A 139,461-nucleotide genomic window follows, 5' to 3' on the forward strand; every position below is an offset into this window, starting at 1 on the left:
AATCACAGAATTTGGAGATTTATACTATTTTTCTTTGCATGTATCTCTCTCTCTGTCTGCGTTTCTTCTCTCTCTGTGTTTCCCCCTGATGGACTTATCCGGCTTCTTTGAACGGCCAGGTCTGGAAACCCGGGCGTTCCAGAAGGGTTTCTGTAACGCCCGGGTTTCCAGAATGTCGGATCTTCAGTCCAATTGTTGGATTTTGACGGGAGGGGCTTTGCGATTTTCGTCTCCGTTTTTGGAAAATATAAACCCAGATGGGTTTTCATCTCCTCGGGTCCCGTCAACATCGGGTAATGGGAATGAACCCAATCTATCATTCGGTCTTAATATCTGTATTCTCATTGCTTAAGAATAAAATTACGGGGTTACAGTTATTTTGAGGACACATTTTAGAAATTAACACATAACAGACTTATTCGAAAACTAGAAGCACGTGGGATTAAAGGACCGGTGGCAACGTGAGCACGTAATCAGCTAAAGGATCGGAGGCAGAGAGTCGTGGTGAACGGATGTTTTTCTGACTGGAGAGAAATATGCAGTGGGATCCCCCAGTGGTCGGTATTAGGACTATTGCTTTTCTTGTTATATATACATGACTTGGATTTAGGAATAGGGAGTACAGTTTCGAAGTTTGCGGATGATACAAAACTTGGCAACTGAGAACATAGTGAGGAAGAAAGTAGCAGACTTCAGGAGAACATGGACAGACTGATCAAATGGGCAGTCACGTGACAGATTTAACGTCGATCAGTGTGAAGTGATGCACTTTTGGAAGAAGAACAAGAAGAGACAGTATAATCTCAATGGAACAATTTATGGGAGGTTGCAAGAGCAGAGGGACATTGGGGAGCATATTCACAAAACAGGGCAAGTAGATAAGGTAGTTAAAAAAACGGTTGGGATATTTGGCTTTGTAAATGGGGGCACTGAATTTAAATACATGGAAGTCACACGAAACCTTTACAAATCACTGATTAGGCCTCAGCTGGGATGTATTTTACACTTCTGGGCACCATACTATACAATGGATGAAAAGGGATTGAAGAGGATTCAGAGCAGGTTGGCCTGGATGATACCAGGGATGAGGGACTTCAGTTATTTGGAGAGATTGGAGAAGCTGGGATTATTCTCCTTACAGCAGAAAAGGTTAACGGGAGACCTAATAGAGGTATTCAAAATAATGAGGGGTTTTGAAAGAGCAAGTAGGGAGAAACTGTTTCCTCTGGCAAGTGGGTCGGTAACCAAAGGTCATAGATTTAAATATTTGGCAAAATAACGAGAGAGGAATCTAAGAGATTTTTTTTCACACAGAGGGTTTGTTAAGATCAGGAACGCACTTCCTGCAAGGGTGGTGGAAGCAGATTCCACAGGATCATTCAAAAGGCAATTGGACATGTACTTGAAGAGCACTAATTTGCAGGGTTATGGGGAAAATCTGGGGTGTGGGTCTAATTTGGACAGGTCTTCTAAAAATAGCCGGCACAAGTACGATGGCCGAATGGACTCCTTCTATGCTGTAAGATTCTACGATTCTATGAATCCTTCTGAATCGTTGGAATTGATAATATTCAGTGTTGTGGAGCCAAAAAATTATAACCATGATATTCGGCTTCTCCATTCCTTTATGAATATCGCAGATTATAACGTCCAGGCGGGGTGGGACTGAATGGGGGATAGAGTGCGGAGATTGGAATGGAAGCCCAGCAGAATGAATTTGATCTCAACAGCAGGCGGTGAACCTTCTTCTCCAGAGAGGATCTTCATTTCAGTTCAGTAGGAAAAAGGTTTCAAGAAAATCGGGTGAAACAGATACGGAATGATCCGGGACTGACAGAACATCCCTTTTAAACATACACAGACACTGAATGATATGGGACTGACAGCACATCCCTTTTAAACAGACACAGACACGGAATGATCCGGGACTGACAGCACATCCCATTTAAACCGACACAAGCACGGAATGATCCGGGACAAACAGCACAACCCTTTTAAACGGACACAGACACGGAATGATCCGGGGCTTACAGCACATCCCTTTTAAACAGATAGGGACATGGAATGATCCGGGAATAACAGCACATCGCTTTCAAACAGACACAGACACGGAATGATCCGGACATAAATCATAATTATGGTACATAAGTTTCTCTTACGTTGACTATAAGATTTACTCATTTTACAATGACACGACTGTACACTTTGATTCTTCGCGACCTTCCAATCTCAACAACTTCTTGGTTGGAACTGTTGCTGATTTCAGCAAACAATGCAAAAACCTCCGTTTGCCGTTTCGAGAAGGAAGGGACCCGACCTTCTGGATGGACTGAATGAAAGAAACAAAATTGAACACAACATCGACGAGAATGGGATTCGAACCCACGCGTGCAAAGCACAATAGATTAGCAGTCCATCGCCTTAACCACTCGGCCACCTCGTCACATGCAGAAACTCACACAAGCTCCATTATTCAAAATGGAAATACTGGCTATGTTGCCAAACTGAAATGAAAACAGTAAATGCTGGATCTCCTCAGCAGGTCAGGCAGAATCCTTCGATATAGAAACAGAGTTAATATTTCATGTGGGTGACTATCACATGAGTAATCTATTACAACCCCGACTTGCGCCTTGCAGATGGTGGGACGGCTTTGGGGAGTCAGGAGGTGAGTTACTCGGCGCAGAATATCCAACCTCTGACCTGCTCTTGTCGCCACAGTATTGATATGGCTGGTTCAGTTAACTTTCTGGTTCATGGTGATCACCAGGATGTTGATGGTGGGTGATTCCTGGAAAGATTCCATGAATGAGGGGCTTTAGTTTCATGGATCGACTGGAGAAGGTGGGGTTGTTCTCCTTGGAATAGAGACGGTTGCGAGGAGATTTAATAGAGGTATTCAAAATCATGAAGGATCTGGACAGAGCAGATAGAGAGAAACTGTTCCCATTGGAGGAATGGTCAGGGACCAGAGGACATAGATTTAAGGTGTTTGGCAAAAGAGCCAAAGGTGACATGAGGAAAAACGTTTTTACACAGCGAGTGTTTATGATCTGCAATGCACTGCCCGAGGGGTGGTGGAGGCAGATTCAATCATGGCCTTCAACAGGGAACTGGATAAGTACTTGAAACGAAAAAAAAATACAGGGCGACAGGGAAAGGGCGGGGTGGGGCGGTGGGGTCCAGCTGGATTGCTCTTGCAGAGAGCCGGCACGGACTCGATGTGCCGAATGGCCTCTTTCCATGCAGTAACCTTTCTCTGATTCTAATCTATGTGTCAGGGGCGATGCAAAGCGACCGGAGCATGACGTAAATGGACCTTCACATGTCCATTCCCTGATAATAAATCCTACTGCGATGCAAAGAAGAAATTCATAATTATGGTGCATATCTTTCATCTTATGCTCACCATAAGAGATACTTCGTTTACCAGGGGGCCATTGCGCACTTTGATTGACACTTCACCTGGATCACCCCTTACACTCCCAACACCTCCGTGCAAGAAACATTTTGGGTGGCAATTCAGACTTTGCTGATTTGTGCAAACAGATGTAAGCCAGCAATGCGGAAACGCACTTCTTTGGAAAGAAGATTTTTCGGTGAGGCGGCCAAAATAAACAGCTCCACCAAATGTGGCAGAGGGGGAATTCAAACCCACATGATCGAAAGATTGACACCAGCATCTTAGACAGTTCAGCTACTCTTCTACATACCAATCTATCCATTTCTGATGAAAAAGTTCGGAGGGCTGAAACCTTCCCTCTGGTTCTTTCTCCACAGGCGCTGCCTGACCAGCTGAGTGTTTCAAGCATTTTCTGTTTTCATTTTTGTAATTTCACAATTTCTGTTTTCCTGAAAACACCCAGTTTGACCCAAGGACAAAGCTCGCACTTCACTTTCCCCACGCGCTTTAAAGTCTGTCGTTTCTGAACAAAATCCCCTCCGCGCCGGACATTCAAAGGACCTTTCGCTCACGGCCAACTTCCTGTAATCGACACTTTTTCACCATTCTCGCTCTTCTCATTTCTCCTCATTCCTTTTCAATCGGACATTTCCACAGACCTATTAAGATCAAGCGGAACATTTCCGACCTGACTGCACCGCCCAGATTGCCAAAACTGCATCTTTCAGCCGTCATTCGCAGCTATGTCGTGCCGCCCGTCTCTCCCGCACATCAACTGCTCGGGGAAAAGCGCCAACGACCATGAAAACAAAACCCAGTTCTTCAGTTAACATCCCACGTGTCACAAGATACCCCATGGAAATTTTACGGGAAAGTATGCCGCTGTCCTTCCGAATGCCAGCCCTGCTTTCTTCGTGCTTGTCTCTGGAAGAGTCACGGAGATCGAAATGTATCGATTGGTTTCAAGGCACAAATGAACATTGGTGCGAACGGAACATGTGCCCCCGAGAAACATCGGTCGATGTCGAGCAAACATAAAGGCGTAAGAATGTGAAAGTAAATGTTAGAGTGGGCAAGGCCGCAGTAAAGTCTCAATGAAATGGATCATGATTGTGGAAGGAAGAAAAAGCTAGAAGAAGCGGCGGGTCTGAATTTTTGATCATCCAACAGAGACACATGAGAGAACAAAAACAGGATACGGACACAGGTGCTGGAGGCAGAAAGAAAAAGAACGAAAGAAGAGGAATGAAAAGAAAGTGACTTACTTGAGAGCGAAGAGACATTATTGTGTAGACATTGGCTGCAGCAGCTGGGTTGCACCTTTACTTTTCCTACCGTATCAGTCATTCTTTAACCTTCTCTGCTGGTTTTGCAGGTTCGATCAGCCAACGCCGTTCAAGGAAGCCTGAGACAACACAAGAGACAGAGACAGGGAGAAATAGAGAAATGCATGCAAAAAAAATAAAGAGAATAAATAGAATCATACAATCATAAAATGGTTACAGCACAGAAGGAGGCCATTCGGTCCATCGAACCCGTGCCGGCTCATTGTAAGAGCGATCCAGTTGGTCCCACTCCCGCGCCGCTTCCCGGTCGGCCTGAATTTATTTCCCTCCAAGTATTTATCCAATTCCTTTTTTGAAATTCACGATTGAATCTGCTTCCACCATCCTTTCAGGCAGCGCATTCCAGATTATAACTACTCGCTGGTTAAAGAAGTGTTTCCTCATGTCGCCTTTGGTTCTTTTGGCAGTCACCTCAAATCTGTGTCCACTGGTTCTCGACCCTTCCGCCAATGGGAACAGTTTCTCTTTATTTACTTCATCTAAACCCTTCATTATTTTGAACACTTCGATCACATCTCCTCTTAACCTTCTCTGCTCGAAGGAGAACAGCCCCAGCACGGGGTAAATGCGGTCAATTAGCTTCAATTCATTTATTTGTGCATTCAACAGCTCTTTAAACATTACTGTGACATTATGGTAGCGCGGCCACGCGGTCTAAGGTGTTACATTTAATTTCTATAGAGGCGTGGGTTTGAATCCCACTGCTCTTAGAGTTTCTGCCAATGTTTATTTTGACCTGTTCACAGAAAACCCGAATGTAGTGTGATGGAGCAGAGGATGTAAAAGAAGCTGAATGTGAAAGTGCAGATATTATTTTCATCACGGGGACAGGACACGTTCCCACAGGTGAGGGCCTCTCTCCTTAATATTCCTTCCAGCAGAGTGGGACGGGTGATCAAAGTGACCGGGCTCTTGCGGCGCGATCAGTCAGTGCGCGGTTCTTATATGACAGTCCAGGGTCGGGAAATGCCGAGGTTGTTAGTTGAGTCTCATCTAGATCAACCAATCCTTTTCCTTGTGAACATTTCGAACGGAGCAGAATGTGCAATTGGTGTGTTACAAAATGCATCTAGTTATGTGTTCAGCCATGTGGTTCCTCCGGCCTACGCTGTTGTAAAAACAGATGAGATGTTTAGTTTTATTAGTTTACAGGAAGGAGGCTGCGGAATTGGAGCTACAAACCGTGATTTTGATCCATCTACAAATTATGGGATTTAACTGGAGCTTTAAACCAGCGGGTTAGACCGCTCAGTCACGATACTTTAATTCTTGCGATTTTCAGGAGCTACAAGAGGGTTGTTTCCCTTCTTTGATGAACATTCGTGATCCTGTTGCGGTTTTGCTGCAAAGTTCTAATTCCCACCGCCAAAATTGAGCCCTGAACTTCAACGGTAGTGAAATTGGAATCCACAACTTTGGAACTGCTAAATGGAAGTCCAACGTGCGACCGATTGCGCCACAAATCGGCTGTCGATTATGTGATTTCACATTACCCATTTGCTGCTTATGACTTTTTGCTGCGGTGGAGCAAGTGGTTCGAAAGCTCAGTGGGGATTCACAGCAGCTCCTGAGAAATCGACACAGCGACGCTTTCTCCAATGCCTCGTGATCTGTCTGTCTGTCTGTCTCTCTCTATTCGTCTTGCTCTCTCTCGCTTTCATTCTTGAGCTCTTACTCTCCCCGTTTATTTCAAGAAGGCTGGAATACAAAGGGGTGGAAGTTATGTTACAGCTGCACAGAGCTCTGATGAGACCCCATCTGGAGGACATCATTCAGTTCTGGACACCCCACCTCAGGAAGGGTGTGTTAACCTGGAGGCTCGAGGGGCTGAATGGCCTATTCCTGTTCCTATGCTCCAATAAATGAAAAAATAATTCAAGTATAGAGACCCTAATGTATAAGGGTATCCGTTCACCACTACTCTCTGCCTCCCATTCCTGAGCCAATTAGGTGCCCACGTTACCACAGGTCCTTTAATTCCACGTGCTTCTAGTTTTCGCATAAGTCTGTTACGTGTTAATTTCTAAAATGCGTCCTGAAAATAACTGTAACCCCGTAATTTTATACTTAAGCAATAAGAATACGGATGTTCCGACCGAGTGATAGATCGGGTTCATTCCCATTACCCGGAGGTGACGGGACCCGAGGAGGTGAAATCCCATCTGGGTTTATATTTTCCGAAAACGGAGACGGAAAATAGCAAAGCTCATCCCGCCGAAATCCAACAATTGGACTGAAGATCCGACAGTCTTTTGCATCCCCGGTTTCCAGACCTGGCCGATCAAGGAAGCCTGATAAGTCCATCAGGGGTAAACACCGAGAGAGAAGAAACGCAGACAGCGATAGAGAGATGCATGCAAAGAAATAAAATAGTATAAATCTCCAAATTCTGTGATTGAGCAGAATTTAAGGTACAGTTTTTTTGAAATTCTGTCTCAAGTCGTGAAATCTTAAAGGTGAACATTGGGCTAGATTATCCCTTACCTCTGAGAGAAGTAAACACTGCCTGGTAATTACAGCTCTTATTTATTTGACTGTTTCACAATCGTCGTGTAAGCTGGTTTCGAGCCCCCAGTGAATTTCACGACCATGCTTGATCCATAATTTAACACAAAGGGCACCGCGCAACTGTAGATTTGATTGCGTAGGGTAATCACAGGAACTCTGCCAGAGTACATGTTCTCGTCATGTATCCAAAGCTACACGTGCTGCCTGCAGCCGTGTGTCCATTGGTGGTTCAGTGGTGGAACCCTCGCCTGCTGGTGGGAAACCTGGGGTTTGTTTCCAGGCCAATGCAGCTTCCTTTACCTTTTTTGTTCTGTACCCACGAGATTGTCTGAATTGGGATAAATTCATGTGCCGGCTTCAATCTACAACTTCTTGAAAGATTATCTTCATTTCGTCCACATGTGCTCAAACATGCTCTGCTGGAGATAAGTCAAAACTGCCTTCCACACCGCTGAAAAGATGTAAGAAGCCAATTGGTGATTTTTGACTAAAAATGGGGATATAACAGGGCTCATTCGGAATTTTGAACGATTCGAACTTCCTGAGCGACATTCAGACCCAAAGACCAACAAGCAACAGAGCCGTGCAGCCGCTGTAAAATTTCGCTGCCATGCAGCCGTTCCGCCATCCTTTCAGAAGGCTCTGTCCATCCAATCCCGCTTTCTTCTCCGATGCACGATGTAGAGCAATATCAGGTTCTACACTGATCATTTCATATCAACAATATTTCTCGCTCTTTATCAAAATTGCTTTGAATGTAAGACTTGCATAATCAAGTAACACTATGCAGAATGAATTGCTCTAAACAACATAATCGTCTGTCTCGACATCGGCATAGTATACATTCTACCATAAGTATAGTTTACTCAAATTGCAGCTTTCAATCACTATGAGAGTAACATAAATGGACATATGCAGTGCGTGTACGTACGAGTATTGGTGGCTCTGGGATGGATTTCTCGCCTCTGACACGGATTCGATTCGTGGACAATGCATGAACGTTTCGTGTTTTGCACCATATTAGGAAGATGAGTAAGCCATTGAGCTACTCGAGCCAGTTCCGCAAATCAGTGAGATCATGGCTGATCTGTGACCTAATTCCATATAACCGCCTTCGCTCCGTATCCCTCAATACCACTGGTTAACGAAAAATATCTATCAGTCTCAGGATTAAAATTAACAATTAAGCTAACACTGTCGCTTGCAGAAGAGAGTTCCAAACTTCTACCCCCCTTTGCTTGTTGAAGTGTTAACTAATTTCACTCCTGAAATTCCTGACTCTAATTTTTAGGCCAGGTTCCCGAGTCCTGGACATCCGAACGAGCGAGAAGAGTTTCTCTCCATCAACACCAACAGTTCCCCGTAATATCTTGAAAACGTCAATCAAATCAGCCCTTATTCTACTAAATTCCAGGGAATACAACCCTAGTTTGTGTAATCTCCCCTCGTAATTTAACCCTTGGATTCCAGGTATCAATCTGGAAAAATTACACTGCACTACCTCCACGGCCAAAATATCCTTCCTAAGGTGCGGTGCCCAGAATTGAACACAGTACTCCAGGTGTGGTCCAAACAGAGCTTTGTGGAGCTGTAGCATAATGTCTGTCACCTTGTATTCTGGTCCTTTAGATATAAAAGCTAGTTTTCCATTAGCCTTTTTGATTATTTTCTGTACCTGTCCATGACATTTTAATGATCTATGTATATGGACCGCTAAGTCCCTTTGGAACTCCACGGTTTCGAGCATTTCACCAGTTAGAACGTATTCTGATCAATGCTCTATAGGTCCAAGTTGGATGACCTCACACTTACCTAAATTGATATCCATTTGCCACAGTTTTACCCATTCATTTATTATATTAAATACTCTCTGTAATGTTCTGCTTCCATCTACTTTGCTTACAGTGCTGCCCATCTTGGCGTCATCTGCACATGTCGCTCTCTATCCCGTCATCTTATATCAATGAGACCGACTGCACTGGGGTAAATTCACATTCAGCTTCAATCTCCTCATCATATTGAGACATTTTTTTTTTCACCTGTGTTGTGCCTTGGAAATTTCCGCACTCTGTCCTCTGGAGCTCAAACATTCTCTGGATATAATTCAATTCTACCAACAGCAAAACTGAAAAGATATCGGAAGCACATTGGTGACTTTTCACTAAAAGCACAGAAACAGGAGGGGTCATGCTGGATTTGAAGCTGAGATCGCGCGCATATCACATAACACAACCCTCGAAGCGAAAATCATACCCCTCGACCAACAAACCACTGATGCTGAAGTCGTGAAGTCAGTTGAAAGGTGCGCTGCCTCCCACAGCCGATCGGCCATCCTTTCAGACCTCTTCTGTCCATCCAATCTCGTTTTCGGTTCCGGTGCACAGCAATATCAAGTTGTACATGAACTACTTCCAGTCACCAATATTAGTCTCCGTTTAACAAATTGGTTTCGACTGTACGACTTGAATTATGAAGTAAGACGTTTCAGAATGAGTTGCTCTGAAACTACATTGCTTGGGAGGAGACTGAGAGATGTAGAGAAACAGCAAAACCTTGGAGTGCATGTCCACAGATCCCAGAAGGCAGCAGAACAGCTAGATAAGGTGGTTAAGAAGCCATAAAGAATATTCTCCTTTATTAGCCGAGGCATAGAATATAAGAGCAGGGGAGGTTCTGGTAGAAATTTATAAAACAATAGTTAGGCCACAGCAAGAATACTGCGTACAGTTGTGGTCACCACATTAGAGGAAAGATGTGATTGCACGAGAAAGGGAACAAAGGAGATTTAAGACAATGTTGCCAGAACTGGAGAATTTTAGCTCTGAGATTAGATTGGATAAGCTGGGGTTGTTTGCTTTGGAACTGAGGAGGCTGTTGGGAGATTTAATTGAGGTGTATAACATTATGACGGGCCTCGATCGAGTGTATAGTAAGGACCTATTTCCCTTCGGAGGGAGGTCAATAATCAGGATACATCAATCTTAGGTAATCGGTAGAATGATTGGAGGGGAGTGAATTTTTTTTTCCATCCAGAGGGTGGTGGGTGTGGGGGTCGGAAAATCACTGCCAGAAAGGGTGGGAGAGGCGGAAACCCTAATCGCATTGAAAAATAAAAACTTCAATATGCAGTTGAAGATCCGTAACCGACAAGGTTAGGGACTAAACGCTGGAAAGTGAGATGAGGCTCGGTACCGATTTTTCGGCAGGCACAGGCACGATGTGCAGAATGGCTTCCTTCTTTGGCATAACTTTCTCGGATTCTATGATATAATTGCCGTCTGTCTCGGCATCGCGATAATATACACTCGACCAGAATTATACTTTAATCAAATTGATGCTTTGTTTCACTGTGAGAGTGAAGAGACATAAGTGTGTAGACATTAGCTGCAGCAGCTGGGTTGCACCTTTACTTTTCCAACCGTCTCAGTGCCTTTTTTTTACCTTTCTCTGCTGGTGTTGCAGGTGAGATCAGCCTTCGCCGTTCAAGGAAGCCTGAGAAGCCCGTCGGGCACAACAGAGAGAGAAGAGACAGAGACAGGGAAAGATAGAGAGATGCATGCAAAGAAAATAAAGAGTATAAATGTCAGGTTTTGCAAACGACCAGAATTTAAGTTACAGATTGGGAGAGATTCCTTCTCGGGTCTTGAAATCTTGCAAGAGAAGATTGGACGCTCAATTAAAAGTATCTCTGATGCTGGGAGAGAGGTAAATGCGGTCAATTAACTCCAATTCATCTATTTGAGCATTGAAGAGATCTTTGAACAGTTGGGGGTTGCGAGCAGAATTCAAACCTCGGCAGGAAAATCCAAATGGGGTTTTGAGACCAACGCTTGAACCACTCGGCCATCGCAGCTGTGAACGGCATGCTCGTTTAGACAGCATTCCATATAGAAGCATGTAACTTCTACAAAAGCAAGCATTGGTGGTTCAGGGGTAGAATTCTCGCCTGCCACGCGGGAGACCCGGGTTCGATTCCCGGCCAATGCAAGATCGTTTTGCATTCTGCACCAATGAGGAACTTCGGAACAGGATTGTGGTATTTGGTCCGTCGAGCCTGTTCCGCAACTCAATGCGATCATGGCTGAGTTGTGACCGAAATCCCTGGATCCGCCTTGGTCCCATATCTCGAAATATCTTTGGTTTACAAAAATCGATAAATCACGGGTTTGAAATTAACAATTGAGGTCGCATCAACTGCCGTTTATGGAAGAGAGTTCCAAACTTCTCCAACACTTTGCTTGTAGAAGTGTTTCCTAACTTCACTCCTGAAAGTCTGACTCTCATGTTTAGCCTTTGTCCCCAAGTCCGAGACACCCCAACGAGCGGAAATAGTTTCTATCCATCTACCACATCAGTTCCTCTTAATATCTTGAACATTTCGATCACATCAACCCTTAATCTACTAAATTGAAGGGAATACAACCATAGTTTGTGTCATCTCTCCTCGTAATTTATCGCTTAGAGTCCAGTTATCTTTCTCGTAAATCACACTGCACTCCCTCCAAGGCCAATATATCCTTCCTAAGGTGCGGTGCCCAAAACTGAACACAGTACTCCAAGTGTGGTCCAACCAGAGCTTTGTGTAGCTGTCGCATAATGTCTATTCTCATCCTCTAAACATATAGGCCACCATTCCATTAGACTTTTTGATTATATTCTGTTCCTGTCCATGACATGTTATTGATCTATGTACATGGACACCGAAGTTCCTTTGGAACTCCACAGTTTCGAATTTTTCACCTTTTATAAAGTATTCTGATCTATCCTTTTGAGGTCCAAAGTGGATGACCTCACACTTGCCTAAATTGAAATCCATTTGCCACAGTTTTGCCCATTCATTCATTCTATTAATGTCTCTCTGGAATTTACCAGAATGATACCCGGACTTCAAGGGTTAAGTTACGAAGAGAGATTACGCAAATTGGGGTTGCATTCTCCAGAGTTTCGAAGGTTAAGGGGTGATATGATCGAAGTTTATAAGATATTAAGGGGAACAGATAGGGTGGATAGAGAGAAACTATTTCCGCTGGTTGGGGGTTTTGGAAGTAGGGGGCACTGTCTAAAAATTAGAGCCAGACCTTTCAGGAGCGAGATTAGAAAACATTTCTACACACAAAAGGTTGTAGAAGTTTGGAACTCTCTTCCGCAAATGGCAATTGATACTAGCTCAATTTATAAATTTAAATCTGAGATAGATAGCTTTTTGGCAACCAAAGGTATTAAGGGATATGGGCCAAAGGCAGGTATATGGAGTTAGATCACAGATCAGCCATGATCTTATCAAATGGCGGAGCAGCCACGAGGGGCTGAATGGTCTACTCCTGTTCCTGTGTTCCTCTTCCTATATAATCTGCACTGCTTATAACGCTGCCCATTTTGGTGTCATCGGCAAACTTCCATATGTCGTTCCCTGTCCCGTCATCCAATATCAATGAGACCACCTGAATAGGGGGAGATTCACATTCAGCATCAATCTCTGCATCATCTTGAGACATTTTATTTACTTCACATGTGTTGCACTTTGGAAACTTCAGCACTCTGTCCTCTGGAGCTCAAACATGCACTTTAATCCTACCAACAGGAACACTGAAAAGATGTCAGAAGCCAATTGGTGAATTTTACACTCAACGTAGCTGAACAACAAGAGCTTATTGGGGATTTTACCCCGGGACTCTCAGATATTAATCAACCAAAGCCCCCGAAACAAGAATAATACATCTAGACCAACCAGACGCTGTTACTTACATCATGCAGCCAGTGTAAAGTTTCGCTGTCTCCCATAGCCGATCGGCTACCCTTTCAGACCTCTTCTGTCCATCCAATCTCGTTTTCTATTCCGGTATACAGCAATATCAAGTTGTACACTAACTATTTCCAGTCACCAATATTAGTTTCCCTTTACTAAATTGGTTTCGTCTCTACGACTTATATTATCAAGCAAGACGTTTCAGAATTAGTTGCTCGGAAACTACATTGCTTTGGAGGATACTGAGAGGTGTCGTTAAAAAGAGGGACCTTGGAGTGCATGTCCACAGATCCCTGAAGGGAAGAGGAGAGGTGGTTAAGGTGGTTAAAAAGGTATAAAGGATACTTTGCTTTATTAGCCGAGGCATAGAATGTAAGAGCAGGGAGGTTATTCTGGAACTGAATAAAACACTAGTTCGGCTACAGCTGGAGTATTGCGTACAGTTTTGGTCACCACATTACAGGAAAGATGGGACGACACTCGAAATGGTACAGAGATTTACGAAGATGTTGCGAAGAGTGGAGAATTTTGGCTAAGAGGACAGATTGGATAGGCTGAGGTTGTTTTCTCTGGAACCGACGAGGCTGAGGCGAGATTTAATTGAGGTGTATAAAATTATCACGGGTCTCGATAGAGTGGATAGGAAGGACCTGATTCACGTAGCAGAGAGTTCAATAAAAAGGGTCATAGATTTAAGGTAATTGGTAGAAGGATTAGAGTGGAGCAGAGGGGAATTTTGTTCCACCCAGCGGGTGGTGAGGGTCTGGAACTCACTGCCTGAGAGGGTGAGAGAAGGAGAAACCCTCATCGGGTTTAAAAAGCACTTCAATATGCACTTGAAGAGCCGTAACCGACAAGACTACGCACTAAACGCTGGTAAATCGGGTGATGCTGGATATCTCTTTTCCGGCCGGTACAAACATGATAGGCCGAATGGCCTCCGCTAACGTAAATTTTAATGATTCTATGATATGTTTTGCCGTCTGTCTCGGCATGGTGATAACATACACTCTCCCAAAAGTATACTTTAATCAAATTGGTGCTTTGTTTTACTGTGAGAGCGAAGAGATCTTAATGTTTAGACATTGACTGCAGCAGCTGGGTTGCACCTTTACTTTTCCTACCGTCTCAACCTTTCTTTAACCTTCTCTGCTGGTGTTGCAGGATCGATCAGCCGTCGCCGTTCACGGAAGCCTGAGAAGTCCATTAGAGGACAACACAAGAGACAGAGACAGGGAGAGATAGAGAAATGCATGCAAAGAAAATAAAGAGTATAAACAGAATCATAGAATCATAAAATGGTTACAGCAGAGAGGGAGGCCATTCGGCCCATCGAGCTCGTGCCGGCTCGTTGTTAAAGCAGTCAAGATAGTCCCATTCCCCCGCTCCTTCCCGTCAGCCCCGAATTTATTTCCCTTCAAGTATTTATCGAATTGCTTTTTGAAAGCCACCTTTCAATCAGCGCATTCCAGATTATAACTACTCGCTGGGTAAAGAACTGTTTCCTCATATCGCCTTTGGTTCTTTTGCCAATCACCTTAAATCTGTGTCCTCTGGTTCTCGACCCTTCCGCCAATGGGAACAGTTTCTCTTTATTTATTTATCTCAACCCTTCATGATTTTGAACACTTCGATCAAATCTCCTCTTAACGTTCTCTGCTCGAAGGAGAACAACCCCAGCACCGGCTAAATGCGGTCAATTAGCTTCAATTCATTTATTGGAGCATTAAACAGCTCTTTAAACATTACTGTGACATTATGGTAGCGCGGCCTCGCTGTCGAAGGTGTTAAATTTAATTTCTATAGAGGCGTGGGTTTGAATCCCACTGCTCTTAGAATTTCTGCCAAAGTTTATTTTGACCTGTTCACAGAAAACCCGATTGTAGTGCGATGGAGCAGAGGATGTGAAAGAAGCTGAAAGTGAACGTGCAGATATTATTTTCATCACGGGGACAGGACACGTTCCCACAGGTGAGGGCCGCTCACCTTAATATTCCATCCAGCAGAGTGGGACAGGTGATCAAAGTGACCGGGCTCTAGCAGCGCAATCAGTCAGTGCGCGGTCCTTATATGACCGTACAAGGTCGGGAAATGCCGAGGTTGTTAGTCGAGTCTCACCTAGATCAACAAATCCTTTTCCTTGTGAACATTTCGAACGGAGCTGAACGTATAATTGAGTGTTCCAAAATGCATCAATTATTTGTATCGCCACGTGGTTCCTCTTGTTGCAATATCAGATGAGATATTTAGTGTTATCAGTTTACAGGAGGGAGGCTGCGGTATTGGAGCCGCAAACCATGATTTTGATCCATCTACAAATTATGGAATTTAGCCTGAGCTTTAACCCTGCGCGTTCGACCGCTCAGTCACGATACTTTCCATCTTGCGATCTTCAGGAGCTACTTTCACAGGAACAGAATTACTGCAAGCCAGAATTCTACCCCTCAAGCACCAATGCTCGCAGGCAGCAGGATGCATGTGTCCAGTTGGAAACCTGACTGAAGGAACATGCAGACTGACAGAGCCGGAGGTCCAGCAGATTGACTTTTGCGGTGAGCAGATGATGTGCCTCCATCTTGAGAGTGTTTCGCCAATCCAGCTCAGAGAGGATTAAGCATTATAAATTCGGGTGGGACTGGAGCCACTTGTATAAGATGAAGTGCAGGAGGTTGTACCCCTTCCTTTACCAACATGAATGATCCTGTTGCTGTTTTGCTGCAAAATTTCACTTCCCAGCGCCGAAATCACCGAACCCTGAACTAAAATTCAACGATGGTGAGATTCGGACACACAACCTTTGCAGTGATTTGAAGAAGTCCCACGTGCTATCCATGGCACCACAAATCGGCTATCGATTAGGTTATTTCACGTTACCCATATGCTGCTTTGGAACTTTTGCTGCGGTGCAGCAACTGGTTGAAAAGCTCAGTGGGGATTCATAGCGCTCCTGAGAAATCGACACAGGGACGGTTTGTGCAATGCATTGTCCTCTCTCTCGCTCCCATTTGCTCACTCTCGCTTTCTCTCTTGAGCTCTGACTCTCCCCGTTTATCTCAAGAGGGCTGGAAAACAAGGGGTGGATGTTATGTTACAGCTGCACAGAGCTCTGGTGAGACCCCATCTGGAGGATTGCATTCAGTTCCGGGCACCCACCTCAGGAAGGACGCTCGAGGGGCTGAATGGCCTACTCATGTTCCCAAGTTCCAATGAATGGAACAATAATTCAAGTATAGAGACCCTAATGTCTCAGGATGAGTGAGTGAAGAATGTTTTCTGTTTGAAGTACTGATTTCATTAATTGAATACTCCCAGTGTCCTACCTCATTGCAGCCCAGGCCGGACAAACTGCTCGCACAAAGTGGCATTTTCTGATTCGATCACGCTGCGTTTTGACGTTGAGTCAGATGTCTGTCTGTCTATCTGTCTGTCTGTTTATCCGTCTGATTGGGTCTCGGCCTCAATCTCAGGCCAGGCTTTTTGTTTGCTGGCTGCAGGCCTCGCTCCCCGACTGACTGAACAACTGCCGGGCCGTGTGTCAGAATCAATGACTGTGACTGACTGTCTGCCCATTTATGGCCACATTTCTGAGTTCCTGCCTTCGCTCTGTGTCGCAGGCCTGTCTCTGTCCCTTAGGATCACAACACACCCACAAGCTTCACGACTGAACGCAGGTTTGGTCAGTCTGTCCTCGCAGGTCCTTCGGAAGCTAATGATTTTGAACTGAATTATTTTTCCTGAGTGACTTGTGAAGTTTGGTTCAGTGATATGTTTGCGAAAGAGAACGGAGGAAATAGTTAGTGTGCAACTCGACATTTCTCTACATCGGAATAGAAAACGTGATTGGATGGATAGAAGAGGTCTGAAAGGATGGCCGATCGGCCGCGGGTGGCACCGAATTCTGCAGTGGCTGCAGTGGTTCATTACCGGTAATGAAAATGAGGTAATATACTACCACAAGCTGCCGCTGAAAATCATTCAATTTCCTATACTTGACCAACCGAATCAAATGAAGCTGCTGGGAAAGATACAAGACAACGCCGGTCTATCGGACATCGTTGGAAGCAACTGGCAGTTTAAAGTAGCATCTACAGCCATGCAAGTACTGCCATGTGCCGCTGCGATCGCCGAGTGGTTGAAGCGTTAAATTCAAGATCAAATGGAGTTTTCCTTCGCAGGTTTGATTTCTGCTCGCTGAATTATTGCTTAAAGATCCGTTCAATGCTCAAATGAATGAACTGGATCTAACTCACTTCATTTATCTCTCTCAGAGCATGAGAGATACTCGAGCATGGCCGGCGCTTTTAATTGGGTGCCCAATGTACTCTTGCAAAATTCAAATACGCAAGAAAGAATCTTGCCCAATCTGCAACTAAAATTCTGCTACTTTGCAGAACCACCCATTTATAAGCGACTTTATTTACATGAATCTCTCTATCTCTCCTTGTCTCTTGTCTCTATGTTGTCCCCTGATGGACTTCTCAGGCTTCCTGGAACGGTCAAGGCTGATCTAACCTGCAACACCAGCAGGGAAAGGTAAAGGAAAAAAAGACTGAGACGGTCGGAAAAGTAAAGGTGCAACCCAGCTGATAAATTCGGAGCTAATGTCTCCACATTTTTGTCTCTTCGCCCTCACAGTGAAAGAAAACAGCAATGTGAGTAAAATATCCTGATGGTAGCTTGTATACTCTGAAGATGCCGAGACAGATGCCAATGCAGCTTCAGATTAACTAATTCTGAAAAGTATTATTTGAAAAATCAAGTCGTACATTGTAAACGAATTTAGTAAAGAGAGGCTAATATTGGTGACTGGAAATAGGGAGTGCACAACTTGATATTGCTGTACATAGGAATAGAAAACGAGATTGGGTGGACAGAAGCGGTTGGAAAGGATAGCCGATCGGCTGAAGACTATGGTGAAATTTTAGACCGGCTGCAGGGCTCTCCAGCAAGCGGCTCGTTGGTCTAGGGGTATGATTCTCGCTGTGGGCGTTTTTCTAATGGAATATGCGAGAGGTCCCGGGTTCAAATCCCGGACGAGCCCTGTTATCTCACTGCTTTTAAGTGAAAAGTCACCAATTGGATTCTGACATCTTTGCAGTTGTTCGAATTGAATTATATTTGAGCTCCAGAGGACAAAGTGCAGAAGTTTCCAAGGCGCAACACACACGGAGTAAATAAAATGTCTCAAGATGATGTGGAGATTGAAGCTGAATGTGAATTTACCCCAATTTAGGCGGTCTCATTGATATCAGATGACGGGATCGAGAACCACATATCCAAGTTTGCCGATGACACAAAGATAGACAGAATTATAAGCAGTGTGGATGGAAGAATGAGATTACAGAGAGATGTTACTGGATTAAGTGAATGGGCAAAACTGCGGCAAATGGATTTCAACGTAAGCAAGTTTGAGGCCGTCCACTTTGGACCTCAAAAAGATAGATCAGAAAACATATTAATGGATGTTACTCCAAAAAATTGACCTCATGACATTTTGTGTGGATTCGCTTGTTTCTCAAGTCTGCCAAACTTTTAAAAGTTACCAAAATATTGCAATAGGAACCTTATGGGCCGTACGGGGATCGAACCCGCGACCTTGGCGTTATTAGCACCACGCTCTAACCAACTGAGCTAACCGGCCATGTAGACATCTTAGCTTTATGGGCTTACCCGCGTGTTGGGTAGTTTGTGTTTATTTTTACACCAGCTGACAGGGTTTTGCAACGAATATTGAATAAACCACATCCCTTAAACATTGTTACTTGTTTCTGTATATACTGTCGAGGATGTAGATCAAAATTAACAAACAAAGAGCACTTTAATGTAACAAATTAAATTCCGATCAATATTATTTTACTAACAATCAACAGCCCATCCATAAAACACTGCCCCGCTATGAAACCTGTGTGCAGGGCCCTGAGCTGCCTGTCTGTCTGTCTGTCTGTCTGTCTGTTTATCCGTCTGATTGGGTCTCGGTCGTATTCTCAGGCCAGGCTTTTTGTTTGCTGGCTGCAGGCCTCGCTCCCCGACTGACTGAACAACTACCGGGCCGTGTATCAGAATCAATGACTGTGACTGACTGTCTGCCCATTTATGGCCACATTTCTGAGTTCCTGCCTTCGCTCTGTGTCGCAGGCCTGTCTCTGTCCCTTAGGATCACAACACACCCACAAGCTTCACGACTGAACGCAGGTTTGGTCAGTCTGTCCTCGCAGGTCCTTCGGAAGCTAATGATTTTGAACTGAATTATTTTTCCTGAGTGACTTGTGAAGTTTGGTTCAGTGATATGTTTGCGAAAGAGAACGGAGGAAATAGTTAGTGTGCAACTCGACATTTCTCTACATCGGAATAGAAAACGTGATTGGATGGATAGAAGAGGTCTGAAAGGATGGCCGATCGGCTGTGGGTGGCACTGAATTCTGCAGTGGCTGCAGTGGTTCATTACCGGTAATGAAAATGAGGTAATATACTACCACAAGCTGCCGGTGAAAATCATTCAATTTCCCAAACTTGACCCACCGAATCAAATGAAGCTGCTGGGAAAGCTACAAGACAACGCCGGTCTCTCGGGCATCGTTTGAAGCAACTGGCAGTTTAAAGTAGCATCTACAGCCATGTAAGTACTGCCATGTGCCGCTGCGATCGCCGAGTGGTTGAAGCGTTAAATTCAAGATCAAATGGAGTTTTCCTTCGCAGGTTTGATTTCTGCTCGCTGAATTATTGTTTAAAGATCCGTTCAATGCTCAAATAAATGAACTGGATCTAACTCACTTCATTTATCTCTCTCAGAGCATGAGAGATACTCGAGCGTGGCCGGCGCTTTTAATTGGGTGCCCAAGGTACTCTTGCAAAATTCAAATACACAAGAAAGAATCTTGCCCAATATGCAACTAAAATTCTGCTACTTTGCAGAACCACCCATTTATAAGCGACTTTATTTACATGAATCTCTCTATCTCTCCTTGTCTCTTGTCTCTATGTTGTCCCCTGATGGACTTCTCAGGCTTCCTGGAACGGTAAAGGCTGATCTAACCTGCAACACCAGCAGGGAAAGGTAAAGGAAAAAAAGACTGAGACGGTCGGAAAAGTAAAGGTGCAACCCAGCTGATAAATTCGTAGCTAATGTCTCCACATTTTTGTCTCTTCGCCCTCACAGTGAAAGAAAACAGCAATGTGAGTAAAATATACTTATGATAGCTTGTATACGCTGACGATGCCGAGACAGATGCCAATGTAGCTTCAGATTAACTAATTCTGAAAAGTATTATTTGAAAAAACAAGTCGTACATTGTAAACGAATTTAGTAAAGAGAGGCTAATATTGGTGACTGGAAATAGGTCGTGTACAACTTGATATTGCTGTATTTTGGAATAGGAAACGAGATTGGGTGGACAGAAGCGGTTGGAAAGGAAAGCCGATCGGCTGAAGACTATGGTGAAATTTTAGACCGGCTGCAGGGCTTTCTAGCAAGCGGCTCGTTGGTCTCGGGGTATGATTCTCGCTATGGGCGTTTTTCTAATGGAATATGCGAGAGGTCCCGGGTTCAAATCCCGGACGAGCCCTGTTATCTCACTGCTTTTAAGTGAAAAGTCACCAATTGGATTCTGACATCTTTGCAGTTGTTCGAATTGAATTATATTTGAGCTCCAGAGGACAAAGTGCAGAAGTTTCCAAGGCGCAACACACACGGAGTAAATAAAATGTCTCAAGATGATGTGGAGATTGAAGCTGAATGTGAATTTACCCCAATTTAGGCGGTCTCATTGATATTAGATGACGGGATCGAGAACCACATATCCAAGTTTGCCGATGACACAAAGATAGACAGAATTATAAGCAGTGTGGATGGAAGAATGAGATTACAGAGACATATTACTGGATTAAGTGAATGGGCAAAACTGCGGCAAATGGATTTCAACGTAAGCAAGTTTGAGGCCGTCCACTTTGGACCTCAAAAAGATAGATCAGAAAACATATTAATGGATGTTACTCCAAAAAATTGACCTCATGACATTTTGTGTGGATTCGCTTGTTTCTCAAGTCTGCCAAACTTTTAAAAGTTACCAAAATATTGCAATAGGAACCTTATGGCCCGTACGGGGATGGAACCCGCGACCTTGGCGTTATTAGCACCACGCTCTAACCAACTGAGCTAACCGGCCATGTAGACATCTTAGCTTTATGGGCTTACCCGCGTGTTGGGTAGTTTGTGTTTATTTTTACACCAGCTGACAGGGTTTTACAACGAATATTGAATAAACCACATCCCTTAAACATTGTTACTTGTTTCTGTATATACTGTCGAGGATGTAGATCAAAATTAACAAACAAAGAGCACTTTAATGTAACAAATTAAATTCCGATCAATATTATTTTACTAACAATCAACAGCCCATCCATAAAACACTGCCCCGCTATGAAACCTGTGTGCAGGACCCTGAGCTGCCTGTCTGTCTGTCTGTCTGTCTGTTTATCCGTCTGATTGGGTCTCGGTCGTATTCTCAGGCCAGGCTTTTTGTTTGCTGGCTGCAGGCCTCGCTCCCCGACTGACTGAACAACTACCGGGCCGTGTATCAGAATCAATGACTGTGACTGACTGTCTGCCCATTTATGGCCACATTTCTGAGTTCCTGCCTTCGCTCTGTGTCGCAGGCCTGTCTCTGTCCCTTAGGATCACAACACACCCACAAGCTTCACGACTGAACGCAGGTTTGGTCAGTCTGTCCTCGCAGGTCCTTCGGAAGCTAATGATTTTGAACTGAATTATTTTTCCTGAGTGACTTGTGAAGTTTTGTTCAGTGATATGTTTGCGAAAGAGAACGGAGGAAATAGTTAGTGTGCAACTCGACATTTCTCTACATCGGAATAGAAAACGTGATTGGATGGATAGAAGAGGTCTGAAAGGATGGCCGATCGGCTGTGGGTGGCAATGAATTCTGCAGTGGCTGCAGTGGTTCATTACCGGTAATGAAAATGAGGTAATATACTACCACAAGCTGCCGGTGAAAATCATTCAATTTCCCAAACTTGACCCACCGAATCAAATGAAGCTGCTGGGAAAGCTACAAGACAACGCCGGTCTATCGGGCATCGTTTGAAGCAACTGGCAGTTTAAAGTAGCATCTACAGCCATGTAAGTACTGCCATGTGCCGCTGCGATCGCCGAGTGGTTGAAGCGTTAAATTCAAGATCAAATGGAGTTTTCCTTCGCAGGTTTGATTTCTGCTCGCTGAATTATTGTTTAAAGATCCGTTCAATGCTCAAATAAATGAACTGGATCTAACTCACTTCATTTATCTCTCTCAGAGCATGAGAGATACTCGAGCGTGGCCGGCGCTTTTAATTGGGTGCCCAAGGTACTCTTGCAAAATTCAAATACACAAGAAAGAATCTTGCCCAATCTGCAACTAAAATTCTGCTACTTTGCAGAACCACCCATTTATAAGCGACTTTATTTACATGAATCTCTCTATCTCTCCTTGTCTCTTGTCTCTATGTTGTCCCCTGATGGACTTCTCAGGCTTCCTGGAACGGTAAAGGCTGATCTAACCTGCAACACCAGCAGGGAAAGGTAAAGGAAAAAAAGACTGAGACGGTCGGAAAAGTAAAGGTGCAACCCAGCTGATAAATTCGTAGCTAATGTCTCCACATTTTTGTCTCTTCGCCCTCACAGTGAAAGAAAACAGCAATGTGAGTAAAATATACTTATGATAGCTTGTATACTCTGACGATGCCGAGACAGATGCCAATGTAGCTTCAGATTAACTAATTCTGAAAAGTATGATTTGAAAAAACAAGTCGTACATTGTAAACGAATTTAGTAAAGAGAGGCTAATATTGGTGACTGGAAATAGGTCGTGTACAACTTGATATTGCTGTATTTTGGAATAGAAAACGAGATTGGGTGGACAGAAGCGGTTGGAAAGGATAGCCGATCGGCTGAAGACTATGGTGAAATTTTAGACCGGCTGCAGGGCTTTCTAGCAAGCGGCTCGTTGGTCTAGGGGTATGATTCTCGCTTTGGGCGTTTTTCTAATGGAATATGCGAGAGGTCCCGGGTTCAAATCCCGGACGAGCCCTGTTATCTCACTGCTTTTAAGTGAAAAGTCACCAATTGGATTCTGACATCTTTGCAGTTGTTCGAATTGAATTATATTTGAGCTCCAGAGGACAAAGTGCAGAAGTTTCCACGGCGCAACACACACGGAGTAAATAAAATGTCTCAAGATGATGTGGAGATTGAAGCTGAATGTGAATTTACCCCAATTTAGGCGGTCTCATTGATATTAGATGACGGGATCGAGAACCACATATCCAAGTTTGCCGATGACACAAAGATAGACAGAATTATAAGCAGTGTGGATGGAAGAATGAGATTACAGAGAGATATTACTAGATTAAGTGAATGGGCAAAACTGCGGCAAATGGATTTCAACGTAAGCAAGTTTGAGGCCGTCCACTTTGGACCTCAAAAAGATAGATCAGAAAACATATTAATGGATGTTACTCCAAAAAATTGACCTCATGACATTTTGTGTGGATTCGCTTGTTTCTCAAGTCTGCCAAACTTTTAAAAGTTACCAAAATATTGCAATAGGAACCTTATGGCCCGTACGGGGATCGAACCCGCGACCTTGGCGTTATTAGCACCACGCTCGAACCAACTGAGCTAACCGGCCATGTAGACATCTTAGCTTTATGGGCTTACCCGCGTGTTGGGTAGTTTGTGTTTATTTTTACACCAGCTGACAGGGTTTTACAACGAATATTGAATAAACCACATCCCTTAAACATTGTTACTTGTTTCTGTATATACTGTCGAGGATGTAGATCAAAATTAACAAACAAAGAGCACTTTAATGTAACAAATTAAATTCCGATCAATATTATTTTACTAACAATCAACAGCCCATCCATAAAACACTGCCCCGCTATGAAACCTGTGTGCAGGACCCTGAGCTGCCTGTCTGTCTGTCTGTCTGTCTGTCTGTTTATCCGTCTGATTGGGTCTCGGTCGTATTCTCAGGCCAGGCTTTTTGTTTGCTGGCTGCAGGCCTCGCTCCCCGACTGACTGAACAACTACCGGGCCGTGTATCAGAATCAATGACTGTGACTGACTGTCTGCCCATTTATGGCCACATTTCTGAGTTCCTGCCTTCGCTCTGTGTCGCAGGCCTGTCTCTGTCCCTTAGGATCACAACACACCCACAAGCTTCACGACTGAACGCAGGTTTGGTCAGTCTGTCCTCGCAGGTCCTTCGGAAGCTAATGATTTTGAACTGAATTATTTTTCCTGAGTGACTTGTGAAGTTTGGTTCAGTGATATGTTTGCGAAAGAGAACGGAGGAAATAGTTAGTGTGCAACTCGACATTTCTCTTCATCGGAATAGAAAACGTGATTGGATGGATAGAAGAGGTCTGAAAGGATGGCCGATCGGCTGTGGGTGGCACCGAATTCTGCAGTGGCTGCAGTGGTTCATTACCGGTAATGAAAATGAGGTAATATACTACCACAAGCTGCCGGTGAAAATCATTCAATTTCCCAAACTTGACCCACCGAATCAAATGAAGCTGCTGGGAAAGCTACAAGACAACGCCGGTCTATCGGGCATCGTTTGAAGCAACTGGCAGTTTAAAGTAGCATCGACAGCCATGTAAGTACTGCCATGTGCCGCTGCGATCGCCGAGTGGTTGAAGCGTTAAATTCAAGATCAAATGGAGTTTTCCTTCGCAGGTTTGATTTCTGCTCGCTGAATTATTGTTTAAAGATCCGTTCAATGCTCAAATAAATGAACTGGATCTAACTCACTTCATTTATCTCTCTCAGAGCATGAGAGATACTCGAGCGTGGCCGGCGCTTTTAATTGGGTGCCCAAGGTACTCTTGCAAAATTCAAATACACAAGAAAGAATCTTGCCCAATCTGCAACTAAAATTCTGCTACTTTGCAGAACCACCCATTTATAAGCGACTTTATTTACATGAATCTCTCTATCTCTCCTTGTCTCTTGTCTCTATGTTGTCCCCTGATGGACTTCTCAGGCTTCCTGGAACGGTAAAGGCTGATCTAACCTGCAACACCAGCAGGGAAAGGTAAAGGAAAAAAAGACTGAGACGGTCGGAAAAGTAAAGGTGCAACCCAGCTGATAAATTCGTAGCTAATGTCTCCACATTTTTGTCTCTTCGCCCTCACAGTGAAAGAAAACAGCAATGTGAGTAAAATATACTTATGATAGCTTGTATACTCTGACGATGCCGAGACAGATGCCAATGTAGCTTCAGATTAACTAATTCTGAAAAGTATTATTTGAAAAAACAAGTCGTACATTGTAAACGAATTTAGTAAAGAGAGGCTAATATTGGTGACTGGAAATAGGTCGTGTACAACTTGATATTGCTGTATTTTGGAATAGAAAACGAGATTGGGTGGACAGAAGCGGTTGGAAAGGATAGCCGATCGGCTGAAGACTATGGTGAAATTTTAGACCGGCTGCAGGGCTTTCTAGCAAGCGGCTCGTTGGTCTAGGGGTATGATTCTCGCTTTGGGCGTTTTTCTAATGGAATATGCGAGAGGTCCCGGGTTCAAATCCCGGACGAGCCCTGTTATCTCACTGCTTTTAAGTGAAAAGTCACCAATTGGATTCTGACATCTTTGCAGTTGTTCGAATTGAATTATATTTGAGCTCCAGAGGACAAAGTGCAGAAGTTTCCAAGGCGCAACACACACGGAGTAAATAAAATGTCTCAAGATGATGTGGAGATTGAAGCTGAATGTGAATTTACCCCAATTTAGGCGGTCTCATTGATATTAGATGACGGGATCGAGAACCACATATCCAAGTTTGCCGATGACACAAAGATAGACAGAATTATAAGCAGTGTGGATGGAAGAATGAGATTACAGAGAGATATTACTGGATTAAGTGAATGGGCAAAACTGCGGCAAATGGATTTCAACGTAAGCAAGTTTGAGGCCGTCTCACTTTGGACCTCAAAAGATAGATCAGAAAACATATTAATGGATGTTACTCCAAAAAATTGACCTCATGACATTTTGTGTGGATTCGCTTGTTTCTCAAGTCTGCCAAACTTTTAAAAGTTACCAAAATATTGCAATAGGAACCTTATGGCCCGTACGGGGATCGAACCCGCGACCTTGGCGTTATTAGCACCACGCTCGAACCAACTGAGCTAACCGGCCATGTAGACATCTTAGCTTTATGGGCTTACCCGCGTGTTGGGTAGTTTGTGTTTATTTTTACACCAGCTGACAGGGTTTCACAACGAATATTGAATAAACCACATCCCTTAAACATTGTTACTTGTTTCTGTATATACTGTCGAGGATGTAGATCAAAATTAACAAACAAAGAGCACTTTAATGTAACAAATTAAATTCCGATCAATATTATTTTACTAACAATGAACAGCCCATCCATAAAACACTGCCCCGCTATGAAACCTGTGTGCAGGACCCTGAGCTGCCGGTCTGTCTGTCTGTCTGTCTGTCTGTTTATCCGTCTGATTGGGTCTCGGCCTTATTCTCAGGCCAGGCTTTTTGTTTGCTGGCTGCAGGCCTCGCTCCCCGACTGACTGAACAACTACCGGGCCGTGTGTCAGAATCAATGACTGTGACTGACTGTCTGCCCATTTATGGCCACATTTCTGAGTTCCTGCCTTCGCTCTGTGTCGCAGGCCTGTCTCTGTCCCTTAGGATCACAACACACCCACAAGCTTCACGACTGAACGCAGGTTTGGTCAGTCTGTCCTCGCAGGTCCTTCGGAAGCTAATGATTTTGAACTGAATTATTTTTCCTGAGTGACTTGTGAAGTTTGGTTCAGTGATATGTTTGCGAAAGAGAACGGAGGAAATAGTTAGTGTGCAACTCGACATTTCTCTACATCGGAATAGAAAACGTGATTGGATGGATAGAAGAGGTCTGAAAGGATGGCCGATCGGCTGTGGGTGGCACCGAATTCTGCAATGGCTGCAGTGGTTAAGAACATAAGAACATAAGAAATTGGAGCAGGAGTAGGCCAATCGGCCCCTCGAGCCTGCTCCGCCATTCAATAAGATCATGGCTGATCTGATCCCAACCACAAATCTAAAGAACACAAGAAGTCGGAGCAGGACCCGGCCACATAGCCCCTGGGCCCTCTCCGCCACCCACAGGGCATTGACCGATCCGAACTCAGCTTCATGTCCAATTTCCTGCCCGCTCCCCATAACCCCTAATTCCCTTTACTTCTAAGAAACTGTCTATTTCTGTTTTAAATTTATCTAATGATGTAGCTTCCACAGCTTCCTGGGGCAGCAAATTCCACAGACCTACCACCCTCTGAGTGAAGAAGTTTCTCCTCATCTCAGTTTTGAAAGAGCAGCCCCTTATTCTAAGATTATGCCCCCTAGTTCTAGTTTCACCCATCTTTGGGAACATCCTTACTGCATCCACCCGATCAAGACCCTTCACAATCTTATATGTTTCAATAAGATCGCCTCTCATTCTTCTGAACTCCAATGAGTAGAGTCCCAATCTACTCAACCTCTCCTCATATGTCCGCCCCCTCATCCCCGGGATTAACCGAGTGAACCTTCTTTGTACTGCCTCGAGAGCAAGTATGTCTTTTCTTAAGTATGGAGACCAAAACTGTATGCAGTATTCCAGGTGCGGTCTCACCAATACCTTATATAACTGCAGCAATACCTCCTTGTTTTTATCTTCTATCCCCCTAGCAATAAAAGCCAACATTCCGTTGGCTTTCTTGATCACCTGCTGCACCTGCATACCAACTTTTTGATTTTCTTGCACTAGGACCCCCAGGTCCCTTTGTACTGCAGTACTTTCCAGTCTCTCGCCATTAAGAAAATAACTTGCTCTCTGATTTTTCCTGCCAAAGTGCATAACCTCACATTTTCCAATATTATATTGCATCTGCCAAATCTCCGCCCACTCACCCAGCCTGTCTATATCCCCTTGCAGGTTTTTTATGTCCTCCTCACTCTCTACTTTCCCTCCCATCTTTGTATCATCTGCAAATTTTGATATGTTGCACTCGGTCCCCTCCTCCAAATCGTTAATCTAGATTGTAAAGAGTTGGGGACCCAGCACCGACCCCTGTGGAACACCACTGGTTACTGGTTGCCAGTCCGAAAATGAACCATTTATCCCAACTCTCTGCTTCCTGTTCGATAACCAATCCTCCACCCATGCCAGAATATTACCCCCAATCCCGTGATTTTTTATCTTAAGTAATAATCTTTTATGTGGCACCTTGTCGAATGCCTTCTGGAAGTCTAAATACACTACGTCCACTGGTTCCCCTTTATCCACCCTATACGTTATATCCTCGAAGAACTCAAGCAAATTTGTCAGACATGACTTCCCCTTCATAAAGCCATGCTGACTTTGTCCTATTAAATTATGCTTATCTAAATGTTCCGTTACTGTCTCCTTAATAATAGACTCCAAAATTTTACCCACCACAGATGTTAAGCTAACTGGCCTATAATTTCCAGCCTTCTGCCGACTACCCTTTTTAAATAACGGTGTTACATTACCAGTTTTCCAATCTGCCGGGACCTCTCCTGAGTCCAGGGAATTTTGGAAAACTATCACCAAAGCATCCACAATCCCTACTGCCACTTCCCTCAAGACCCTAGGATGGAAGCCATCAGGTCCAGGGGATTTATCCGCCTTGAGTCCCATTATTTTACTGAGTACCATCTCTTGAGTGATTTTAATCGTATTTAGCTCCTCCCCCCCCCGAGAGTCCCCTGTTTGTCCAGTGTTGGGATATTCTTAGTGTCCTCTACTGTAAAGACTGAAACAAAATATTTGTTCAGCATTTTTGCCATCTCCATGTTTCCCACCATTAATTTCCCGGTCTCATCCTCCAAGGGACCGATGTTTGCCTTAGCCACCCTTTTTCTTTTTATATAACTATAGAAACTCTTGCCATCTGTTTTTATATTTTTTGCTAATTTCTTTTCATAATCTAACTTCCCTTTCTTAATCAATCCTTTAGTTACTTTTTGCTGTCTTTTGAAGAATTCCCAATCTTCTATCCTCCCACTAAGTTTGGCTACCTTATATGTCCTTGTTTTTAGTCGGATACTATCCTTGATTTCTTTACTTAGCCACGGGTGGCTGTCATTTCTTTTACACCCTTTTTTCCTCAGTGGAATATATTTATTTTGAAAGTTGTAAAATAACTCCCTAAATGAACACCACTTCTCATGTACCGTCTTACCCTTTAATCTATTTTCCCAGTCCACTTTAATCAATTCCGCTCTCATACCATCATAGTCTCCTTTATTCAAGCTCAGTACGCTTGTTTGAGAATCAACCTTCTCACCCTCTAATTGGATATGGAATTCAACCATGTTGTGGTGGCTCGTTCCAAGGGGATCCTTAACTAGGACATTATTAATTAATCCTGACTCATTACACAGGACCAGGTCCAAGGTTGCCTGCCCCCTTGTAGGATCAGTTACATACTGCTCAAGAAATCCATCCCTGATGCACTCAATGAACTCGTCCTCAAGGCTGCTCTGCCCAATTTGATTTGTCCAGTTAATATGATAATTAAAATCCCCCATAATTATGGCTGTTCCCTTATTACATGCCCCGACTATCTCCTGATTAATACTTCTTCCAGCAGAGTTGCAACTATTAGGAGGCCTATATACTACGCCCACTAATGTTTTTTTCCCCTTATTATTCCTTATCTCCACCCAAACTGTTTCATGATCTTGATGCTTTGTCCCAATATCATTTCTCTGTATTACAGTGATTCCTTCCTTTATTAACATAGCCACCCCACCTCCCCTTCCTTCCTGCCTGTCCTTCCTGATTGTTAAATACCCTGGCATATTTAATTCCCAGTCGTTGTCACCCTGCAGCCATGTTTCTGTAATGGCCACAAGATCATACCCATACGTAGTTATTTGTGCCGTTAACTCGTCCATTTTATTACGAATGCTACGTGCATTCAGATAAAGAACTTTCAAATCTGTTTTGTGACGCTTAGTTCCTGCTTTTTCCTTTTTTAACACTTTACCTATTACTCCATACCTTCTGTCCCTTCCTGTTACGCTTTCCTCTCTCTCCCTGCTCAGGTTCCCAACCCCCTGCCACTTTAGTTTAAACCCTCCCCAACAGCACTAGCAAACACTCCTCCTAGGACAGCGGTCCCGGCCCTGCCCAGGTGCAGACCGTCCGGTTTGTACTGGTCCCACCTCCCCCAGAACCGTTTCCAGTGTCCCAGGAATTTGAATCCCTCCCCCTTGCACCATTCCTCTAGCCACGTATTCATTTGAAATATCCTCCTATTTCTACTCTGACTTAATGAAAATGAGGTAATATACTACCACAAGCTGCCGGTGAAAATCATTCAATTTCCCAAACTTGACCCACCGAATCAAATGAAGCTGCTGGGAAAGCTACAAGACAACGCCGGTCTATCGGGCATCGTTTGAAGCAACTGGCAGTTTAAAGTAGCATCAACAGCCATGTAAGAACTGCCATGTGCCGCTGCGATCGCCGAGTGGTTGAAGCGTTAAATTCAAGATCAAATGGAGTTTTCCTTCGCAGGTTTGATTTCTGCTCGCTGAATTATTGTTTAAAGATCCGTTCAATGCTCAAATAAATGAACTGGATCTAACTCACTTCATTTATCTCTCTCAGAGCATGAGAGATACTCGAGCGTGGCCGGCGCTTTTAATTGGGTGCCCAAGGTACTCTTGCAAAATTCAAATACACAAGAAAGAATCTTGCCCAATCTGCAACTAAAATTCTGCTACTTTGTAGAACCACCCATTTATAAACGACTTTATTTGCATGAATCTCTCTATCTCTCCTTGTCTCTTGTCTCTATGTTGTCCCCTGATGGACTTCTCAGGCTTCCTGGAACGGTAAAGGCTGATCTAACCTGCAACACCAGCAGGGAAAGGTAAAGGAAAAAAAGACTGAGACGGTCGGAAAAGTAAAGGTGCAACCCAGCTGATAAATTCGTAGCTAATGTCTCCACATTTTTGTCTCTTCGCCCTCACAGTGAAAGAAAACAGCAATGTGAGTAAAATATACTTATGACAGCTTGTATGCTCTGACGATGCCGAGACAGATGCCAATGTAGCTTCAGATTAACTAATTCTGAAAAGTATTATTTGAAAAAACAAGTCGTACATTGTAAACGAATTTAGTAAAGAGAGGCTAATATTGGTGACTGGAAATAGGTCGTGTACAACTTGATATTGCTGTATTTTGGAATAGAAAACGAGATTGGGTGGACAGAAGCGGTTGGAAAGGATAGCCGATCGGCTGAAGACTATGGTGAAATTTTAGACCGGCTGCAGGGCTTTCTGGCAAGTGGCTCGTTGGTCTAGGGGTATGATTCTCGCTTTGGGCGTTTTTCTAATGGAATATGCGTGAGGTCCCGGGTTCAAATCCCGGACGAGCCCTGTTATCTCACTGCTTTTTAGTGAAAAGTCACCAATTGGATTCTGACATCTTTGCAGTTGTTCGAATTGAATTATATTTGAGCTCCAGCGGACAAAGTGCAGAAGTTTCCAAGGCGCAACACACACGGAGTAAATAAAATGTCTCAAGATGATGTGGAGATTGAAGCTGAATGTGAATTTACCCCAATTTAGGCGGTCTCATTGATATTAGATGACGGGATCGAGAACCACATATCCAAGTTTGCCGATGACACAAAGATGGACAGAATTATAAGCAGTGTGGATGGAAGAATGAGATTACAGAGAGATATTACTGGATCAAGTGAATGGGCAAAACTGCGGCAAATGGATTTCAACGTAAGCAAGTTTGAGGCCGTCCACTTTGGACCTCAAAAAGATAGATCAGAAAACATATTAATGGATGTTACTCCAAAAAATTGACCTCATGACATTTTGTGTGGATTCGCTTGTTTCTCAAGTCTGCCAAACTTTTAAAAGTTACCAAAATATTGCAATAGGAATCTTATGGCCCGTACGGGGATCGAACCCGCGACCTTGGCGTTATTAGCACCACGCTCTAACCAACTGAGCTCACCGGCCATGTAGACATCTTAGCTTTATGGGCTTACCCGCGTGTTGGGTAGTTTGTGTTTATTTTTACACCAGCTGACAGGGTTTTACAACGAATATTGAATAAACCACATCCCTTAAACATTGTTACTTGTTTCTGTATATACTGTCGAGGATGTAGATCAAAATTAACAAACAAAGAGCACTTTAATGTAACAAATTAAATTCCGATCAATATTATTTTACTAACAATCAACAGCCCATCCATAAAACACTGCCCCGCTATGAAACCTGTGTGCAGGACCCTGAGCTGCCTGTCTGTCTGTCTGTCTGTCTGTTTATCCGTCTGATTGGGTCTCGGTCGTATTCTCAGGCCAGGCTTTTTGTTTGCTGGCTGCAGGCCTCGCTCCCCGACTGACTGAACAACTACCGGGCCGTGTATCAGAATCAATGACTGTGACTGACTGTCTGCCCATTTATGGCCACATTTCTGAGTTCCTGCCTTCGCTCTGTGTCGCAGGCCTGTCTCTGTCCCTTAGGATCACAACACACCCACAAGCTTCACGACTGAACGCAGGTTTGGTCAGTCTGTCCTCGCAGGTCCTTCGGAAGCTAATGATTTTGAACTGAATTATTTTTCCTGAGTGACTTGTGAAGTTTGGTTCAGTGATATGTTTGCGAAAGAGAACGGAGGAAATAGTTAGTGTGCAACTCGACATTTCTCTACATCGGAATAGAAAACGTGATTGGATGGATCGTAGTGGTCTGAAAGGATGGCCGATCGGCTGTGGGTGGCTCCGAATTCTGCAGTGGCTGCAGTGGTTCATTATCGGTAATGAAAATTAGGTAATATACTACCACAAGCTGCCGGTTCAAATAATTCAATTTCCCAAACTTGACCCACCGAATCAAATGAAGCTCCTGGGAAAGCTACAAGACAACGCCGGTCTATCGGGCATCGTTTGAAGCAATTGGCAGTTTTAAGTGGCATCTACAGCCATGCAAGTACTGCCATGTGCCGCTGCGATCGCCGAGTGGTTGAAGCGTTAAATTCAAGATCAAATGGAGTTTTCCTTCGCAGGTTTGATTTCTGCTCGCTGAATTATTGTTTAAAGATCCATTCAATGCTCAAATGAATGAACTGGATCTAATTCACTTCATTTATCTCTCTCAGAGCATGAGAGATACTCGAGCGTGGCCGGCGCTTTTAATTGTGTGCCCAATGTACTCTTGCAAAATTCAAATACACAAGAAAGAATCTTGCCCAATCTGCAACTAAATATTCTGCTACTTTGCAGAACCACCCATTGGTACTCGACTTTATTTACATGAATCTCTCTATCTCTCCTTGTCTCTTGTCTCTATGTTGTGCCCTGATGGACTTCTCAGGCTTCCTGGACCGGTAAAGGCTGATCCGGTCACGTGAACTCATATCGGGATTTTCGGGGCCCCCCCGCTGGAAACCCGCAGGAAACCCGACCCTAAAATCGAGCCCATGATGTCTGTCCATTGACTTTCTGCCAGTTAGAAATTTAACAGAAATGAAAGGCAGGAGCAGATGTTTAATGACCAATGGATTTTGCTGAACACCATTTATTCTTTGAATTATCGGTAACTTTTTTCCTGAAACCCCACACTCGGCCGCAAGAATAACTTGTGTGAGCTGGGCATTTGACTCAGTCTCATTTTTTTTTTCTGTGACGGTACTGGTGGACATTTCCCAAGAAGCAGAATCCAAATTGAGGAATATTTCATTTTGAAACCGATGTCCCTCTTTGGTTCCATGAGGGTTTCAGAGAAACTGGAATATTTGTTTGTTGGTGATTCTGCTGGAACCGCAATAGTCTGATTAAAAATGTAACTAAAACGGATGATGCCGATACTAAAGCAATGGTGAGGACATCAACTTTCCTTATTAATGGCAAAACACCGCAGTTCTCAGTCTGTTACATCAGATATTTTTAATACTCTTCATTAACAATATTTGAGTAAAAACAACAACATAAAACGATACAAAGTTCATCAGCTGATAAAACTATTCAATTCAAAATATATTTTTTCCGCAGAATTACATCAGTTAAACAAATTCCCCATGTTTTTTTATAGAAGAGAGACATTAAATCTATTTATTTTACAACAATAACTTGCTTTTTAAATGGCGCCTTTAAGGTAGAAGAAAATCCCAAGGCGCTTCAAAGAGAATGTGAAATAAAAGCCAGACAGAGTGAAGGAGAGGAGGAGGAGGCATGAGTCGCTGTTTGATCAAAGAGCCGGGTATAACTCGGGCCGAGGGAAATTGATCCTCGGGGGAGTGGAGCGGGGCGATTCTAGAATGTGGGTGCTCGCCGGCTGAAGGCCGAGGCGCTGATGGCAGATTGAACGGAGGGAGAGTTAGAAGAGATCCGAGCCAGAGGGCGGGGAGAGTTGGGTGTGTGGGGTTGTTAGGCTGGAGGAAGTTACATAGATGGAGACGGGCGAGTCAGAGTGCGGGGAGAGTTGGGTGTCTGGGGTTGTCAGGCTGCAGGAGGTTACAGAGAAGAAAGTGATAAACCTGTTAAAAATAAAAGGGACCCTTCCCTTATTGAACAGAGATATAAAGTAAAAAGCAAAGAAGTTATGGTAAACTTATATAAATCACTGGTGAGGCCTCAGCTGGAGTATTGTGTCTCATTCTGGGCATCACATTTGAGGAAGGATGTGAAGGCCTTGGAGAGGGTGCAGAGGAGATTTCCTGGAATGGTACATGGGATGAGGGAATTCAGATATGTGGAGAGACTGGGGAAGCTGGGATTGTTCTCCTTGGAACGAAGTTAAGGGGAGACTTGATAGAGGTCCTCAGAATAGTTCAGGGTTTGATCGGGAGTAAATCCGGAAAAACCGTTTCCACTGGCAGGAGAGTCGCTAACCAAAGGACACACACTTAAGATAATTATCAACAGAACCAGAGAGGAGATGAGGAGACATGTTTTTTTTTACACAGGGAGTTGTTACTGGTCTGGACTGCTCTGCCTGAAAGGGTGGTGGAAGCAGATTCAATAGTTGCTTTCAAAAGGGAATTGGATGTATTGGAGTGATTCGGTTGGCTGCATTCTCGCCTCTGATTTAGAAGTTTGTGGGTTCATTTCCACTCCAGAGAATTGAGCACAATATCTAGGCTGACATTCCCAGATCAGTACTGAGGGAATGCTGGACTGTCAGAGGTGCGGTCTTTTTTATGAGATGTTAAACCGACACCCCATCTGCCCTCTCGGGTGGACGTGAAAGATCTCATGGCAGTATTTCGAAGAAGAGCAGGGGAGTTATCCCTGGTGTCCTGGCCAATATTTATCCCTCAATCCACATCACGAAAACAGATAATCTCATCAGTATCATATTACTGTTTGTGGGATCTTGCTGTGCACATATTGGCTGCCGCATTTCCTATATTACAACATTGACTCAAATTCAGAAGTATTTCATTGGTTGTAAAGTGCTTTGGGGCGTCCGGAGGTTGAGTAAGACGCTATATAAATGCAAGTCTTTTTTTCTTTTTGTATATTTGAAAAGGAAACAATTGCAGGGCAATGGGGAAAGAGCGGGGGAGTGGGACTAATTGGACAGCTCTTTGAAAGAGTCGGCACAGGCACGATGGGCCGAATGGCCACTTTCTGCGCTATAAGATTCTATAGATTGAGAAGGCAAATTTCATGGAGGGATTTTAGCAGAAAATAAAGCTGTCTTTGCAACGGACATGAGCTAACATCTAAAATACCCACGGCTGTAGAGACAGTCAGTCGAGATTCGTCCATGATCGAGCCGAATACTTCAGGACTTCCGGTGATAAATTATCAAACATCCCGTTGAAATATTTCAACCAAAATTCTGCCACGAGAAGAAAGAAAACATGTTGGTAAATGAAGTCAATTAACTCATTCCCACTCTGCAAAGGGACTAAATACAGCCCGTGTCCATCAGGTTTTATTTTAAATTGATGCGTGTCACAATCTCTGGGACATTTGCAATTTAAGAATTTAAGACCATTTTAGATAGTTGATAACGTTTATAAAATTGAAAATCAAACTGTCTGCATAAAGAGGCAATTGGACGAAAGACTGAGGAAAGCTTTCCAATTGTGGATGGCGATCAGGAGCTCTCACCTCACTATTAAAAACTGTCCACTAATAACGTCAATTCAATCTGGGTTACGGCCGGTGCCGACCTTGCCCGGGTTTCTTTCCCGCATTCCTTTTGAAAGGAAATTCTCCTGCTTGTTTATGAATCCCTCGACTATGCGGACCATCTACCTCTGCAACCTGCTTTACCTTAGACACCAACTCACGCGCTCCACGTCTCTGACTATGGTCTGCTGTGTATCACCCCACCCCACTCCCGCCACCATCAAAGATGACCTTTCACAAATCACCCATCTGCATTCAGTATTTGTTTTATTATTTCTCGGGATGTGGGATGTCACTGGCAAAGCCGGCGTTTGTTGCCAATCCCTAGTTGTCCTGAGATGGTGACGGTAGGCCTTTGTATTTCTCCACCCGAATGCACAGACGTGGAAATATCCCTCCTCACTCCTAGGCATCAAGCTCCATGTTGGAGCACATCCTCGGTCTGGACCCCTAGTGTTTCCCAGATTCCGAGCAGCATTTCCAAACCTCACCTTATGAAAACCCCTGAGAGCGCTGTACGAGTGGACACTGACGCTTCTGTTGGCAGGACATGGACTGCTTTCCATTGTGTGTCTCAGTGATGGTATCAGCTGCTCATTCATCAAATATAATACGGTTTACAGTCAGAGCTCTTATTCGGCCACAAAAACCTTACATTAGTACAACCTCAACAGAACCTCCCCATTGCCCCAGCCTGATATTTTCTCATTCCCACACTCATCCTTCAAGAAAGTTACCCGTTTAGTGCCAATTGAAGCTGCATTTTGCTGTGAACCAGTGCTCACTGGGTTGAATCTGGAACTGGGACTGACATTGTCTGAATTCACTTGCAGCTCGCACTCGAGGGGGCTTCCATTCCACCATTCAGGGCTGAACTTTAACCCGGAGGTGAAATGTCCCTGTCGATCCCTCACTACCACCGACCCCCATGTTTAGCGTTTTTTTTCAACCGAAGAACCTTCTCAACATCGCGCTGTTTGTTAAGCGAGTCCGGTGACCTGGCCTCAGCTCATCTTCTGGCAACAATGTGCAGCAGTTGATGTCCCTCTGACCTAACTTTGTCCCATGAACCCCAGGCCCAGTGCCTTTTGCTCCATTGTCTCAGCGTAAGAATTGGGTCTATATTATTCTTTTGATTGGTTTGGAAAATCCTTCTGTCAAATTAGAAAAATAGAGAGATAGAGAAATAGATGTAGAAAGATAGAGAGAGAGATATGGAGGTCGAGAGATGAAGAGCGAGATTGAGAGAGATGATAATCGAGAGATAGAGATGATGATAGAGAGACGATAAAGAGCGATATATATATATATATATATAAATAGACAGACAGATTCAGACAGAGAGAGAGAGGGAGGGAAAACAGAGACTGAGATTGCTGCATGTGGAAAGCCAGAAAGATAATTTGCACTTTCCTCCCCAACTTCTTTAGTAATAGAATGTTTCTGGTCAGTGATCTGTCAATAAACAGACTAATGGACACTCGGTCGATTACTGAGAACGAACTATCTGGGCCGCTCTGCTGAATTGAACTCACAGTCTGTGGCGGGGTGATCCGTGGTCTTTCTGAGTGTGAGACGAAAGCCTTTGTCCAGCACGGAATCACGATCTGGGCTGCTCGGGGTCACGTCCTCAACATCGTCACAACTTCCCGGAACTGGCGCTGGAAGGAAATGATTGTTGGGAGTCAGAGCAGGAGTTTTAAAAGGTAATTCACAAAAAAAAACAGAAACCCCTCGTTACTCAGTCATCAAACCACAGGGAACAGTTTGGGGCCATCTACAATATGGAATAATCCTCAGTCATTAAACACATCAAACCACAGGGAGCAGTTTGGGGCCATCTACAATATGGAACAATCCTCAGTCCTAGAAAAGAGAAGGCTAACGGGTGATCGATAGAATGGTTACAGCACAGGAGGCCATTCGGCCTATCGAGCCCGTGCAGGTTAAAGCGTTTGGAGCTGCTGGAATAGAATGCGGGACCTCACACACGGTGAGCTCCATCCACACTTATCGAGGTCTTTAAGATTATGAAAGGCTTTGATAGGGTAGAAGTAAAGAAAATATTTCCACTTGTGGGAGAGACCAAAACTAGAGGTCATAAATATAAAATAGTGGCTCGTAAATCCAATAGGGAATTCAGGAGAAACCTCTTCACCAACATGTAACCGTAGGCGTTAATTATTGCCGCAGGTATTGGCGAACACATTGAAATTGCTTTCTCTGCTATTTTAACTCTGAGTTTGATTTATTTCTTTAAACTGGACGTATTTCGTTGTCATGATAGCAGGTAATTGAGTGTGGTGTGACAGGGTTAAGTGTTCGTCGGTTTAATCACCAACAGCAATTTCCGAGCTTTTTCGGGCAATAGGCATGAGTCATCCAATGGGATCTTTCAACGCAAATTGCAAAACAATTGTACGAATGTCGATTAATGATTGGCATTGGGCTGGTGCAATTGTACAGAAATGTGATTACAAATAAAGGAATGAGTCGGCAGCCTCCGAGCCCAGGGGTGAACTTACCAGGACCCTCTGCGCTGGGGGTCTGGTCATTCAATGGGCCAGAATCAATATCATCGTAATCCTGTTTACTGAGGTGCTCTCTGGTCTTATCTATAAAAGGAAATGTTCATTTTAGTGGAGAACAGCGGTGGAGGCGCAAGGCGGTCTTTTCCAGACCATTTAAACAGAGTTTTCCTAAATTAATGACGCACACGTCCTGACAAGTATTCAAGGGAACCCATCGGGTGGAGCTCCTGGATTCCTGATTGACATCACGGCTATTATTACAATCTGATGGCAAAACAATTACCATCACCGGTTTAGGGATCTGGTTGCGTGAGAAACTGTTTTAATTATTCCGGGTTCTTTGTCACCCTGAGTGGATCATTTTGTCGATGTTTCAAGCAGTGGCTGGTGCTTAATTATCATATTCACAAAATATTACACAGAATCTGAGTAATTACACACCGACTGTCACATTTACAAGATAATACACAGATCGAAGTATTTACAAACCGAATGTCACTCCAACAAAATATTACTCAGACCTGAGTATATAATGAGCAGGTTTATAATGTGTATAAGAAAGCGTATGGGATATTTGGCTTTGTAAATAGAGGTATCGTATAAAAACAAGGAAGTCATGTTAAACCTTTAGAAATCACTGGTTAAGCCTCAGCTGGGGTATTGTATACAATTCTGGGCACCACAGTTTAGAAAGGATGTAAAGGCCATGGTGAGGGTACAGAGGAGGTTTATCAGGATGATATCAGGGATGAGGGACTTTAGATATGTGAAGATATTGGAGAAGCTGGGATTGTTTTCCTTAGAGCAGAGAAGGTTAAGGGGAGAACTACTAAAGATATTCAAAATTAAGAGGGGTTTTGATCGAGCAAGTCGGGAGAAACTGTTTCCTTTGGCAAGTGGGTCGGTAAACAGAGGTCACAGATTTAAAATAATTGGCAAAAGAACTAGAGAGGAAATGAGGAGAAATTGTTTCACTCAGATCTGGAACGCACTACCTGAAAGGGCGGTGGAATCAGATTCCATAGGAACTTTTAAAGGTAAATAGGTATGTACTTGAAGGGGACTAATTCACAGGGTTATGGGAAAAAGCTGGGGTGTGGGACTAAATTGGACAGCTCTTTCAAAGAGCCGGTACAGGCACGATGGGCCAAATGGTCTCCTTCTGTGTTGTAAAATTCTATGATCTGAGTAATTACACACCGAAAGGCATATTTACAAAATATTACACAGATCTGAGTAATTAGATGCGGAATGTAACAGTCACAAACTATTACACCGTTCTGGGTATTACATACCTTCAGGATTCTGCGAGTTCTGGTCGGTTTGAGATAAACTTGTACTGGTATAATATTCCAGATCAATCTCTCCGCTATTAGATCGATAAACTGTCAAACCAAATGAGAACGGTGAAGAACATTTAATGTAAATTAAGGCTGTTAAATTCTTTCAAATGCACAAACGCTGTCCTAAATAAATCTTGTCAACTGTTCAGATCGCCAGCAGATACCATCATTAGTTAGTATGATACCAGAATACAAAGACAAACATACATTTACAGGCTTCACACCTCAGAGCCTTTGCAATAAGTGTGATCATATTTATTGTATGGACTCTTAAACCGCAGTGCTCTCAGTGACCCCACCTGTGGGAGCAACACGGAGCATCATTGCCCTCTGCGGCAAGGAGAGTGTGATAAACTGCACAGTGACTGCTCAGAGTACATCGACACAATCTTCTGAATGAGAGTAGGGAAAAACACTCAGAAAAAGCTTCAGAATTAGAAACTAGGAGGACTGGGAAAAGACAGGAAAGGGAGAAATATAGAAATCCCATCAAACATGAAGCTGACAACAGTTAATAATCTGAACAATCAGACAGCACCATGTTCACCGTGAAAGGAGGTGTCCTGTGAACAGGGACGAATATCACGGGACTGGTCCCAAATACATTCAATGCAGCGGAGTTTTATTGGGGGGAAGCGACACCTGGACAGACAGAACATGTCATGGGGTGGGACTCACGCGATCCTCTTCCAGCTGTAATGTCATCGATTTCTTGATAAATTGGTTCATCCGGTCTGGAAATCGTATAACGGAAGCTGCGCTTTTTCACTGTTTAGGAGTAAAACAGATATATTTAATTTATTAGATTCCGGACTCCTCCCTACTGCTATCTCCTAGGAACAGAACAAAACCAACGAATAAACGACCCCTGTCTTGTTCCATTCAAAATCCCCAAAAGAGAATGAATTTTCAAGTATGAGAAGGTGACTGATTCACAACTGGGATCGAGCATTATAGCGAGCAATTTACAGCCCCTTAACACACACAGAAAACTGCTGATCACCGAGGGTCAATGATTAAAGGTACCTCTTCTTGACGATTGTCTCTGTTGTTGTACAGTCAGTGCAATCAGCACAAAAACCAACAGGGTTCCCAGGATGATGGAAACGGCAACGGGCGTGGATATTATTACACCAGGGATCAGCACATCTGTAACTAAAACAGACACGAGGAAAATAATCCGACCAAAGCAGCGATTTCTCCATTGACAAGACTCAAATCGAACGAAGGTCGAGAGTTAATGCTGGATTTTTAGTAAAGGAGCAGAAAAATATCGCAGTGAAGAGGAATTTTGAGATTGGGTCACAGCAGGAAGTTCTTATAACAAGAACAAGGATTGAAGAGGAGACAAACTGGCTGTGGGTCAGTTGATTTGTTGCATGTCACGATTGAAGGGGCAGTAACTATGGTCAAAACGTAATGAATTTAAATTGGGATCAAGCATGAATGAAAGATAATAATATATATTTGTATTTATTGTTTGCCCTATCACTTCGAAACGTTTGAATACACTTGACACAATGAATCTCGACTTGAACTGCCGTGACTGTCGGCAGAGAGACAAACGATAGACGGAGTGACAGAGCAGGGCCAATGAGGAGTTTGATTAAGACAAACAGAGCGACTTATTGTGGGAACAGCGACAAGTCTGCTCCAATGAAACAACACTTCCAGAATGGGGGAAATTCGCACACTTTAATTGAGGCTGTTTGTAGGAAGAGAATAAACTGGAGAATTGGTTTGCTACAGGAGACAGGGGTAAGGGGATATGGTTCAATCATAGAATGTTTGAAAAAACAAACAGTCTCATCTTATCAGTAAACAGAGTGACTACTGATCCGGATCAATCAATATTCACAAATTAAAGAACAACATGAACTTCTATTGAAAAGTACATGTCGTTTTTTTGCAGTTTTAGGGGGAGATGGCAAAGCCGAATATTCAATATCAGTTAAAAGGAAATCATCATTTTACATTCTCGCTTTTAAAATACATAACAAGAGATTTCATCTGAAGCACGGAAATGAATAAATGAAGGCGTCCATTGATTGAATAAACATGTTCCTGCTCCTACCAGAACACATCACACTGGCGACTTTGTGAGCACAGACCCGCTGAGCCGATGTTGATGACCGACAGTCCCACAGGAAGAGTTCGCTTCCCTTGCACTGGACTCTGCTCAGCCATACAGGGCCCTCGCCTTTCCCATACACGGGCTCCCCGGAATCCGAAAGGGCGGAGCCGCAATCGAGCTGCCGGCACACCACACGGGCCTCTCGCCTATCCCAGGAATCGTCACACACCGTCCCCCATGTGTTATTGAACATGATCTCAACTCTTCCCGAACAGTTAGTCTTTCCTCCAACTAACCGTAATTGTTGTCCTGAATAAAGTAACAAATCAACAGGAAGTTCAGTTATTTTATGACTCATTAACGAAATCCCAAGTAAAGACCATATTATTTGACAAGGAAACTACCTGGTAAATGGTCACTTGCGTGGTCAGGTGTCCCAGTAAAAGAATGGAAACTGTCGCTCCTCGTTAACGATTGATTTCTTGCAGTACAAGACACATGCGCCAATGATGCACTGTCATTAAGATATCCATGAATGGTACTTGCACTGAGTAAACACGGACTGTTACCTGAGCAAACCACACCGGCATCCTCTCTGTGCTTACAGTCATGCTGACCCCATGGTGTGGAGAGACATTGCCATAAGAAGGACTCGTCTGAACGGCATTCAACGTTATCCAGCCAAATGGGCCCAGTGCCTTCTCCAAAATGGGCTGTTCTCATGGGCTAAGTATCTGTTCAGCCAACATCAACGCATTGAACGTATGCTTCTATTCATGGTTCTCCTCCCAAATGCCTTCCCCAAATTCATACTAAATTAATTCTGCCACATATTTGACCATTCTGCAAACGTGTTTGTGTCCGCCTGAAACATTTTACTGTTAACCAGATCCCTTACTGTTTTATCGTCAGCCAATCTCAGTATTGTGCTCCCTTTTTCCAAGTCCAAATCATCCATGTAGCAGAAATAAAAGTGGAGCATTAATGAACTCGCGGAGTACGACTTCCAAATCTTCTCCAATCCAAGCAATGCCCACACACTCCAACACTTAGCTTCTTGTCCGAAAACCACCTTTCTACCAATGCTGCTTCATCTCCATTTATACCATACATAGAAACATTGAAAATTTACGGCGCACAAGAAGGCGATTTGGTCCATCGTGTCTGTGCCGGTCGAAATAGAACTACCCAGCCCAATCCGATTTTCCAACACTTGGTCCGTAGCCTTGTAGGATACGGCACTTCAAGAAGATATCAAAGTGCCATTTAAGTATGTTGAGGGTTTCTATACAGTCCGAGCATAACCTCCCTGTTCTTGTATTGTATACCTCGGCCAATAACGGAAAGTATCCCGTCTGCATTTTTAACCACCTTGCCTACCTGTCCTGCTACCTTCAGCGATCTGTGGACATGCATTCCAAGGTCCCGTTTTTTCCTCTACACCTCTCAGTATCATTCCATTTATTGTGTATTCCTTTGCCTTGTTTGACCTCCTCAAATGCATTAACTCTCACTTCTCCGGATTGAATTCCATTTGCCACTTTCTGCCCACCTGACCAGTGCATTGATATCTTCCTGCGGTCTGCAGCTGTCCTCAATATCAAACACATGCCATTTTTTGTATCATCTGCAAACTTCTTAATCATGCCCTCTACATTTAAGTATAAATCATTAATATATACCACAAAAAGCAAGGGACTTGGTACTGAGCCCTGCGGAACCCCACTGGAAACAGCCTTCGATTCAGAAAAACGCCCGTCAACCATTACCCTTTGCTTCCTGCCACTGAGCCAATTCTGGATCCAATTTGCCACTTTTCCTCGGATCTCATGGGCTTTTACTTTTCTGACCAGTCTGCCTTGTGGGACCTTGTCAAAGGCCGTGCTAAAATCCATGCAGACTGCAGCAAATGCATGACCCTCATCGACCTTCCCTTTTACCGCGTCAAAAAAATCAACCAATTTAGTCAGACACCACCTTCCCTTAACAAATCCATGCTGACTGTCCTTGATTAACCCGTGCCTTTCTAAATGATGGTTTATACTGTCCCTCAGAATTTATGCCAATAATTTGCTTACCGCTGAGATTGGACTGACTAGCCTGTAATTACTCGGTCTATCCTTTTCTCTCTTTTTAAACAACGGTACAACATTAGCAGTCCTTCAATCCTCCGGCCAGGAAGGGGATTGGAAAATGATGGTCAGAGCCTCTGCTATTTCCTCCCTTGCTTCTCTTAACAGAATCTGATACATTTCATCTGGGCCTGGCAATTTATCTACTTTCAAAGATGCTAAGCCCCTTAATACTTCCTCTCCAACTATGTTTGTCGCATCCAGTATTTCACACTCTTACTCCTTAACTACAACCTCTGTTATGAAGGCAGATGCAAAGTATTCATTCTGATTACTTAATGATACGATAGATCATTTACAACCAGCCTTCAGTGAGATGTCAATTTGCCCATTGAAGGCCTTTTTGAAAACCCAGTTACACTGCAAATTTTTCTACAAGCCGAAAACATGAGGTGTGACCAAGATCTGGGTCAATCTCATGGGTTTTGAGAAGGTTTTTAAAAATGAGAGAGAAGCGGAGAGACATAGGAGATACCAGAGAGTAGCGAGTCAGCAGAATGTTTTGCTAACAGTGGGGCAAAGATGGTTTCAACACAAAGGATCTCGGTCTCAAAGGACACAGTGTTTGGGGATGTAGGATTGGATAGAGTTGCAGTTATAGGGTGGGATGAAGACGTCAGCATTTAGAGGCGGCTGCAGGAATATAAATCTGATGCCTTATATGTCAGTGTGGAAAGTGATGATGGGCAATGAGGACTTTTTATAGAATAGCGTGGACTGGGATTATATGTGGGAGGATCTGTTGTAGATCAGTGTGGACTGGGATTATATGTGGGAGGATCTGTTGTAGATCAGTGTGGACTGGGATTATGCGTTGTGGGGATCTGTTGTAGATCAGTGTGGACTGGGATTATGTGTGGGAGGATCTGTTGTAGATCAGTGTGGACTGGGATTATGCGTTGGGGGATTCGTTGTAGAGCAGTGTGGACTGGGATTATGTGTGGGGGGATTCGTTGTAGAGCAGTGTGGACTGGGAGTATGCGTTGTGAGGATCTGTTGTGGATCAGTGTGGACTGGGATTATGCGTTGTGGGGATTTGTTGTAGATCAGTGTGGACTGGGATTATGCGTTGTGGGGATCTGTTGTAGATCAGTGGGGACTGGGATTATGCGCTGTGGGGATCTGTTGTAGATCAGTGGGGACTGGGATTATGCGTTGTGGGGATCTGTTTTAGATCAGTGTGGACTGGGTTATGTGTGGTGGGGACCTATTTTACATCAGTGTGGACTTGGATAATGTGCCGTGAGGATGAGTAGCTCAGCGTGGACAGGGACAATGGGTGGTGAGGAATTGTATATAAGCGGGGACAGTGATAATGGGTGGTGAGGAATTGTATATCAGCGTGGACAGGGACAATGGGTGGTGAGGAATTGTATATAAGCGGGGACAGGGATAATGGGTGGTGAGGAATTGTATATCAGCGTGGACAGGGACAATGGGTGGTGAGGAATTGTATATCAGTGGGGGCAGGGATAATGGGTGGTAAGGAATTGTATATCAGCGGGGACAGGGATAATGGGTGGTGAGGAATTGTATATCAGCGGGTGCAGGGATAATGGGTGGTGAGGAATTGTATATCAGCGGGTGCAGGGATAATGGGTGGTGAGGAATTGTATATCAGCGGGGACAGGGATAATGGGTGGTGAGGAATTGTATATCAGCGGGGACAGGGATAATGGGTGGTGAGGAATTGTATATCAGCGGGTGCAGGGATAATGGGTGGTGAGGAATTGTATATCAGCGGGGACAGGGATAATGGGTGGTGAGGAATTGTATATCAGCGGGGGCAGGGACAATGGGTGGTGAGGAATTGTGTATCAGCGGGTGCAGGGATAATGGGTGGTGAGGAATTGTATATAAGCGGGGACAGGGATAATGGGTAGTGAGGAATTGTATATAAGCGGGGACACGGATAATTAGTGGTGAGGAATTGTGTATAGAATCATACAAAAGATATAGCACAGAAGGAGGCCATTCGACCCATCGAATCCGCGCCGGCTCTATGCAACAGCAATCCAGCGAGTTCCACTCCCCTGCACTATCCCCGTAGCTCTGCAAATTTTTGCCTTCCAGTTCCATTTTGAAGGCCATGATTGAATCTGCCTCCATCACCCCCTCGGGCAGTGCATTCCAGGTCCGAACCACTCGCTATGTAAAAACGTTTGTCCTCATGTCATCTTCGGTTCTTTTGCCAACCAACTTAAATCTATGCCCTCTGGTCCTTAGAATCATAGAATCATAGAAGTTTATAACATGGAAACAGGCCCTTCGGCCCAACATGTCCATGTCTCCCAGTTTATACCACTAAGCTCGTCCCAATTGCCTGCACTTGGCCCATATCCCTCTATTCCCATCTTACCCATGTAACTGTCCAATTGCTTTTTAAAAGACAAAATTGTACCCGCCTCTACTACTGACTCTGTCAGCTCGTTCCAGACACTCACCACCCTTTGAGTGAAAAAATTGCCCCTCTTGACCCTTTTGTATCTCTCCCCTCACCTTAAATCTATGTTCCCTCGTTATAGACTCCCCTACCTTTGGGAAAAGATTTTGACTATCTACCTTATCTATGCCCCTCATTATTTTATAGACTTCTATAAGATCACCCCTTAACCTCCTGCTCTCTAGGGAAAAAAGTCTCAGTCTATCCAACCTCTCCCAATAAGTCAAACCATCAAGTCCCGGTAGCATCCTAGTAAATCTTTTCTGCACTCTTTCTAGTTAAATAATATCCTTTCTATAATAGGGTGACCAGAACTGTACACAGTATTCCAAGTGTGGCCTTACTAATGTCTTGTACAACTTCAACAATACATCCCAACTCCTGTATTCAATGTTCTGACCAATGAAACCAAGCATGCCGAATGCCATCTTCATCACGCTATCCACCTGTGACTCCACTTTCAAGGAGCTATGAATCTGTACTCCTAGATCTCTTTGTTCCATAACTCTCCCCAACGCCCTACCATTAACGGAGTAGGTCCTGGCCAGATTCGATCTACCAAAATGCATCACCTCACATTTATCTGAATTAAACTCCATCTGCCATTCATCGGCCCACTGGCCCAATTTATCAAGATCCCGTTGCAATCCGAGATAACCTTCTTCACTGTCCACAATCCTTGACCCTACCTCGAATGGGAACAGTTTCTCTCCATCTACTCTGTCTAGACCCTTCATGATTTTGAATACCGCTATCAAATCTCGTCGCAACCTTTTCTGTTCCAAGGAGAACAATCCCAGCTTCTCCAGTCTATCAATGTAACTGAAGTCCCTCATCCCTGGAATCATTCGTGTAAATCTCTTCTGCACCCTCTCTAAGGCCTTCAAATCTTTCCCACAGTAAGGTGCCCAGAACTGGACACAATACTCCAGTTGTGGCCGAATCAGTGTTTTAGAAAGGTTCATCATGACTTTCATACTTTTGTGCTCTATGACTATTTATAAAGCCCAGGATCTCGTATGCTTTTTTAACCGCTTTCTCAACCTGCCGTGCCACCTTTAACGATTTTTACACATATACCCCCAGATCTCTCTGTTCCTGTACCCCTTTTAGTGTTGTGCCCTCTAGTTTATATTGCCTCTCCTCGTTCTTCCCACCAAAATGTATCATTCAACATTTTTCTGCGTTAAATTTGATCTGCCACGTGTCTGCCCATGCCACCAGCCTGTCTATATCCTCTTGAAGTCTAACAATGGTCCTCCTCACTGTTTACTACCCTTTCAAGTTTTATCCCAGCACCGACCCCGAGGGAAAAACCACTGTACACCTCCCTCCATTCCGAAAAACAACTGTTAATCACTACTCTGTTTCCTGTCACTTAGCCAATTCTGTATCCATGTTGCTACTGCCGCCTTTATTACATGGGCTGCAATCTTGATGATAAGCCTACCATGCGGCACTTTATAAAACGCCTTTTTAAAGTCCATATATACAACACATAAACTGTATTGCCCTCATCTACCCTCTGTTACCTCACCAAAAACTCAATCAAGTTAGTTAAACACGATTTGCCTTTAACAAATCCGTGCTGGCTTTCCTGAATCAATCCACGCTCGTCCACGTGACTGTTAATTCTGTCCCGGATTATAATTTCTAAAAGTTCCCCCACCACTGAGGTTAAATTGACTGGCCTTTAGTTGCTAGTTTTATCCTTACACCCTTTTTTGAACAAGGGTGTAACATTGGCAATTCTCCAGTCCTCTGGCACCATCCCCTTATCTATGGATATTTGGAAGATTACGGCCAGTATCTCCGCAATTTCCACCCTTACTTCTCTCTGCAACCTAGGATGCAGCCCATCCAGTCCAAGTGACTTACTACTTTAAGTACAGCAAGCCTTTCTAGTAGCACTTCTTTATCAATTTTAGCCCATCCAGTATCTCAACCAAATCTTCCTTTACTGAGACTCTAGCAGCATCTTCTTTAATGATAAACACAGATGCAAAGTACTCATTTTGTACCTCGGCCTTCCCCTCTGTCTCCCTGAGTAGATATCCTTTATGGCCCCTAATCGGCCTGACCACTCCTCTCACTACCCGTTTACTGTTTGCATGCCTGTAGAAGACTATCAGCGGGGACAGGGATAATGGGTGGTGAGGAATTGTTGTGGGACAGGGATGATGGGGGTTGAGGAATTGTTGTGGGACAGGGGTGATGGGGAGTGAGGAATTGTTGTGGGACAGGGATGATGGAGAGTGTGGAATTGTTGTGGGACAGGGATGATGGAGAGTGAGGAATTGTTGTGGGGCAGGGATGATGAACGGTGAGGAATTGTTGTGGGACAGGAATGATGGGGAGTGAGGAATTGTTGTGGGACAGGGATAATGAACGGTGAGGAATTATTTAGGGACAGAGAATGTGCAGCCGAGATTTGGACAATGTCGAGTTTCTGGAGGGTGGAGTATGGGAGGGCAGCAAGGTGGCCAATTCATGAGGTGACAAAATCATGTACAAATGTCTCAGAGATAGAATGACTGAGAAAGGGCCCAAGGGGGTAAATGTTAAAGAGATATAGGGAAAAAATTGCAATGGGGAGTTCAACTCCTCACCACATCTTAACTATGGTGACCAGGAATATAAAGGTCCCCAACCTGCAAAAAATAAGGCATTTATTTGTTATAGCAATTTGGTTATGTCCAGCTATAATTCATAACTTTGTTAATTCTTCAAAAATCTTACCAATGCCTTATGTATGCACATAAGTAATCCGCTATCCTGACCCGATTATTTGAGAAAGTCTTCTGATTCCCACTTCAAATTTTCTTATTTAACATTCTCCCGTAAGTGTCACTTTAAATCCCCGCCCCCAACCCCCATGGCATCGCCCCACCCCATCTCTCAACCATCTTCAGCCCCACATCACCCCAAACCGAGAGTTTCCAGTCCCTTCTCCCCATACTGTCACCCCACTCCATCTCACAACCTTCCCCATCACCCCTCCCACACCGTCAGTTCACAATCCCCTTCCCCCATGATGTCCCCACACCCCATCTCTCAACTTCACCCAGCCCCCCATCCCCTGTACTCCTTGTCCCTCTGATCCCAGCCTCCTGTCCCTCCGCCTCCCTCTGCCACACCTCTGGGCGCTCCTGTCCTACTCTGTGCAGCTCTCTCCTAAATCCAGCAAACTCTTGTCCACTTTAATACATTTCGTGCATCTCTCATTTCCTGGAAACCTGTTTCTTTCCCTTCCTCCTCTAGTGATATTTCTTATTGTTTATTGCAGCCAAGTCTTATTCTGTCCCAACTCTGTTACTAATCACGTTTTACCTCTAGTCCAAAGCCTACACGTTCCGCAGACCCTGGAAATATTAGTTTAGCATCTCCAAATGGTCCTGTTAACCTATCAGCAAGGGCATTAGGCCATTTGGTTCAGATACAGGCTGTATCTTCTGTACCTCTTTTGCTTGTCCCCGAGTTACTTCCTATGACCCAAGAATGTGAACACCCTACCCCAGTCCTTTAACCACCCACTAATCTCACCAGCCATCCTCGGCCTTACTTGGCCAGCGTATGGCACAAAGTCGTTCAAATATTACAATCTCAGACTATTGTCTAACTGTTTAAACACTCTCTGGGACTTCTCAAAACCCCGACTTGCAGCTGCACTGTCCCTATTCCACATCTGGAATTCCCAGTCCAGACCAGAGAAGGTTAAGAGAGAGATTTAACTGAGGTGTTCAAAATTATGATGGATTTTCATAGAGTAAATAACGAGAAACTGTTTCCACTAGCAGGAAGGTCGATAGCCACAGGATTCATATTGAAGATAATTGGCAAAAGAACCAGAGGAGATGAGGAGGTTTTTTTACGCATCTGGAATTCACTGCCTGAAAATGTGGTGACAGCAGATCCAATAGTAACTTTCATAAGGGAATAGATAAATACTTGAGAAGGATAAAAGTGCAGGGCTATGGGGAAGTAACAGGAGAGTGGGACTAATTGGATAGCTCTGACAATGAGCTGCCACAGGCAAGATGGGACGAATGACCTCCTTCTGTGCTGTGTGTTTCTATACATCCTGGCTGTAATTGTCAGATTGTGGAATCACCCATCAACCGCATCCCGAATGCACTCAGCCTCTGATACTGTGGGACGTGACCAGGTTCTGCTCCAGCAGTAGGCGCCCCTGCTCCAGATATTCGTCACTTAGTGCAAGTGGTGCTGGAGAGAAGGGGAGGAATAGAGGAAGACGAGGAGGACATTCACCACCAACCCCCACTGGAACCTGTTCTGGCATTCAATTAGATCATGGCTGTATTGTATCTTAACCCCATATACCGGCTTTGGGCCATATCACTTGATCCGCTTACCCAACAAAAAGATCTATCTATCTCAGTCTTGAATGTGTCAAGTGACCCAGAATCCACATCCGTCTGCGCGAACAGCCTTCCAGGTTTGTATTATCCTCTGGGTGAAAATATATTTCCTCATTTCTCTCCTAAACGTCCTAGCTCTAATTTTAAGATTATGCCCACTCGTTCTGGATTCCCCAACAGAGGAAATAGTATCATTATCTACCCTTGGAATCCTTTATCATTTTAAATGCCTCGATCATCGGAACATAAGCAGACCATTTATCCCCTCGAGCCTGTTCCACCATTCAGTAAGATCCTGGCAGATCTGTGACCTAACTCCATATACCCGCATTACCCCCATACCCCTTAATATCTTTGGTTCACAAAAATCTACCAATATCAGATTTAAAATTAACAATTGAGCACACATTAACTGCCGTTTGCAGAAGAGAGTTCCAAACTTCTACCATCCTTTGCGTATAGAAGTGTTTCCTAACTTCACTCCTGAAAGTCCTGGCTCTAACTTTTAGGCTATGTCTCATAGTCCTAGACTCCCCAACCAGCAGAAATACTTTCTCTCTATCCACCCTATCAGTTCGCCTTAATATTTTGAAAACTTCGATCAAATCATGCCTCAATTTTCTAAATTCCAGGGAATTCAACCTTAGTTTGTGTAACCTCTCCTCGTAATTTAGCCCTTGGTTGGGGTCCAGGTATCATTCTAGTAAATCTACACTGCACTCCCTCCAAGGCCAATATATCCTTCCTAAGGTGCGGTGCCCTGAGCTGAACACAATACTCCAGGTGTGGTCTAATTGGGGATTTCTATCGCTGCAGCATAACTTCTACCCACTTGTATCCTAGTCCTCTACTTATATAAGTCCAGCATTCCATTACCCTTTTTGATTATTTCTGTACCTATCCATGATATTTTAATGATCTATGCACATGAACCCCTAAAGTCTCTTTGGACCTCCACTATTTCGACCTTCTCACAATTTAGAAAGTACTCTGATCTATCTTTTTAGGTGCAATGCGGATGACCTCACACTTGTCTACATTGTAATCAATTTGGCTCAGTTTTGCCCATCCACTTAACCTATTAATATCTCTCTGTAATTTTAAGCTTCCATCTACACTTCTTACAATGCTGCCTATCTTCGTGTCATCGGCAAACTTGGATCTGTGACTCTCCATCCCGTCATCTAATTCGTTAATAAATACAGTGAATAGTTGAGGCCCCAACACAGATCCCTTTGGGACACCACTAGTCACATCTTGCCAATTTGAGTACGTGTCCATTATCCCTACTCTCTGCCTTCTGCCGCTCAGTCAACTTCCCAACCAGGTCAATAATTTGCCCTCAATTCCATGAGCTTCAACTATGGCTAACAGTCTTTTATGAGGGATTTTATCGAATGCCTTCTTGAAGTCCATATAGACATCATCAATAGACATTCTCCTGTCTACTACTTTAGTCACCTCTTCAAAAAATTCTATCAGTTTCATCAGGCATGACATACCCTTTACAAATCCATGACGTTTCTCTCTGATCAACTGAAAGTTTTCAAGGAGTTCAGTGAATCTCTCCTTAATTTTAGATTCTAGTAATTTCCCAACAGATGTTTGGCTAACTGTTCGAGAATTCCTTGGTTTCCATCTCTCACTTTTCTTAAAGAGCGGAGTGAGATGTGCAATTGTCCAATCTAAAGGAATGGTTCATAAATTGACAGAACTTTGGAAGATTGTAGTTCAGGCTTCAGCAATGTTCTCACCTACTTCCTTCAAAATCCTGGGATGAAAATCATCTGGCCTGGAGATTTGTCACTCTTTAGTGCCATTATTTTCTTCATTACTGTTAATTTGCTTACATTAATTATGGTAGCGCCCGGCCCTGATTCAAAATTAGTTTCCTTGGGGTGTCTGGCATGCTATCCTCTTCCTCTGCCGTAAACACTGATGCAGAATAATTATTTAACATGTCCACTGTTTCCTTATTTTCATTTACAATCACCCTCAATCATCTATGCTGAAGACAATACAATCCTAGTATATGCAATCTGTCCTCATAATTTAACCATTTGCCCTGCACAAATCTGAAGGCCAATGTATCCTTCCTGAACTGTGATGTTAAAAACTGAAAACATTGCTCCAGATGTGGTCCAACAAGGCTCGATGCAATTGAAGCATCACTTCCTCCCCTTTGTATTTCATCCTCCTTGAGATAAAGGTCAACATCCCATTAGCCTTTTGACGACCACTTGTCCCTGTGCACTAGCTTTTCGTGATTTGTGACTGGAAATCTAAACCTCTTTGCTTCTCCACAGTTTCTGGTCTCTTTCCATTTAGACAATGTTAAAATTTGTCCTTGAGATTCAAAGCGGATGGTCTCACACTCCCCTTCATTAAACGCCATCTTCCATAGTTTTGCCAACTCCTTCATTCTGCCTATGTCCCTTTGTAACTTCCTCCTCCCATCATAGTAATACATGACCATCGACAAAGCTCACTCTGTGAAACACACCTGGGCTCTCTGCACTGCCATCCTGCCGTGTCTGAGTTACTAAATTAAAACATGTGCCTACAGTTTGACTGAACTTTCTCCAGCACCAAACTCCCAGAGAAGTGAAGTTCGACTCAATCTACATTCTCCTCTCTATTCCTGTCTCGTCTCTCGTGTTCGAGAAATCTACAAAAACAATCCAAGCACAAATACAGAATACATATGTCGAAATGTACGCTTTTGATATTTTTTTACCTGATTACCACTGAGACACCAGTCCATTGAAAATAATGGGTGGTTCTCGAAAGACCCCATCTGCTTCTGTTATTTCATCCAATGGGTGGCGCTGTTACCTCACAAGCAATGTGTCTGGAAAGCTGGTGATCCTTGTTTGGCCGCAGGGTGGCGCTTTAACCTCTTTCAGACTGTCAGTGAAATGGCAGCTAAAAAAACTATTCCACCCACTAACCGAGATCAACGCCGGGGTAGATGTCCTTGCAGCGGATAATACATCACAGGCAAACTGTTTTATTTGTGTAATCTTTCCATAACCCCAAACGTTCTCATTATCCTTAAAAAGCTCAAACATTTTGCCAAACAAGTGGTACATCGCCCTTGGTGATGCCTACTGTAGTGGAGAGTCTGCTCCACATTTAGTGGAAAAATCTCTCCTATTCTTGCTTATTGTTTGTTAATTTTCTCCCATATCGGCTTACATTCTGTGCTAAATAACCAGTTTGCATGGAAACGAATGAACACTGGACCTACATTCTCTATTTCTCAGATCACCAATAACGGTGGTTTATGTCTCCTGAAATGTCACCATTCACTCTCCTGAACAGAGCACGCCTACATCCTCGCTGTCAGTCAGACTCTGATTCAATGTTAATGAGCTGCAGTCCCGGAGCTGCGACTCGTTTCACTTACAATGGACATCATTCACCCACACAGGCCCTTCACCCTCTCCGTACTTTGAAGAGTGTTATGCGGATATCGCACAGCCGCAGCCGAGCTGTCTGCAGACCACGTTGGCATCATTTAAATCCCAGAGATTATCCCGCACTCGCCCCCAGCTGCCGTTGTAGTATATCTCCACTCGCCCGTAACAGCGGCTTCACCCATTGATCAGTCTCGGCTGCCAATCTTCATCTGAAGAAGAATAAATTAATAACAGCGGATAACCTGAAACTCCCAGTTAGACAGGCGGGCTGTGCGCACATCCTTTCTGCCGTCGCCTGATCTCGGTGAAGAGATTCTAGAGAAATACCAAGCAGATACCAGCCGCTACTCCGGAGATTGGGACATAAATCAGAGGGAGACCGGCCCAGACCGGCTGTGGTTGAAGTGCTGCGATCGATGGCAGGAGCTCGGTCAGAAAATGACTCCTGGCCACTGGCACTTTGCCTCATCCAATATATAGAGGCCGGGTTCAGCGAGTGCTCACATGATCATAACAGATATTTCAACGGTGAGTTCAACAAAGCAGAAAAACAATTTTACTCTCGCATCGAGGGACATTAATCTGTTCAAACAAAGGGACCAGCAAACTAATTATTAATTTTAGCAACGTATTCAAGTCAATTATAGGAAATAGCGGGCTGTGATAAACATAAGGGGCCCGATTTTACCAGGGGTGTGGGTTCTCGGCGGGTAGGCCAGCTGGCGCGTTGAAAACGCGCATGTTAAATTAGTGGGTTGCCCGCGCAATCGTAGCAGGAAACAGACGAATTGGAGCGAATTACCTGCTCCTCCGGGTTCCCCGGTGCTGATCTGCGACTCGGGCGGGCTGCGCATGCGCAGTAAGATCTGTCAGCTGGAGGCGCTCTATTTAAAGGGGCAGTCCTCCAGTGACAGATGCTGCCACAAACAGCAAAAATTACAGCATGGAGCAGCCCAGGGGGAAGGCTGCTCCCAGTTTAATAATGCCTCACCCCAGGTATCATTAGATGGGGTGAGGAGGATGGGGAGGAAAGAGATCTATCCCCCGGCGGCCCACCTCTGCCACCAAGAAAGCCTGGCTCGAGGTGGCAGAGGGGGTCACCTGCGCCACCAACATATTGCCCACCTGCATACAGTGCAGGAGGCGCTCCAATGACCTCAGTAGGTCAGCCACAGTGAGAACACGTAGTCTTTCCCCTACACTCCGCCTGCCACAACACTGCCCACACCCCATATCTCCATCGGCACGGCCAACACTACTCTGTCACATGAACCCTCATACCCACTCAAACCTCATCCTCATCTTACCTGCACCTACTCAGCTCGCGAGTACTCACCCCGCCACTACCACGCAACCCAATCCTCATACAATCTCATGGCTCTAATCCATACTCACCCTCTCGTGCATCTCTCTCACGGCCAGCCTCAATCAACCTGCCACCACCTGTGCTGCAGCCACAGGGCATGCATCACATATGTGCAGTAGGCAGCGTAAGGCAAACGTGTCGTGAGCATGAAGGGGATGCACAAGGGTGTTTGAGGGATTGGCATGGTTCTTACTTCTATTGAATTAAAGAACAACTCACATCACACATTATATTGGCACCACTACTGCCATGTCTTCGCGAATCCTGTCCGGTTTGTGCAATAATGCCCGCTCTTGGGTATCCCTATGAGGACCCACCACTGATGCCACCCAGTGTGTCACTGCAGAGTGGGTGTAGGTGTATTTGCAGGGCTCTTCTGCGCAGACGACTGAGAGACATCGGGGATGTCCCCGGTTGCAGCCTGGAAGGCTGTGGAGCAGAAGTTCGGGAGGGCAGTGGTGACTTTGACAGCGACAGGTAGGAAGATGGTGCAAGGGCCAGCCAGGTGCAGCTCGGCATGAAAGAGGCTGCAGATGTCCACGGCTACATGTCGAGTGACTCTGAGCGTCCGTGTGCACTGCTGCTCAGAGAGGTCCAGGAGGCTGAGCCTCGGTCTGTGGAACGTGGGGCGAGGGTAGTGCCCTCTGCGACGCATCTCTCTCTGCGGTAGCCCTCCCTCCTGCTGTACAGGTGGATGTGTCACAGCACTCTGTTGTGGAGCTCCACGTGTCAGAGGTGGACGGCGTGGATGGCGAGGCTGGTGATGCTGTTCGCCCTCCGAGGATGTCATGACAGCAGCTACGGCGGCCCCCATCCGCAAGATGTACATCTGAGGAGGTCCGCAAGGTAGGTACATGTCTGCGGACCCCGGGGTAAGTGTGCAGGTTGGTGACTTCGACCATCAGGAGGAGGGTGGTGGAGGCCAAACTTTGTCCCAAGTGACAGAGCGGCCTCCTGCAATGGCTGAGAGTCTCCCCCCCCCCCACCTGTCAAATTGACCTTTGCAGCTGCCACAGGCTGACGGCTGCTGCACGTCTATTTCAACTGGGACTGTTTCCCCCAGTGTGTGAAACAGTGCCATGTTTATCCAAAATCACACACAGTCCCTTAATCAGGTCAGTTAATGCCCTGAACAACCAAAGTAAATACACTCAAGTGGCATCCCGTTGGCTTTAATTGCCTGCGGTATTCCCACCAGCGGGGGCTGCGCACGCACCCCCGCACGTCAGCGCAGAACCCGGAAGTGGGCGGGATCGAGGCGCGATCCGGTCCCGCTGCGGGATTTCGGGATTTTTTCGGCCCCCCCGCCGAGAACGCACCCGGTAGCGGGTGCTAAAATCGGGCCCAAGGAGAGGACGAGAGGTTCCATTCACTCAACATTACATTGTTCTCCATATAACACATACTGAAACGTGCAGACCAGGTATAAACTCATCTAGAAACATTTATCTGCTGCCGAATTAACGCCGAGGGTTTCCAGGAAAAAGCACATCCCATCATTGCAATGAATTTTATGATGATTGATATATTTAAGCCGGTAACATTTGTAACGGTTTAAATACTATCACAGCATTTGCGTTCGATGTCAATAGTTCCCGTGAGCTGTTTGTAGGAATTTACATAGAGTTACTTAAAATTTAACAGCACAGAAACAGGCCATTCGGCCCACCGGATCTATGCTGATATTTATGCTTCGCACGAGCTTCCCCTCACCTTACTTCACGTCACTCTATGAACATATCCTTCTATTCCTTTCTCCCTCATGTACTTATCTCGCTTCCCCTTAAATGCATCTTTGCCTTTCGCCTCAACCACTCCATGTGGTAGCGAAATCCACATTTTAACCACACTCTGGGTAAAGACGTTTCTCCCGAATTCCATATTGGATTTATTAGTGATTACCTTATATTTATGGCCCCTAGTTTTATACTCCCCGCAAGTGGAAACAACTTCTTTACGTCTACCCGATCGAACCGATTCATATTTTTAAAGACCTCGATCAGGTCACCTCTCAATCTTCTCCAGGTAAAAGAGCCCCAGCCTGTCCAGTCTTTCCTAATCGTTGTACCCACTCAGATCTGATACCATCCTTGTGAATCTTTTTTGCATTTTCTCCAGTGCTTCTATAGCATTTTTGTAATATGGAGACCAGAACTGTGCGCAGGACTATGAGTGTGGTCTAAGCCAGGTCACAATTAAGTTTCACATAACATCTCTGATTTTGAATTCGATTCCTCTAGAAATGAAATCCAGTGCTTTGTTTGCACTTTTTATGGTTTTGTTGGCCTGCGTTTCTACTTATAATGATTTGTGAATCTGTACCCACAAGCCCCTTTGTACCTTCACCCCTTTTAGACTGTTATTTTCCAAGGAGTACGGTGGCCTACTTATTCCATCTGCCAACATGCATCAGCTCACACTTATCTATATTGAAATTAATTTGACATTTAAACACTCATTCTGCAAGTTTCTTATTGTCTTGTATTTTGTTGTATTCTTCCTCAGTATAAACTATACCCCCCAATTTAGTGTCATCCGCAGTGGATTCTGAATAATGCAGTGGATTCATACGAGGAGAATAAACAGTAAGGCGAGCCATTTATTTATGAAACATGTGCTGGAGTGAAACCCTTTGGCCTGATGTAGTTTAATAATGAACCAATCTACTGACCAACCATCGGGGACACGTCCATTGCTGAATGAAAACATGAGATTTTCATCAGTAAAACTGGTGGATCAGTGAATGGTAGAAATAGATTCACTGATGTGAGACTTTTCTCGAGGGTAGAACAGTTGGTGTATTTCAGTTCAATGGACTGTGAGGACTCACCCGAGCAGATGACACTGGCGTGTTTTCCATGTGAGCAGTTAAACTGTTCCCAGGATGAAACTGGACAATCCCACAATCGGGACTCGTTCCCTCTGCACTTGTAGTTCTCCTTCCACACTGGGCCGGTTCCCTCCCCAAAGTGAGCTCCTCCCGGGGTTACGATCACTGTCCCGCACTGAAGGTGCTCACAGACCACACCGGCATCTTCTAAACCAAAGTAAATATCACACACCGTCCCCCACTGGTCTCCGTGTAGCACTTCCACTCGACCAGAGCATCGGCTGCTCCCAGATACCAGTCTGAGCTCTCTGTGATCTAAATAATAATAATAATTATTATTATCATATTAATAAATATTAATAACCATGCAATGATCATAGGTACCATGAAAATACTTTAAGTTGGTTTCACATTTCATCTGGTTGCAGGTCAACAAAACCAAATGTTATTACTAGTCTCGCCATTAGAACTACCATTACTATTACTACTTCCATGACTGCTACTACCATTACGACTACCACTACTATTGCTAGTACTAGCATTATACTAATACTGCTACTATTACTCCTGCTATTACTAACATTGCTAATATTAATACTGCCATTATTACACCTGCTAGCACTAGCATTAGTACGACTGGTGTTCCTACTATTACTACTGCTACTGCTACTACTAGTGCTGCTGCGACTTCCACTACAACTCCTCCTACTGTTACTAAGACACCTACTACTGCTACCATTACTATTTCCACTACCCTATATGTATGGAAACGTGCTTCCTGATTTCACTCCTGAATGCCCTCGCTCTAACTGTAAGATTGTGCCCCTTTTTCTGGATCCCCACATCAGCGGAAATGTTTTCCCTCTCTCTACTCATCAAATCATTTTATCATTTTAAACACCTCAATTAGATAACTACTTAACGTTCTAAGCTCAAAGAAATACAAACCAAATTTATGGCACCTGTCCTCACAGTTTAACCCTTTTAGCCCCAGTATCTTGTTGGTGAATCTGCACTGCACCCTCTTCAAGGAAAATCTATCATTCTTGATGTGTCGTGCCCATGAATGATCGCAGTTCTCCAGATGGGTTCTGACCAAGACTCTGTACAATGAAGCACAACTTTCTATTCCAGCCCTCTTAAAAAGATAGATCGACATTTCATTGGCCGTTTTGATTACTTTTTGTAACTGTGCACTAACTTTTAGTGATGTCTGCGCCTGGGCACCCAAACCCATTTGCTCCTCCACAGTTCCTAATCTCTCAGCATTAAGGAAATATTCTGATTTCTCTTTCTTGTATCCAAAGTATATGCCCTCCCACTGGCCCACATTGAACTCCACCTGCCACAGAATCGCCCATTCACTTGATCTGTTTGTGTCCCGTTGTAACTTTCTTATTCCATCCACACAACTTACTGTGTCTCCTAACATAATGTCATTCGCAAGCTAGGTCATACAACTCTCTATTCCTTCATCCAAGTCAGTACTAAATATGGTGAAAAGCTGAGGCCTCAGTACAGACCCGTGCTGAACACCACTTTCCAAATCCTGCCTATCAGAGTTATTCCATTTATCCCTACTCCCTGTGTCCTCCCTCCCAACCAATTACCAACCCAAGTTACAGGATCACCTTCAATCCCGTGCACTTGTATTTTTGTTAATAATTTCTTGTGTGGAACTTTATCTAATGTTTTCTGGAATTCCATATAGACAACATCCAAAGACATGCCCCTGCCCTCCTTGTTAGGACCTCCTCAAAAATTCAACTCCGCGTGACCTGGAACTTCCCCAGGGTACAGCGAGCCAAATACCCCATAATGATGGTCACCATTCCCAATGCTCATCCCTGGCCTCTCTATCACCCTTGGATCTATACCGTCCAGTCTTGGGCACTTGTTAGTTTTGAGCACATTCGCTTTTCTGGACGCTCAAAGTTATTTTTGCCGAAATGTTTCATTGTAACGATATTGTTACTGAAAAAAACGAGCCGCCAATTCGCTTCGCCTGGTTTGAGAATCGAACAGGGTTGTAAAATGGGCCCCCGGTTCTCATCGCCCGATTCGCATCACCCGATTCGCATTGCACGGTTTGCCGGGTGGGGAGGTCAACATTTAGTACATCATCGATTTTATAATCACCAATTATTTTCATGTTGTCGCGCCTTCTTTGCCATCTTCATGTTAACGTTTTCAACTCAGTTCACAGTATTATGTTTTGCAGCTCTGCTCTGCTCAATTCCATGTCCCTGTTAATCTCTCTGACCACCAATTGACCATGACTTGAAATTACTTTAGATTCCACTTTGCAGAATTGTTGGAGGCGAAATTGATCTTTCAAAAACCGGGCGAGTCGGGCAAAGCGGGCAATGCGAGTCGGGCAAAGCGGACAATGCGAATCGGGCAAAGCGGGCAATGCGAATCGGGCAAAGCGGGCAATGCGAATCGGGCAAAGCGGGCAATGCGAATCGGGCAAAGCGGGCAATGCGAATCGGGCAATGCGAATCGGGCAAAGCGGGCAATGCCAACCGAGCGATCCGAATTGGGGGCCCATTTTACAACCCTGTTCGTTTCTCAAACCAGGCGATGCAAATCGGCGGATCATTTTACTCACTGATTAATTTTATTTTCGGTTGACTTCACTGGTAAACCGAATCGGTCAGAGTATAAATCGAGCCATTGAGCCATCCTGTTTCCAAGTTGTAACTTCTATGATTCTATAGGCAATTGGGACTAGCTTAGTGGTATAAACTGGGCGACATGGACATGTTGGGCCGAAGGGCCTGTTTCCATGTTGTAACTTCTATGATTCACTATCGCCTGTGTTGGGACCGCCCGAGACCAATTTCCACCCATTCTTCTTCTATAATTCACTACCAAATAATCGGTTGCTCTATTTAACATCATGATTGTTGAAGGTTATATTTTATTCTGATCCTAGGTTTGCGTTTACGCTGTATGATCAGCATAAATTACCAGTGGCTGCAGATGTAGTGGATGCATTGGTTTTGATCTTCCAAAATTCCCTAGATTCTAGAATGGTCGCCAGTGGATTGGAAGGTAGCAAATGTAACACCGCTATTGAAGAAAGGAGGGAGAGAGAAAACAGGGAACTACAAGCCAGTTAGCTTGACATCAGTCATCAGGAAAATGCTGGAATCCATTATTAAGGAAGTGGTAACAGGGCACTTAGAAAATCATAATATGATTAGGCAGAGTCAACATAGTTTTATGAAAGGCAAATCGCGTAACAAATTTACTAGAGGTCTTTGAGGATGTAACTAGCAGGGTAGATAAAGGGGAACCTGTGGATGTAGTATATTTGGATTTCGAAAAGACATTCAATAAGGTGCCACATATAAGGTTGTCACATAAAACAAGAGCTCATGGAGTTGGGGGTATTCTATTAGCATGGATAGAGGATTGGTTAATGGACAGAAAACAAAGAATATGGATAAATGCGTCAATTTCACGTTGGCAGGCGGTGACTAGTGAGGTGCTGTAGAATCAGTGCTTGGGCCTCAACTATTTACAATCTATATTAATGACTTAGATGAAGGGACTGAATGTATTCTATCCAAGTTTGCTGACGATACAAAGGTAAGTGGGAAAGTTGTGAGGAGGATGCAAGGAGTCTGCATAGGAATGTAGACAGGTTAGGTGAGTGGGCAAGAAGGTGGCAGATGGAGTATAATGTGAGGAAATGTGAGGTTATTCACTTTGGTAGGAACAATAGAAAAACAGAATATTTTTTAAAAGGTGAGAAACGATTAAATGTTGGTCTTCAGAATGATCTGGGTGTCCTCGTACAAGAAACATAAAGTTAACATGCAGGTACAGCAAGCAATTAGGAAAACAAATGTCATGTTGAATTTATTGCAAGGTGGTTGGAGTACAAGAGTAAGGAAGTCTTGCTACAGTTGTATAGGTCTTTGGCGAGACCTCACCTTGAATATTGTGTGCAGTTTGGCTCTCCTTTCCTAATTAAGGATATACTTGACTTAGGTTCAACGAAGGTCCACTAGATTAATTCCTGGGATGAGAGGCCTGTCCTATGAGGAGAGATTGAGTAAAATGGGCCTCTACTCTCTCGAGATAAGAAGAATGAGAGGTGATCTCTTTGAAACATATAAGATTCTGAGGGGGCTTGACAGGGTAGAGGCTGAGAGATTGTTTCCCCTGGATGGAGAGTCTAGAACTGGGGGGCATAGTTTCAGGATAAGGTGTCGGCCATTTAAAACTGAGATGAGGAAGAATTTCTTCACTAAGAGGGTTGTGAATCTTTGGAATTCTCTGCTGAGTCATTGAATATATTCAATTCTAGGCACTGCACTTTAGGAAGAATGGGAAGGCCTTAGTGAGAGTGCAGAAAAGATTTCCTAGAATCGTTCTCGGGGTGGAGGACTTCAGTTATGTGGATAGACTGCAGAAGCTGTGGTTGTTCTCCTTGGAGCAGAGAAGGTTGAGATGAGATTTGATAGAAGTGTTCAAAATGACGCTGGTTTACATAAAGTAAAAAAAAGAGACACTGTTCCCATTGGCGGAAGGGTCGACAACCAGTGGACACAGGTTTAATGTGATTGGCAAAAGAACCAAAGGCGACGTGAGGAAAAACTTTTTTACCCAGTGAGTGGTTATGATCTGGAATGCGCTGCCTGAAATGAAGGTGGATGCAGATTCAAACGTGTGTTTCAAAGTGGAATTAGATACATTTTTGAAGGGAACATAATTGCAGGGCTGCGGGGGAAAGAGCGGGGGAATGGGACTAACTGGATTGCCCTTACAAAGAGCCGGCACAGGATCGATGGGCCGATGGGCCTCTTTCTGTGCTGTAACCATTCTATGACTGTATCTCACATCAGGCGACGAGCGCAGGGGCACAGCCGGGCTCACGGCGCTTGTCCAATAGCGGCTGGTGGGTTTAGAATGGAGAGTTGGATTGAGATTGGGACATTTCCAGCGGTTCGGATCATTCACCGCGGCTCTGGATCAAATCTCAATGGGAACTTGCTCTGTCTGCTTTGTAAATGTGCCGCGTATCAGGTATTTACTGCTCCCAGTGGGGGGTGTTTATTAAATATAATTATAGTGATATTATAACACAAACAGTGATCCTAATATTAATAATAATCTGAGAATACTGGAATTATCATCTCACTTTCCGGATACGGACAGTCCCGGATTATTTTACTCTCGCTTTTCCCGGAAACCGTCAGACTCGGCGGGAGATGAGAGACAGAAGGAAGATTTTTACCTGAGCAGATGACGCCGGCATCAGTGGAGTGTGGCCAGGAGCGGTGACGCCATGAAGCTGAAACACAGTCCCGCAGAGCGGCCTCGGTCCCGCCGCACCGAACACCATACGTCACAATGCGTCCGGACCCTTTCCCAAAGTGAGCCCGGCCCGGTGCTGACAGCGCGGCCCCGCAGCCCAGCTCCCGACACACGACAGCGGCGTCCGGCTGGTCCCAGAGATTATGATCCACAGTCCCCCACTGTCCTTTGTAGAGAATCTCCACTGTCCCAGCGCACGGACTGCCCCCATTCACCAGTCTCAGCTTCACAGTCTCTGTAATATATCAGGAACAACATCAAGCGGTTACAGTGTATTAAACCCCCAGTCTCCCAGTGCACGGACTGCCCCCATTCACCAGTCTCAGCTTCACAGTCTCTGTAAAATATCAGGAACAACATCAAGCGGTTACAATGTATTAAACTCCCAGTCTCCCAGTGCACGGACTGTCCCCATTCACCACTCCGCCAGTCTGTAAAATATCAGAAATAACATCAAACGGTTACAGTGTATTAAGCCCCCAGTCTCCCAGCGCACGGACTGTCCCCATTCACCAGTCTCACAGTCTCTATAAAATATCAGAAATAACATCAAGCGGTTACAGTGTATTAAACTCCCAGTCTCCCAGCGCACGGACTGTCCCCATTCACCAGTCTCACAGTCTGTAAAATATCAGAAATAACATCAAGCGGTTACAGTGTATTAAACTCCCAATCTCCCAGCGCACGGACTGTCCCCATTCACCAGTCCCACATTCTGTCAGCATCAAGCGGTTACAGTGTATTAAACCCCCAGTCTCCCAGCGCACGGACTGTCCCCATTCACAGAATCACAGTCTGTCAGCATCAAGCGGTTACAGTGTATTAAACCCCAGTCACCGGGAGATTCCCAGCCCCAGAGCGGCACCCGCGGGGCGGATGGGCGATTGGCTCAGAATGCATTTCAGTCTGAAGATGTCAACAGATGGGCGTGGTTTCAATGATCAGCTGTCCTTCATGCTCAGAATTGATTGGCCAATCATAATGACAGCCGAGCTCCGGTAAGGATTGGAAGATACATTTCCCCCGCAGCCAATGGAGAAGGATGCGGGGCTGGATGGTCATGTGATCTCCATGGGACAGGTTGCATCGTGTTGCACTGAAACTACAGCACAGAAGCAGGCCATTCGGCCCAGCGGGTCTATGCCGGTATTAATGCTCCACGCGAGCCTCTTCCCTCCCTACTTCATCTCACCCTATCAGCATATACTTCTGTTCCTTCCTCCCTCATGTTTTTTTTAAAATCTAGCTTCCCCTTAAATGCATTGATTCTATTTGCCTCAACAGAGAATCTGAAATAAAGGGCGATTACCTGACCGGTCAGCCTGACTTTTCCCAGGTCTCCCTGAAATAAGACATTGAGAATTGGAGTTCGCTCGGGCAAGAAATTAATGAAAATATCAGAAAGAAAAGTTACAAATACAAGAATTTGTGAGGTAAAAATTCCTGTCACTTTTTGTAAGAAACGATACCGGGGTCTGTGATTTCATCTGTTCTTCATTTTTATAAACCGGAAATGCAGTCTGTACAACATTCTAACATTTGTAACAATTGTGTCAACAATTTATCAAGTAAATTAGTATACACACACACACACATACACAAAGGCACACACGCACACATTACCACACAGAAACACTCACAGGAACAATACACGAAGACACACACATACACAGACTCATACACGAAGACACAGACACATACACACTCACATACTAACATATATATACACCCCCAGCACTGTCAACTTGGTACACTATTTCTGACCCATCTTCAAACTGAACAAGACACATTAACCCGACTCCTTTGTTTTGTGTCTGACACTCAATGTTCGATCCATTCTGCTCCGTCTCATGCTGTACCAGACACTTATTTTACATTCCTTCTTGAAATCCACATACACTGTACATACTTCATTTTCCTTGTCTATATAAGCTGTACAATTAATGATATCTCCAAAGGCTCCATTAAATTGCTAAAAAATATCTGCCTTTAGTAATCCACTTGTGGCCACTTTAATTATTTCAGGTATCTCTCACTGGTCACCGATTTCAACTCCAATTATCGTAGAGGGAGGGGATAAGGTCAGAAATATTGTGTGTTATTTAACACTGTGCAATAATTGCTCTGGTCGATGTGTAACACATGGAGAATACTTCCGCTCATCGTTATGTGTACCGAGATCTTACGTTGTCCTCGGGATGTGGGCAATGTGGGATCTGCCCCATTTATTCCCTGTGTGTAGATGTTCTGAAAAGGCGGTGGTGATGGGCCCGCTCCTTGTGGCGACGGTGCTCTGGCCATTTATTACCCGTGTGTAGGTGTCCTGAGAAGGTGGTGGGAATGGCCCGCTCCTTGTGGTGACGGTGCTCTGACCAATTATTACCCGTGTGTAGTTGTCCTGAGAAGGTGGTGGTAATGGCCCGCTCCTTGTGCCGAATTTGCTCTGACCACTTATCACCCGTATGTAGGTGTCCTGAGAAGGCGGTGGTGATGGGCCCGCTCCTTGTGGTGACGATGCTCTGACCATTTATTACCCGTATGTAGGTGTCCTGAGAAGGAGGTGGTGATGGGCCCGCTCCTTGTGGTGACGGTGCTCTGACCATTTATCACCCGTATGTAGGTGTCCTGAGAAGGCGGTGGTGATGGGCCCGCTCCTTGTGGTGACGGTGCTCTGACCATTTATCACCCGTATGTAGGTGTCCTGAGAAGGCGGTGGTGATGGGCCCGCTCCTTGTGGTGACGATGCTCTGACCATTTATCACCCGTATGTAGGTGTCCTGAGAAGGCGGTGGTGATGGGCCCGCTAATTGTGGTGACGGTGCTCTGACCATTTATTACCCGTGTGTAGATGCCCTGAGAAGGCGGTGGTGATGGGCCCGCTCCTTGTGGTGACGTTGCTCTGACCAATTATTACCCGTGTGTAGTTGTCCTGAGAAGGTGGTGGTAATGGCCCGCTCCTTGTGCCGAATTTGCTCTGACCACTTATCACCCGTATGTAGGTGTCCTGAGAAGGCGGTGGTGATGGGCCCGCTCCTTGTGGTGACGATGCTCTGACCATTTATCACCCGTATGTAGATGCCCTGAGAAGGCAGTGGTGATGGACCCGCTCCTTGTGGTGACGGTGCTCTGACCAATTATTACCCGTGTGTAGTTGTCCTGAGAAGGCGGTGGTGATGGGCCCGCTCCTTGTGGTGAAATAGCATCATAGAAATATAGGAACAGGAGTAGGCCATTTAGCCCCTCAAGCTTGTTCCGCCATTCAATGAGATCATAACTGATCTGTCATCTAACTCCATATACCCGCCTTAGCCCCATATCCCTTAATAGATTTGGTTAACAAAAATCTATCAATCTCAGATTTGAATTTAACAATTGAACTAGCATCAACTGCCGCTTGTGGAAGAGAGTTCCAAACTTTTACTACCCATTGGGCCCGATTTTAACACCTGCTACCGGGTGCGTACTCGGCGGGGGGGCCCGAAAATCCCGAAATCCCGGAACGGGACCGGATCGCGCCTCGATCCCGCCCACTTCCGTGTTCCGCGCTGACGTGCGGGGGTGCGTGCGCAGCCCCCGCTGGTGGGATTCCCGCAGGCAATTAAAGCCAGCGGGATGCCACTTGAGTGTATTTACTTTGGTTGTTCAGGGCATTAACTGACCTGATTAAGGGACTGTGTGTGATTTTGGATAAACATGGGACTGTTTCACACACTGGGGGAACGTGTTGCAGCCGTCAGCCTGTGGCAGCTGCAAAGGTCCATTTGACAGGTGGGGGGGCTGTTGGGGAGGGGGAGACCCTCAGCCATTGCAGGAGGCCGCTCTGTCACTTGGGACAAAGTTTGGCTTCCACCACCCTCCTCCTGATGGTCGGAGTCACCAACCTGCACACTTACCCCGGGGTCCGGAGACATGTACCTACCTTGCGGACCCCCTCAGATGTACATCTTGCGGATGGGGGCCGCCGTAGCTGCAGTCATGACCTCCTCGGAGGGCGAACAGCATCACCAGCCTCAGCAGCCTCGCCATCCACGTCGTCCACCTCTGACACTTGGAGCTCCACAACAGAGTGCTGTGACGCATCCACCTGTACAGCAGGAGAGAGGGCTGCCGCAGAGAGAGATGCGTCGCAGAGGGCACTACCCTCGCCACACGTTCCACAGACCGAGGCTCAGCCTCCTGTACCTCTCGGAGCAGCAGTGCACACGGAGGCTCAGAGTCACTCGACATGTAGCCGTGGACATCTGCAGCCTCTTACATGCCGAGCTGCACCTGGCTGGCCGGTGCACCATCTTCCTACCTGTCGCTGTCAAAGTCACCACTGCCCTCCCGAACTTCTGCTACACAGCCTTCGAGGCTGCAACCGGGGTCACCCCCGATGTCTCTCAGTCGTCTGCGCAGAAGAGCCCTGCAAATACACCTACACCCACTCTGCAGTGACACACTGGGTGGCATCAGTGGTGGGTCCTCATAGGGATACCCAGGAGCGGGCATTATTGCACAAACCGGACAGGATTCGCGAAGACATGGCAGTAGTGGTGCCAATATAATGTGTGTTGTGAGTTGTTCTTTAATTCAATAGAAGTAAGAACCATGACAATCCCTCAAACACCCTTGTGCATCCCCTTCATGCTCACGACACGTTTGCCTTACGCTGCCTACTGCACATATGTGATGCATGCCCTGTGGCTGCAGCACAGGTGGTGGCAGGTTGATTGAGGCTGGCCGTGAGAGAGATGCACGAGCGGGTGATTATGGGATCGAGCCATGAGATTGTATGAGGATTGGGTTGCGTGGTAGTGGCGGGGTGAGTACTCGCGAGCTGAGTAGGTGCAGGTAAGATGAGGATGAGATTTGAGTGGGTATGAGGGGTCATGTGACAGAGTAGTGTTGGCAGTGCCGATGGAGATGTGGGGTGGGGGCAGTCTTGTGGCAGGCGGAGTGTAGGGGAAAGACTACGTGTTTTCACTGTGGCTGACCTACTGAGGTCATTGGAGCGCCTCCAGCACTGTATGCAGGTGGGCGATATGTTGGTGGCGCAGGTGATCCCTTCTGCCTCCTCGAGCCAGGCCTTCTTGTTGGCAGAGGTGGGCCGCTTCCTCCCGCCCGCCGGGTGGAAGATCTCTGTCCTCCCCCTCCTCCTCACCCCATCTAATGAGGCATCATTAAACTGGGAGCAGCCTTCCCCCTGGGCTGCTCCATGCTGTAATTTTTGCTGTTTGTGGCAGCATCTGTCAGTGGACGACTGCCCCTTTAAGTGGAGCGCCTCCAGCTGACAGATTGACAGATCTTAATGCGCATGCGCATCCCGCCCGACGCGCAGATCAGCATCGGGGAACCCGGAGGAGCATGTAAGTGGATCCAATTAGTGTGTTGCCTGCTACGATCGCGCGTGCAACCCATTAATTTCACCGGGCGCGCTGGCCTACCCGCCGAGAACCCGCTCCCCTGGAAAAATCGGGCCCTTTTTGTCTGGAAGTGTTTTCTTGGGCTCGATTTTACCGTCGGGTTTCCTGTGGGTTTCCAGCGGGCAGGCCCCGAAAACCCCGATATCCAGTCACGTGACGGGATCCCGCCACGATCCCGCCCACTTCCGGGTTCCCCGATGACGTGCGGGGGTGCGTGCGTGGCCCCCGCTGGTGGGAATCCCGCAGGCAATTAAAGCCAGCGGGATGCCACTTGAGGTTATTTATTTCGCTTGTTCAGGTCATTAACTGACCTGATTAAGGGACCGTGTGTGATTTTGGAGAAAGATGGGACTGTTTCACACACTGGGGGAAACAGTCCTTGTTGAACTGGACGTGTTGCAGCCGTCAGCCTGTGGCAGCTGCAAAGGTCCATTTGACAGTTGGGGTGGGGGGAGACCCTCACCCATTGCAGGAGGTCGCTCTGTCACTTGGGACAAAGTGTGGCCTCCACCACCCCCCTCCGGACGGTCAAAGTCACCAACCTGCACACACACCCCGGGGTCCGGAGACATGTGCCTACCTTGCGGACCCCCTCAGATGTACATTTTGCGGATGGGGGCCGCCGTAGCTGCAGTCATGACCCCCTCGGAGGGCGAACAGCATCACCAGCCTCGCCATCCACGCCGTCCACCTCTGACACGTAGAGCTCCACAACAGAGTGCTGTGACACATCCACCTGTACAGCAGGAGTGAGGGCTACCGCAGAGAGAGACGCGTCGCAGAGGGCACTACCCTCGCCACAGGGTCCACAGACCGAGGCGCAGCTCCTCGGACCTCTCCGAGCAGCAGTGCACACGGAAGCGCAGATTCACTCGACACGTAGTCGTGGAGATCTGCAGACTCCTTCATGCCGAGCTGCTCCTGGCTGGCCCCAGCACCATCTGCTTACCTGTCGCTGCCAAAGTCACCACTGCCCTCCACAACTTTCCCTCCGCATCCTTCCAGGGTGCAGCCTGGTACACCGCCGATGTCTCTCAGTCGTCTGCGCGGAAGAGCCCTGCAAATACACCTGCACCTACTCTGCAGTAACACAATGGGTGGCATCAGTGGTGGGTCCTCATAGTGATACCCAGGAGCGGGCATTATTGGACACAACAGACAGGATTCGCGGAGACATGGCAGTGGTGGTGCCAATATAATGTGTGATGTTTCTTGCTCTGAAATTCAATATAGGTAACACCCATGGCAAACCCTCAGACACCCTTGTGCATCCCCTTCATGCTCACGACACGTTTGCCGTACGCTGCCTACTGCACATATGCGATGCATGCCCTGTGGCTGCAGCACAGGTGGTGGCAGGTTGAGTGAGGCTGGCCGTGAGAGAGATGCACGAGAGGGTGAGTATGGGATAGAGCCATGAGATTGTGTGAGGATTGGGTTGCGTGTTAGTGGTGCGTGAGTACTGGCGAGGTGAGTAGGTGCAGGTAAGATGAGGATGGGGTTTGAGTGGGTATGAGGGTTGATGTGACAGAGTAGTGTTGGCGGTGCCGAAGGAGATGTGGGGTGGGGGCATTGTTGTGGCAGACGAAGTGTAAGGGAAAGACTACGTGTTCTCACTGTGGCTGACCTACTGAGGTCATTGGAGCGCCTCCTGCACTTATGCAGGTGGGCGATATGTTGGTGGTGCAGGTGACCCCCTCTGCCTCCTCGAGCCAGGCCTTCTTGTTGGCAGAGGCGGGCCGCTTCCTCCCGCCCGCCGGGTGGAAGATCTCTGTCCTCCCCCTCCTCCTCACCCCATCTGATGATACCTGGGATGAGGCATCATTAAACTTTGAGCAGCCTTCCCCCTGGGCTGCTCCATGCTGTAATTTGTTCCATTGGTTGCAGCATCTGTCAGTGGAGGACTGCCCCTTTAACGAGAGAGCCTCCAGCTGAAAGATCGTACTGCGCATGCGCAGCCCGCCCGACGTGCAGACCAGCAGCACGGACCCCGGAGGAGCAGGTAAGTGATTCCAATTCGTGGATTGCCTGCTCGGATCGCGCGGGAAACCCACTAATTTCACCGGGCGCGGAGGCCACGCGCCCGAAACCCAACCCGCCGGAAACCCGCAGGCCTGCTAAAATCAGGCCCCTAATTTCACTGCTGAAAGTCTTGGCTCTAATTTTTAAGCAATGTCCCCTAGCCCTGGACTCCCAACCAGCAGAAATAGTTTTTCTCCTTCGACCGTATCAGTTCACCTTATTATCTTGAAAACTTCAATCAAATCACCCTGAATTCTCGCGAATAAACCCTTGTTTGTGTAGTTTCTCCTGGTAATTTAACCCTTAGAGTTAGGAGGGAGGCAGGTTGCCAGAAGGGGGCCGACTGGGCGCGTGGGTAACCCGCCCATTAAAATCGGTGTGTTCCCCACGAGATTGGCTTCCGGGTTTTGCGCTGGAAAGCTGCGCGGCGGGCGGACTGCGCACCCACATCATCGGTTGTCAGCTGGAGGAGCCCTATTTGAAGGGGCAGTTCTACACTGACTGATGCTGCAGAAAGGAGCCAAAATTACAGCATGGAGCAGCCCAGGGGGAAGGCAGCTCCCAGGTTTAATGATGCTTCACTCCAGGCCCCACTGGATGGGGTGAGGAGGAGTGGGAGGACAGAGATCTTCTCCCCAGTGGACGGGAGGAAGTGGCCTGCCTCTGACACCACGAAGGCCTGGCTCGAGGTGGCAGAGGAGGTCACCAGCATCACCAACAAATCACGCACCTGCATACAGTGCAGGAGGCGCTTCAATGACCTAAGTAGGTCAGCCGAAGTGAGTACACTTGCTCATTCACCTACACTCCGTCCGACACATCACCGCCCCCACCCCACATCTCCTTCTGCACTGCCAATACTACTCTATCACATCACTCCTCACACGGACTGCAGCGGTTCAAGAAGGCGGCTCACCACCACCTTCTCAAGGGCAATTAGGGATGGGCAATAAATGCCGGCCTTGCCTGCGATGCCCACATCCCGTGAACGAATTAAAAAAAAAACACACTCAAAGCTCATCCTCATCTTGCGTGCACTTACTCACCTCACCAGTACTCATCACACCACGACCATTCAACCCAATCCTCATACAATCTCATGGCTCTGTCTCATACTCACCCTCTGCCACTGCCTGTGCTGCAGCCACAGGGCATGCATCACGTATGTGTAGTAGGAAGCGTAAGGCAAACGTGTCGTGAGCTTGAAGGGGATGTACAAGGGTGTTTGAGGATTTGTCATGGTTTTTACTTTTATTTGATTTTTCATCAACTCACATTACATATTCCATTGTCACCGCTACTGCCACGTCTTGGCCATTCTTGACTGGCTTGTGCAATAATGCCCTTTCATGAGGTTCTCCATGAACACCCTTGATGCCACCCATTGGGTCACCCTACAGTGGGTGACCCAATGGGTACAGCACAACTACTTTGTGTCGGTACCTGTTGCGCAGCACTGTGTTGTGTAGCTCCACGTGGCGGAGGCATGCCTGGCGAGGCTGGTGATGTTGCTCGTCCTCCAATGGACTGATGAATGCAGCAATGGGCACCCCCTCCCCATCCTGACGGTGTGGGTATGAGGGGGTCCACAAAGTAGGTAAATGTGTTTGGACAGCAGAGTTTAGGGTATGATTTAATAATTTGGAGTTTGGAGACAACGGTGTGGCAGGCAAAACTTTGTCTGAGGTGACAGAGTGCCCTGCTGCAATGAATGAGGGTTTACCCCACAACTGTTAAATGGACCTTTGCAGCTACCACTGGCTGCTGGCTGCAACACACCTGTTTAAACAAGGAGTGTTTCCCCCAGCATGGGAAACACGCTCTGGGTCGTCCAAAATCCGAATCCTCCCAAAGTCTCCAACTAATGAGGTCTGTAAACGACCTCAAGTACCCAGATAATGATCTTAAGTGGAATCGCGCCGGCTTTGATTGCCGGTGGGAGTCCCGCATGCGGGGGCTGCGTGTGCACCGATTCGCGTCATTGGGGAACCCGGAAGTGGGCGGGTTGGAACCGGGCTCCGGACCAACTCCGGGAATCCCCAATTTTAGGAGCCAGCCCGTTACGAACGCACCCGCTCGGCCATCCAAAAATTGAACCCCAGGTATCAATCTAGTAAATCTACATTGCACTCCCTTCAAGGCCAATATATCCTTCCTAAGGGGCAGTGCCCAAAGCTGAACACAATACTCCAGGTGTGTTCTAACCAGGGCTTTGTCTAGCGGTAGCATAACTGCTACCCCCTTGTATTCTAGTCATCTAGTTATAACGGCCAGCATTCCATTAGCCTCTGATTATTTATTACGCCTGTGTAGATGTCCTGAGAAGGTGGCGCTCTCATAGTGATATTTAGTAGCGCATTCCAGGATTTCGATCCAAAGTCCATGAAGGAACGGAGATATACTTTTAATTAAAGATTATTTTATTTTGTGATGAATTCGGTGCCTTTTAGTTGAATCCAAATTCTTCCACGTGGAACTTTCCAGGTTGTAATTAGGGATTCTATTACTCATTGAATTCCTATCGTCCTCAAACAAAACAAAATTTAAAAAAAAGTTTATCAGGTGGGATCTCCCCTCTTAACTTCATGCGGGCTGTTTCTCATTAATTTCCTTCTCTATGGGTTGTCATGTAACTTGCCCTCTCCAATTAGTTCCATCATTTTACCAGTTAATGAAGTTCAGTTAATGGTCCTTTTGTTCACTGCTTAAGCTTTGCTGCTCTTTGAAATGCAGCCAGTATATTGACCTGCTCCCAATCTCCCTGATGATATTGTGTCCTCCAGAATTCCCGGTCTCTTTCTATTCTCTAGGTTATATATGATAGACATTATATTGACCTGCTCCATATCACCTGATGATGTTGTGTTGCACAGATTTCCTGGTAACTTTCTATTCTCTAGGTTATATATTACAGTCTCAAGATAAGGGGTCAGCCATTTAAGACAGAGATGAGGAAAAATTTCTTCACTCTGAGGGTTGTGAATCTTTGGAATTCTCGACCCCAGAGGGCTCAGTCATTGAGAATATTCAACACTGAGATCGATGGATATTTGAGCACGAAGGGGACCAATGGATATGGGGATAGGGCGGGAAAGTGGAGTTGAGGTCGAAGACCAGCCACGATCTTATTGAATGGTGGAGCAGGCTCGAGGGGCCGTATGGCCCACTCCTACTACTATTTCTTCTGTTCTTATGACAGTGTGACACCGATTCCCGTCCTCAGATGTGATTGCCGAGAATTCTTGAATGATAGCCAGTTTCCCAAACATAATCTCACTGGTGTCTTTCTGTACCCGGTTCTGTAATGTAGACTGTACGTGACTTTCCTGCACTCCAGTGGTGCCTCAGCCGTCCTTACCAACACTCCCCTGATAATAGTCAGTGCCCCACAAATTCCCCTTTTCTTTTTACCCATTAACAGACTAGTGGGAATAATCTTTCAGTATTTCTACCCCTGCCTCAGCTGATCCACTGCTAAAACCCTCATCCATGCCGTTGTTACCTCCAGACTGGACTATTCCAACGCTCTCATGGCCGGCTTCCCATCTTCCACCCTCCATAAACTTGAGCTAATCCAAACCTCTGCTGCCCGCACCTAAATCGCACCAAGTCCCGTTCTTCCATCATCCCTGTGTTCGCTGCACGACATTAGCTCCCGATTCGGAAATGCCTCGATTTTAAAATTCTCATCCATGTTTTCAAATCCCTCCATGGCTTCGCCCCTCCCTATCTCTGTAACCTCTTCCAGCCCACAACCCTCCGAGATCTCGATGCTCCTCCAATTCTTGCCTCTTGCGCATCCCCGATTTTAATCGCTCCACCATTGGTGGCCGTTCCTTCAGTTACCTCGGCATTAAGCTCTGGAATTCCCTCCCTAAACCTTTCTGCCTCTCTGACAACCTCTCCTCCTTTAAGGCGCTCCTTAAAACTTACCTCTTTGACCAAGCTTTTGGTCACTTGTCCTACTAAGTCCTTATGTCGCTCAGTGTAAAATTTTGTTTGATAATCGCAACTGTGAAGCACCTTGGGACATTTTACTACGTTAAAGGCGCTATATAAATGCAAGCTGTTGTTGCTATTTATTCCCTTAAAAACGATCACCATCGGAATACTTCTTGTATTGCAGTGGTTCAAGAAGAATTCCCACCACCACCTTCACAGGGCAGCTAGGGATGGACAGCAAATGACCCCAGAACATCATCACCTCATGGACTGGAGGGCTCAAGAAAAACGGCCGTCACCACCTTCTCAGGACTGAATGAAAATAAATGACCCCAGAACATCATCACCACATGGACTGAACAGTTCAAGAAGAACGCCCGTCACCACCTTCTCAGGACAGACAGACAATAAATGACCCCAGAAAACCATCACCACATGGACTGTAGGGTGCAAGAAGAACGCCCGTCACCACCTTCTCAGGACAGATGAACAATAAATTCCGCCCGGGCAGTGATGCCCACACCCCAAGAATCAATAAAAGAAATCTACAACAACAACAACTGGCATTTAAATAGCACATTTGACGTAGTAAAACGTCCCAAGGCGCTTCACGGGAGTGTAATCAAACAAAATTTGACACCGAGCCACGTAAGGAGATATTAGGAGAGGTGACCAAAAGTTTGGTCAAACTGGTAGGTTTTAAGCAGCGTCCTAAAGGAGGAGAGAGAGGTGAAGAGGTTTGGGGAGGGAATTCCAGAGCATAAAATCCAGGCAGTTGAAGGTACGGCCATCAATGGTGGAGCGATTAAAATCAGGGAATGCGCAAGAGGCAAGAATTGGATGACAACCAAGACTCCCAAGTCCGTCCATTGGTCGATGGACCGAATGGCCTCCTCCTGTGTTGTACTTACTGTGATCCTATGACCTAAGATACATCGGATAAATGTTCAATCTTTTCCTTTTCTCAGACGGTACTATTTCCCATTCATCAACCTGCCGATTCCTCCAATATCTCCTGTATCCTTCCTCACAGTTTCCAATCCGCTCTCATTTTGTGTTTTAAACAAATGTCGAATCTCATTCTCTGTAAACCCATGTCTAAATCATTGATCTATACAGAGAGTGTATCGACTATCCCAACGCTCTCCTCATCGGCCAGACATTCTCCAATCTCTGTAAACTTCAGCTGATCCTAAACTCTGCTGCTGGTATCCTATCTCGCACCAAGTCCCGCTCACCCTTCACCCCTGCCCTCACTGACCTACATTGGCTCCCGGTTCCCCAACGCCTCAAATTTCAATGGTCGCACAAAACTCCACTAATGTCCTCCTGGTGTTTACAAGACCGGGAAAAAAATGCTCCGGTCGCTACCTGTCGAAGATAAATATACAAATGAGTTTAGTATTTGTTACACAAAGGAACCAGAGTATAGAACATGTGGAAGGAGATTGAGAAACAGGCCCCGATATCTCATTAAATGAGCTTAGTGCGAAGTTGTTCAGTTAATTCTAAACGTTATATTTCAATTAGTTTGCTCTTGTATCACAACAAACAGTGAAATACAATTATTAATATATTTATAAAGAAACTGGAAGGACATGAACTAAAAGGGCAGAAGTTGGGGATGTTTTGCTTCGGGAATTTAACTTCCTGAATGAGATAAAAAGCCGCGCACCTTTTCAGTTCATTAAAGTTAACTACAGGGGTGATTTATGGATTATAAAATGCAGTCAATACCGAGTTTTTAGAAAAAATATTCCTCCCATGACAGATTATTAATTACGTCAATAATCTAAACAATAATTAAATACTAAAATACAGTTTGACAACTTTCACAATTAAAGGAGTTCCTTTTGGATTTACGAAGCAAATGAAGTTAAAACATTAATTGTAGCTGGTTCCAGTAATGGTACCCGACCGTTAACACGTCGCGATCCACCAATTATTAGTAGTATTATTGTTACTGAACATTTAACTTTACTTGAAATGTCAGATTATCGCCGAGAGATATCCGCTATTAGCGAAGTAACTGTTAAGGCGTTGGGTTGAGATGTCTCAGTCTGGGTAGAACAGATTAAAAACTCCATTAAAACACCGAACGGAGGGAGGTCACACCAAACAATCTAGACTCTGTGCTCAATAGCTCAAACAGCAATTTCCAACACAATAACTCTATCAACCTTAACCAATCCCTGAATAAACGATACAACGGTTGGAAAATGACCAAAAATGCAGCGAATATTTACAAGACCGGGAAAAAAATGCTCCGGTCGCTACCTGTCGAAGATAAATATACAAATAAGTTTAGTATTTGTTACACAAAGGAACCAGAGTATAGAACATGTGGAAGGAGATTGAGAAACAGGTCCAGATATCTCATTAAACACTACATGATACTGCATAAAAAATATCGGGCATGTGGAAGGAGATTGAGAAACATTAATTGCTTCATCATACTGTCCATATAAACATAGGAAATATAAATTTAATTTGAAAATGTCATACATTTTAATATTATCATTAACAAAGCAACATAGTCGCAAAGCTCCCGCAGAGTGAGGAAGTTCCAGTAATTTAGAGAGTGTACTTAGTATTAATAATTATTAAAGGAAACAATATTGGTTCCACCTCCAGTTAATATTTAATTAAACAATATTTATATTCCTTCGCCAACACTCTGATGTTGAACAAAATGTTTAAAATGTGTTTATTTCAATTATTTGTACCATACGGGGGTCAGGCATCGCTTCAACTAAGAAATATATGGGGACAGAAATGTCTTTTTGGGATCAGTCGGCAGTAGGTGCAGCTTTGACTGGTGTTCTACACTCAGTGAGTTAACTTACACCCCAGACTTCAATACTGTGGAGATGCCGGTGATGGACTGGGGTGGACAAATGTAAGGAATCTTACAACACCAGGTTATAGTCCAACAATTTTATTTTAAAATCAAATTTCTTTTATTTATTTTAAAATCAAATTTATTTATTTATTTTAAAATAAAATTGTTGGACTATAACCTGGTGTTGTAAGATTCCTTACATTGATTCTAACAGTGACCGCGCTCTACTTCGAACAGGCTCAGTTTAAATAGTCCGATTAGAATTTCAACTCCAGTCTGCTCTGTCTGTACAAGAGCCGCAGGAGATAAAATTAAACAAACTGCCGCCGGATTTGGTTTAATTTCGGTTTTAAATCTAAGTTTGACACAAATGCCCTCCGGTAATTTAAACTAGTTGTTAATCAGATCTAAAATATTCTCAACATGTTCACTGTCACCGACAGAAATGGAGGATTGTTGTCTACTTGAAGCAGATGGAACATAAAATCAGACAACCAAAAATGTGCATTGAACAAGAATTGTACAATTTAAAGTAGGCTTTTTAATCTACACACCACACGATCACATTCAAAGACAAATTTGAATAAAATATGCACGCTTTTTAAAAATTGGTTTTCATGAGCATGAGACTTGTGGAAATGATTCAGCGAGTAAAGTACATTTTAAGTTTTTTCTTTGTTTTTTGCTTTGCAATCAACGCTCTTTAAATCACCAACAGAAACAGTATTTTAGTATTCAATCAGTTTCATAAAATAAAATGAGATTTACCCTAATACTTAAACTAAACGCACAATGTATCTGACAACGGTACGAGAACATTTCCCTGTCTTTAAACCAACATTTCTTATCGATACAGATCAATAAATATAATCAAACATTCACTGGAAACAGCGAGAAACTGAACTAAGTCATCGACCGGCAAACTTAAAAAAAATGTGGGACGTGATTGAGAAACAAGTCCTGAAGTCTCATTAAACTCTACAGGACATTGTATAAAATGTAAGGGGCATGTGGAGGGAGATCAAGAAACATTAATTACAAGACACTGTCTATCCAAATTCAAAAATAGAACGAATGATTTGATATAAAACGGTTCTAATTTTGAAGATAATCGCAAACTAAAGAAAATAACTCACACAGCAAATGCCCCGGAGGTTTAGAAACTTCATTATTATTTTCTGGAGCGTGCACTTTATAATAATTACACTAATAATTAATATTAATTGAAACAGTCTTGGTTTTATCTCCATTTAACATTTATTTACACAATATTTAAAGACCTTGTCCAACTCTCTAATGTTGAACAAACTGTTTAAAATAATTTTAGTTCAATTCTCTGTATCACACGGGGGTCAGACAGCGCTTCTACTGAGAAATATCGCGGACAGATATGTCAGTGTGGGATCAGTCGGCAGTAGGTGCAGCCTTGACTGGTGTTCTACACTCAGTGAGTTAACTTACACCCCAGACTCCAATACTCTCTATTCTAACAGTGACCTCGCTCTACTTCTAACAGGCTCAGTTTAAATAGTCCGATTAGAATTTCAACTCGAGTCTGCTCTGTCTGTACAAGCACCGCAGTGGACAAAATAAAACAAACTGCCGCCGTATTTGTGTTCGATTTCGGTTTAAAATCTATGTTTGATCCACATCTGCTCAGAGAATTAAAGTAAGTGTTAATCAGATCCTAAATATTCTGATCATATTTACTGATACCGACAGAAGTGGAGAATTGTTCCCTATTTGAAGTTGATGGAATTCAAACTCAGACAATCAAAATATGTATTAAATGAAAATTCAACAAATTATTGAAACCATCTCAATGTTCCCTTGATACGATCACATTGAATCACAAATCTGAATAAAATATAACCGTTTTCTTCAAATTGGTTTTGATCAGCACGCGATTTTTCAAAATGATTCAGCGAGTGAAATACTTTTCATGTTTATCTCTGTTCTATGATGTGCAGTAAATGCTCTTTATATTATCTACAAAAGCTGGATTTAATATCCAATCTGTTTTATAAAATTAAAAAAATAAATTTGTGGAAATTACATTTGTTAAACGCATAACCGATCAGATAACAGTGCGAGAACGTTTCCCTGTCTGTAAAGCAGCATTTCTTATTGATAGAGATTAATAAATATAATCAAACACAGACTGGAAAGAGTGAGAAACCGAACGGAGTAACCGACCGACAAACTCAACAAAAAATATCGTGCAGGTGGAAGGAGACTGAGAAACAAGTCCAGATATCTCATTACACTCCACTGGACACTGTGTAAAAGTATGGAGCATGTGGAAGATTATATAACATTAATTACGGCATGACACTCTACATAGCACTGTATGAAATAGAAAGCTTAATTTAATATAAAAGTTAGAATTTTGAAGATATCACTAACTAAACAAAAATTCTGATACTGCAAATCCACCCAAGATTTAGGATCTTCAGTAACATCATTTTTGGAGACTGTACTTAATAATAATTATAATAACGATTAACACTAATTGAAACAATATTGGTTCTATCTCTAGTTAATATTTAATTATACAATATTTATAGTCCTTGTCCGACACTCTAATGCGGAACAAACTAGTCAAAATATTTTAGTTCAATTCTCTGTATCACACGCGGGTCAGACAGCGCCTCTACTGAGAAATATCGCGGACAGAAATGTCTGTGTGGGATCAGTCGGCAGCAGGTGCAGCTTTGACTGGTGTTCTACACTCAGTGAGTTAACTTACACCCCAGACTCCGATACTCTCCATTCTAACAATGACCGCGCTGTGCTTCTAACAGGCTCAGTTTAAATTGTCCGATTAGAATTTCAACTACAGTCTGCTCTGTCTGTAAAAGTGCCGCAGGCGGAAGACGATTGATGAACAAGTCTCGATCTATCATTAAACTCTGCATAACACTGAAAAAAAAAATTGGAGTATGAGGAAGGAGCTTGAGAAAAGTTCATTTTATGGTACTATATGTATAAATGTATGAAATAGAAAGCTTCATTTAAGATAAAAGGGTGATCATTTTGAAGATAATCAGAAATTGAGCAACAATCCTCACACAGCAAATCCCACAGACATTTCGGAAATTTCAGTAAAATCATTTTTTGGAGACTGTCCTTGACATTTATGCTAATAATTAATACTAATTGAAACTGCATTGGTTCCACCTCTAGTTAATATTTAGTATTGCAATATTTATAAATCTTGTCCAACAATCTAATGCTGGACAAACTATTTCAAATATGTTTATTTCAATTCTCTGTATCACACGGGGGTCAGACAGCGCTTCTACTGAGAAATATCGCGGACAGAAATGTCTGTGTGGGCTCCGTCTCCAGTAGGTGCAGCCTTGACTGGTGTTCTACACTCAGTGAGTTAACTTACACCCCAGACTCCGATACTTTCTATTCTAACAGTGACCGCGCTCTACTACTAACAGGCTCAGTTTAAATAGTCCACTTAGAATTTCAACTCCAGTCTGCTCTGTCTGTACAAGAGCTGCAGGTGAAAGGCGATTGAGAAACAAGCCCCGATTACTCAGTAAACTCCACATGACACGATTGCAATTCAAGAAAACATTTCCTTTCCACATCACCTCAATGTGTTCCGTAGTAAAGACCAATAATTATATTAATGAGGCAGATATTTTAATAATAATCACCGTCTCAACAGTTAACCGAATACTTTCAATGATCAATAACTCACAGTTCAGAACCTGTAGTAGAAATAGGGTCAGGAAGCGTCCCGGGAGCCTCTTACACCGATGGGGCCCGAACATTAACCGAACTGTTCGCAGATCCCGAGCGGTCCCTCCAGCACCTCCCGACTGATCTGGGAGTTAATTCGTTCACAACAGTTTGTGCAGAAACTAATGTTTCCTTCCAAATAACCAATAGATTTTAATCAGGTGTGAAGCGTGAATTGCAGTCCGGTAAAAATCCCCCAATGAGAAGTAAGCTGCCCATTTCTAGATACAATTAGCCCAGGTTCCACCCACCGCCTTCTCCTGAGAGACCAATGGCCTGTGTGAGTCTGTAAAGGAAACAAGTCACGGACCGGGCATTGGGATGATGCAAAATATCGGAATAACCGGGGGAGGGGTGGTGGAAACTGATGGAAAACAGAGGAAGGAGTTTTCTTGGACTGAAACCAATTTCACCGATCGTCATTTCCTCGATCGTCATTTCACCGATCGTCATTTCACCAGTCAGCACTCCACTGGCTGAGCTGCAACTGGACCGATATCACCATTGGGACAGGCCCGGAGCAGCAACAGGTCACTTCACACATTACAGCAGCAGTTGATTTAAATTCTAACATATTGAGATCATTCTGTGTCACACGTTATTATGAAATCATTCCCTATTCCGTACAAATAACCTGATTGTCCTTCACGCCGTGGAGTTCCCTCCCTTCATCACATCAACTGAAGCTGAAGCTTGTCTCAGTGACCGGACTCAGAATGGTGCTGCCATTCAGTGGCTGCCCTGGGAACTGCAGCAATCCATATCTTACACTGAGCTGAGTTTCAGTCTCTGTCTCGGTAACTGCAGCTGTACATATCTCACACTGAGCAGAGTTTCAGTCTCTGCCCCGGGAACTGCAGCTATACATATCTTACACTGAGCAGAGTTTCAGTCCATGTCCCCGGGAACTGCAGCTATAAATATCTTACACTGAGCAGAGTTTCAGTCCATGTCCCCGGGAACTGCAGCTATAAATATCTTACACTGAGCAGAGTTTCAGTCCATGTCCCCGGGAACTGCAGCTATAAATATCTCACACTGAGAAGAGTTTAAGTCCCTGCCCAGGGAACTGCAGCTGTATATATCTCACACTGACCAGCTTTTGTCTCTGCCCCGGGAACGGAGTCCTGGACTCAGACAGAACTCTCACCTGGAATGTAATGGACAGACATTATAGAGTTAGAGGCAACACTGGAATCAGCAGAAATCTCTCCTAAAATGTGAAGGACAGAAATTATAGCAATTATGGGGTCCCTGGAATCAGACTGAAATCTCACCTGAAATGTAACAAACAGGCACTCCAACATAAGGATATTGGACATTGGAACAGGGTGTGCCATTCTGCCCCTCGAATCTGTTCCGTCATTCAATAAGATCATGGCTGATCTGTTTCCTAACTCCATTCACCTGCGTTGACTTTAGAAAACACTGGTTAGGCCTCAGCTGGAGTATTGTGTTCAATTCTGGGCACCACACTTTAGGATGTCAAGGCGTTAGAGAGGGTGCAGAAGAGGTTTACCTGAGTGGTACCAGGGATGAGGGATTTCAGTTATGTGGAGAGATTGCAGAAGCTGGAATTGTTCTCCTTACAACAGAAAAGGTGAAGAGGAGATTTGGTAGAGGTGTTCAAAATCATGAACGGTTTTGATAGAGTAAATAAGGAGAAACTGTTTCCAGTGGTAATCAGAGGACACACATTTTAGGTGATCGACAAAAGAGCCAGAGGCATCATGAGGAAATATGTTTTCACGCAGCGAGTTGTGATGATCTGGAATGCACTGCCTGAAAGAGCGGTGGAAGCAGATTCAATGGTAACTTTGAAAAAGGAATTGGATAAACACTTGAAGGGAAAAATTAACAGGGCTATGAGGAAAGAACAGGTGAGTGGGACTAATTGGACAGCTCTTTCAAAGAGCTGGCAAAAGCACGACGGGCCGAAAGGCTTACTCCTACTTTGATACCATGACTCCATACCCCTGAATACTCTTTGTTAGCGAAAATCTATCAATCGCAGATTTAATGTTGCTAATTGAGATATCTTTTGCTGCTTTTTTTGGGAGAGTTCCACATTTCTACCAACCTTTGCGTGAAGAAGTGTTTCCTAACTTCTCTCCTGAATGGCCTGGCTCTGATTATAAGGTTCAATCCCCTTCTTCTACATTCCCCATCAGTGGAAACAAATTCTCTCTATCTACCCTTTCAATTCCTTTCAAAATCCTAAAACCCACAATCAAATCACCCCTTAACCTTTTATATTCCAGGGAATACAAACCGAGTTTATGTAATCTTTCCTCATAATCTAACCCTTGGAGCCCTGGTACCATTCTGGTGAAACTGCACTGCACTCCTTCCAAGGCCAATGTATCATTTTTAATGTTCTAGCCCTTTAGCACATAAGAACATTAAAAATAGGAGCACGAGTCGGCCATACGGCCCCTCGAGCCTGGTTCACCACTCAATAAGATCATGGTTGATCTTCAACCTCAAATCTACTTTCCTGCCCGATCCCCACATCCATTGATTCCCCTAGAGTCCAAAAATCTATTTATCTCAGCCTTGAAAATATTCAGCGACTCAGCATCCATAACCCTCTGGGGTAGAGAATTCCAAAGATTCACAACCCTCTGTGTGAAGAGATTCCTCCGCATGTCAGTCCGACCCCTTATCCTGCGGCTATACCCCTTGGTTCTAGACTGTCTTGCCATTGGAAACAACCTCTCAGCATCTACCCTCTTAAGCTCTCTCAGAATCTTGTATGTTTCAATGAGATCACCTCTCATTCTTCTAAACTCCAGATAGCATAGGCCCATTCTGCTCAATCTCTCCTCACAGGACACTTTCATCCCAGGAATCAATCTAGTGAACCTTCGTTGAAACCTCCTCTAAGGCAAGTATATCCATCCTTAGCTAAGGAGACCAGTACTGGACACAGTACTCCAGGTGAGGTCTCACCAAAGCCCTGTACAATTGTAGTAAGTTTTCCTTACTCTTGTACTCCAATGCCCTTGCAATAAAGGACAACATGCCATTTGCTTTCCTTATTGCTGGCAGTACCATACGTTTTGTGTTTCTTGTACGAGGACATCCAAATCTCTAACGTTTGTGTTTCTTGTACGAGGACATCCAAATCTCTCTGAACACCAACATTTAATAGTTTCTCACCATTTTAAAATGTTCAGTTTTTCCTTTCTTCCTACCAAAGTGAATAAACTCACATTTCCCCACATTATTCTCCATCTTTCACCTTCTTGCCCACTCATCGAACCTATCCATATCCCTTTGCAGACTCGTTGTGTCCTTCTCACAGCTTACTTTCCAGCTAGTTCCTCTTTATCTATCCTGCTGGTTATATCCTCAAAGAAATCTAATACATTTGTTAAACACGATTTCCCTTTCATAAAACCAAGCTGACTTTGCCTAATCATACTATAATTTTCTAAGTGCCTTGTTACCACTTCCTTAATAATGGATTCCAGCATTTTCCCAACGACTGATGTCAGGCTAACTGGCCTGTTGTTCCATGTTTTCACTCTCCATCCTTTCTTGAACAGCGGTGTCACTTTGGCTACCTTCCAATCCACTGGGACCTTTCTGGAATCTGGAGAATTTTAAAAGATCAAAACCAATGCATCCGCACATCTGCAGCCACCTCTTCTAGAACCCTAGGATGTAGCCCATCCGGTCCAGGTGATATGAAGATGGATATAAAGGCTAACATTCTATTAGCCTTTGTGATTATTTTTGTACCAGCCAACTATTTTTAGTGATCTGTGTACCGGGGCTAATAAATCTCACTGGGCCTCCACTGTTCCTAACTTTCCACCATTTAAAAATGGTCCAAAATGGATCACCTCACACTTACCAACGTTGAATTCCATCTGCCACAGTTTTGCCTAGATTTCGATGGTCCCTGTGGTCAGGAAGAAATCTCACTGAAGTGTAATGGACAGACACTATATAGTTACAGGGAGCCCTGGGGTCAGACAGAAATATCCCCTGAAATGAATGGACAGACACTATAGAGTTAGAGGGGGCCCTGGGATCATGCAGAAATCTCCCCTGAAATGTAACGGACAGACACAATATAGTTAAAGGGGGCGCTGGGATCAGACAGAAATCTCCCCTGAAATGTAATGGACATTGTAAGTGAAAGGAGATTATTCTTCTCCAGCTAAAAGGGCAGTTTAGGAATGAGAGGGAACCTGTCTGCTGGCAACAGAGCAAAATGGAAACTGTTCAATCTTTTAATGTAATCGCTTAATATCTTCCTTTAATCCTTGATATAAAGATCATATTAAATGTGGATAACTCATTAGTTAGTCTCAGAGAAAGTATTCACTTATGTGTAAACACTGTATTCTCTTTACAGTTTAAACCTGCTGCGTTGCCCTTTGAAATCTCTTTCTATACTCTGATTATAATCAGGGCATTAACTTAGAGAGCTTGTGGTTTACAGCGTTTACTGTCAGTCACAGACTGCAGTATTTTACCAAATGTTAAACACGTCGTTTAACATAAAGACAGAAACTGACTTGAACCATTCAGGCCTGTTCTGCACTGGCCTTTAGATCATGTTTGAACATAACCGCGATATTCATCTGAAATATCTGCTTAAAGTTTTTCTTTCTACCCTCGATGACCAAAACTCCCCAAAAGGTGCCAGTTTCAAAGTACTCAGAGAAACATTTCAAACAATTGTGCAGGTATTTATAATATTGTGAGTTTGGATTGGGATTTGTGTGTCTGATTTTTATACAATTCGGCGAATTCTCCAGAATCCCAAATCCATGCTTTATGAGTGAACCAAAGCGAGGAGAGTGAAGAATTTCACAATGAAGTCCCACAGAGAAACTCAAAAGAATTGGTTTCTATTTTAGAGAGAACAACCGCTCGAACAGGGGACCTTTAGCAAACTAATGGGATTGAGATGACCTTTAGTCTCAATATTATCTGAAGCTCAGACTGTTTGTTTTTGGTGCTCAGATCACCCTGTGTCTGTTCTCCGAGCATTTACTTCTTCTTGTTAGATTGTGAGTGACCGTTCAGTACAGCAATTAAGTCTCCTTTACCCTAGATTTTTCTGCATCGGTTCAATTAAGTTCGAAAGACAATTTCAACGACATCTTTTCACTCAATACTTGGACCAGTTTCCGTTGTTTATAACTTTACTGTCAACAGAGGTTCGGGCCACAAATCGTATCATCCTTTAGAGAGCAGGTATCCAATGAATGATCTTTCTAACTTCAACTCGAGGCTTATCTCATCAGTGTGATGTTGAGCACCTGCTCTGAGATTGCATCTTTTATTCACTGTGGCAGAATGACGCTGGATTTCGACATGCAGTTAAATGTTGCAGATATAATATATTCAGAAATAAGAGGAAAGGAGCAAGGGACGCTGGGACGGAGGTGTTCATCAGAAATAACATAATGGCCGTAGCAGGAGAGGATATAACTAACAAAGAGTTAAAACACAATCCATAGGATTAAGTTGAAGGATAGGAATGGATCAGTCACACTATTGGTGATATACTCCAGCTCACCAAATAGTGGCAAGGAAGTGGAGAGAGAAATATGTCGGCACATATATGGACTGAGGAAATAACACAGAATCGGAATCATTAGAGATTTAAACTACCCCCAAATAAGCTGACAGGAAGAGGGAGTGAAAGGGGAGAAGGCGAATGAGCTTTTTACAATGTGTACAAGACTCCTTTCTGACCCAATGTGTAAGAACCCCAACAAGCGGAGAAACACTGGAAACCTAATAATGGGGAATGAGATGAAGCAGATAAGAGGTGTAAGTGTGAGAGAAGATCTACGGGTTAGTGATCAAAGTATAAGGAGCTTTAAGATAATGATTGGGGGACATAAAAGTGTGGGGGTGGTGTCAATTATGAGGGAACGAGGATGGATCTAAGGAAGGTAAACTGGAGAAACATATTGACAAACAAAGGGATAGAACAACAGTGGGCGACATTAAAGGAGAGAGCAATAGAGTTCAGGAGAAATACATCCCACAAGGTTGAGTACAATGGGCCTCTACTCTCTGGAGTTTAGAAGAATGAGAGATGATCCCATTGAAACATATAAGATTATGAGGGGTCGAGACAGGGTTGATGCAGAGAGATTGTTTCCCATGGCTAGATAATCTAGAACGATTGGGCATAGTCACAGAATAAGGGGTCTGCCATTCAAGACAGATGTGGAGGAATTTCTTCACGCAGAGGGTTGTAATCTTTGTGACTCTCCACCCCAAAGGGCGGTGGATGCTGTGTAGTTGAGTATATTCAAGGCTGAGATAATAGATTGTTAGACTCTAGGGGAAATAAAGGGATATGGGGAACAAATGGGAAAGTGGAGTTGAGGTGGAAGATCATCCATGATCTTATTGAATGGCGGAGCAGGCTCGAGGGGCTGTATGGCCTACTCCTGCTCCTAATTCTTATCTTCTTATGTTTTTGTGATGAATCTAAAGAAAAAGGCATTCACACAATACAATGAAGGAGAGAATGACAAAAGTGAATATGATGAGATGAGGGAAGAGGTACAAAAATAAAGGTATGATCACAGCGGTTGGGAAAGACAGAGAGTGAATCTCTAACAGACTGAAATGCTAACAGGGTGAGGACTTCAAACATGAAATTTGGTGAATGTGGGAATTAGGTGCAGAGGGGGAAGGAGGTGCGAAGTGATTTAAACCAAAGCACTGTAGACTAAGACTGAGCGGAGCAAAAAGGGAGCCGCACGAGGAATCAAAACAAGGCAAGAAGGAGCGCCGTGGGCAAGTCTGTATTCAGTTCATTAGTGGTGTTTTTTAGTGGTTCATGTTTTAGTGACAGATAAACAGTGAATTGCCTTAAAGTTAACGAAAGTTTAAATGACTGCAGCCCATCGTATGCACATCCTGTGCCATGTGGGAACTCCAGAACATTTTCTGCGTCCTGGAGAACCACATGTGCAGGAAATGTCGCCAAATGTTCGAGCTCGAGCTCAGGGTTTCTGAGCTGGAGGAGAGACTGGCGTCATTACAGCAAATACGGGAAGCAGAGAGTTTTGTGGATAGCATGATTCAGGAGGTGGTCACCCCGCATCTACAGAGAGTTCAGGCGGAGAGGGAGTGGGTAAACACCAGACAGACAAGGAGGAACAGGCAGGAAATGCGGGAGTCCCCTGGGAATGTGGCACTCACAACAAATGTTGAGTGTTGAATACCAGTGAGGGTGTTTACACCTCGGGGGAGTGCAGTCAGGAACAAATCCACGGCACCTTGGGGGACTCGGCTGCACAGGGGGCCAAAGAAATGCAGTTGTTACAGGGGTTTCGATTGTCGGGGGATAGACAGGAGTTTCTGCAACCGCCGTCGTGAGTCTCGCATGGTGTGTTGCCTTACTGGTGCCAGGATGAAGGACATCACTGAGAGGGTGCATGAGATTTTGAGGGGGGAAGGCGAACAACCAGACTTCGTGGTACATGTGGGAATCAATGACATGGGAAGGAAAAGGGTCGAGGTCCTCCAGTCAGAGTGTCAGGAGCTCGGGCGGAAGTTGAAAAGCAGGATCTAAAATGTGGTAATCTCTGGATTACACAGAGTGACATGGGCTCGTGAGTATAGAAATAGTAGAATAAGGCAGGTTAATGCGTGGGTGGAGAAATGATGCAGGAAGGTGGGCTTCTTATACATGGGGCATTGGGACCAGTTCTGGGGCAGGAGGGATCTGTTCAAGATGGACGGGGAACCCCAGAACATTTTGTGTGTCCTGGAGAACCAGAGCTGGGACCAATGTCCTCACGGGGAGGTTAACCAGTGCTGTAGGAGGTAGTTTACACTAATTTGGCTGGGGAATGGACACCAGGATGACATATTAGAGAGGAGAATCAAGGTGCACAGAGGACTGGGAGGGACAAATATCACTAGAGTAACGAACAGATCAGAAAGAGGAGGGATCAAATAGGTGGCAAATGCGAGGCAGTCTGCGATTGGAGTGCATGTGTATAAATACAAGTAGTTTGGTAGATAAGGTTGATGAGCTGCAGGCTCAAGTCAACACGTGGAACGATGATAGAGTGGCAATAATGGAGACATGTTTAAAGAAGGGGAGGATTGGGAACTTAATTTTCCGGGCTACAAGGTATTCAGGAAAGATAGAGAAGGAAAGAAAGGAGGGGGCATGGCAGTTTTGAGCAAAGGAACTATTATAGGACTGAAAAGCGATGGTGTTGCTGAGGGGTCAAAGACAGAATCTGGTGAGAATTAAGGAACAATAGAGGAGCTATGATAATGAGGGACTTCAATTATCCCAATATAGAATGCGACAGTAACAGAGTAAAGGGCAAAGGGGGTGAAGAATTCCTGAAATGTGTTCAAGAAAACTTTCTGGAATAATTTGTTTCCGGCCCAACCACGAGCGAAAGGGTGCTGGATCTAGTTCTGAGGAATGAAGTGGGGCAGGTGGAGCATGTTTCAGTGGGGCAGCATTTGGGGAACATTGATCATAATATCATTTGGTTTAGAAAAGTTACGGAAAAGGACAAGGAACAATCAAATGTGAAAATGCTTAACTGGAGGAGGGTAAATTTCAGCGAGTTTAAAAGGGATCTTGCGCAGGTGGGTTGGAATCAAAAATTGGTAGGCAAAATAGTAATTGAAAAATGGGAGGCCATCAAGCAGGAGTTGGTTCAGGTACAGAGTAGACAGATCCCTACGGGGGAGAAATGAAGGGCATCCAAAGCGAGAGCTCCCTGGATGACGAAAGTTAAAGAGATTAAAATGAAACAGAAAAAGGAGATTTATGATGAATTTAAGATTTATAATACAGTCGAGAACCAGGCTGAATAAAGAAAGTACAGGGGAGATCTAAAAAGGGAATAAGAGGAGCAACGAGAGAGTATGAGAATCGATTAGCGGCTAACATAAAAGGGAACCCAAAAGTCTGTTATAAACATATGAATATTAAAAGGGTAGTCAAAGGAAGGGTGGGAGCGATTAGGGATAAAAGGGGAGATCTTATGGAGGCCGAGGACGTGGCTGAGGTACCAAATGAATACTTTGCATCTGTCTTCATCAGGGAAGAGGATGCTGGCAGTATACCAATAAAGGAGGAGGTAGTGGTGATATTGGATATGATAAAAATAGATAAGGAGGAGATACTTAAAAGATTGGCAATACTCAAAGTAGAAAAGTCACCCGGTCCAGATGGGATGCATCCCATATTACTGAGCGAAGTAAGGGTGGAAATTGCGCAGGCTCTGGCCACAATCTTCCAATTCTCCTTAGATATCGGGATGATGCCAGAGGACTGGAGGATTGTAAATGTTACACCCCTGTTCAAAAAAGGGGAGAGGGATAAACCAGCAATTATCGGCCAGTCAGCCTAATGTCGGTGGTGGGGAAACTTTTAGAGACAATAATCCGGGACAAAATAAATCAGCACTTGGAAAAGTATGGGTTAATAAATGAAAGTCAGCACGGATTTGTTAAAGGAAAATCATGTTTGACCAACTTGATTGAGTTGTTTGATGAAGTAACGGAGAGGATTGATGAGGGTAGTGTGGCTGATGTTGAATATATGGACTTTCAAAAAGCCTTTGATAAATACCACATAATAGACTGGTTAGCAAAATTAAAGCCCACGGGATTAAAGGGACATTGGCAGCGTGGATAAAAAATCTGCTAAGGGACAGAAAGCAGAGAGTAGTGGTGAACGGTTGTTTTTCAGACTGGAGCGAATTTTGCAGTGGTGTTCCCCAGAGGTCAGTATTAGGACTACTGCTCTTTTGAATATATATTAATGAATTGGACTTGGTCATAGAGGGTAGAATTTCAAAGTTTGCAGATCACACTAAATTCGGAAATGTAGTAAACAACGTGGAAGATAGTTGCAGACTTCACGAGGACATAGACGGACTGGTCAATTCGCAGATGGCAGATGAGATTTAACGCAAAGAAATGTGAAGTGATACATTCTGGTAGGAAGAATGAGGAGAGGCAATATAAACCAAATAGTGCAATTGTGAAGGTGGTGCAGGAACAGAGAGACCTGGAGGTGCACATACACAAATCTTTGAAGGTGGCAGGACAAGTTGAGGAGGCTGCTAAAAAAAGCATATGGGATCCAGGGCTTTATTAACAGAGGCATACAAAGCAAAAGCAGGGAAGTTACGCTGAACCATTAAAATTACTGGTTAGGCCTCAGTTCAATTCTGTGTGCCACACTTTAGGGTGGATGTGAAGGCCTTACAGAAGAGATGTGCTAGTATGGTGCCAGGGATGAAGGATTTCAGTTATGTGGAGAGACTGGAGAAGCTGGGGTTGTTCTCCTTAGAGCAGAGAAGGTTAAGGGAAGATTTGATAGAGGTGTTCAAAATCATGAACGGTTTTGACAGAGTAAATAAGGAGAAACTGTTTCCAGTGCAGACGGATCGGTAACCAGAGGACACAGATTTATGGCTGTTTATTGAACAGTTTTGTATTGTTGCTGACCCTGCTCTGACTATTATCACTGACTGTAGTGATAGTGCATTTACTCACTGTACATGAACCCCCACTGTTTATTGTACAATTTTGTTTTGGAGCTGACCCTGCTCACATTATGGCAGATGGTACATTTTGGTAGGGGAAATAAGGAGGCCACATACACCTTGGAAAATAAATTCTAAAAGGGGTGGAGAAGCAAAGGGATCTCGGGGAACAGATTCACAAATCATTAAAATTAGAAACGCAGGTTAACAAGGCGATAAAAATTGTAACAAAGCCATGGGGTTCATTTCTGGAGGAATCGAACTGAACAGCAGAGAAATTATGTTAAACTTATATAGAACCTTGTTTGGACCACACCTAAAGTGCACTGTGCAGCGCTCTGGCTTCCATATCATAAACAAGATAGAGAGGCACTGGAGACGGTCCAATTAAGATACATAAGGCCGACATCAGAACTGAGAGTTGATATCTATCAGGAAAGACTGAACATGCTGGGGCTCTTTTCTCTTGCAACAAGAAGGCTGAGGCATGAAACAATAAAGGTCTTTAAAATAATGTTGGGGTTTTCGTAGGGTAGACGGAGAGGAGTTGTTTCCTCTTGTGTTGGAATACAAAACTAGTAGGCATAAATATAAGATGGTCACTAATTAATCCAATAAGGAAATCGGGAGAAACTTATTTACTCAGAGTGGTGAGAATGTGGAGCTCGCTGCGACATAGAGTGGTTGAGGCGAATAGCTTTGATGCATTTAAGGGGAAGCTGGATTAGTACATGAGGGAGAAAGGGATAGAAGGATATGTTGATAGGATGAGATGAAGAAGCGTGGGAGAAGTCTCGTGTGGAGAATAAACACTGGCATAGATCAAATGGACCATGGCCAGTAGCTGTGCTCTAAATTCTACGTAATTCAATGCAATTCTATGTAATTATCACTGACTGTAGCGATGCTGCATTTACCCACTGTACAGGGACCAACAACAATAAAAATAACTTGCATTTAACGTCGCGTTTAACATAGTAAAACGTCCCAAGACGCTTCACAGGAGCGATTTTCAAACTAAATTTGACACTAACCAGTTAAGGAGGTACAGGTCAGGTGACTAAAAGCTTGAACAAAGAGTTAGGATTTAAGGAATGTCTTGAAGGAGGAGAAATAGGTAGAGAGGCGGAGAGGTTTAGGGAGGGGATTCCAGAGCTTGGGGCCTTGGCAGCTGAAGGCCAATGGTGGAGCGATTAAAATTGGGGAAGCACAAGAGGCATTAATTGGAGGAGCGCAGAGATCTCGGAGAGTTATAGGGCTGGAGAAGGTTACAGAGATAGGGAGGGGTGAGGACATGGAGAGATTGAAAACTAGGATGAGAATTTTAAAATAGAGGCGTTGCTGGACCGGGAGCAAATGTTGGTCAGCGAGCACAGGGGCCATCGGAGAACGGGACTTGGTGTGAGTTCGGATACAGGCAGCACAGTTTTGGATAAGCACAAGTTTATAGATTATGGAGGATGGGACGCCAGCCACGAGAGCATTGGAATCGTCAAGTCTAGAGGGAACAAAAGCATGGATGAGAGTTTCAGCAGCAGATGAGCTGAGGCAGGGGCGGTGACCGCCCAGATTACAGAGATAGAATTCGGCGGTCTTGGGGATGCAGTGCGTATGTGGTTGGATATGTGGGCCCCATTGTTTATTGAAGGGTTTTGTTTTGGAGCTGACCCTGCTCTGAGTCTTTTCACTGACTGTAGTAATGATGCATTTACCCACTGTACAGGCACCTCCAATGTTTATTGAACAATTTAGTATTGGAACTGTCCCTGCTCTTACTATTTTCACTGACTGTCGTGATGCTGCATTTACCCACTGTACAGGAACTTACATTGTTTATTGAACAGTTTAGTATTGGAACTGACCCTGCTCTGAATATTATCACTGGCTGTAATGATGCTGCATTTATCCACTGTACATGGACGCATATTGTTTATCGTCCAGTTTTGCTCTATTTATCTACTGTAGAGAGACCTCATTATTTATTGCCCAGTTTCGCTGTATTTACCCACTGTACTGGAACACCCATTGTTCATAGCCCAGTTTTGCTGTATTTATTCACAGTCCAGGGACAGACCGTGTCTGAACTGTGCCATTCAGAACAGTTTAACAGTCACACTCTATAAATGAGCTTGTAACTTTTTATGGCAACTTGCCAAAGATAAGAGGAAATGTGTTTTGATCCTTCAGTGAGACTCTCATAGAGAAGCAGAGCCGACGGACACGTTTACTGGGAATCAGAAGTTGCACATTATCACCATCGATGAAATGTACGAGGGAAAGACGCGGTGTGTTCCCTGTCAACAAAAAGGGAAGTGATTTATAGAAGGTGATCACTTGGAATCGAGGTTGACTTCCCATAACCCCAGTGTGTGAAAAGCTGCTCACAGTCTGCAGTGTCTCAGACCAGTCACTGTGTGTTTTGCTGTTCTGTTGAACTGACAGGAAGCAACTGGCGTTTTGGGGATTTCTTGTGCTCGAGTTTTGTTGCCTGCTCACATGAAATATTGACATAATGCTGCTGGAACTTTCACATTGTGATTTGAACACAGGCGGCATATCATCCATCAGAGGGAAGTATATCTGGGTAATATCATTAATTCACTGAAAACACATGACAGCTTAGTGTCTGCAAACAGACTTAACCCTTATCGCAAAGACTGAATCCCAGTACAAGAGGACAGGAATCTGGGTAAACTTTCCCAAATGTGCAACAAATATCCATAGTTCCGGATCAGTAGAATATTTCTGTGTCTAAATCAATCAGGAAATTCAGGTGGAGCGGGAGCAGCAATTCTTCCCGTGGTCTTAAAGTGAAGAAGAAGAATCCAGGAGAGGTTTCGGCTGATTTCTGGATCAGTGTCCAGTCCCGGGTGATATTGATAATTACACATATTAATCAAGGGCTGCAGTTGTTTCTATCCCTGATATCCCAGTGCTGGGGGAGTGTCCAGCCCAGGGTGATATTGATTATTACACATATTAACCAAGGGCTGCAGTTGTTTCTATCACTGATACCCCAATGCTGGGGGAGAGTCCAGTCCCGGGTGATATTGATTATTACACATATTAATCAAGGGCTGCAGTTGTTTCTATCTCTGATATCCCAGTGTTGGGGGAGTGACTAATCCCGGGTTATATTGATTATTACACATATTAACCAAGGGCAGTAGTTGTTTCTATCCCTGATATCCCAGTGCTGGGGGAGTGTCCAATCCCGGGTGTTATTGATATTCATAAGACTGTAGATGCTGCGGGATAATTGGAGCTTTCAAGGCTAAGATTGACAGATGTATGTTCGGCAAAGGTATGAAGAGATATGGAGCAAAGGTGGGTAAATGCAGTTGAGGTACAGAAATGCAATGATCGAGTTGAATGGCGGGACAGGCTCGAGACACTCAACGGTCTCCTCCTGTCCTAATGTTCCTCTGTTCCCATTCATCCTCCATCCCTCTTGCTGGTCACTTCAGAGTCATGGACTTCATGTACCCAAAGCAGAAATGTGCAAGCTATTCGTCCTCAAGGGCGACATAGCTACTTACCATTGAGCCTCCTGGGCCACATGTAAGTTTAAATCCCTGTTCCTGTTAATCTGTGTTAAGTCTCAAGCCGTGAATCCGAACCATCCTGGTGTCTGATTGAGGGTTTATTCACCAACATTGCCAAGAGCAGCCCTGTGCAAACCTCTGGATCCACAAAATTCAAGCTGGACAAAAGCAAATGAGAAATGTAAGCGCAAACAGGGCCAAATTGTCTGGGCTTTGAGGGCCCAATTGCCAGCGCTTGGTGAGGGTTGACGTGTGTCCATGAGCTGTAGTTTGGACACTCATGTCCAACGGGATGGGACAGGCAGCTTACTTCCTGGCAACTTGACAGGAGGCCCCCGACCAACCCCCCACACCACGAACCCCTCCCCCTCCTCCACCCCGTTTCCGGGACATTGACATGTTGAAAAGGCCGTTAAAAAAACGCATACAGGATCCAGGGCTTCATCAATAGAGGGATGGAGTACAAAAGCAAAGACCTTTTGGTAAACCTTTATAAAACCCTAGTTATGCCGCAGCTGGAGTATTGTGCTCAATTCTGGGCCCCACCATTTTAGAAGGATGTCAAGGCCTTAGAGAGGGTACAGAAGAGATTTGCCTGAATGGCAGCAGGAATGAGGGACTTCAGTTATGTGGAGAGACTGGAGAAGCTGGGATTGTTCTCCTGAGTGCAGAGAAGGTTAAGTGCAGATTTGTTAGAGGTGTTCAAAATCATGAACGGTTTTGATAGAGTAAATGAGGAGAAACTGTGGCAGAATGGTCGGTAAACAAAGGATACAGTTTTAAGGTGATTGGCAAAAGAACCAGAGGCGAAATGAGGACACCTATTTTAACACAACAAGTTGTTATGATTTGAAATGCACTGCCTGAAAGGGTGGTGGAAGCAGATTCAATAGTAACTTTCAAAGGGAATTGTATAAATACTTGAATGGAAAACATTTACAGGGCTATGCGGAAAGAGCAGGGGGAGCAGGACTTCTTTCAAAGAGCCGGGACAGGCACGATCGGCCAAATGGCCTCCTTCTGTGCTGTATCTACTATGATATAATGATACACATATTAACCAAGGGCTGCAGTTGTTTCTCTCCCTGATATCCCAGTGTTGGTTAAGCGTTGAGACCCGGGTGATATCTACTGTCCTATAATGGAGAGTGATGGAAAGTATCAGAGAGAATATTCTGTGTCTTTACTGTTTGAATATAAATCCCCTTTAATACTGGCTGTACTTAATTATATTGTCTGATTGTGGGGAGTGTGTTTCCTATCGTTTATGATTCATAAACTATGTAAGAGAACCTGCTGTAGCTTTATAATTAAATAAATGTTCCCTTTATACTAACCGCATTTTATTCTATTGTGTGATAGTGGGGATATAGTTATTATAGTTAATGATACAGAAACTATCAGAGAGAATATTCTGAATATTTAGTGATGAAGAAAGACTATATTTGATTCTAGGGTGTGCTGGGGGGTATTGTTTTCACCGCGATCTCTCTCTCTCCCTCTCTCACTCTCTCTCTCATCGTTTGTTTGTATTCCAGGTAAAAGTCAACGTGAAATCCAGGATGTGATGTCCCGAGACGTGTCACAGACTGGCGGGAAATGTTCTGTGTTAATTCTGAGAGAATGTCCATTAATTTACCCATCACTGTGAACATGCTGAATGTGCTTTTCATCATGATATAAACATCACTTTATTTTAATCGATCACCATGTTACGTTTTTTTTGAAATAACTGGATTTAGTTTTTCTCCATATTCTGTCTGAAAGTGTCTGTGTTCTGTTTAATTGACAAATGTAAAACAGAAACAATGTATTTCTGATCATTGCTCAGTTTGTGTTAATACTGTATATACGCTGTTCTGCATCGATGGACCAACTTTGTAATAGAGAACCTGTGTTTATTAACAGTGGGTTTACAGGAACTTCATTATGTGATCGCTTCACTTTTTCATATCTCATCATTAAAGGAGTTTTAGAACCCGCAGGGGGTCCAATGAATGGTCTGTCTGTTTTATCTCCCTTTATTGTAACTGGTCCCTCCAGAGCCACAGAAGCTGAAACAACAGTTAACTTCCCACCTTATGCTCGATGTGCAGAGACTGCTGCAGTCTCATAATGTAAGTGGTGATGTACAGCGTAAATAGTGTTCAATAATAAAATAAAATACGTTTGTTCACTATTTTAGTTGGAATGTGTTCCTTTACTGGTGTAATTCTGTTTAAGATGTTCAAGTTATTAACATACTATCGTAGTCTCACGGAATGGGACAGAACAGACAGAGAGCATTTGGCCTATCATGCCTATGAAAGAGCTATCCAATTAGTTCCACACCCCTGCAGTTTCCCCATAGTCCTGTAAATGTTTTCCCTTCAAGTATTTATACAATTCCCTGTTGAAAGTTACCCTTGTATCTGCTTCCACCACTCTTTCAGGCAGCATATTCACGATAATAACAAATTGCTGCGTAAAAAAATATTTCCTCATATTTCTCTGGTTGTTTTGCTAATCACCTTAAATCTGTGTCCTTTGGTTACCGACCCTTTTGCCACTGGAAACAGTTTGTCCTTATTTAAGGACAGCATTAGATCGACAGAGGAGCAATGTAATGTTGCCAGAAAAAGTAGCAAGCTTGAGCATTGGGAGCAGTTCAGATTTCAACAACAAATGACCAAGAGATTGATTAAGAGGGGGGAAAAACTACGCGAGTAAACTTGCAAGGAACATAAAAGCGGATTGTAAAAGCTCTGACAAGGATCTAAAGAGAAAAAGATTAGTGAAGACAAATGTCGGCCCCTTACAGTCAGAAATGGTAGCATTTATAATGGGGAATAAGGAAATGGCAGAGCAATTAAACAAAATCTGTCTTCACGGAAGAGGACACAAATAACTTCCCAGAAATGCCATTAAACAAGTGTTTAGTGAAAAGGAGGAATTAAAGGAAATTAGTATTCTTAAAAAATAGTGCTGGAGAAATTAATGGGACTGAAAGCCGATAAATCCACAGCGCCTGATAATCTGCATCCCAGAGTATTAAAGAGGAAATGATGGTTGCATTGGTTGTCATCTTCCAAAATTCTATAGATTATGGAACAGTTCCTGCAGATTGGAGGGTGGCAAATGTAACTGCACTATTAAAAAAGGAGGGAGAGAAAACAGGGAACGACAGACCGGTTAGCCTAACATCCTTAGTGGGGAAATGCTTGAGTCTATTATAAAGGATATGATAACAGGACACTTAAAAATATTAACGGGATTAGACAAAGTCAACATGGATTTATAAAAGGGAAATCGTGTTGGACAAACCTACTGGAGATTTCTGAGGATGTAACTGTTAGAATAGATTACGGAGGATCAGTGGATGTGGTGCATTTGGATCTTCAGTAGACCTTTGATAAAGTCCGACGGAAGACGTTAGTGTGCAAAATTAAAACACATGGGATTGGAGGTAATATACTGGCATGGATTGAAAATTGGTTAACAGACAGGAAACATAGAGTATAGGAATGAATGGGTCTTTTTCGGGTTGGCAGGCGGTGACGAGTGGGGTACCGCTGGGATCGGTGCTTGGCCCGAGCTATTCACAATATGTATCAATGATTTGGATGAGGCAACCTAATGTTGTATTTCCAAGTTTGCTGACGACGCAAAACTAGGTGGGATCGTGAGTTCTGAGGAGGATGCAAAAAGGTTTCAAGGCGATTTAGACAAGTTGAGTGAATGGGCAAAAACATGGCAGATGCAGTATTACGTGGATAAATGTGAAGTTAACCAATTCGGAAGGAAAAACAGAAAGGCAGAGTATTATTTAAATGGTGATAGATTGGGAAATGTTGATCTACAAAGGGACCTGTGTGTTCTTGTACACCAGTCACTGAAAGCAAACATGCAGGTGCAGCAAGCAGTTGGGAAGCAAATTCTATGTTGGCCTTCATTACAAGAGGATTTTAGACCATGAGCAAGGATGTCTTACTGCGGTTATACATGGAATAGGTGACAGCACAAATGGAGTATTTTGTGCAGTTTTGGTCTCCTTACCTAAGAAAGGATATACTTGCCGTAGAGGGAGTGCAGCGAAGGTTCACCAGACTGATTCCTGAGATGGCAGGAATGTCGTATGAGGAGAAATAGGGTCGACCAGGCCTGTATTCACTCCAGTCTCGAAGAATGAGAGGGGATCTCATTGATACCTAAACAATTCTGACAGGGCCAGACGGACTGGATGCAGGGATGGTGTTTACCCTGGCTATGGACTCTAGACCAAGGGGGTCGCAGTCTCACGATATGGGATAGGACATTTCGGACTGAGATAAGGAGAAATTCCTCCACTCAATACGTGGTGAACCTGTGCAATTCTCTACCACAGAAATCAGAGGAGGCCAAGTCACTGAATATATTTAAGAAGGAGATGGATAGATTTCCAGACACAAAAGGCATCAAGGAATTTGAGGAGAGAGCGGGAATATGGTATTGAGATAAAGGATCAGCCATGATAATATTGAATTGCGGAGCAGGCTCGAAGGGCCGAATGGCCTGCTCCTGCCCCTATTTTCCAAGTTTCTGTGAAATTGAACACCTCTATCAAATCTCTCCTTGAACTTCTCTGCTCTACGGAGGACAACCCCAGCTCCTCCAGTCTCTCCACATAACTGAAGAGCCTCATCCCTCGTACAAATCTAACAAATCCCTTCTGCACCCTCTCGAAGGTCTTTTCTTTCTAAACCGTGGTGCCCAGAATTGAACACAATTAGGCTGAGGCCGAACCAGTGTTTTATGAAGGTTTAGCAAATATTCCTTGCTTTTGTACTGTAAGCCTCTGTTAATGAATCGAAGGATCCCATATGCTTTTTTAAATAGAGATTGAAAAAGCACATGGGATACTTAGATTTATTAACAGCCTTCTCAACTTGTCCTGTCACCTTCAAAGATTTGTGCACATAGATCCCCAGGTCTCTCTGTTCCTGCACCCCCTTTAAAATTGTACCATTTAGTTTATATTTCCTCTCCTTGTTCTTCCGACTAAAATGTATCACTTCACACTTCTTTGTGTTAAATTTCATCCGCCATGTGTCTGCCCCTTTCACCAGCCTGTCTATGGCCTCCTGAAGTCTGTTACTATCCTGCACAATGTTTACTACATTTCCGAGTTGCAAACTTTGAAATTAAATCTTCTCTTCCCAATTCCAGTCATTAATATATATTAAAAAGAGCACTGGTCCGAACACTGGCCTCTGGGGAACACCAGTGTACGCTTCCCTACAACCGGTTCCCAGACACACCACAATGTTGTTTCACTGCCCGACACCTATACCTGGTGATTCCGGAGTGTGGCGGGAGATCAGGAGAATCTGATCATAATTTCAGGGCCAATGTTTTTGGATTTTTTATTTAAAAGCTAAATATTGCAGTTACTCACCAACAGAGGGCGTTTTCAGACTAACTGCTGCACCGTCCAGTATTCGCCAGCAGAGGGAACTCCGGAATAGGACGACGCCAATCAGCCCTTCGTGCCTGTTCCGTCATTTCATTCGGCCGTGGCTGATCTGTCACTCAACTCAATATAGCCATTTTGATCAATCATGTTGGAGACACTTATCTCATCAAAATGATCTATCATTTTTGAAAATATCTATTCACCCAGCCTCCACTGCCTTTTGGGAAGAGAATTCCAGATTTCCACGAACTTTTTGGTGAAAAAGTGCTTCCTGATTTCACTTCTGAATGTCCTTGCTCTAATTTTATGATTGTGCCCCATTGTTAGGGAATCCCCAAATTTTGCCAATTATTTTACACAAGCAAACAATTGCCAAATGTATTATGTAAGTTCCAGGACACAAATCATTAAAAGCTACTAAACAGGTATAACACGGAATCGAGATGGTGAATGGAATGTTGGCCTTTATCTCGAGGGGGCTGGAATACAGAGGGGCGGAAGTGATGCTTCAGTTGTTTAGAGCCTTGATCAGACCCCATCTGGAGAACGGTGTTCAGTTTTGGGAACCACACTTCAGGAAGGATGGATTGGCCTGAGAAGGGGAACAGTTGAAAATTGACCAAAATGAAACGGGGCTGAAAGTGTTAAATTACAGAAACAGGATGCACAAACCTGAGTTGTGTTCCCTTGAGTTTAGAAAGTTGAGGCGTGATCTGCTTGAGGTGTTTAAACTGATAACAGGATTCGATAGAGTCGAGACGGAGAAGATTTTTTCCTTGGTTCCCCACTATTTCTGATATGCTTTTGTGTCTTCGACTGTGAAGACAGATAAAAAAAAATGTTTAACGTCTCTGCCATTTCCTTATACACCATTATAATTTCTCCTGTCTCAGCCTGTAAGGGACCCACGTTAACTTTCGCTAATCTCTTCATTTTTACTTCCCGTAGGAAGCTCTTACAATCTGTTTTTTATATTTCTTGCTGGTATACTCTCATATTCAACTGTCTCGCTCTATCAACATACTTACTCTCTGTCTCTCTCCCCATGTCCCATTACCCTGTCCCTCACTGTAAGCTGTCCATCTGCAATATCTCCCAGCTCTGCTGCAGGGCTATCGCTGACCCTTCACCATTTCTCCATCATTTACAGATGCTCTGACCACTCACCATTTCACTTCCCTTTATAGACGCTCCCTGACCAGTCAATATTTCACTTCCCTTTAACGACGCTCCCTGTCCAGACATGAATTAACCTTCATTTAAAGCCACTCTCTGACCCATCACTATTCCTCCTTCATTTACAGACGCTCCCTGACCGTCACCATTTCTCCTTCATGTTCAGACGTTCCCTGAGAAGCCCGGGGCCGCGCGCCTTTGTTTGAGAGTTGGACCGAAGCGAAAGGGGAGAAGCCGGATTCCGTCGGGTCGGGTCGCGTTGCGGGGATAATGTTCACTGCTTTATACTCGGGACCGGGGCCCTCTCCCACCGGGTTTATTAACCTGTTCCCTCTGATCCTCTGACCTGCACCGATCACTCCGACTCCCGCAGCCTCCACGACCGCTCAGGCTCAGAACACACAGCCGAACAAAGAGCCTCTACTGCGCCTGCGCACTGGACTCTTCTGCTTCAGATAGGCGACATTCTATACCGCGCTGCTTGCTGGGGGCTGCAGCCGCCATTGGTGTGCTTAATCTCCAGACTGAAAGCAAAGAGATCAGAATCAGGGAGAACGCGTTTTGACCAAGGGTAATAAAATAAATTGAAACCCCAAAACTTGGTGCTATTAAGACCGCAACAAACACTCAGCGCAGCTGCGACCCGCTACTTTGGTGAACTGCACATATGATTTTTCCCCGTGACTATTAATTTATTAAATGTTGGAACTGACGGGTTCAATTAATGTTTATTGCCCTATTGTCCCTCAGGAAGTCACTCTGACCATTAACCCGCCCTGGTGACGAAGGAGCGATCCGGACCAATAGGAAGAGTGGAGAGGGACTGGAGGACCGAGCAGGTAATTGGTCCTCCAACGAGTCGGAGCGTGTGAGGGGCGGGACTTACGGCACCGAATGGGTGGCTCTGAGCCCGGATAGCCCTCATTATCTGAAACTCTGCATCATTTTTAAAACTTAATTTATCTTAAACACCAGGAGAAACCTTTATATTGTGGCAATAAACAGATGAAACCCTGTGAGGTGGAGCTAACGTTTGAACATTTGTTAGAAAATGGATTAATTAAGGACACCGTGGGTTATTTGAAGTAATAACTCAAGTGCAGTGATAAAGGAAATGCAGCGGATGTTGTGTGGATGGATTTTGAAAAGGTGTTTGAGAAGGTACCGTACGCGAGCCTTGTTGATAAAATTCAGACTAAAGCAATGAAAGGGCCTGGGGAGCACGGATAGCAAGTTGGGTAAAGGGCAGAAAACAGAGAGTAGTGGTTCATGGATATTCTTCAGACTGGAGGAATGTAAACAATGGTGTCCCCAAGGGACAGCGTTGGGACCATTGCTCTTCTCAATATAATGAAATGATCTGGGCTTGGGTATATGGGGCACAAGAAGAAAATCACCAGATGACGCCAAAAAACGAACCAGGGCAAACTGTGAAGAGGATTGTAAGTGACTTTAAAGTGACAAACACAGGTGAGTAAATGGGGCAGATAGGGGCCAGATGAAATTTAATGCAAAGCAATATGAGGTGATACATTTTGTGATTTAAAAAAAAAGATAAAATCGGGACTAAAAGATAAAAGTTTAAAACGAGTAGAGGAGCAGAACAGTAGAGGGATGTAAGATTCTAACTAACGCCTTGTCTTATTAATCAGCAGATTCGAGAGACTTGTGTCAGCAACTTTAATACTTTATTAAGAAATACAATATGAGCAGATTATCTGTCCTCAACCGTATCTTATATTGATCTATCGATCAGAGTAAACATGCAAGTCCCCCTTATCCACAGTAACTGACACGAGGTCAGCCCACTGGATGGAACCTCGGACGCCCTGAGCTTGATCTCCGGTGTCTCCACTCCCGAGTGTCCACTTCCATCAGTATTCCATTACTTTTATACCCTGTCGTGATCGATCTCTGTCACCTGACTCTTCTTTGTTTTCTCTGCTGCGTTTAGGACAGAAGTGAGGAAAAGACAGCAGGAACTTCTCTGATCTGTGATTTACAAGGACACATTCCTTGGTTCCCAGCAGTTACTTTTCTTCAGTAATGTCATCACTATCCCTAAACTACCCTGTTAATTATGTCATTTATTATACTTTTACAATTATAGTTGGAAACATCACACATTATAATCTAATCTATTATATTGCTCACGCTGATTTAAGTTTATAGTGTGGATAATAACAGAGAAAGCCTCTGTTCTTTCCCCTTATCTGATTAGAGTTACCATGTAGCCGATTCTGTGGAATGGAATGTCTGATCAGTGTTGCCATAGCGACCTGTCTGCTGTGAAGCGCTTGTTTGAGTTTCCAACTCAGACTAAATTTCTCTTTCCCATAATACACATTATATCGGATTTATGTAAATGTATTTTAACCAAGTTAGGTAAATTTCTCCAAAATCTACAAGGGGTTCAGTACACAAATCTTTAAAAGTGGGAGGACAAGTTGATAAAGTGGTTAAAAAAGCACATGGAACCCTAGGTTTCACAAATATGGGTATAGAGTACAGAAGGACAGAGGTCATGTAAAACTGTACAAATCTGCAGTTAGAATATGGTGTAAAATTTTGGGCATCTTACACTCGGAAAAATGTCAAGGCCATGGAGAGGGTGCAGAAGAGATTCACGGAGATAATACCAGGGACGAGAGACTTTAGTAATGAGGAGAGACAAGAGAAACTGGGGCTCTTTTCATTCGAACAAAGATGGGTAAGTGGTGTTCAACAATTGATCTGTTAAATAAAGTAAAAATAATTCCACTGGTTGGTGATTCAGTAACTAAAGCGAATCAATTTCAAATCATCAACAAAAGACTCAGATCCAGGGATAAAATATCGAACACACTGTACAAAAATTGAAGGGACACTCACTGTCCTTCCAGATCTGAGTCAAGGGACAAACTGATTGGTTTCTCTTATCAACGGGAGCTACAGGGAAAGAGAGGGGGAATGGGTCTAACTGGATTGCTCTTACAAAGAGCCAACACAAGTTTGATGGGCCGAAAAGCCTCTTTCTCTGCTGTAATGATTCTATGATTCAATGATTATATCTTCGGGTTAAATGTTGTACTCATCGAGGAGATGGATGTCAGCGCTGGAGAATGTGGCATTCTGAGCACGTCGTGTCTGCTTGAAACACTCTCCAGTCAGGTACAGCACGGATTAGATACAAAGCAAATCTCCCTCTAAACTGTCCCATCAAACACTCCCAGGGCAGGTACAGCACCAGATAGATACAGGACAAAGCTCCCTCTACACTGTCCCATCAAATTCTCCTCAGGCAGGTAAAGCACGTGTTAGATCCAGAAAAAAGCTCCCTCGACACTGTCCCATCAAATTCTCCTCAGGCAAGTAAAGCACGTGTTAGATACAGAATAAAGCTCCCTCCACACTGTCTCATCAAACATTCCCAGGGCAGGAACAGCATGGGTTAGATCCAGAGTAATAGTCATTCTACACTGTCCCAGCAAACACTCCCTGGGCAGGTACAGCACGGGGTAGATATAGAGCAAAGCTCCCTCTAAACTGTCCCATCAAATTCTCGCAGGGCAGGAACAGCTTGGGTTAAATACAGAGTAAAGCTCCCTCTACGCTGTCCCATCAAACAATTCCAAGGCAGGTACAGCACGGGTTAGATTCAGAGTAAAGCTCCCTCTACACTGTCCAATAAAACAGTCACAGGGCGAGTGCAGCACGGTTAGATACAGAGCAAATCTCCCTCTACACTGTCCCGTAAAACAAGGACAAATAAAGCACGGGTTAGAAACAGAGCAAAGGTGCCTTTCCACTGTCCATCAAGCACACCCAGGGCGTGGACAGCATTGGTTAGATACAGAGCAAAGCTCCGACTACACTATCCCATAAAACACTCCCCAAACTGGTACAGAATTTGTTAGATTCATGGTAATGTTCCCTTTACATTGTCCCATCAAACACTCCCCAGGCAGCTACAGTCAGTGTTATCTTTAGCCTTTGATGTATATCCTTGTATACCATCTTTTTTTTTATTCGTTCATGGGATGTGTAAGACGCTGGAAATTTATTGCCCATCTCTAACTGCCCTTCAAAAGGTGGTGGTGAGCCGCCTTCTTGAACCACTGCAGTCGGTGTGGTGAAGGATCACCCACAGTGCTGTTCGGTCGGGAGTTCTAGGATTTTGATCCAGCGACGATGAAGGAACGGCCGATATATTTCCAAGTCGGGATGGTGTATGACTTGGAGGGGAACGTGCAGTTGGTGTTGTTCCCATGCGCCTGCTGCCATTGTCCTTCTAGGTGGTAGAGGTCGCGGGTTTGGGAGGTGCTGTCGAAGAAGCCTTGGCGAGTTGCTGCAGTGCATCCTGTGGAAGGTACACACTGCAGCCATGGTGCGTTGGTGGTGAAGGGAGTGAATGTTTAGGGTGGTGGATGGGGTGCCAATCAAGCAGGCTGTTTTGTACTGGATGGTGCCAAGCTTCTTGAGTGTTGTTGGAGCTGCACTCGTCCATGCAAGTGGAGAGTATTCGATCACACTCCTGACTTGTCACTTGTAGATGTTGGAAAGGCTTTGGGGAGTCAGGAGGTATGTCACTCGTCGCAGAATACCCAGCCTCTGACCTGCTCTTGTAGCCAGAATATTTATGTGGCTGGTCCAGTTATGTCTCTGGTCAATGGTGACACCCAGGATGTTGATGGTGGGGATTCGGCGATGGTAATGCCGTTGAATGACAATGGGACGTGGTTAGATTCTCTCTAGTTGGAGATGGTCATTGCCTGGCACTTGTCTAGCGCGAATGTTACTTGCCATTTATCAGCCCAAGTCTGGATGTTGTCCAGATTTGCCTCATTATCTGACGGGTTGCGAATGGAACTGAACACTGCAATCATCAGCGAGCATCCCCATTTCTGACCTTATGATGGAGGGAAAGTCATTGATGAAGGAGCTGAAGATGGTTGGGCCGAGGACACTGCCCTGAGGAACTGCTGCAGCAATGTCCTGGGGCTGCGACGTTTGGCCTCCAACAACCTCTACCATCTTCCTTTGTGCTAGGTATGACTCCAGACACTGGAGTGTTTTCCCTGATTTCCATTCCCTTCAACTTTGCTAGGGCTTCCGGGTTCAACACTATGTCAAATGCTGCCTTGAAGTCAAGGGCAGTCACTCTCGCCTCACCTCTGGAATTCAGCTCTTTTGTCCATGTTTGGATCAAGGTTTCATTGCAAGAGGATTTGAGTACAGGAGCAGAGATGTCTTACTGCAGGTATACAGGGCCTTGGTGAGACCACATCTGGAGTATTGTGTGCAGTTTAGGTCTCCTTATCTGAGGAAGGATGTTCTTACCATGGAGGCAGTGCAACGAAGATTTACCAGACTGATTCCTGGGATGGCAGGGCTAACGTATGAGGAGAGATCGGGTCGACTAGGCCGATATTAACCAGAGTTTAGAAGAATGAGAGGTGATCTCATCGAAATATATAAAATTCTAACAGGACTAGACAGACGAGATGCAGGGAGGATGTGCCCGATGGCTGGGGTGTCCAAAACCAGAGGTCACAGTCCCAGGATACGGGGCATGCCATTTAGAACCGAGATGAGGAGAAATTTCTTCACTCAGAGGGTGGTGAACCTGTGGAATTCTCTGCAACAGAAGGCAGTGGACATCAAGTCATTAGATGTATTCATGAATGACCTAGATATATTACTTAATGCGAAAAGGATCAAGTGATATGGGGATAAAGTAGGGCACTGAGTTAGACGATCAGCAATGATCATTTTGAATGTTTGAGCCGGCCCGAAGGGCCGAATGGCCTATTCTTGCTCCCATTTTCTATGTTTCTATGTTTAACCCGACATCCGTCCCCGGCAGGTTTCTTTTTATTTGTTGTAATAATGTGTAGTTTTGGGGGTCAGCAGAACACGGACCGTGGAATCAATCCATTGTGTCATTGACCAGTGTTGTCCAATACATCAACCACCAGCCTCCTACGGCTAAATGGGAGCCCAGATGTAAATATTTGCCATGGAGATTTCCAAATAAAAAATGATTGATGGACAAAGTCTTTGGGCCTGTGATCTCAATACTCATATTCACAAGAGGTATGCATGTGAACTTTAAACTTTTTGTGTGTTCTTGGTGAAATGATAAGATGAAAAGTAGAGTGTGCGAGTGTTTTTGATCGTTGTGAGCGCTTTGCTTCCTTGGTGGTATATTTGATATATTTCCAAGTCGAGATGGTGTGTGACTTGGAGGGGAACGTGCAGGTGGTGGTGTTTCCATGTGCCTGCTACTCTTGTCCTTCTGGGTGGTAGAGGTCGCGGGTTTGGGAGGTGCTGTCGAAGAAGCCTTGGCGAGTTGCTGCAGTGCATCCTGTGGATGGTACACACTGCAGCCACTGTGCGTGGGTGGTGAAGGGAGTGAATGTTTACGGTGGTGGATGAGGTGCCAATCAAGCGGGCTGCTTTATCTTGGATGGTTTCGAGCTTCTTGAGTATTGTTGGAGCTGCACTCATCCAAGCAAGTGGAGAGTATTCCATCACACGCCTGACTTATGCCTTGTCGATGGTGGAAAGGCTTTGGGGAGTCAGGAGGTGAGTCACTAGCCGCAGAATACCGAGCCTCTGATCTGCTCTCGGAGCTGCAGTATTTATATGGCTGTTCCAGTTAAGTTTCTGGTCAATGGAGACCCCGAGGATGTTGATGGTGGGGGAATTCGGTGATGGTAATGCCGTTGAATGTCATGGGATGTTGAGAATTTTAACGTAAACCGAACAGTTATTTGGGTGGAGGTGCTTTTACGACCCAGTTGATTTGCTTCTTCCAGAAAAACAACCTGACCTGCATCCGCGACAGGTTTGTTTTTATTGGTTGTAAGAATGGACAGAGTTGGGGTTCAGCAGAACACGGCCCGTTGAATCAATCTATTGTGAGATCGACCAGTGTTGTCCAATAGGTTGGATACATGTCACGTGTGGCTAATTGGGTACAGATGTGGATAATTTCAATTGTAATTGTAATTTAAAAACACATTATTGGACACAGCCTTTTGGCAAGTGATCTCATTCGCATGGCGTATACATATGGACTTTAACCTTTCTGTTGGTAAAATGATCAGATGATAAGCAGAGTGTGCGGGTGTTTTTGATCATTGTGAGTGCTTTACTTCCTTGGTTACTGAATGGTGGTAGATGTTTGTAATCAAATATACACATGTAGAAAACCCAAAATGTTTATCAGTGCATTAAGAACAAGAGGATAGCTAAGGAAAATATAGGACCTGGGCATCCCTCTATTTCTCCCTTTCTCTGTCTCTTGTCTCTCTGTTTTGTCCCCGATGGACTTCTCAGGCTTCCACGAACGGCAAAGGCTGATCTAACCTGCAACACCAGCAGAGAAGGGTAACGAAACACAAGACAGAGATGGTAGGAAAAGTAAAGCTGCGATCCAGCTGATAAAATCGTAGCTGATGTATCCACATGTATGTCTCTTCGCTCTCATAGTGAATGAAAGCAGCAATTTGAGTAAAGTATACTTACTGTAGAGTGTATAGTTTGGCGATGTCGAGACAGACGTTTCAGAGCAATTCATCTGCAAAGTGTTACTTGGTAATTCAAGTCGTCCAAGTCGGGGTACCGCATGTCTTGGTGCTAGGTCCGTTGCTTTTTGTGGTATACATTAACGGTATGGATTAAATGTAGGGGCATGATTAAGAAATTTGCGGATGACACAGGATAGGCTCTATGTGGTTGATAGTGAGGAGGAATGCTGGAGAATGCAGGAAGATATCAATGGACTGGTCAGATGGGCAGAAAAGTGGCAAATGGATTTCAATCCGAAAAAGTGTAAGGTAATGCATTTGGGGATAACAAATAAGGCAAGGGAATATAAAATAAATGGGAGGGTACTGAGAGGTGTAGAGGAAGTGAGCGACCTTGGAGTGCACGTCCACAGATCCCTTAAGGTAGCAGGACAGGTAGCTAAGGTGGTTAAGGAGGCATATGGAATGCTTTCCTTTATTAGCCGAGGCATAGAATATAAAAGCAGAGATATTGTGCTGGAATTCTATAAAACACTAGTTAGGCCACAGCTTGAATACTGCGCATAGTTCTGGTCACCACATTACAGGAAGAATGTAATTGCACAAGAGAGGGTGCAGAGGAGATTTACGAGGATGTTGCCAGGACTGGAGAATTTTAGCCATTGATGACAGGTTGGATGGGCTGGGGTTGTTTTCCTTGGAACAGATGAGGCTGAGGGCTGAATGGATTCAGATGTAGAACATTATAAGAGGCCTCGATAGAGTGGATAGGAAGGACCTATTTCCCCGAGAGAGTGGCAGAGGCAGAAACCCTAAACTCATTTTAAAAAATACCTAGATGTGCACCTGAAGAGCCGTGACCTGCAAGGCTACGGATCAAATGCAAGAAAATGGGATGAGGCTGAATGGCTCATTTCTCAGCCGGCGCGTACACGATGGGCCAAATGGGCTCCTTCTGTGCCGTAAATTTTCTATGAATCTATGATTCTGTACATTCAAAACGAATTTGCTAAAGGTAGGCTAGTATTGTTGATGTGAAATAATTAGTGTAGAACCTGATATTTTTCTACATCGTACATCGTACAAGAAAGTGAGATTGGATGGCCATTGTATTCTGAAAGGATGGCGGATCGGCTGCGTGGCAGCGAAATTTTACAGTGGCTGCACGGCTCTGTTGCCAGTTGATTTTTCGATCTGATTATCGCTCAGGATTTTCACTGATTCAAATCCCGGATGAGCTCCTTTGCGTCCCCATTTTCAAAAATCACCAATTGGCTTCTCACATTGTTTCAGCGGTGCAGAAGGCAGGTTTGACTTATCTTCAGCAGAGCATGTTTGAGCACCAGAGGACAGAATGCAGAGGATTTGTCCAGGCAACACACGTAGACGACATGAAGATATTATTTCAAGAAGTTGCACAGATCGAAGCCGACACATTCGCTTATCGCAATTCATGCGATCTCATGGGTGCAGATTTCAAAAGGTAAACGATGCTGAATTGGCCTGGAAACAAATCCCTGGTTTCCCGCCGGTAGGGGAGGATTCGACTATTAACTCCTGTGGAATCGCGGTATAATTGCTTACGGCGTTTGGTTAAAATTGCGACCTTTGTGAATACACATGTTCGAATCCCACCGCTGCTAGAATTTGTGAAGCTGTTTAATTTGGCCTTCAACAAAAACATGACTTTACTCAGATGTGCTTTTCGCATTGTTGGCTTCCATCTGTTTGCTCAAATCAGCAAAGTCTTGTTTGCCACCCAAACTGCTTCTTGCACGGAGGTGTTGGGAGTGCACGGTGTGATCGAGTTGAACCATCAATCAAAGTGCGCAATGGCGCCCTGGTAAACCGAGTGTTTCGTTCGGTCAGCATAAGATAAAAAATATGTACAATAATTATGAACAACTTCTTTGCATCACGCTAGGATGTATTATCAGTGAATGTACATGAGCAGGTCGATTAACGTCACATTCCGGTCGCTTTTCATCGCCTCCTGTACCTTTTGGATCGGTTCACTAATTGGGAATCGGATTTAACTGCTGTGGTTCGGCACACGGTCCCACACTGCTGAACTCCCAGCCCCTTCCATCAGCACTCGCTTTCTTTCACACACCGACTGGATTTCAGCATGTTGCTGTTCCATCTGAAATTCATCAACGGCCTCTCCGCCAAAATATCGAGTGAATCGTTCTGCTTGTTATCCTGGCAATTCCCCACGCTCGCCATTACAGTCTTTGGTCCTTCGAACATCGCTGCATCCAGTGGCAAAAGCTGTTCTTCCACCGAAGTTTGGATACAGCAGCTGATTGGACATTTTCAACATTCTCGATTTGGGTGCATGGGCAGGTCATATTGTACGGTCAGACTTTCTTGTCCTCAGAGTCCAGAGCTTTACATTGAGAAATAAGACAATAAAAGCGCTTTTGTTCTGACCCAGCTCTGACCAAAGGTTATCGACGTGAAACGTTAATTCTGTTTCTCTTTTTACAGATTCTGCCTGACCTGCTGAGGATTTCCAGCATTTTCCGTTTTTATTTCAGATTGCCAACATCGGCAGTATTTTCATTTTGAATAAAAGGGCTTACGCACTTTTTGTCATGTGACGAGGTGGCCGAGAGGTTAAGGCGATGGATTACTAATCCATTGTGCTCTGCGCGCGGGGGTTCGAATCCTATTCTCGTCGTTATTGCGTTTAAGTTTTATTTCCTTCATTCAGTTTATCCAGAAAGTCTGGCTTTCAATCCCATCCATCTGGAAACGGCAGAGGGAGGTTTTTGCATTGTTTGCTGAAATCAGTGACAGTTCCTTCCAGGAAGTATTGAGATTGTAAGGTCACGAACTATCAAAGTCCACGGTGGAGTCCTGGTAAGAAGAATACATCTTATGGTCAAGGTAAGAGAAACTTATGTCCATAATTATGATTTATATCCCGGATCATTCCGTGCCTGTGCATGTTTAAAAGGAATGTGCTGTCAGTCCCGGATCATTCCGTGTCTGTGTCACCCGATTTTCTTGATATCTTTTCCTTCTGAACTGAAATGACGATCCTCTCTCGTGAAGAAGGTTCACCGCCTGCCGTTGAGATCAAGTTCATTCTGCTGGGCTTCCATTCCAATCTCCGCACTCTATCCCCCATTCAGTCCCACCCCGCCTGGATATTATAATCTGCGATATTCATAAGGGAATGGAGAAACCGAATATCACGGTTGTAATTTTCTTGGTTCCTCAACACTGAAAAGGATGAATTGCAATGATTCAGAAGGTAATCACAGAATCATAGAATCTTACAGCACAGAAGGAGACCATTCGGCCGTTCTCCCTGTGCCGGCTCTTTCGAAGACCTGTCCAATTGGACCCACACCCCTTATTTATCCCTGCAAATTAATCCTCTTCAAGTACATGTCCAATTGCCTTTTGAATGATTCTATGGAATCTGCTTCCACCACCCTTTCAGGAAGTGCGTTCCAGATCTTAACAACCCTCTGTGTGAAAAAAATTCTCCTCAGTTCCCCTCGAGTACTTTTGCAAATATTTTAAATCTATGATCTCCGGTTACCGACCCACTCGCCAGAGGGAACAGTTTCTCCCTACTTGTACTTTCAAACCCCTCATTATTTTCAATACCTCTATTAGGTCTCCCCTTAACCTTCTCTGCTGTAAGGAGAATAATCCCAGCTTCTCCAATCTTTCGATATAACTGAATTCCCTCATCCCTGGTATCATCCAGGTCAACCTGCTCTGAATCCTCTTCAATGACTTTTCATCCTTCCAAACGTCTGGTACCCAGAACTGTACAATATACTCCAGTTGAGGCCGAACCACTCCATGTCATTATAATGATCTCTGTACATGGACCCCAAATCCCTTTGGAACTCCACAGTTTCGAGCTTTTCACCATTTAGAAAGTATTCTGATCTACACTTTTCAGGTCCAAAGTGGATGAACTCACACTTGCCTAAATTGAAATCCATTCGCCACAGTTTTGCCCATTCATTTATTATATTAATGTCTCTCTGAAAGTTTATGCTTCCATCTGCACTGCTTACACTGCTGCCCTTCATAGTGTCATCGGCAAACTTGAATATATGGCTCTCTTTCCCGTCATCAATATCAATGAGACCGCCTGAATTGGGGTAAATTCACTTCCAGCTTCAATCTGCTCATCATCTCGAGGCATCTTATTTAATTCACCTGTGTTGCGCCTTGGACACTTCCGCATTCTGTCCTCTCGAGATCAAACATGCTCTGGATAAAATTCAATTCTACCAAAAGCCGCACTGAAAAGATGTCAGAAGTCAATTGGTGATTTTCACTAAAAGCAGTACATCAGCAGGGCTCGTCTGGGAGTTGTACACGGAATCTCTCGCATATCAACCAATGAAACCCCTGAAGCGAGAATGATATCCCTGGACCAACGAGCTGCTGTCAGTGGAGTCCTGCAGCCAGTGTAAAGTCTCGCTGTCTCCCATGGCCGATCGGCCATCCTTTCAGACCTCTTCTGTCCATCCAATCACGTTTTCTGTTCCGGTGCACAGAAGTATCAAGTTATACACTAAATATTTCCAGTCACCAATATTAATCTCCCTTTACCAAATTGGTTTCGACTGTGCGACTTGAATTTTCAAGTAAGACGTTTCAGAATTAGTTGCTCTGAAACTACATTGTTAGGGACGATACTGAGAGGTGTTAGATTAACAGAGGGACCTTCGGGTGCACGTCCACAGATCCCTGGAGGCAGCAGGACAGGTAGATAAGGCGGTTAAGAAGGCATACAGGCTACTCTCCTTTATTAGCCGAGGCATAGATTATAAGAGGAGGGAGGGTGTGCTGGAACTATATAAAACTCTAGTTCGGCCACGGCTTGTGTATTGCATACAGTTCTGGTCACCGCATTACAGAAAGGATGTGATTGCACTGGAGAGAGTACAGACGAGATTTACGACGATGTTGCCAGGACTGGGGAATTTTAGTTATGAGAAAAGATTGGATAGACTGGAGTAGTTTTCTTTGGAAGCGAAGAGGCTGAGGCGAGATTTTAATTGAGGTGTATAAAATTATGACGGGCCGAGATAGAGTGGATAGGAAGTACCCATTTCCCTTAGCAGATAGATCAATAATCAGGGAGCATAGATTTAAGGTATTTGGTAGAAGGATTAGAGACGAGCGGAGGAGAATTTTTTTTCACTCAGAGGGTGGTGGGGGTCTGGAACTCACTGCCTGAAAGGGTGGGAGAGGCAGACACCCTCATCGCATTTAAAAAGCACTTAAATATGCACTTGAAGAGCCGTAACCTACAAGAGTGCGGCCCAAAAGCTAGAAAGTGGGAAGATGCTAGATAAATGTTGCAGGTTAGATCAGTCTTCTCTGTTCAAGGAAGCCTGAAACGTCCATGAAGGACAACACAGAGAGGTAAGAGACAGAGACAGGGAGAGATAGAGAGATGAATGCAAACAAAATAAAGATTATAAATGTCAGGTTTTGCAAAAGAGCAGAAATTAAGTTACGGATTGGGAGGGATTCCTTCTCGGGTCTTGAAATCCAGCAAGAGAAGATTGGACTCCCAATTAGAAGCAGCTGCCACGGTGAAATATCTTTCATTCTGGGAGAGAGGTAAATGCTGTCAATTAACTCCAATTAATCGACTTGATCATTGAAGAGATCTTTAAACAGTCGCTCTGCGAGCAGACTTCAAACCGACGTTGAAAACTCGATTGGAATTTTGAGACCAACGGTTCAACCACTCAGCCATGGCAGCTGTACACGGCATGTTCGTTCAGACTGGATTCCAAATGGACACATGCTGCTACTACCCATCCGAGCATTGGTTGTTCAGGGGTGGAGTTCTCACCTGCCACGCGGGAGACGCGGGTTGAATTCCCGGCCAATACATGGTCATTTTGCATTCTCCACCAATGACAAACTTAGGGACAGCAGTAGGCCATTTCGCCCTTCGAGCCTGTTCCGCTATTCAATGAGATCATGGCTGGCCTGTGAGCTAACTCAATTTATCCGCCTTAGCCCCTTATCTCTTAATACATTTGGTTAATAAAAATCTATAAATCACGGGTTTGAAATTAACAATTGAGCTCGCAACAACTGTCGTATTTGGAAGAGAACTCCAAACTTCTGCAACTCTTTGCTTGTAGAAGTGTTTCCTAACTTCACTCCTGAAAGTCCTGAATCTAATGTTGAGTCTATTTCCCCGAGTCCTCGACGAACAGAAATAGTTTCTCTCTACCTACCCCATCAGTTCCCATTAATATCTTGAAAATTTCGATCAAATTAGCTCTTAATACACTAAATTCCAAGGAATACAACCCTAATTTGTGTAATCTCTCCTCGTAATTTAACTCCTAGCGTCCAGGTATCATTCTAGTAAATCTATACTGCAGTCCTTCCACGGCCAATATATTGTTTCTAAGATGCGGTGCCCAGAACACAATCCTCCAGGGGTGGTCTAATGAGAGCTTTGTAATGTGATAGCATAATGTCAATCCACTTGTATTCTCGTCCTCTCGATAAAAAGACCAGCGTTCCATTCGCCTCTTATGATTATTTTCTGTACCTGTCCATGACATTTTAATGATCTATATACATGGATCCCTAAGTCCCTTTGGAACTCCACAGGGGTTTCGAACTTTTCACCATTTCGATCGTATTCTGATCGATCCTTTTTAGGTCCAAAGTGGATGACCTCATACTTGCCTAAACTGAAATCCCATTGCCACGGTTTTGCCTATTAATTGATTATATTAATGTCTCTCTGTAATGTTATGCTTCCATCTGCACTGCTGACAATGCTGCCCATCTTGATGTTATCGGCAAACTTCGATAAATCGCTCTTTGTCCCGTCAACTATTATCAATGAGACCAATTGAACTGGGGTAAATTCACATTCAGCTTCCATCTCCTCATCATATTGAGACATTGGGCTCGATTTTACCGTCGGCTTTCCTGTGGGTTTCCAGCGGGGGGGCCCCGAAAATTTCGATATCCAGGCACGTGACCGGATCGCGCCACGATCCCGACCACTTCCGGGTTCCCCGATGACGTGCGGGGGTGCGAGCGCAGCCCCCGCTGGTGGGAATCCCGCAGGCAATTAAAGCCAGTGGGATGCCACTTGAGTGTATTTATTTTGCATGTTCAGGTCATTAACTGACGTGATTAAGGGACTGTGTGTGATTTTGGAGAAACATGGGACTGTTTCACACACTGGGGGAAACAGTCCTGTTTGAACTGGACGTGTTGCAGCCGTCAGCCTGTGGCAGCTGCAAAGGTCCATTTGACAGGGGGGGGGAGACCCTCACCCATTGCACGAGGCCGCTCTGTCACTTGGGACAAAGTTTGGCCTCCACCAACCCCGTCCGGACGGTCAAAGTCACCAACCTGCACACACACCCCGGGGTCCGGAGACATGTGTCTACCTTGCGGACCCCCTCAGATGTCCATATTGCGGGTGGGGGCCGTCGTCGCTGCAGTCATGACCCCCTCGGAGGGCGAACAGCATCACCAGTCTCGCCATCCACGCCGTCCACCTCTGACACGTGGAGCTCCACAACAGAGTGCTGTGACACATCCACCTGTACAGCAGGAGGGAGGGCTACCGCAGAGAGAGACGCGTCGCAGAGGGCACTACCCTCGCCACACGTTCCACAGACCGAGGCTCAGCCTCCTGTACCTCTCTGAGCAGCAGTGCACACGGAGGCTCAGAGTCACTCGACATGTAGCCGTGGACATCTGCAGCCTCTTCCATGCCGAGCTGCACCTGGCTGGCCCGTGCACCATCTTCCTACCTGTCGCTGTCAATGTCACCACTGCCCTCCCGAACTTCTGCTCCACAGCCTTCGAGGCTGCAACCGGGGACATCCCCGATGTCTCTCAGTCGTCTGCGCAGAAGAACCCTGCAAATACACCTACACCCACTCTGCAGTGACACATTGGGTGGCATCAGTGGTGGGTCCTCATAGGGATACCCAGGAGCGGGCATTATTGCACAAACCGGACAGGATTCGCGAAGACATGGCAGTAGTGGTGCCAATATAATGTGTGATGTGAGTTGTTTTTTAATTCAATAGAAGTAAGAACCATGACAATCCCTCAAACACCCTTGTGCATCCCCTTCATGCTCACGACACGTTTGCCTTACGCTGCCTACTGCACATATGTGATGCATGCCCTGTGGCTGCAGCACAGGTGGTGGCAGGTTGAGTGAGGCTGGCCGTGAGAGAGATGCACGAGAGGCTGACTATGGGATAGAGCCATGAGATTGTATGAGGATTGGGTTGCGTGGTAGTGGCGGGGTGAGTACTCGCGAGGTGAGTAGGTGCAGGTAAGTTGAGGATGAGGTTTGAGTGGGTATGAGAGGTCATGTGACAGAGTAGTGTTGGCAGTGCCGAAGGAGATGTGGGGTGGGGGTAGTGTTGTGGCAGGCGTAGTGTAGGGGAAAGACTACGTGTTCTCACTGTTGCTGACCTACTGAGGTCATTGGAGCGCCTCCTGCACTGTATGCAGGTGGGCGATATGTTTGTGGCGCAGGTGACCCCCTCTGCCACCTCGAGCCAGGCCTTCTTGGTGGCAGAGGTGGGCCGCTTCCTCCCGCCCGCCGGGTGGAAGATCTCTGTCCTCCCCCTCCTCCTCACCCCATCTAATGATACCTGGGGTGAGGCATCATTAAACTGGGAGCAGCCTTCCCCCTGGGCTGCTCCATGATGTAATTTTTGCTGTTTGTGGCAGCATCTGTCAGTGGAGGACTGCCCCTTTAAATAGAGCGCCTCCAGCTGACTGATCTTACTGCGCATGCGCAGCCCGCCCAAGGCGCAGATCAACATCGGCGAACCCGGAGGAGCAGGTCAGTGGATCCAATTAGTGTGTTACCTGCTACGATCGCGCGGGCAACCCACTAATTTCACCGGGCGCGTTTTCAACGCGCCCGCTGGCCTACCCGCCGAGTACCCGCACCCCTGGTAAAATCGGGCCCATTGTATTTATTTCACGTGTGCTGCAACTTGGAAAATTCTGCACTCTGTCCTCTGGAACTGAAATATACTCTGGATATAATTCAATTCTACTAACAGCAGCACTGAAAAGCTGTCATAAACCAATTGGTGACTTTTCACTAAATGTAGAAACAGTCGGGCTCATCCGCGATTAGAACCCAAGACCTTTTGACTCTTAATCAATGATACCAACTAAACAAGAGTCAGCCCCCAAGACCAAAGAGCCGCTGTTGCTCGAATCGTGCAGCCAGTGTAATGGTTCTCTGCTTCCCAGAGCCGATCGGCCATCCGTTCAGTCCTCTTCCATCCATGCAATCTCGTTTCCTATTCCGGTGCACAGCAATATCAAGTTGTACACTAACTATTTGCAGTCAGCAATATTAATCTCCCTGTACCAAATTAGTTTCGACTCTATGACTTGAATTATCAAGTAAGACGTTTCAGAATTAGTGGCTCTGAAACTACATTGCTTGGGAGCATACTGGGAGGTGTCGATGAACAAAGGGACCTTTGGAGTGCATGTCCACAGATCCCTGAATGTAAGAGAACAACGAAGTAAGGTGGTTGAGAAGGCATACAGGACACATTCCTTATTTAGCCGAGGCATAGCATATGAGAGCAGGGAGGTTAGGCTAGACCTGTATAAAACACTACTTGGGTCACAGCTAGAGTACTGTGTACAGTTCTGGTCACCAAACTACAGGAAAGATGTGATTGCACTAGAGAAGGTACAGAGGAAATTTACGACGTTTCCAGGACTGGACAATTTTAGTTATGACGATCGATTGGATAGGCTGGGGTGGTTTTCGTTGGAACCGAGTAGGCTGAGGAGAGATTTAATTGAGGCGTATAAAATAATGACGGGCCTAGATAGATTGGATAGGAAGGATCTACTTCCCTTAGCAGAGAGGTCAATAATCAGGGGGCATCGGTTTAATTTAATTGGTAGAAGGATTGGAGGGGAGCGCAGGAGAATTCTTTTCACGCAGAGGGAGGTGGAGTTCTGGAATTTCACTGCCTGAGAGGATGGTAGAGGCACAAACCATCATCGCATTTAAAAAGAACTTGAATATGCATTTGAAGGGCGGAAACAAAAAAGACGATGGACGAAACGTTGCAACGTGGGATGAGGCTGGATGCCTGTTCATTTCGGACAGCACAGACATGATGGGCAGAACGGCCTCCTTTTGTGGCGTAAATTTCTATGATTGTATGATTCTATGATTTGATTGCCGTCTGTCTCGGCATCGTGATAATATACAGTCCACCATAAACATACTTTAATCAAATTGGTGCTTTGTTTCACTGTGAGAGCGAAGAGATATTAAGGTATAGACATTAGCTGCAGCAGCTGGGTTGCCCCTTTACTTTTCCTACAGTCTCTATCTGTCTTTAACCTTCTCTGCTGGTGTTGCAGGTTAGATCAGCCACCGCAGTTCAAGGAAGCCTGAGAAGTCCATCAGGGGACAACACAAGAGATAGACAGGAAGAGATAAAGAAAAGCATGAAAAGAATATATAGAATATAAATCATAAAATGTTAACAGCGCAGAAGGAGGCTATTCAGCCCATCGTGCCCGTGCCGGCTCATTGTAAGAGCAATTAAATTAGTCCGATTCTCCCGCTCCTTCCCTGTCGCCCTGCATGTATTCCTTTCAACTATTTATCAAATTCCTTTTTGAAAGCCACGATTGAATCTGCTTCCACCACCCTTTCCTGCAGTGCATTCCAGGGTACAACTACTCGCTGGGTAAAAAAGTGTTTCCTCATGTCGCCTTTGGTTCTTTTGCCAATCACCTTAAATCTATGACCTTTGGTTCTCGACCCTTCCGCCAATGGGAACAGTATCTCTTTACTTACTTTATCTAAACCCTTCATGATTTTGAATACTTCTATCAAATCTCCTTTTAACGTTCTCTGCTGTAAGGAGAACAACCCCAGCACGGGGTAAATGCGGTCAGTTAGCTTCAATTCATTTATTTGAGAATTAAACAGCTCTTTAAACATTACCGTAACATTATGGTAGCGTGGGGCCCACGGTCTAAAGTGTTCCATCAAATTTCTTTGGAGGCGTGGGTTTGAATCCCACTGCTGCTAGAAGTTCTGCCAATGTTTGTTTTGACCTGTTCACAGAAAACCCGATTGTAGTGCGATGGAGCAGAGAATGTGAAAGAAGCTGAAAGTGAAAATGTAGATATTATTTTCATCACGTGGACAGGACACGTTTGCACGGGTGAGGGCCTCCCACGTTAATATTATTTCCAGCAGAGTGGGACAGGTGATCAAAGTGACCGGGCTCTTGCGGCGCAATCAGTCAGTGCGCGGTCCTTATATGACAGTCCATGGCCGGGAAATGCCGAGGTTGTTAGTCGACTCTCACTTTGATCAATCAATCCTTTTCCTTGTGAACATTTTGACCGTAGTTGAAGGTACAATTGGTGTGTTCCAAAATGCATCTACTTTGTATTGTCGTCTAGTTCCTCCGGACGACGCTGTTGCAATAGCAGATGAGATGTTTCGTGTTATAATTTTACAGGAGGGAGGCTGCGGAATTGGAGCCACAAACTATGATTTTGATCCATCTGCAAATAATAGGATTTAACTTGAGCTTTAAACCAGGGCGTTAGACCGCTCGGCGACCATACTTTCCATCTTGCGATCTTCAGGAACTACTTTTACAGAAATAGAATTACTGCAAGCAAAAATTCTACCCCTCAAGCACCAATGCCCCCACGGCAGCAGGATGCATGTGTCCAGTTGGAAACCTGTCTGAAGGAACATGTAGTCTGACAGAGCCGGAAGTCCAGCAGATTGACTTTTGCAGTTAGCAGGTGATAAGCCTCCTTCGTGAGAGTGTTTCGCCAATCCAGCTCAGAGTGGATTAAGCATTATAAATTCGGGTGGGACTGGAGCCACTTGTATAAGAGGAAGTGGAGGGGGTTATTTCCCTTCCTTGACGAACATTAATGATCCTGTTGCTGTATTGCTGCAAAATTTTACTTTCCAGCACCGAAATCGCTAGTTTTAACAGCAGGTCAAGATCAAAAGTCGTTGGAAAAATGAGGTCTCGTCCCGGATTTCTCGCATATTTCAATCAGCAACCCCAAGGCGAAAATCATACCCCTAGACCAAGGAGCCTGCTGAAAAAATAGCACCAAGTAGCGACACGTGAGGGAGGGTTTCTGAGTATTAGCGCCCACCTTCCCCAAATCTCCCTTAAAGTACAGTAAAATAAATGTGTCCGTGCATGAGTGAAAAGTTATAAAGCTCATTTCTTCTGTGTTGGGTTTTGTTTAGTGTTCCAGATGCTGTTAAAGGTGATTGGGGACGGTTACTGAATTAACGGGTGTAAGGGTGCAGGTACTCCGATGTAAGGGTGCAGATGCTCCGGTGTAAAGCTGCAGATACTCCGGTGTAAGGGTGCAGATGCTTGGATTTAAGTGTGCAGATAAATGGATGTAAGGATTTGTTGCCGCGACTGAAATGCGGCTTAGAACTGTTGTTATTATCCGAGGCAGCGCTGCAGGATCCTTTAATGATCTCTTACAAAAATAACTGAAACCCTTCGGAATGTGAATGCAATTTAGCATTTCCAAAATAAAGGGAGTGACATTCATTGTGGAAACAGTCTGGTGTCACTCACTGTCAGAGTGAAGCGGCTCTCCTGCAACCTTCAGACCTTGTCTATCAAGAAGAATTCTGATTTCCATGAATCCAATCACAGATTAAATGGTGGAAGATCGGCCGTTCTCAGCTGCCCATCTCAACGGTGCATTTTTTTTGCAGCCAAAACACACATTCGAAACCAGGACACGCGAGACCATGAATCTTAAAGTAAAACTTTCCTCTATCGTCCCTGGGTGGGCTCGAACCACCAACCTTTCGGTTAACAGCCCTGGCAACATGCACGCAAGTCTCCTCTGTACCTTCTCTCGTGCGATCACATCTCTCCTGTAATATGGTGACCAGAACTGTACGCAGTGCTCAAGCTGTCGCCTAAGCAATGCTTTATACAGTTCTAGCATAACCTCCCTGGTATATATTCTATGCCTAGACTAATAAAAGAAAATATCCCGTATGCTTTCTTAACCAACTTATCTCCATGTACGCTACATCAAATGCGTTACCCTCATCGTTCCTCCTTGTTACTTGTCCAAAAATGTCGATCAAGTTCGTCAAATCACAGAATCATAGAATCGTTAGAGCATAGACAGAGGCCTTTCAGCCTATCGAGCCTGTAGCCGCTCTTTGTAAGAGCAATTCAGTTTGTCCCATTCCCTCGCTCTTTCCCCGTAGCCCTGCATTTTTTCCCTTCCTCTACTCATCCAATTACCTTTTGAAAGCCACGATTGAATTTGCTTCCACCACCCTTTCAGGCAGTGCATTCCAGACCACAACTACTCGCTGCTTATTATTTTCATCGTGTCGCCGGGATCCGGGACTTACATCACATCCCTTTTAAACAGACGCAGACACGGAATGATCCAGGACTTACATCACATCCCTTTTAAACAGACGCAGACACGGAATGATCCGGGACTTACATCACATCCCCTTTAAACTGACGCAGACACGGAATGATCCAAGACTTACAGCACATCCCTTTTAAACAGACAGAGACACGGAATGATGCGGGACTTTCATCACATCACTTTTTAAACAGACACAAACACGGAAAGATCCGGGACTGACAGCATATCCCATTGTAACAGACACAGACACGGAATGATCAGGGACTTACAGCACATCCCTTTTAAACAGACAGAGACGGAATGATCCGAACATAAATTATAATTATGGTACTAAGCTTCTCTTACGTTGACCATAAGATTTATTCCTTTTACAATGACATCACTTTACACTTTGATACTTCGCGACCTGATAATCTCAACACCTTCGTGGAAGGAACTGTTGCTGATTTCAGCAAACAATGAAAAAACTTTCGTCTGCCGTTTCGACTGAATGAGAGAAACAAGACTTAAACAAAATAACGACGAGAATGAGATTGAAACCCACGCGTGCAACGCACAATGGATGAGTAGTCCATCACCTTAACCTCTCGGCCACCTCGTCGAATGCGCAAAGCCGCCAAAGCCCTTTTATTCAAAATGAAAATACTGGCTATGTTGCCAACCTGAAATAAAAACAGTAAATGTGGATATCCTCAGCAGGCCAGGCAGAAACTTTCGATATAGAAACAGTTTTAACGTTTCAGGTCGATGACCATAACACGAATATTCCATCACACTCCTGACTTGAGCCTTGTAGATGGTGGAACGGCTTTGGGGAGTCAGAAGGTGAGTCACTCGGCAAAGAATATCCAGCCTCTGACCTGCTCTTATCGTCACAGTATGTATGTGGCTGGTCCAGTTAAGTTTCCGGTTAATAGTGACCTCCAGAATGTTAATGGTGGGGGATTCGGCGATGATAATTCCGAATCCCCCAAAGAAGCGATTTACCGTAAAGATTCCAGGGATGAGGGGTTTTAGTTACATGGATAGACTGGAGAAGCTGGGGTTGTTCTCCTTGGAACAAAGACGGTTGTGAGGAGATTTGATAGAGGTATTCAAAATCATGAAGGGTCTGGATAGAGAGAAAATGTTGCCATTGGCGGAAGGGTCAAGGACCAGAGGACACAGATTTAAAATGTTTGGCAAAAGAACCAAAGGTGACAAGAGGAAAAACTTTTTTACACAGCGAGTGATTCGGATCTGGAACGCACTGCCCGAGGGGGTGGTGGAGGCAGATTCAATCATGGCCTTCAAACGGGAACTGGGTAAGTATTTGAAACGAAAAAAATACAGGGCGACTGGGAAAGGGCGGGGGTCGATCTGGATTGCTCTTACTGTACCGAATGGCCTCTTTTCGTGCTGTAACCTTTCGATGATTCTATTCTATGTGTAGGGGGCGATGCAAAGCGACCGGAGCGTGACGTAAATCGTCCTGCTCATGTACTTTCCCTGATAATAAATCCTAGTGTGATGCAAAGAAGGAATTCATAATTATGGTCATATACTTTATCTTATGCTGACCACAAGAGATACTTCGTTTACCAGGGGACCTTGCGCACTTTGATTGATACTTCACCTGGATCACCCCTTACACTCCCAACACCTCCGTGCACGAAACAGTTAGGATGGCAATTCATACTTTGTTGATTTTTGCAAACAGATATAAGTCAGCAATGCAGAAAAGCACTTCTTCGGAAAGAAGAAGTGAGGCGGCCAAAATAAACAGCTGCACAAATTGTGGCGGAGGTGGGATTCGAACCCACATAATTCAAAGATTGATTCCATCAACTCAGAAAACTAAGCTGCTTCTCCGACATTGCAGTACATTCATTTTTGATGAAAATGGTCATGGAGCTGAAACATTATCTTCGGTTCTTTCTCCACAGGTGCTGCCTGACCTGTTGAGTGTTTCCAGCATTTTCTGTTTTCATTTTTGTGAATTCACAATGGCTGTTTTCCTGAAAACACCTAATTTGACGCAAGGATGAAGCTCGCACTTCACTTACCCCACGCGCTTTGAAGTTTGTCGTTTCGGAACAAAATCCCCTCCGCGGCGAACATTCAAAGGACCTTTCGCTCACGGCCAATCTCCTGTAATGGACAGTTTTTCACCATTGCCGCTCTTTTCATTTATCTTCATTCCTGTTCAATTGGACATTTCCACAGACCTATTAAGATCAAGCGGAATATTTCCGATCTAATTGCACAGCCCAGATTGTCAAATATGCAACTTTAAGCCGTTATTCACAGCTATGTACCGCCGCCCGTCTCTCCCGCACATCAACTGCTCGGGGAAAAGCGCCAACGACCATGAAAACAAAACCCAGTTCTTCAGTTAACATCCCCCGTGTCACAAGATACCGCATGGAAATTTCACGGAAAAGTATGCGCTGTCCTTCCGAATGCCAGCCCTGCTTTCTTAGTGCTTGTCTCTGGAACAGTCACGAAGATCGAAATGTATCGACTGGTCTCAAGGCACAAATGAACATTGGTGCGAACGGGACATGTGCCGCCGAGGAACAACGGTCGCTGTAGAGCAAACTAAAAGCGTAAGAATGTGAGAGTAAATATTAGAGTAGGAAAGGCCGCAGGAAAGTGTCAATGAAATGGACCATGATTGTGGAAGGAAGAAAAAGCTGGAAGAAGCGGCGGGTCTGAATTTAGGATCATCCAGCAGAGACACATGAGAGTGCTCGGATGTAAAAGAGTCGGCGGACTTTCGCATCCACAAAACTTCTTTTTTTCATGTAGTAAATATTGATTTCTCGTTGCGTTCTATTAGCGTGTGTCGCAGAGAGCAAAACAAGCGGTGCCGTGACCCGGATTTGCACCGTAGGTGTGGCGCCAACAAAGCAGATAACTGACCTCACATAAACTGCCCTGACCGCATCAATACCGCGAAGGGCACTGCTGAGATTCACGGGGAGTGATCTTGTCGATTATTTTTTGTTGTCCCCAATTACTAACAGCTCTCAAACTGTGATAGGATGAATGTTAAAGATGCAAGTATCTGCGCCCTTTCATCCTTCCATACCTTCACTGTCATCCAGTCTGTACTTCCTTTCACTGGTCTCCTCCCGTTTACATTTCTGTATTTTGAACTGTACTCCCGTCCAACGGCCTATCTGCCCGCTCCCGTTTCATCTCACCATTTCAACAACGAACACAAAAAGATTAAAGTGCACATGGGTACGTCATTCGAATATGAGTGTTGGGATCACATATTCAACAACGGTGTCTATCACTGATATTTATTGATTATCACTGGATCGGTCCCTTCCTTTAATCGTGTGCAGCAGCAGTGAAAATAACTTTGTGGATTTGAGGGTTGACCGATAACCAAATCAATTCCCCAGTCCCCAGGAGCAATTTCCCAATTCCAGGGCAATTTGAATTAAGCAGAATTTAGCTGCAAAAAGTGTTGTTAATGGGAATAGTGGGACTGAGAAATGCTTAAACAGCCGGTACCCTGTAAAACAGAGCTCCAGGTATCGGTTTAAATAAAGTCCTGAACTGACAGAGCGGAGTGCAGATGAGGATTGAATTAAATTCCAATTCACTGAATCTAAACAAGGTTTGTACAAGTGAATCTGTCAGGAGTGGGATTCCTGAACCTGCGTGTGAGCTGTACCTGGATCGCCCCCTTCCCCATTCTCCCTCTTCCTCTTTTCCCCTTCCCCATTCACCCCTTCCCCAGTTGCCCCCTTACCCATTCGTTCCCTTCCCTATTCGACCCCTTCCTCATTCACCTCCTTTCAAACCTCCCGGTTGAAGAGCACCTTCCATCTGCTCCTCCGCTCCAATGCCATTAATATAACAGGAAAATATTCTCAACCTGACATTTCCAGCCAGTGAACGTTACTTTAAGATAAGGTTTTGAGAAATTAATTCCCTCTAAACACGGAGTGAGCAGGTCTCGGTGTTCAGGCTGAGAGCCTGGTGTGGTTTTTCCAGCTTTGTTCAGAGGGGGACAGACATGGACCGTTGGCCATCAGATGTATATGTGAATTTATCTCGTTTTGGTGCAGGCTGGTAGACCCACTTGTAGTTGGATGTAAAGTGTAAGATGGGGCCGACTGTTAAGTCTCGGTGAAGCAAACATGTTAGTCATTGGTTGTTAAGGTGAGAGACGCGGAGTGGGTTAAATGAATGTTCCTGTTAAATCTCTGACTGCACGAAATAAAAGGCTTAAACTAAACGGGATTGAAAACTTTCTTAAAATGGCACTGGCAAGAGTTTAACACAGAATACTGCAGGGCAGAGATGGAATTAAACTCTTGACATATTAACTACAGTAAAGAGTAAATGGAGCGAAATGATTTACTTCGAAATAATGTTTATGGAGAGGGAGAGATCGATCACTCTGAGGGAAAGGTGTATCCGTCATTATCTGTAGAGAATGCGAATACACTTTTATTTCATAAATCTGAATAAAATTAGGTTAAACCTTAATGTAGTTCTGAAATCTGATTCAGCTTATATATCTTTTTCATCAAATTTTATATAATCTGAAACAATAACAATATTTGTAACAATAAAAGAAAGGGGGGGGGGCAGTGCTGCGGGACCCTATCTAGTTTAGTAACACAACAGAAGGGTAAGAGTATATTGTGATTTATTACAAAATACAGCAGGTCACTGGGAAATTTACACATTGTACCGAACAGTTGGGAAAACTCATGCAGTAAGTAATGGGCAGGGTCAGTTACACAAGACTGAGTGACTTTATTGTGCAGTCTCCAGGAATCAACTTTACAATTGTCAAAATTAAATCAAAGAGAACGTTACTCCAGAAAAAACATTAACTGTCTCGCCTGCTTCATCTGCTGCTGTTCTGCCAGTCAGCACTCACACACTTCAAGCTGATAATAATTAGTTTTTAAATTATTCAGTGCTTTCTGTATGTACTCTCCGGGGGTAATTTTGATTTTGTGCTATACTGCAGAACGGGAGATAGTGAATCTGCAGCCCGTTCTACATCTATAGTGATTTTTATTTCCATTGACTTCAATGCAACTTTTAAAAGGAATCTTTGCATTGTACATATGTCGCCCAAAAATTGATCACTTTATTCTTTGTTTCACGACGTATCTGTTTCTGACTGTTATGCTCAGGCTCTCCCTCTTTCTTTGTATTTAAATTCTCTTTGCTTGACTTTTTCTGACTATATCACTGCTTCTTTCTCTCTGTCATTTTTCTGTGTGCCTGACTTCTGATATCTCTACCTGATTTCTCTCTGTGTCTCTGTCTCTTCTCCCGCCTCTCTCTGCTCTCTGTTTTATTTTCTCTCCCTTTCTTAATCCATTTGTTTATTTCCCCTCATCTCTCACTCACCCTCCATCGAACTTTGTCTCTGCTCCTCAGTATATTTCTCCATCTGTGTACCCATCTCTCTCCCTTTTCCCTCTCGCTCACACACACTCACCGTCCCTTTTAATGGTAATCTGTGTTATTCATTTCCTGTCTCTCTTTAATGTATAACTGTCATTGTTCCCTATGTGCGCGCGCTCTCTGCCTTTCTTTCACTTCTCTCTTTCACTGTTCTCTTTCCCTTTTCTCTGCCTCTGACTTTTTTTTGTTTCTCTCTTGCTTTCTCTTCCTGTCTATCACTTTTCTCTGTCTGACTGTCTCTATGTCTGGCAGTTTCTTTATCTATATCTCTCGCCCTCTGCCTCGTTGTGTTTTAATTAGTCTTTCACGTGTTTTTCTTTCTTTACCTTGTTATTTCTGTCGATGCCTCTCTGCCCCTTTCTACTGTTCAGTACTGTCTCGCATTTTCTGTTGATCGATCTGTCTTAATACCTTTCTCTTCTTTATCTGTTTCTAGCTGTTTTCTTTCTCTCTATTTTGACTCGTCCTCTCTCTCAGTACCCCCTTCAGTCTGCCGCTTGCTGTGTCTTTGCATCTGTAACTATAGCTTCCTTCCCTTTTTTCACGTTATCTCTCTCGCTTCTCTCTCTCACTGTCACTTTCCAAGAGCAGCTGAAGGGAATACTATAGCTGGAAGTTCTACAGTAAAAGATCCAGAGGATCTCTTTCTCCCTCTCTCTCTCTCTCTCCATGTTATGTTTCTCTCTTATTTTACAAAAAAATAATCAAAAATGCTAATCGAATGTTAGCCTTTACCTCAAGGAGGCTGGAATACAAAGTGGTTGAAGTTAGAACTATGGAATCATGGAATGATATCGCACAGAGGGAGGCCATTTGGCCAATTGTGCCTGCTACGGCTCTTTGAAAGAGCTATCCAATTAGAACCGCTACCCTGCCCTTTCCCCAATGTCTTGAAAACATTTTCTCCTTGAAGCATTATGCAATTCTCTTTTGAAAGTTATTGTTAAATCTGCATCCACCATCTTTAAGGCCGTACATTTCAGATCATAACAACTCGCTGTGTAAAAAAAAAACTCACCTCATCTCGCCTCAGGTTCTTTTGCTAACGAACGCCAATCTGTGAACTCTGGTTATTGACCTCTCTGCCACTGGAAACTGTTTCTCCTTATTTACTCTATCAAAGCCCTGCACAATTTTGAACACTTCCCTTAAATCTCCTCTTATTTTTCTCTGCTCTAAGGAGAACAACCCCAACTTCTCATGTCTCTCCACATAACTGATGCCCCACATCACTGGCACCATTCTAGTAAATCTCTGCAACCTCTAAAAGGCATTGACACCTTTCCAGTGCCCAGATTTGGAAACAATTCACCAGTTGGGCATAACAATTAATTTATAACGTTTTAGCCTAATTTCCTGTTTTTGTACTCTATGCCTCTGTTTATAAATCCAAAGATCCCGTATGCTACAGTTGTTTAAAGCCCAGGTAAGACTGCATTTGGAGCACTGCTTTCAGTTCTGGGCACCGCACCTCAGGAAGAATATGTTGGCTTCGGATGGAGAGCAGCCCAGATTCACCAGAATGATGCCAGGACTCAAATGGTTAAATGATGAGAACACATTGAATAGACTACGCTTGTATTCCATTGATTATAGAAGATTAAGTGGTGATCTAATTTAGGGTATTAAGAGATACGGAACCAAGACATGATCTAATTGAATGGCCGAAAAGGCTTGTTGGGCTGAATTGTCTACTCCTGTTTCTATTTTCCGATGTTCTCTCCGTTTTTTCTCCCTTGGTTTGTCTCTCTCCGTTTCACACTCTCCCTCGTTTTCTGTGTTTCTCTCTTTCTTTCTCTTTGTTTAACTCCCTTTGTTTCTCTCTTCCTTTGTTCTTCTGTTCGCTCTGCTCCTATCTGTCTCTCTATATATTGTATGTTTTCTCTGTCTCCTTTCCCGATCTCTCTCTCTCTCTCTCTCTCACCCTCGATCCTTCTGTCTCTCCATTTAGCTGGAGTGCACCTCGTTCTGATCACGCCCACGGCCGTGACTGTGATTGGCCAGTTTGCCCATTTTGATGCAGGTGCAGGTCGGCCATTTAGTTGAAGTCCAGCTGAGCTCTTTAGTGCCGCCTTTTTGAGGAAAAATTCATATGTCTGCAGAGCAATTCCTGCCTCAATTGGTAAGATTATCAACAAAATATGTCAGAACCAGACTGAAGATCATTTCATTGCGTTGTGCTGCTAATATAAGATGTACTTTCCGTCCTGGGGAAGTGTAGGGGATGGAGTGTGAAATGGGATTTAGTTCTGGTGCTTGAAACCCTTCAGCTCTTTTTATGATTTCACTAATTTAACAATTAGATTGAGTGGGTATGTTACGATGTTCTTCAGTTCCTCTCTGAATTTAGTCTGGGTCAGGACATAAATACAAGTGTTTGTGCAGGAACTGAGAAGTTGCAACATTCCAGTTGTGGATTGTACGATATAAACAGAGTCAGTGTAGGAATAATAGTATCGACTGCCTGCAATTCGCACATAAATGTTAGACACAACCCGGCCCACCCATAACAATATAAAACTGCCCGATATACTGAAGAGTAAAATGATGGATTTCTTTCGGTTCTCCATCTCTGGATCCTTGTGATTCTCTCCATTACTGCGGCCACGGAGTCCCCTGCGAACTGGACTGGACACTAAAATGCGCCTGACCGTCAGAACATTGAGCAGCAAAATCAGAATGAACGGAGCACAATGGGTTAAAATGCGGTGAAACATGTCAAATGCGGCCCATGCGGGGGAAGTAAAGAAAATCGTTTTCAGGATACAAAACCAGGGAACATTGTCGACGATCTTTTCAGGTTCATATGGAAAGTACCAGGGCACACACTCTAAACAGCTCAGCACACTCACTGTTCCGAGAACCACAGCCGCCGTTTTCTCCGCGCAATATTTTGTTTTCATCTTCTCACAACAAATGGCCACAAATCGATCAAAGGTGAAAGCGACTGTGAGCCAGACAGAAACATCTGTGGATGAATAAACCAGGAAGTAAATGAGACGACATACGGAAGTAATGTTCAGGAATGAAAATGAGAAATAATTCCAACCAATCTGCCTCAATATCACATCAGAGACAACGACCAGGAGATCGGCCACTGCCATTCCCATCAGGTAGCGACTGATACATTTGGAGAGACCGCACTTTCCTCGGGACAGGATCACAATCGCCATCAAGTTAACTGAGAGAGAGGAAAGAATGCAGAGAAATTACTACCAAAGCAGCAGTTTGAGAGGATCGGCGATGACATTTCCACCTTTGTTGCTGCATGAAAAGTTGGAAAGTGATTCATTGCCCTGGGCAGCGTTTTCGAGCAGAGAGATGTTTTAAACACAATGAGCAGTAATGAATCGGGAGATCGATACAGAAAGTGAATAAAATGAGAACTGGATCCATTGGGAGGGCTGAGTGAGGGCGCAGTGCCGGTGGGGACGGGAGAAGGGGTCCTACCGAGCGGGAATCCACCGTATTAAAGCTGGATTTGGGCTCCAGGTGGTCGGGAAAGAGAGCGAAGGTGAGGGGACAGGTGGCGGTGCAGCTGGTTTATTGATTTGGATTAAGAGAGCTGACAGGGGCTGGCACTAAATGGGAAAGGCAGCTGGAGACCGAGCCAGTGAATGAGATTGGGAGGGAGACAAGGAAAAGGAGGAGCTGGAGGGGAATCAGGATCAGATGGTTTACTAAAGTGGGTCAACTGAAGCAACGGATGTGGAGACAGAGGATTCAGTGCAGTGGGCGGAGAGACTGGGATTCACAGGGAGAGACTGCAGCAGAATGTTGGATATATTTCAATCTATTGGCCCCAGAAGCACAACGCAATTAATAAATTAACCTGTTCATGTCTGTGGTTATTGGTGTCAAGGAAAAGCTCGTGGGGTACATAATGTGTGCAATAAATTTACTTTGCACGTTCAATTAAAATTAATTCAAAATATATTGATTAAATTACCTCGTTATTTATTGAATTAAGCTGACACATAACTTTTAGAATACAGTACCTAATAGTTTATTACGATCAAGAAAACACTGATTCTATTCTTTAAATACATTTCAATTATGTTTGTGTATTCATTCAGTAAATAAGTAAAAGGAACATTCACTTAAACAGACTGAGGATCTGATAGCCATAAACACACCCGGCGAGAGTACATTTAAACTCTCACAATATGACAACATTCTAACAACACCTTCAAGTAACATTTCCTCCTCATAATTGTACTGGAAATTTCAGCAGTTCATTCCATGAATTGTTTACACCGCTGCCGCTCTCTCTCTCTCTCGCTCTCTCTCTCAGCCTTGTCTCTCTCTCTCTCTTTCCTCGCGTTCCATCTCCCCTCCCTCTCGCTTTGCTTCTCAGTCGCTTTCTCTATCGCTCCTCTCTAGTTCTCCGCACTGTTTGTACTCTCTTTCTCAAAGCCCCTTTTCATATCCGATGAAATCCGATCATCCTGCGCCTGCATTCTGCTCACCAGTCCCGTGTTCCAACGATCCTATTTTTAGTGTCAATTTATAAAATGGTGAAGCCTCTGTGAATAGTTTAATGTTTCTACAGATCACCCAAGTCTCCACCTGTTCACCTACGCTGTTCACTTCCTCTATATTGCATGGAATAAACAGAATGGATTGCCTCTTCCAGACAGATCTCACAATAATTGAGATTTCTTCTCCTGTAATTATCAAATACAGTGATAGGTAGCGGCATTGTTCAAAGAATAAAAGGCCAACGTTATCACTCCGACTTATAATCTACAGATAAATCGAAGTACTCCAGATTCGAACAGATACAGTGCAAACTGATACAACATAACGTGAAAACATTTCATTTCACAATGCAGTCCAGTGACAGCCAATCAATTCATCGAAAGTGAAGCAGAGAATGAGATGTGAAAGAGTCAGCAGCAAACTCAGTTCAGTAGCCAGACATCTGAGGCAACGTCAGACACAAAAATAATAGAATAATATTTCATAATAGTGATAACCAATAAATACATTGAAATCCCAGTTAAACTGAAGCATGTTCTGGGGGAGAGCTGACATTGCGTTGCCTCCTTGTAACACTGAGACCGTGAGCTATCTTATGATCAATCTCTGAAAACACATTAATGAAAAAATATTCCAAGACACTTTTGATGCACAATATGAAACTGTTAACCGCTCCCAATGGTCTAATACCAGCTCTTACCCCAGATAGCTGATTCCTATACATTCAGCACAGATAATATTCCAGCAACAATGCCAGGCTTGATACAAAAAAGCAAAATACTGCGGGTGCTGGAAATCTGAAATAAAAACAAAAAATGCTGGAGTAGCTCAGCAGGTCAGGCAGCATATGTGGAGACAGAAACATAGTTAATGTTTCAAGCCGAAGACCTTTCATCACAACTGTCAAAAAGATCATTACAAATAATAATGCAATTGCTACAAGACAGAAAGAGCACTCGCTTAGGGCATTTCATCATTCAACTGATAGGACAGAAGAGGCGGCTGTGTAAAAGATGCAGGTAGAAATAAAATATCAAGTACAGCAGCAGAGTTGATACCGATATACAACATTAACAGCTGGAGATAATCGCTTACCAGAAGTTCCAATGGCTGCAAGAACAGGATAGTAAATGTCTTCTATCTGATAGATTACTGGGTATTCCATTTCTGTGAGAAGCACTGACTTCTGTTGGCCTGAAACCCAGAGATCCGGCAGGCACTCTGAGCTGATCCATTCCAACAAGCCTTGATTTATACAGGGCATAAGTCTCCCCTCACAAGGTGAAGCCCCTGATCATTGCTGCTAGTTACAGTCACTTGAACAAACACATTACATCAGCAGCTTTGACTCCAATATTAATTATGTGGTGCATATAACACAAACATCTCAAAGCCTAGGAGATTATCTTAATCAGCCTTCTCTTGGGAATAAGACTAAAGGCTGTACACATACAGGACTGATCCCACAATAATGAACGGCTTCATTCTCAGTTTTCATATAGTTGTATTGAACATGTGCAATTCTGCCAATTCATTTACAAATTTTACCTAATTCCCTGCAGTGTGGACTTAATCCAATGACACAAGCAGACTTGTTTCACTCTGTTCCGGCAGTTTCCCAGTTAAAATATAAATTTTGAGTGTCTGACAGGAGGACAGTTGAAGGCCACGTTCCGGATTCCAGCCGACAATTTACTGTAGATGATAAAAGGGGACGGACACTGAACGTGCCCCAATGAGATTCCTCTCTCCGCTATTTTACTGCAGATATTCTACATTGGTGAATGGCTGCAGTGAAATTGGTCACGTGTAACACCCAGCTAAGCACATGACCCAATTTTACCTCCATCGCAAAGGCGCCGTGATTCCCTCACTCGCCTTCATTCCATACTCATCCCATTGCCATTGACACCCTCAACGATGCCTCTGTCCTCTCCAGACTCCCTACCTCCAATGCGTTCCTGGCCGGCCTACCATGACCACCTTATTCAATGGACACTGGCCTCTTTTGGTGGGACGACCCTCGCTTGGTTCACTCACCTATCTCATCATAGCCAGGAGAAGCTTTCCTTCCCATCCTATTATCCTTATCTTTGGTGATTTAAAAGGTTCAATCCTTGGCTCCCTCCTCTTCCTCATCTGCATCCTGCCCTTTGGTGACGTCGACTGCAGATACGGACCAGCTTTCAAATGTACGCTGACAAAACCACCACCGCTCTTGACCCTTCCAATGTCTTTGTGTTGTCAGACCCACATTCTGTTATAGATTAGCCTCAATTTCCGCAAGATAAAAATTGGGAACTCATGATCTTTGGCCCCATAATATTAATACCCTTGGCACGGATTCCATCCCTACTCTTGTACTTTCATTGGTGAGAAGCTCACAAATCACCCAAGCCCTCACTGATCTGCATTGGATTGCAGTCTCCTCAGCCTGCAGATTATTTTTATTCTTTCTTACACTTAAATCCACCAGGGCCTCCCCACCCCTATCTCTGTAACCTCCTCCAGCCCGACAATCCCTTCCAAGCGTTCTGCTATTCACCCTCTGGCCGCCTGTGCATCCGCAGTATATTTGCCCTACTTTTGACAATCGTGCCTTCAGCCATATTTAAACTCCAGAATGCCCTCCCTCAGCCGCTCGATCTCCCTCTCCTGCTTTCATTCAGCCGTGGCTCAGTGGTAGCAGTCTCACCTCTGAGATAGCAGGTTGTGATTTTATGTCCCACTCCGGAGACTTGAGCACATAATCCAGCTGAGATTGCAGCGCAGTACTGATGGAGTGGTGCACTGTCGGAGGGTCAGTAATGTGGCAGTGCTACACTGTCGGGAGTGCCGACATTCGATGGACACGTTAAACCGAGGGCCCCATCGGACCTCTCAGGTAGATGTAAACGATCCCCCTGCACTATTCGAAAGAAGTGCAGGGGAGTTTTCTCCGGTGCCCTGGTCAATATTTAACACTCAACCATTATTACTAAATCGGATTTTCTAGTCATTCATCTCATTGCAGTGTGTGGGACCTTGCTGTGTGCAAATTGGCTGCCGCGCTTCCTACATTACCACGGTGACTACACTTCAAACTGTATTTCATTGACTCTTTTGGAATGTTCTGAGGTCTTGAAAAGCGCTATATAAAGGCAAGTTCTTTCCGCCTTTCAGTCCTTGCATGGAACCCAGCTCTTGCTTCAACCTTTTGTCATCCCTCCTAATATCTCCTTCTGTGGCCGGAGCCCCATTTTTATCCTTCAGAGATCTAAATTCTACTCATGTAAACCAATCTTACCCCCTCCACCTCAACATTTAGGACAATAGGAATATAGAAAGATAGGAGCAGTAGTCGGCCATTTAGCCCCTCGAGCCTGTTCAGGCATTCAATGAGATCATGGCGCATATGTTACCTAACTCTTGTGACCCGCCTTAGCCCCATATCCCTTTGGTTAACAAAAATTTATCAATCGCAGATTTTAAATTAATAATTGATCTAGCATCAACTTGCGGAAGAGAGTTCCAAACTTCTACCAACCTTTGTTTCTTAACTTCACTCCCGAAAGTCCTGGCTCTAATTTTTAGGCTATGTCCCCTATTCCTAGACTCCTCAACCAGCGGAAATAATTTCTCTCTATCCAACCTATCAGGTCCCGTTAATATCTTGAATACTTCGATCAAATCACCCCATACCTTCTAAATTCCAGGGAATATAACCCTAGTTCGTATAATCTCTCCTCATAATTTAACCATTGGAGTCCATGTGTCATTTTAGTAAATCTACACTGCACTCCCTCCAAGGTCAATATACCCTTCCGAAGGTGTGGTGCCCAGAACTGAACAAAATACTCCAGGTTTGGTCTAACCTTTGTATAGCTGCAGCATTACTTCTATTCCCTTGAATTCTAGTCCTCTATATATAAAGGGCAGTATTCCATTAGGCTTTTTGATTATTTCCTTAACCTGTCACTGACATTTTAATGATCTATGTACATGGACCCGTAAGTCTCTTTGGACCTCCTCTGTTTCAAACATTTCACCATCGAGAAAATACTCTGATCTATCCTTTTAGGTCCAAAGTGGAGGATCTCACACTTGCTTACATTGAAATCCATTTGCCACAGTTTCACCTATTGACTTAATCAATCAATATCTCTCTGTAATTTCATGGTTCCATCTGCACTGCTTACTTGTACGCCCGTTACTCCATCCATAAACCCACTCTTTGACCAAAGTGTTCGCCAGTACTGTTGATATCTTCTTATTCCTATTGTGCCTGTTGATCCCCACGCCTCTGTGAAGCCCCTTGGGATGGTTTTTCATTTTAAAGACGGCCTGTGAAGCATAGAAACATAGAAAATAGGAGCAGGAGTCGGCCATTCAGCCCTTCGAGCCTGCTCCTCCATTCAATATGATCATGGCTGATCCTCTACCTCAATACCATAATCCCGCTCTCTCCCCATACCCCTTGATGCCCTTTGTGTCTAGAAGTCTATCTAGCTCCTTCTTAAATATATTCAGTGACTTGGCAACAACAGCCTTCTGAGGTCGAGAATTCCACAGGTTCACCACCGTCTGAGTGAAGAATTTTTTCTTCATCTATGTCCTAAATGTCCTACACCGTATCCTGAGACTATGAACCCTCGTTCTGGACCCCTCAGCCAGAGAAATCATCCTCCCTGCATCCAGTCTATCTAGCCCTGTCAGAATTTTATATGTTTCAATGTGATCCCCTCTCATTGTTCTATAACTCGAGTGAATACAGGCCGAGTCGACCTAATCTGTCCTCACACGACAGTCCTGCAATCCCAGGAATCAGTCTGGTGAACTTTCGCTGCACTCCCTCTATGCCAAGTATATCCTTTCTTAGGTAAAGAGACCAAAACTGCATACAATACTCCAGGTGTGGTCTCACCAAGGCCCTGTATAACTGCAGTAAGACATCCTTGTTCCTGTCGTCAAATCCTCTTGCAATGAAGGCCAACATACCATTTGCCATCCTAACTGCTTTCTGCACCTCCATGTTTGCTTTTAGTGACTGGTGTACAAGGACACCCAGGTCGCTTTGTACGTTAACATTTCCCAAACTATCACCATTTACATAAAACTCTGCCTTTCTGTTTTCCCTTCCGAAGTTGATAACTTCACATTTATCCACATTATACTGCATCTCCCATCTATTTGCCCACTCACTCAACTTTTCTAAATCGTCTTGAAGCCTCTTTGCATCCTGCTCACAACTCACGATCCCACCTGGGATTCTCTAATATCCCATAGAAAGCCCTCCTATTACAGGCCATGTCCACTAACATCTCGTCAATTAAACACAAGATAGACCCGAGCATGAAATTGGCGAGTGTGCATCAGACTGACGAGTTACATTCCATGAATGAACACAAAAAAAATGTTATGATTCTCTTCAGTCTGAAACAGGAAGTTACTGGTTGATTCATGGCGATTAGAACAAGTAGTTATCTTTTCTACAGAGTTTAATGAGTTTTGCAAAACTGACAGTAAACTATTTTGTAAAAGTTAATTCCCTGCTTGTGAACCGAACCCGTTTCCCGCATTCAAAGCATTTGTAGACGGCAGCTGTCTTCTGACTTTTTGCTTTACTAATTCCCACAGTCGAGTTTCCGTCGTGTAATGGTTATCGCTAAAGGTCCTCGGTTCAAAACCGCGCCGAAATATTTTGAAAAAGTTATCCACCAATAATCTATAATATATTAAAAAGCAAGAATTCACTCTGTGGTTAAAGATGAATAAAGTACAACGCCTCACAGAACCACTATATTTTCCTTTCTCTGTCCAGCTCCACACACACTCAAACACTATACAGATACCGACAGTGTCTCTCCATCACTCCCGTTTCTTGCCCTGAAGGTGCAGGAAACCCAT

General features: G+C 44.5%; 1 protein-coding gene and 11 non-coding genes across 12 annotated transcripts; 5 read left to right on the forward strand and 7 right to left on the reverse strand.

The window, feature by feature from the left end:
* Positions 1-2,361: 2,361 nt before the first annotated feature.
* trnas-gcu (transfer RNA serine (anticodon GCU)) lies at positions 2,362-2,443 on the reverse strand. The gene has a single exon. It is a non-coding gene; the product is annotated as a tRNA-Ser (tRNA).
* Positions 2,444-11,173: 8,730 nt separating this feature from the next.
* trnag-gcc (transfer RNA glycine (anticodon GCC)) lies at positions 11,174-11,244 on the forward strand. The gene has a single exon. It is a non-coding gene; the product is annotated as a tRNA-Gly (tRNA).
* Positions 11,245-18,570: 7,326 nt separating this feature from the next.
* On the reverse strand, positions 18,571-18,644 carry trnai-aau (transfer RNA isoleucine (anticodon AAU)). Its single transcript has one exon. It is a non-coding gene; the product is annotated as a tRNA-Ile (tRNA).
* A 2,447-nt stretch (positions 18,645-21,091) lies between these two features.
* Positions 21,092-21,165, reverse strand: trnai-aau (transfer RNA isoleucine (anticodon AAU)). Its single transcript has one exon. It is a non-coding gene; the product is annotated as a tRNA-Ile (tRNA).
* A 1,827-nt stretch (positions 21,166-22,992) lies between these two features.
* On the forward strand, positions 22,993-23,082 carry trnap-ugg (transfer RNA proline (anticodon UGG)). Its single transcript is given in 2 exon segments — positions 22,993-23,028; positions 23,047-23,082. It is a non-coding gene; the product is annotated as a tRNA-Pro (tRNA).
* A 526-nt stretch (positions 23,083-23,608) lies between these two features.
* On the reverse strand, positions 23,609-23,682 carry trnai-aau (transfer RNA isoleucine (anticodon AAU)). The gene has a single exon. It is a non-coding gene; the product is annotated as a tRNA-Ile (tRNA).
* A 1,831-nt stretch (positions 23,683-25,513) lies between these two features.
* On the forward strand, positions 25,514-25,603 carry trnap-ugg (transfer RNA proline (anticodon UGG)). The gene is given in 2 exon segments: positions 25,514-25,549; positions 25,568-25,603. It is a non-coding gene; the product is annotated as a tRNA-Pro (tRNA).
* Positions 25,604-26,129: 526 nt separating this feature from the next.
* On the reverse strand, positions 26,130-26,203 carry trnai-aau (transfer RNA isoleucine (anticodon AAU)). The gene has a single exon. It is a non-coding gene; the product is annotated as a tRNA-Ile (tRNA).
* A 5,169-nt stretch (positions 26,204-31,372) lies between these two features.
* On the forward strand, positions 31,373-31,462 carry trnap-ugg (transfer RNA proline (anticodon UGG)). Its single transcript is given in 2 exon segments — positions 31,373-31,408; positions 31,427-31,462. It is a non-coding gene; the product is annotated as a tRNA-Pro (tRNA).
* Positions 31,463-31,988: 526 nt separating this feature from the next.
* trnai-aau (transfer RNA isoleucine (anticodon AAU)) lies at positions 31,989-32,062 on the reverse strand. Its single transcript has one exon. It is a non-coding gene; the product is annotated as a tRNA-Ile (tRNA).
* A 10,007-nt stretch (positions 32,063-42,069) lies between these two features.
* On the reverse strand, positions 42,070-68,329 carry LOC137335966 (deleted in malignant brain tumors 1 protein-like). Its single transcript, XM_068001472.1, has 4 exons — positions 68,203-68,329; positions 63,961-64,275; positions 58,710-59,024; positions 42,070-42,446 (listed from the first exon to the last, which is right to left on the reverse strand). The coding sequence occupies exons 1-4, from the start codon at positions 68,327-68,329 to the stop codon at positions 42,070-42,072; spliced, it is 1,134 nt and encodes a 377-aa protein (XP_067857573.1).
* A 44,468-nt stretch (positions 68,330-112,797) lies between these two features.
* Positions 112,798-112,879, forward strand: trnas-acu (transfer RNA serine (anticodon ACU)). The gene has a single exon. It is a non-coding gene; the product is annotated as a tRNA-Ser (tRNA).
* The last annotated feature ends 26,582 nt before the right edge of the window (positions 112,880-139,461 follow it).

Source organism: Heptranchias perlo, chromosome 20 (assembly GCF_035084215.1).
Source record: "Heptranchias perlo isolate sHepPer1 chromosome 20, sHepPer1.hap1, whole genome shotgun sequence".
NCBI classification, from domain to species: Eukaryota; Metazoa; Chordata; class Chondrichthyes; order Hexanchiformes; family Hexanchidae; genus Heptranchias; species Heptranchias perlo.

Bases quoted from the DNA above. Each gene is read 5' to 3' on its own strand.
- LOC137335966 (XM_068001472.1), bottom strand. From the start codon at position 68,329: ATGGTGCACCGGCCAGCCAGGTGCAGCTCGGCATGTAAGAGGCTGCAG. The intron at 59,025-63,960 runs GTAAAAATCTTC...ATTATTATTTAG, and splicing joins TGCCGGCGTCATCTGCTCAG to ATCACAGAGAGCTCAGACTG. The intron at 42,447-58,709 runs GTGAGTCCTCAC...TACTTTATTCAG, and splicing joins CGCCAGTGTCATCTGCTCGG to GACAACAATTACGGTTAGTT.